Source organism: Odontesthes bonariensis, chromosome 14 (genome assembly GCF_027942865.1).
Source record: "Odontesthes bonariensis isolate fOdoBon6 chromosome 14, fOdoBon6.hap1, whole genome shotgun sequence".
Classification (NCBI taxonomy): Eukaryota; Metazoa; Chordata; class Actinopteri; order Atheriniformes; family Atherinopsidae; genus Odontesthes; species Odontesthes bonariensis.
Window position 1 is genome coordinate 4,948,721 of NC_134519.1, and position 139,139 is coordinate 5,087,859.

The 139,139-nt window shown below is 42.0% G+C and overlaps 5 protein-coding genes and 7 non-coding genes across 14 annotated transcripts; 7 read left to right on the top strand and 5 right to left on the bottom strand.

Moving 5' to 3' along the window:
* The first annotated feature begins 5,592 nt into the window (after positions 1-5,592).
* On the top strand, positions 5,593-18,418 carry gtpbp4 (GTP binding protein 4). Its single transcript, XM_075482677.1, has 17 exons — positions 5,593-5,702; positions 6,742-6,912; positions 7,004-7,107; positions 8,068-8,204; positions 8,287-8,387; positions 8,472-8,564; positions 9,455-9,646; positions 12,323-12,388; positions 12,531-12,620; positions 12,699-12,809; positions 12,896-12,973; positions 13,767-13,818; positions 13,901-14,001; positions 14,838-15,035; positions 17,111-17,176; positions 17,656-17,799; positions 17,902-18,418. The coding sequence occupies exons 1-17, from the start codon at positions 5,655-5,657 to the stop codon at positions 18,052-18,054; spliced, it is 1,905 nt and encodes a 634-aa protein (XP_075338792.1). The 5' UTR covers positions 5,593-5,654; the 3' UTR covers positions 18,055-18,418.
* Positions 18,419-19,442: 1,024 nt separating this feature from the next.
* On the top strand, positions 19,443-47,326 carry LOC142398597 (WD repeat-containing protein 37). Of its 2 annotated transcripts, none has more exons than XM_075482658.1 (14): positions 19,443-19,610; positions 22,976-23,142; positions 28,858-28,954; positions 30,329-30,424; positions 30,515-30,579; positions 35,322-35,457; positions 35,582-35,653; positions 36,042-36,086; positions 41,417-41,493; positions 41,564-41,801; positions 42,880-43,021; positions 44,343-44,477; positions 44,878-44,992; positions 45,080-47,326. In XM_075482658.1, exons 2-14 carry the CDS (start codon positions 23,005-23,007, stop codon positions 45,209-45,211), a joined length of 1,488 nt encoding a protein of 495 aa, XP_075338773.1. In that variant the 5' UTR covers positions 19,443-19,610; positions 22,976-23,004; the 3' UTR covers positions 45,212-47,326. The 2 variants fall into 2 exon arrangements, with proteins under 2 accessions (XP_075338773.1, XP_075338774.1); XM_075482659.1 differs by having other exon boundaries at positions 41,567-41,801.
* A 6,769-nt stretch (positions 47,327-54,095) lies between these two features.
* LOC142398598 (tripartite motif-containing protein 16-like) lies at positions 54,096-64,642 on the bottom strand. Of its 2 annotated transcripts, XM_075482661.1 has the most exons (3): positions 63,535-64,642; positions 62,404-62,413; positions 54,096-55,076 (listed from the first exon to the last, which is right to left on the bottom strand). In XM_075482661.1, exons 1-3 carry the CDS (start codon positions 64,627-64,629, stop codon positions 54,472-54,474), a joined length of 1,710 nt encoding a protein of 569 aa, XP_075338776.1. In that variant the 5' UTR covers positions 64,630-64,642; the 3' UTR covers positions 54,096-54,471. The 2 variants fall into 2 exon arrangements, with proteins under 2 accessions (XP_075338776.1, XP_075338775.1); XM_075482660.1 differs by lacking the exons at positions 62,404-62,413; positions 63,535-64,642 and having other exon boundaries at positions 54,096-56,215.
* A 4,270-nt stretch (positions 64,643-68,912) lies between these two features.
* On the bottom strand, positions 68,913-115,219 carry LOC142398805 (double-stranded RNA-specific editase B2-like). Its single transcript, XM_075483000.1, has 8 exons — positions 115,150-115,219; positions 79,360-80,309; positions 73,278-73,395; positions 71,783-71,971; positions 71,515-71,656; positions 71,269-71,412; positions 69,252-69,433; positions 68,913-69,124 (listed from the first exon to the last, which is right to left on the bottom strand). The coding sequence occupies exons 1-8, from the start codon at positions 115,217-115,219 to the stop codon at positions 68,913-68,915; spliced, it is 2,007 nt and encodes a 668-aa protein (XP_075339115.1).
* trnas-cga (transfer RNA serine (anticodon CGA)) lies at positions 83,645-83,726 on the top strand. The gene has a single exon. It is a non-coding gene; the product is annotated as a tRNA-Ser (tRNA).
* On the bottom strand, positions 90,381-90,462 carry trnas-uga (transfer RNA serine (anticodon UGA)). Its single transcript has one exon. It is a non-coding gene; the product is annotated as a tRNA-Ser (tRNA).
* Positions 93,747-93,828, bottom strand: trnas-uga (transfer RNA serine (anticodon UGA)). Its single transcript has one exon. It is a non-coding gene; the product is annotated as a tRNA-Ser (tRNA).
* trnas-cga (transfer RNA serine (anticodon CGA)) lies at positions 96,269-96,350 on the bottom strand. The gene has a single exon. It is a non-coding gene; the product is annotated as a tRNA-Ser (tRNA).
* trnas-cga (transfer RNA serine (anticodon CGA)) lies at positions 97,724-97,805 on the top strand. Its single transcript has one exon. It is a non-coding gene; the product is annotated as a tRNA-Ser (tRNA).
* Positions 98,013-98,094, top strand: trnas-uga (transfer RNA serine (anticodon UGA)). The gene has a single exon. It is a non-coding gene; the product is annotated as a tRNA-Ser (tRNA).
* trnas-cga (transfer RNA serine (anticodon CGA)) lies at positions 101,518-101,599 on the top strand. The gene has a single exon. It is a non-coding gene; the product is annotated as a tRNA-Ser (tRNA).
* An 18,437-nt stretch (positions 115,220-133,656) lies between the features above and the next one.
* Positions 133,657-135,931, top strand: LOC142398599 (tripartite motif-containing protein 16-like). The gene has a single exon (XM_075482662.1). It carries the CDS (start codon positions 133,684-133,686, stop codon positions 135,349-135,351), a length of 1,668 nt encoding a protein of 555 aa, XP_075338777.1. The 5' UTR covers positions 133,657-133,683; the 3' UTR covers positions 135,352-135,931.
* The last annotated feature ends 3,208 nt before the right edge of the window (positions 135,932-139,139 follow it).

Below are 139,139 nucleotides of genomic sequence, written 5' to 3' on the forward strand. Positions count from 1 at the left end.
CTTAGATTAATAGTAATGTTGCTCTTGAACGTCTTTGGTTTGTAAATGAACTGTTTGCTAACACGTTAGCCACAAAAAGTGACCGGAAAAACTGCTAAAATCTGTTGAAACCGATGAGAAGAAATCAAATCATCTTTATTATCCATGAAAGTCCATTACAAAAGACTACATTAAATGAATCCATCTCTGAAAGAAATTGGTAACATAATGATTTATTTACTTTATTAATAATTTGGCTAAATAAAACAGGGGTTGGACAGTGCAAGACATCAGATTTACGGCGTGTAAATGAACAGATTTGGGAACAAATTGTCCGGCGTAAAATCTTAAAAGTAGTTTTTTTTTTACTTCATATCAAATGAACGAAACAAAAGTTTCTGAATTTCTAAGAATAAGAAAAGAAAATCTGCCTCAGAATCTGCCTTCTCCTGAACTTTCAAGATAAAAAAAGAGTAAAAGAGCTCAAAGAAGGGAGAAGATGTCCCGGTTCAAAGATTGGAGGAGCAATAAAATAAGAATTTACACGATACATAAAAGAATAAAGAAATCTAAACAAGCTGATCTGATGTAATTGATCAAATTACTTTACTTATGATTAGATAAAGAGGTGCAGCCATCTGAAAAACATCCTGCTCATGTGGCTCAATTAACTTCTGTTCAGTTTCTGTTTTTAACTTAAATTGTTTTTTCTGGTTTTTGTTTGATTGTCCATTTATACATTTCTCAGACGCTTTGATCCAAAGCAAATCACAAGTAATAAAACATAATTCAAGCATGAGAACGTTAGGAAACCCAGTGTGTAGTCTGCACTTAATCAGCTGTAGAAGCTGTTTCCAAACACGGACACTAAATGTCTGACATTTCTCTGCTTATGATGCAAAAGGATTCTGTTTTTCACGACTTATAACTCAGCAGAGAGGCTGGAAAATCTCAGCAATAACTCCAGAGCAAACATTTGCATTTTTACATGCAGCTCCTTCAGAACATTTTTATAAAATTTCAGGAACGGAGCCTGAGAAAACAGAGACGGGTACAGTTAGGTATCATCTGCATAATATGAGACTCGGTGAAAGCAGGTATGCACATATCAGCATTATAAGATTATTTTTATGCCACATATCTAAATATCTAACTTATTCCAATGCTGCTGTTTTTAGGCAACTTATATTTATTCAATTTTTAATGCAAATATGTTTAAAATTTGATGGTTTTGGCTTCTGAAATGTAACCCAGGACAGTTACTTTGTTCATACTAATATTTGGGGGGTCAAGAGGAAACCTTTGCACCTCCCCGACAGTAATTTCCACCTTTGAGAACAGGATTGGTTGATTTAGTACCTGTTTATCAACACATTAGGTCTCATTTCTGTTATACTGACTTATCGATGACTTTCTAACTGTTTACACAAGCTTTGCACATGTTTCTGCAACTTCACAGTCTTACTAAAGTAAAGTTTAGAGAGACTGTTTAGCTGATTAGTTACATCTTCATTGTTTTTGGTCCCGTTTAGCTTCACAGTTGGTCTGAAGCTGAAGCTGGTGAACCCAGTGGAAGGAGCCGGAGAGTTATAATCGGACTTAGATTAATAGTAATTTTGCTCTCGAACGTCTTTGGTTTGTAAATTAACTGTTTGCTAACACGTTAGCAACAAAAAGTGACCGGAAAAACTGCTAAAATCACATTTTAACTACTGATTTTATCTATTGTTCTTATTTGTTTCTTTTTTGTTTAAAATTTAAATCATGCTTTTTATTTCTACTGTTTTAATGTCTCTGTAAAGCACTTTGAATCACCTTGTAGTTGAATTGTGCCGTACAGATAAACCTGCCTTGCCTTGCCTTGTCTAAAATCTGGGACAGTTGTTGAAACCAATGAATAGAAATCAAATCATCTTTATTATCTGTGTAGGGACTCATGGAATCCATTACAAAAAACTACATTAAATTAATCCATCTCTGAAAGAAATTGGTAATATAATGATTTATTTACTTTATTTATTAATTAGCTAATTAAAACAGGGATTGGAAATTGCAATACATCAGATTTATGGCATGTTAGTGAACAAATTTTGCATTCAGCAGCCTGACTCAGTCACACCCAATGGGCTCCATCTTCTTTCTTTCTCCATTTCTTATCTTTAGGGGAACAAATCAAAACTTAGGCTGTGTTCGAAACCGCATACTTCTCCTACTACTCCTACTACTCATACTAACTTTAACTTTTTTAAGTTCCCGGATGCATACTAGATTCTCTGAAATGTTGGGTATGCATCATGAGGTTACTGCTCATACTCAAACTACCCAAGATGCAACGTAACGTGACGTCGCCGATCGTCATTTCCTGTCAAAACGGCAGTTTCAAGCTAGCTACAACGATGGTAGGTTCACTTCCTGTTTTCAAAACAAAAGCACCAATTGTATGGTAATGGCTTTCCCTATGATAAAAGGCAACGGGTATTTTATTTTGTGAAAATAACAGGAAGTGCGTTAGCTCACTGCGGCTAGCTTTAGTAGCGCCGAATTCGTGGGAACTAAATAGTAAACAGCCGGTATTTTGTCAGATTTTCAACACGTTGGGGATCTAAACGACTACTTTCTCACCTGAAAATGTTTAAAATGTTGCTAAAGTTTACAGAGTTTAGAGCTTAAGAGAAATCAGCTTCAGCCCGGTTGATTTCAGCTCGGGCAGGAGCGAAATGCATTGTGGGTAAACGCTCTGCATACTGTCTGATCGATGAGTATGTAGTATGGAAGTATGCAGTATGTAGTATGTAGTATGTAGTATGTAGTATGTAGTATGTAGGAGGCGGTTTCGAACACAGCCTTAAACTGAGGTAAAAGGAGAGCGTTCCTCACAAGACGGCGTGACGTACCTTCACATTCTCCGTGAGCGGGCTTGAGGCAGCAGAGGTAAACACGAGTTTTTCCCCAGAAGACGGAGTGAGACCTCTTCGTGTTTTTCCTCTCTCCGGTGCAGTACTGAACCCGAAGCTGTCACACAGGGCTCGAGCCTCCGCCCCTCCGTCACCACCCCCCTCCCCTCTTTCCTGCCCCCCCTTCCGTCATAACTCTTGTAGCGGGCTGTCCTCATTGGTCAAAACCGCATTCGAAGTCACTCGAGAGTGGGTGTGGCCTGGAGACATCCCTGCCCTCTGATTGGCTGTTTTTTTTAACTATGGCGGATCACAACAAATATGTTTTTTTTTTTTTTTACGTTCCTTTCAGCCTTCATGACAGGAAATGTACTTTAATGTAGCCATTTAAAAAAAATTATTAAAAGAATATTTAAACAAAAAAAATTTAAATTTTAAATTGAAAATGAAAATATAAATAAATGTTACAAATAAATAAATAAAATAACATATTTAAAAAGTTATAGCAGTCAAGTTAGAAGAATCTTTACATAAAAAAATATTTAAACAACTATAAAAAAACTATATCTAATAAATCTTTGATTAATCAGCAGATCCTTATTGACATCACTACTGTACATATTTATATAATTTAAGAACTTCATTGAGTTATATGTGTGTACAACAAAAGGAACATCATAACTACATTTAAATTTACAGGGGTGTTAAATATACATTAAATAAGCAAATGTTTTCAGAGCCGTTTTGTTTGTTGAGTCTATTGAGCGTATATATTGTTCCACGTCCTTAAGAAAATAAAGGAAATATGGTATTTTACTGACACATTTATATTTATGAATGAATAAAGATACATTTGTTGTTCTTTTTGGGGAAAACAGAATAAAACATTTTCTTCCAGTTGATATAATATCTGGAACATAGGATGTTACAGATGGAAGAAAGAACAAACTACGTATTTTCATATTGTTGATACAGATTTTCTGCTGTAGATAGTTCTTTAGGCCTGACACTTCTTCTTCTGTCCTCCACTTGTCCAGTTTCCTCAGATGTTTTAAGGACACACTGCACACCATGCTGAGATATGCCAAGTTTTCAGCTAACAGCTCTTTGGGAATCACCTTGTTGCTGCAGAAATCCTGTTTTCTGTCTGTCACACTGCGTTATCTTTGCTGTTTTTCACACATGCAGCTAAAGAAATGGGAACAAATGATGTGTCTCTGTGACAGGCTGCTGGGAACAAAGAGCCTAAAGATCCAGTTTAAAATGGCTTCTTTGCTAAGTTGTCTGTTCTGTGTGGACACAACACTGGCTCATCCCTTGAGTTAGGAGCCTTTTTCCTGCCTGAATGGTTCAGAGCTCAGAGTTAAGTGGCTTAATGAAGAAAAATGGACCGAAAACGAGTGGAAATAAGCAGAAAATGTCCAAAAAATTACATTGAAAGAGCTTCAGAAAGTGTTGAAACTATTGCTGAAGATCACTTAAGCTGCTTGGATGCAAAATATAAAGAAATAAGAGACGTCTCATGACCAAAATGCTTCAAAAACCACATAAAATACTTAATATGGCTGTCAAAGTCATACAAATGTAGATGGAAATTAATTGTTATTCAAGAAATTATAATTAAATGTCTGTTTCTGTTCATTTTAGGCCACTATTAGAGTAAATTAATGTAAAAAAAAAAAAAAATCAAATAATCTTTTGTTGCTCGTCTGACTCCAAATCTGAGGGAATTTTATTCCTGTTTCCTGATATAAAGTCCTGTTTTTCACTTTCAGTGGAGGAGAATCTGTGACAGGCTGCTGGGAACAAAGTGCCTAAAGATCCAGTTTAAAACGGCTTCTTTGCTAAGTTGTCTGTTCTGTGTGGACACAACACTGGTTCATCCCTTGAGTTAGGAGCCTTTTTCCTGCCTGAATGGTTCATAGCTCAGAGTTAAGTGGCTTAATGAAGAAAAAACAAATTCCTCTGAAGATGCTCAGGTACAAGGACTGGACTAGAAATGAGTGAAAAAGCAACCAATGTTCAAAGAAAAACTTTCTTCAGAAAGTCTGGAGAACTACTGCTCAAGACCACTTTAAAATATGACTAGAAACTCAATAAATCAGTTGCACAGACTGTTTCTGTTTCGCTTCATAATCTTTTAAATTCAGTCCTAACTTTCCTCATAATGTCAGCAAACTTTCAGGTTATAAATGTAAATGTAAATGTACTTTATTTATGCAACCCTTTACAGACAATCCTTACGGTGTACCAAAGTGCTTTACAGCAGGTAATAAATAAAGAGAAGAAGAAGAAAAAACAAATAAAAACAATAAAACAACAGTGAAAGCAATAAAATACAACAAAATCGAATAAGATACAACAAGATAAAAGTGTCATCATACTACTGGTTATTAAAAGCAATCCTAAATAAGTAGGTTTTTAGCCTAGATTTGAAGAGGCAGGTAAGTTAGAGGGAGTCAGGATAAAGGGGTAGCATAAAGTTAGGAGCTAATTAAACACGAGGCAGTGCAATCTGAGGGCATAAACAACTGTGAGAAAGCAGATTTGAAATTATGCACAGAAATTTGACCTGCCTAACAAAGAAACAGACTTCTTATTGAGCAGTATAAGAATTTTTTAAGCATTGTTCGGGTGCATTTCACTGTATCTGCAGTGTTTGCATTCGGCCGCCAGGGGGCGACGCGCAGAAAACCCTCCCACTGAAGTCTTTTCCGGTTCCAGCGGAAGTCCGAGTTTCCTTTCCCCGTGCCGTCAGCGGACTCAACGTGTCCCGACAAAATGGCACTTTATAATTTTAAGAAGATTATGGTGGTTCCTACCGCAAAGGTAAGTTTTATTCCGCTAACTTTAAAGCTTTAAACCGACGTTAACCAACAGCGTCGCTGTTAGCGCGCCGGGAGGGTCCGAGGGAGCGGAAAAAACAACGTAACAGGGAGGAAAACAAACACGTGTTTACGGCCCCGGAGAGAGAAGCAGGGTTCAGCACATTAATGAGTAAAAACAGAGAGAAAACAGCACTTTTACCTGCTGTAGAATAGGCTATAATGAGTAAAACACGAGCAGATGGGAAGGATTTGTTAGTTACATAAACACAGAGAAGAAGAAGAAGTTAGCTTCCGATGCGTGAATTAAAGGGAAAAGCATGGAGGGGCTATACTGTAGAGCAGGTCCTGTATGAGGATCACAGTGTTTTGACTGGTCAAAACTGAACTTAAATCCTTCTTTAAAGGGTTTAGATTCTTTTAAACACACTTTATTACATGTGAAGCCTTTATTTTATTTGTAATAAAGCTGAAAAGGGTAAGTTTGCTGCCTTTTCTCGCATTTACATCACATTAAACCAGGTCCTGTGTGAGGATCACAGTGTTTTGACTGGTCAAAACTGAGCTGAATCCTTCTTTAAAGGGTTTAGATTCTTTTAAACACACTTTATTACATGTGAAGCCTTTATTTTATTTGTAATAAAGCTGAAATAGGTGAAGTTTGCTGCCTTTTCTCTTATGTACATCACATTAAAGCAGGTCCTGAATGAGGATCACAGTATTCTGACTTCACAAATCTGGACCGAATTATTCTACAATGAAGATGATGGGAAAAACCCAGTGAAATTTCTCTTTTTCTGCATTTTCACAAACAGAACAAAGCTGTCACAACAAGATATTAATAAATCTGAGTCCAGATCTGAGCAGTCTGACTATCGTGGACCTGTTCTACATGCATACCTGTTTAAATATTAAAATTAAAAATGAGCGACAGTTTAATGTACAGGTTGTAAAACTGGAGGTGAAATAAAAGCCAACTCTAAATGTCGCTGAAAGGTTTGTCGGGCCTTTAAATCACTCGCCCGGTGTGCTCTTCTCTGCAGGAATTCATCGACATCACTTTATCCAAAACCCAAAGGAAGACGCCCACGGTGGTCCACAAGCATTACCAGATCCACCGCATCCGACACTTTTACATGCGAAAGGTGAAGTTCACGCAGCAGAACTACCACGACCGGCTCACGCAGATCCTCACAGACTTCCCCAAGCTGGACGTAAGTCACCACAAAGTCCGCAGGCGGTCGTTCTCCAGCCTGGTCTCTGGGGTGGGGTTGTGAAATCCTTCTGTTTTTCGCCTCTCTGCAGGACATCCACCCGTTTTACGCCGACCTGATGAACGTGTTGTACGACAAAGACCATTACAAGTTGGCCTTGGGACAGATAAACATCGCCAAGAATCTGATCGATAAGTAAGTATGGAGTAAGGTGGAGATGGCTGACGCTGGGCTGCATGTTGAGCCCCAGAGGTCGGTCAGGGGGGGCAGATCTGATGAAGAAGGGGGGCAGGTGATTAAAAATACACCTCAGGGAGTCAGAGAATGAGATAAACTGCTCAGATCCGTACACTGGGCTGGAATATTAGCCCTCCTGCACTAACACAGCTCGCATTATAAGCTCTGTTCTTGCACTGGTTTAGAGAAAGATCTTCAGGTGAAGATAACTTCCAACATCAGACTTTTGTGTGCATAAAAGGACACAAGAGTATAAAATTATTCAGTTATATAATATAAATATGTTATATAAATGATATAAAAGTGCAGTTCTGACCCACAAATCCAAGAAAAGTGAAGTTGGAGGAAAATGGTGTTTGATTCTCCGTGGACAACCACAAACTGGTTATTGATTAGGGCTGAGCAATTTTATCGATACTGCGATATAGATCGATATTTTGTTTCTCAATAAAGTATCGATTTTTTTTTTTTTTTTTTTTTTTTTTTTTTTAATTATTTATTTATTTATTTTTTATTTTTTGGCCATGAGTATCGATATTTTATTTTATTATTTTTAATTTATTTATTTTATTTTAATTCATTTTTTTATTTTTTTATTATTATTTTTTTAAATGTATTTATCTAAATTAATTAATTAATTTTAAAGCAAACTTTATTGAAAAGTCAGATGTTCCCAATAGTGAAAACACAGAACATTAATATAATACAATACAATGCCAGAAAATGATGTAATCGTATCAAATCATATCATTGGCTGAATATCATGTATCGTATCGTGAGATCGTGAGCTGTATCGCTGCAGCCCTATTAATGATTATTGAACCAGTTTCTGGATCTGGTGTCTGTTAACACGCAGCTGAAGGAAAGTGCAGCAGCAGCGGCTGTAAAGTCGTAACTTTTTGTCTTCGACCCCCCCAGTGTGGCCAAAGACTACGTGCGTCTGATGAAGTACGGAGATTCTCTGTATCGGTGCAAGCAGCTGAAGCGAGCCGCTCTGGGTCGCATGTGCACCATCCTGAAGCGCCAGAAGTCCAGCCTGGAGTATCTGGAACAAGGTGACGGTCGGCACGCTCGCACCTGCCCGGTTACGCCTCATCATGTGATCACACTCACCTCCTCGCTGTCTTCCTCCAACAGTGCGTCAGCATCTGTCCCGTCTGCCCAGCATCGACCCCAACACCAGGACCCTGCTCCTGTGCGGCTACCCCAACGTGGGGAAGTCCAGCTTCATCAACAAGGTGAGCGCCGGCTCCTGGAAGGAGTCCGACCGGCGGCTTCGGGGCCTTTCAGCCTCCTAACTTCCTCGTTTCCTCCTTCATCAGGTGACCAGAGCAGACGTCGACGTCCAGCCGTACGCTTTCACCACCAAGTCTCTGTTCGTGGGTCACATGGACTACAGATACCTCCGCTGGCAGGTGAGACGGAGGGGTCCTCGCCGCATCGTTACCACGGAGACCTGGCTTAAAGGGACAGTTCGCCTCTTTTGACATGAAGCTGTGTGACATCCCATATCAGCAACATCATTTCTGAACATCTTCTTACCCCCTGCTGCGTCCTGTGAGCAGAGTTCCAGCCTCGTTTTGGTGCTGATGAAGGTAGTCCGGCTAGTTGGCTGGGGTTTAAAAAATAAAGCGTTTTGCTTCTCAAAACAATATGCGTTCAACAGAGTAATACATTTGCATCACAAAATGGTTCTCCAGGAAAAAGTCAGACCTCACAATCGCTTGGCCCTATTTTCTCTCCCTTCGTATCACTGCCTGCTGTGTAGACCGAAGTGCAGACCGAGCAGCAAACACCGTAACAGGCGCGGCTGTCGGCAGGCATCTTTCCTTTCCTTTCCTTTCCTTTCCTTTCCTTCTTTCTTTTCTTTCTTTCCTTTCCTTTCATTTTCTTTCCTTTCCTTTGCTTTCCTTTTCCTTCCAAACACCGTAACAGGCGCGGCAGGCAGCAGCAGGCAGTGATACGAAGGGAGAGAAAATAGGGCCAAGAGATTGTGAGGTCTGACTTTTTCCTGGAGAACCATTTTGTGATGCAAATGTATTACTCTGTTGAACGCATATTGTTCTGAGAAGCAAAACGCTTTATTTTTTAAACCCCAGCCAACTAGCCGGACTACCTTCATCAACACCAAAACGAGGCTGGAACTCTGCTCACAGGACGCAGCAGGGGGTAAGAAGATGTTCAGAAATGATGTTGCTGATATGGGATGTCATACAGCTTCATGTCAAAAGAGGCGAACTGTCCCTTTAAAGGCTCCAGACCGTTCCACAGCTGCTGAGCATCACATATTCGCCTTTCTGTGCAGGTGGTGGACACCCCCGGGATCCTGGACCACCCTCTGGAGGACAGGAACACCATCGAGATGCAGGCCATCACAGCTCTGGCCCACCTGCGAGCGGCGGTCCTGTTCGTCATGGACCCGTCTGAGCAGTGCGGCCACACCCTGCAGGAGCAGCTGGAGCTCTTCGCCAACATCCGCCCGCTGTTCGCCAACAAGGTCGGTGTCACAAGGCCACGCGTTTAGGTTTAGTCCTAATGTCACCAAGAGGGCTGAAAAATGCAACTTCCTTCTACAATTCGATGCAGGCACTGATGGAGCATTTGTTCCATAAAGTGGAAGCTCGAAGCCGACATGTATGTTCATTATATGTGCTATTCATTGAATTAGCTTTCAAAGAGTCTAAATGTGTGATATTTGGTTAAAAAAGTCAGTTCACTGAAACATTAGTTCAGGAGAAATTGTACCGGTTTATCCAAAGAAACACAAAATAACCACAGAGAGACCAAAAAACAGAAATAAACAACCAAATTAAGACTCCAAACAGCCACCGAGAGATGGGAAACTACAGTTAAGAAGCTTTAAAGCTATGGTAGGTAATCCTAGAGAGCTAGCAAGAGAGCTAGCAAGATTCGAAAGTGGCCCGTCCTCTAAGCTCCACCCCCCCCTCCCCATTCCGTCAGTGCTTCATCCAAAACCGGTAGAACCGCGTACGCACATGGAGCAGGGAGCCGACAGAAGGGGGCGTAGGCAGAAAGCAGAGGCATCTGATTGGTTTTTTGTAGGCGACCAATCCCGCTGATCTCGGATTGGTCAGCTTTTTCTCAGTCCTGCAGCTGCCACAGAGGTCTGATTATTTTCGTCCCTTTTTCTAAATACATCTTGTAGAGATTTCTCTCAGGATACACGGACCATTTCACCCAGTATTACAAAATGTGTTTCTGAACAGGATTACCAGCCATGTCTTTAATGACAACAAAGAGACAAAAGGACTGATGGAAAGAGAACTTTTTCAGTTATTCCCAGCTGTGTGAGGGGAGGCCCACTGTCCCTGACTTTAAAAGCTTGATGATACCAGAGGAACATTTTAATCCTGGTGGCTCCGGTTGGGAGACGTCACCCATGGGGTTCCACAGGGCTCAATCTTCGGCCCCCTGCTTTTTTCTCTTTATTTGCTTCCTTTGGGTTCAATACTCAGAAAGCATGGGATCTCCTTTCATTGTTATGCTGACGACAGTCAAATATACATGCCATGTCAATTAAGCCCCTACTTAAAGCCTGGATGGCTTTAAATTTCCTAAATTTTAACGACCAGAAAACAGAAGTGATGGTGTTTTGTCCCAGCAGCCCCTGTTAAACATCCAATATTGATCTGGGCCCCTTGACGTCTTTATTTGAAGCACAAAGTTTCTAATTTGGGTTTTAAAATAGACGTGATCTTAAATTAGATGGCCAGGTTGGAGCAGTGGTCAAGTCCTGTTTCTATCATCTCAGGCAGCTGGCAAAGATTAAGCAAATTATTTTAAGACAAGAGACACAAAATAACCACTGAGAGACCAAAAAAGAGAAATAAACAACCAAAAAGAGTTGCACCAACAACCAAATTAAGACTCCAAACAGCCACCGAGAGATAGGGAAGCTACAGTTAAGAAGCTCTTAATGACAACAAAAACCTTTTTCAGTTATTCCCAGCTGTGTGAGGGGAGGCCCACTGTCCCTGACTTTAAAAGCTTGATGATACCAGAGGAACATTTTAATCCTGGTGGCTCCGGTTGGGAGACGTCACCCATGGGGTTCCACAGGGCTCAATCTTCGGCCCCCTGCTTTTTTCTCTTTATTTGCTTCCTTTGGGTTCAATACTCAGAAAGCATGGGATCTCCTTTCATTGTTATGCTGACGACAGTCAAATATACATGCCACTAAAAAAAGGAGCCTTAAGGGCAAATTAGACTTCTGCAACTGCGCACATCAATTGTCGCTTGGGTCTGGTCACGAACCAGTTTTGCTGTTATGCATCTGCGCCCTCGGTCTGGAATTTCTAGGGACGCACAGCAGTTTCCCCCCCAAAAGTATTCGAGAACTCGCGAGAACTTCGGCGGCGGCGGCGGAAGCACAGCCTAGTATTATAGAATCTGTGGTGGAAGTGTTTATCTTTCAAAACAACAGTGTATGCAAGAAATGGATCTGGAGTTGCTCGACATTGAAGAAGAACAGCTTCTTTTATTGGAGTTGGCGAAAATGCAAAGGAGGAAGCCACACAGACAACCGGAAAGGCATACCAAGGACCAATCACAGCCGCTTTTGGTCTGCGCACTTCCGCTTGAGCTCTGCGTGGGTTTGCGTCCGTCCGACGTGTAGTCAGGATTGTTTTGAGGTGCGCGACGACGGGTGCAGACCCTCTGCGTGGGGGGGCGTGGTCGCGCACAGAGACAGATTTGACGGTTGCAGAGGCTATGCGTCGAAAGCATAAACTCAGCTTTATCGATCAAGCCCCTACTTCTATGTCTTAAAGACATTAAAGCCTGGATGGCTTTAAATTTCCTAAATTTTAACAACCAGAAAACAGAAGTGATGGTGTTTTGTCCCAGCAGCCCCCTGTGAAACATCCCATATTGATCCGGGGCCCTTGACGTCTTATTTGAAGCACAAAGTTTCTAATTTGGGTTTTATAATAGACGGTGATCTTAAATTAGATGGGGCTGCAGATGTTTAATGCTCTTTTTGGGAAGTCCAGTTAAAAGAGCATTACAGTGATGGAGTCTGCTGGAGATGAACGCATGGATGAGTTTCTCCTGGTCTTTCTGGGAGAGGAAACCTTTAATTCTGTTGTTTCTGAGATGGAAGCAGATCCCGTTTTCCCGTTTCTGTTTTGATGCCGGTGTCTGCTTCCCGCAGCCTCTCATCGTGGTGGCAAACAAATGTGACGTGAAGAAGATCAGCGAGCTGTCGGAGGAGAACCAGGTGGGTGATTCTCAGTTTTAAAGGGGTTCAGGTTCCAGTTTTCAGACCTTTTTCTGTTTATCACATGATGGAAAGTTAAACTGTGGGACACGCGGGTCCCTTTCAGTCAGGTCTAAAGAGCCGAACTCTTCTTCTTTGACAGAAAATCTTCACGGACCTGTCGGCTGAGGGGATCCCCGTCATAGAGACCAGCACCCTGACGGAGGAAGGAGTCATGCAGGTCAAAACCGAGGTGAGGCGAAGCAGCTTTCACGTTGTGTCTGAGCTTCTGAGGCGGCGGCGGTGTCTCACGCTCGTGTGTTTTTTCCAGGCCTGCGACCAGCTCCTCGCTCATCGCGTCAACGCCAAGATGAAGGGCAAGAAGGTCCACGATGTCCTGAACAGGCTGCACCTGGCCATGCCCGCCAAGAGGGACGAGAAGGTAAGCCGGCCCGGAACTGACCCCGAGCCTCGACCCGGTTCTGCCTCGTTCAGCTCTCACGCACTTTAACTGGCCTCTGTTCCCAGGACAGGCCTCCGTTCATCCCAGAGGGAGCTCTGAACCGCAGGAAAGCCATGGAGGTGGACGCCCCCAAGCGGAAAACGGTACGTGATTTTAACCTTTTAACGGATTTTAACCTTCAGACGCAAAGCAAAGAGGAAAACGGATTAAATTAGGGGAGGAAGGAGCCTTTGGTGTGTTCGCTTCTGACACAGATGCAGGTGTTACACTCTGTATTCCACCAGTTCTGCTCCAGAGCTTCAGCTTAAACTGGTCTATGTTCATTTTAGGAATGAAATACAGTTTATTTGGACTGGAAGCAGTTTGTATTGTGGCCTGGGATCAGTCTTATAAAAAAGACATGGAAATTCAGAATTCTTTCATTTCACTCGCTAGATTCTATACTTGGAAACTGCATAGATTGCATTATAGGAGGCCGATTGTGCACGTTTATTTTTTTCAATGATGACTGTCTGTCTGTCATCGTATCCTAATTTGTAAAAGCGTCTGCTAAATGTCATGTCTGTTGAACGTAAAGTACAAAAAAAAAAATTAACCCCCCCCCGACCGGGCCGCAGGAACAAATTGCAGAACCAAACCGGTCCTTGGTGCTGAAAAGGTTGGGGACCCCTGATCTAGAACACTGGCGTTTTTTTTTTCTTCTATTTTTTTAATTTTAATTTTAATTTAATTTAAATTTATTTTCTTATTTATTAAATTTATTTTTTTTAGGCCGCTTGTGCGCCTTCACATAGAGGTTGCCCTGGGCGGTTGCCCACATTGCCCATAGCAAAAACCGGCCCTGGAGACGGAGCATCTCTGAACTGGTGTGTGTGCTTTGGTTAAATGGTCTTAATGGTCACAGAATACAACCTCCATCTTTTGTTTATCTTCCAGGAGAGGGATCTGGAGGTGGAGATGGGTGACGACTACATTCTGGATCTGCAGAGTAAGAAGCTTTTTCAGCGTTTCCCTGTGTGGAGCGGCTGAAAACGAAGGCTCATTTCCTCCATGTTGTTGTTTTTTTAAAGAATACTGGGATCTGATGAACGAGGATGAGAAGCACGACAAGATTCCTGAGGTGTGGGAGGGCCACAACATCGCAGACTACATCGATCCAGACATCATGAGGGTGAGTGGCTCCACAGTTTGCTGCTTTGCTTCAGGACTCCTCGGGTTAAATAAAGTGACGATTCGTGTCATTCGTTTGTCATTAAAAGTAAGCCGTCCATATGGGGAGGAAAGAAACCTAGGACCAGGTTTGGCTTCACCAAGCCTCGGGGAGTATTTTTAATGCCGCACAAATCAGACTCCTGACATATTGGTGCAGCAATGAGTCGTTTTCAAGATGGAAAAGTATAAAAAATAGAGCAAGATGGACACTGAAGTATGAAACTTGATATCAAATAAAGGCCTACTGGGAAATTAGGGAACCAATTAGATGTAATAACCAAAACTACACCTGAAATATGGAATACTGTTGTTGAGAGGTATAAATTAGAGAAAGAAATAAAGATTCTGAGTCGGCTTGCGTTTGATGTCATGCAGAAAGTCTTCCTCTCTTTATATCAAAAGAAAAACGGGAAAATCATGAGGGTGAGTGGCTCCACAGTTTATGGAAGGTTTGCTGCTTTGCTTCAGCATCTGTCTGTGAGGCTTGTTCTCTGATAAAATCACAGCCTCAAACACAAGATGCTGGTTTAGATCCGACTGTTGCCTTTATCTCATCTCCTTCCAACATCATTCTTTGTTGCTTTGACAAGGACACTCAACAGTGTTTCTTGGAGGATTTGCCACTTTTCTATGCTAACGAACTAACAAAGCTAACGTGAATTCCTTCTGTTGTGGACTTATTGACGTCCGTATCTGCAGAATAAACTTAAACCGACTCGGCGAGGCTCGATTCGTCTGGTTTTGTTCATTAAAAGTAAGTGGTCTTAACTTTATTCTGTTGGCTTTCCGTCGCAGAAACTGGAGGATTTGGAGAAGGAAGAGGAGCTGAAGGAGAAGGCCGGGGAGTACGACTCCGATGACGAGAGCGAGGACGAAGAGATGCACGAGATCCGCGTGCTCGCCAAACAGATCCGCGAGAAGAAGCTGCTCAAGGTGATGGAGTCCAAGTTTAAGGATGTGCACGGACCCCGCATGCCCAGGACCGCCACCAAGGTGAGAGGAGATGGAGTGTTTCTGTCAGATTAGCTTAAAAAGTGTTGGCCCTCTCGTTGCTAAACGTTTCTCAGGCTCAGATCCGGCCTGTTAATCCTGTTAGAAAGTGGCCAAAAGTACAACGTTTTGTGGTTTAAGAAGCAAAGAATGGAGCGTTTCCCAAAGTCAATCAGATGGCTGTTAAGTCATTCTTTTTGCTCTTTAGCTCCCTCTACAGGTGTGGGATGTAACTCCAGTCATGGGTGTGAGCCCTGCACACATAACGTTAATGTGAGTGTAACGGGTCAGAAGCACCTGGTGTTAAAGGGACAGTTCGCCTCTTTTGACATGAAGCTGTGTAACATCCCATATCAGCAGCATCATTTCTGAACATCTTCTTACCCCCTGCTGCGTCCTGTGAGCAGAGTTCCAGCCTCGTTTTGGTGTTGATGAAGGTAGTCCGGCTAGTTGGCTGGGGTTTAAAAAATAAAGCGTTTTGCTTCTCAGAACAATATGCGTTCAACAGAGTAATACATTTGCATCACAAAATGGTTCTCCAGGAAAAAGTCGATAGTGATACGAAGGGAGAGAAAATAGGGCCAAGAGATTGTGAGGTCTGACTTTTTCTGGATTCAATTCAATTCAGTTTTATTTATAAAGCGCCAAATTACAACAAATGTCATCTCAAGGCACTTAAATAATAAAGTCCAATTCCACCACTGAAACATACAGTTACCTAAACTAATAGAAAATAATCATCACAACAGGCCATGATGTAGCTTTATTGTGGGATTAATACGAGGAGCAGCCCATAAAGTTCTGTGCATGGAACTCGTCCTCTAAGAGTTTCATGTCAAACGAACAAAGTTGGATTTTTATTTCTAAGGAAACAAAGTGTTCGTTAATGGGAATATCTGGATATTCACACACACTCGCTGTTGTGTGATGAAACTGAGCAGCTCAAAGGTATTTTTTAGGGCCGGGCGAGTTAACTCGTTAATTATTTGACGCCAACAAATATTTTATCGCGCATTAACGCAGGTTTTATTATTGTAAAAGTCTGCTGCTCACAGGCTTTTATTCTGTAAAAGTCTGCTGCTCACAGGCTTTTATTCTGTAAAAGTCTGCTGCTCACAGGCTTTTATTTTGTAAAAGTCTGTTGCTCACAGGCTTTTATTTTGTAAAAGTCTGTTGCTCACAGGCTTTTATTTTGTAAAAGTCTGTTGCTCTCAGGCTTTTATTTTGTAAAAGTCTGCTGCTGTGGAACAGGAAAAGAAAGTAATCGGCGGATCCACCAAACATGGAGAAGGGTACGGAACTTTTACTCGGCCATTTTCATTTTAAAGTTCTTCCAGACGGCGGAGTCGACAGAACCAAAGTCATCTGTAAACACTGCCAAGTTGAATTGTCTTCTCAGCGTAGTAGTTCCAGTCTAAAATATCACTTAAAGGCAAAACACACAACTGATAGCAGCAAGTCATTCAAGGAAACAGACAGTGGAGCGAGGCTTCTACATAAAAACTACAGAAAGATGCTGATGTTAAAAGTGTGTTTGCACAACAAATGTTATGGCACTTTCATTCATATGGCAGCACATTTAAAATAAAGCTAAATGCTAAAAGCTATACGCTACTTTTGGATTCATTTTTGGATTCTGCGTACAAATGCGATTAATCGTGATTAATCAGGGAAATCATGTGATTAATTAGATTAAACACTTTAATCATTGCCCAGCCCTAGTTTTTTTTGTTGTACATTTAGACGATGTTAGAAAAAGTGTTTTTTCTAAAAGTGGGATAAAGTCGCTGATATAATGTGGTCGTGAGTGGAATCTGTTTATGATCCACAGCGTCGGTCCCAGGCGGTGACATCAGGAAATAACCACAAGGTTTGCGCGTTCGGGTTCTTTTTAATCGTTTAATGATGAGAAGAAACGTGAATAAAGTCCTGCTTTGGGTATCTCCGGGTTTAGTTTGGTGTCTCAGATGCTGTCGAGCAGCAGATGAACCTTTTCTCTGCATTCAGCCTCCGTCCTTCACAGAAGTTTGTTCGATTTAACTCCAACTGTGTGTGTTTTATGTGTTTTATGTGCTCAGGTCGAGAGAAAACACCTCGAGAGCGAGATGGATAAACTCGGTCTGGACATGAACGACAAGGATGACGTAAGTTCTCACCCGACATCGGATAACTTTGACATTTTTTATGAGATATTATGGTTTGATTAACCATCAGTTATTTCTTGTTTTGTACAATTTAAAACTTAAATACTAAATAAATTAGAACAAAGAGTCTGAAATGAAGTTATTATCCACAAATCACAGCATCACATCTGGTTCAAATACCTCAATTTTCAGCCGTTAGTCTGGTGGCATTTCTAACTTCTTAAGTTTATGGTTAAATAACCTTTTTTATAAGGAAAAGCTGACGAATGTTCATCTTTAAGATGCATGATTTGATGTTTTAGTCTCATCATTCAGCCTGAAAGTGATATCAAATCAAATGCAGCAGGGAGTGTAAGAAGCATTAAAAATATATGAAAGAATATAAAGAGAAACAAATAAAATAAAATGTTTCATTTCTTTCTCATGGGCGGATCTGTTTGAGGCCCGTTTTTTGATCATTCTTCCTCGTCCTCTTTCAGAGCCATTACGCTCAGCAGGCCCGGCGCTCCCGCAGCGTCACGCTGAAACGGAAACGCGAAGTTTCGGTGCCTCCGACCTCCAAAACCCGCAGCCAGAGCGCCTCCCGCCCGCCTCGAGATCAGTCGGGTTTACGCGACACAAAGGTCTGTTTTCCCTTTATTTACTTCTTCTTCTTCTTCTTGTTTTTCCCGTGAGAACCGTTTAAAGAGACGGGTTAAAACCTTTGTTGTTGTTGTTGTTATCAGATGGTGAAGAAGGCCAAGGTGATCATGAAGAAATCCCAGAAAGACATGAACCGCCAAGGCAGGAAGGGCGAGGCGGACAGGCACGTGTTCGACCTCAAACCCAAACACCTCTTTGCCGGGAAGAGGAAGGCGGGCAAAACCGACCGCAGATAAAAAGTCGTTCTCTCCGCTGTTAACACCTGGACGCCTGAGCCTTTTAGAAATCAATCCACACCATTAATGATTATGTTTCTGTCGAAGCATTTGCTCACAGGTCTTCAGACGTAGAAAAGCAGAGGTGATAAAAACCAGTTATAATGGTTTCGGTTCTTATTTCACCCTGAACAAACCAGCCTGATGTCAGACATTGTTCAGCTGATTTATCAAGCTTTCAGAAGTTTTTCTCCTGGCAGTCGGATGAAATGTAACGCCTCACAGCGTATGTGTACGGCTTGATTTGGATAAAGTGATGATGATGCTTTTCTTTGTAGGTCTCCTCTTGAACAAGGGAGCCAAATAAATGTCCACCTGAGCTAAACTGCTGTCCACTTGTCTTTTGTGTAATGTTTTTACACTGTAATGGAGATAATTACTTATATTTGTGGCAGCTGTAAAATGATAGCTTGAGATGTCACCTGAAACGTGCCGAACTTGGTTTAACTTTTACCTCTTTTAACCATTTTTTGATTAATCTTTAATGTAGACGCCTTGAAACAAATAGCGTAACGTACAGACGAGCCTTTGACAGCCGCTTTTTAATTCGGCGTTTGTTTTATCACGGTTAATAAAGACTATTAGACTTTATTACACAGTTTCCTCTTCAGGACGCGATTTGAAACTTTAGCGAGTTCGGGGAAAAAACAAGAATTTCAACCCTTTTGAAAATGATTTTCACATTTTCCATATGTATGTAGCATGGGCGTCGCACCCGTGGGGGATGGGGGTGTTTCGACACCCCCATTTTTTTACAGCAAGATGATTTCATGAATTTTCAATGACCAAATAAAGTTTGAACAAATCATAAAATGTGTTTTAATGAATCTATAGCCTCTTTAGAATAATTCCATCCAGATTTGAGCAGTGTAACTATTGTAGTTTCCATACAGGATCTAGTTTAGTGTGATCAAAATGTAATAAAATGGCCCTGTTCTGCCTTTTTACAAATCAGAAAAAGGTTTCACAAATCATAAACAAGGTTTTAATGAATCTACAGCCTCTTTAGAATAATTCCATCCAGATTTGAGCAGTGTAAAAATTGTAGTTTCCATACAGGACCTAGTTTAGGGCGATCAAAATGCAAAAAATGCAGTGAAATGGCCCTTTATGCCCATCCATTTAATTCGCGAATCGGATGCCAACTTCAGTGTCGTGTCTATGGGCTTGATGTGCCCCCCCCCGTAACACCCCCACACTTAAAATCACTGCTCCACCCCTGGTATGTAATTTAAAATGCTTAAAAACTCACATTTTTAAGGTATTTTCAGTTGAATTTCCTGGGTTTTTGACGTTTTAGAATTGAGTTTTATTGTGAAAAACCTCGGGCCGGAATTAGCTTCGTTATCGTCTCTGTAACGGCACTTTAACGGTTCTGTAACGGTTCTCCTCAACTGTCAACTCGGATATTTCACTAAACCTCTTGAAGCGTTTTTTCGCCCCCCGAAGACAATGAGAGACAGGAGAACGACTGCCGCAGTGTCTCGGAATAAAACCCCGTTTTGGTAGACCTTGTGGTAAGTTGTGTTCCGTGTTTTTGACGGGTTGTCTCAAACCGTTAGCCCGTTAGCATGCGCGGTTCCGCCGCCGGCTAACGGACACAACGTTAGCTTAGCTTAGCTTGCGTTGAGCACTGCTCACTTTCAGTCAGTGAGGTTGATTTGTTTGAGCTTGAACTGTCTTAATATTTATCGCAACACATCGGCGGCATTAACGGAGCTGTAACCGCCCTCCCAGCTCTGGGTAAAAGCCAGTGACAGTCGGCAGGAGGAACTGAGCCCCCGGCCAGACTGTCTGGAAGCTAAACACAGGGTGTTTTATTCTGTTGGACCTTACAAAGAACGAATGAAAGTCTGTGTTGGTTTCAGACAGATTGGCCTGCTTGATAACATCTGTTTTTTAATTTTTTTTATTTCCGTGCTGCGCACCCAGGCACCTTTCGTCAGCTCAAGGGCGAATGTCAGACGCCGGTTTAAAAGCGTGACAGCCGGAGGCAGCTTTAAGCGTGTCTTAACCAACATATGAGGCTCCATAACAATAATTACGTCATTCTGACACTCACACAGATGTAGAAGCCTGATTCATCCCTGTAATTCATCCCTGTAATTCATCCCTGTAATTCATCCCTGTAATTCATCCCTGTAATTCATCCCTGTAATTCATCCCTGTGAACATGCTGTCAAACAATAAGGGCAGTTTAGCCTGAGATTACTATGGAAGCCCGTTTCCGCCACTTAATAAAAATACATTTAGAAATACTATCTCATAATTATGAGATACTAAGTCAAAAATATGAAATAGTATCTCATATTTATGAGATACTAAGTCAAAATTATGAGATAATATCTTATAATTATTAGTGATGCTCCGATCAGCATTTTTTGGACCGATCACCAAAATCATGATCTGCCCGATTGCCGATCACTGCCGATCACGGAAGGAATCGGACATTTCCATGCCTTTCATCTAGCAGAGAGTGCACCATTTATAGAAATTAAACTGCCAGAGGTAGCTGGGGACATGTAGAACAAGAATCTGGTGGAGTTTGCAGAAAACAATTGTTTTTTTTATTTTCTATTAATATTTTAATCTGCCCATATACATCATCCATTGGGTATGATTTCAACATCAGATTATTAAACAATGATGCAGTGAAATAACTTGAAAATCACCACAGAGGTAGCTGGGGACATGTAGAACAAGAATCTGGTGGAGTCGGCAGAGAACATTTTGATTTGGTTCTAAATGAAGTTTTCAAATCTGACTATGCAGAAATGAGTTTGATTATGAATATGCTTCAATAATTTTTTTCTATAATTTTGTTTTAATCATTAAAAAGAATGTAGTAAAAAAACAACCAAGTAATGACAGGTATTCCAACAAATGAAAAATCAACTTCGATATAGATTTCTGAGTTTACGGGGTGCACTTGAATGCACCATACATCCGCTCACACACTTTACCGTACGACGCGATGTAAACGGGCACTCGATTTTCAAGTGTAGCTAGCGCGACCGTGCCTCTCCGAAGCGCAGATGGCGTGACCGCAGTAAGTTTCACATCTTTCTGACACACTTCGAAGAAATTCCAGACAGGAGAGGTCATGTTGTGGAGATGCACTGTAGAGGTTTTGCCTGTTCGGTTCTGTACACACGTCACGTACCACATTAGAAAGTGGTCGCTAGTAATTTACGTCACGTGATCGGCATTTTGATCGGCATATTTTTCCGATCGCCGATCAGGCTATTTTTGGGCATTATCGGCCGATCATGATCGGCAGCCGATCGATCGGAGCATCACTAATAATTATGAGATACTAAGTCAAAATAATGAGATAGTATCTCATATTTATGAGATAGTAAGTCAAAATTAAGAGATAATATCTCATAATTATGAGATACTAAGTCAAAAATATGAGATATTAAGTCAAAATTATGAGATATTTTCACACAGCAGTTCAAGTAGCAGCTCTTTGGTGTGGGAAGATTGACACAGAAATGGATTGTGAGTACATTGAGGACTACTTTAAACGTGTGTTTACAACAAAGTAAATGCTATGAGATAGTATCTCATAATTTCGACTTAATATCTCATAATTATGAGATAGTATTTCTAAATTTATTTTTATTAAGTGGCGGAAACGGGCTTCCATAGCTAACAGAGACAATCCCTAAGATTTGAATTCTTTTTGATGGAATTGAGCAGAGTGAATGAGGACTTAAGGGTTTGTTAGGCCCCTGTAATATAAAAAACTACCACAGGCAGGGTGGTGATCAGCTGCTTTTCTCCTCGTGTGGCTTTTCTTTCTGTTAATGAATCATAGTAGATTCATTCCAGCGTTACCAGAGCAAAGAAATGTCTAAGCTGCAGCTCTTTTTAAACGGTTACTGTGATGCATAGATTAGATCAGGAAATTAATCCAACAAGCTTTTTGTTTTTGGGGAATTTTGCCCTTTTTTTTCCACCCAGGTGGTTCCTGTACTGGTTCATGACTGGTACCAGAACCGGTTCATCACCTTGTGGTGCCGTGCTGTTGCTCAGCTATGCTTCTGTTTTATTTCTGCGTCTGCGTTCTTATTTATAATGATTTTTCCCTATTAGCAACTTGCTGTAATCCAGCATGTTTACATCATGTAAACGGCATCGATGTTTCGTTCTATCCCAGATAAATAGACAAGAAATAAGTCATTTAGAAAGCACTATAATGTCAGATATTTAGTGTATCTGCCTGTTGAAATGATTAAAACTGATCCAGCCTCGGATAGGCAGTGGATTTGGAAACATTAAGTAGGTTTTAAATCAAAAAGCCACTGGTTTTAGCTTCTGAGAAAGGTGTGCTGTGATCATAATTGTGTATTTTAGGGTTTTGGACTACGTTAGGCGACACTTTCATTTTTTAAATATATTTCTGAAAACATTTTATATTGCGTAGAATAAAAAAAAACTGTAATTTAGACCATTTAAGCTGTCAGATTGAAAAATAAGTGTTTTCAGCCTCATTAAAATACACAAATACCTATTTAAGATGACAGTCCAGTTACTGGTCATTACTTTGTGTTTGTTTCCCCACAGCTGAATAAATAAAAGTGCATCAGAAGCTCGTCTTCTAAGATCTGTAATTGAATATTTCTCTCACAAAATATTGGCCGAAAACATTGTTTGCTTCTCAGTTTCTTGCCCTCGTGTTTCACAGCGCACCTCTGAGGGGTTTGTCGAGCGTAAACACCCGGCGACACTGTTTTCTTCACACGTCATTTCACACGTTCGCACTCAGAAGCTGCCAAAAACAACCACCCAGCCGAGCTCCGTACGCTCCTCCCGTGTTTTCCTCTCTGTGTGCTGGCTGCTGAGCGAAGGACTCTCACGGTTTTCCTGCTTTCAGGCTGGTTTCATCAGGGTTTGGACGGAGGGATGCCGGTGGAGAGTGGGAGCAGCGCTGCCGCCCGCCAGGCAAAGCAGAAGAGGAAGTCTCACAGCCTTTCCATCCGCAGAACCAACAGCACGGAGCAGGACCGCTCCGGTCTGCAGAGAGACATGCTGGAGGGACAGGTGATGGACTTAAGTTACTCCTTAAACTACAGAGCAAGCACAAACCAACCCTGATCCCTGATGGGGGACATTTTTCTCCACTTGGGGTGTACTTTCTCCTCTAATTTCACACTGGAAACAGTGATACTCGTCAAAATTTTTGACTTTTTTCGAATTTCAAACACACATCATATGCAATGCAATTTTTCATTGTGTAGAAAAATATGCATACATTGAAAATATAGCAGTTTTTGTGTGTGTTTTAACAGAATTGGTGTTTACATCATATAAACCAGTATTTAAAGGGTTACATTTTTTAAAATAATTGAAAACTTGGAGGTTATGATCAGAACTGAAGTGGAAGAAAAGATTTATAAAAAAAAAAGTGGGAAAAAAATATTAACATATGGTATTTTGGGGATCATTTTAGAAATTAAGTTGTGTTTTAAATCAGACATAACAACAAAATTAAAAATCCAGAAAAATCAATGTTGTTGCCAATCATTGACATATCCCAGACCATAATTATCCCTACTCAATAATTCCTCTTTGCATTCCATATTTTGAAAATACTGGCACCTAAAGGCTTAAAATTTGGCCTAAAAAGTTCAAATTGGCATCTAAAGGGTTAATTTTTAAAAAATAATTGAAATATTGGTAGTTATGATCAGAACTGAAGTGGAATAAAATATCTATGAAAAAAAAGTGGAAAAAATAGTAATATATGATGTTTTTAGGTCGTTTTAAAAGGGGACAAAAATGTCCCTTTTCAGAAATTATGGAGTTTAAAAAAAAAAAATCAGACATAGCAAAAAAATTTAAATCCCTAAAAATCAATGTTGTTGTTGATCATTGACATATCCCAGACCATAATTATCCCTACTCAACAATTCCACTTTGCATTCCATATATTGAAAATATAGCAGTTTTATTTTATTTTTTTTACAGAAATTGGCGTGTACATCATATAAACCAGTATTTAAAGGGTTAAATGTTTTGAAAATAATTGAAACATTGGTAGTTATGATCAGAACTGAAGTGGAAGAAAAGATTTATGAAAAAAAAAAGGGGGAAAAAATGTTAACCTACAATATTTTAAGGTTGTTGTTGTTGTTTTAAGGCTGAAAGAAATTAAGTTTTAAATCAGGGATGAGGGTTAAAGTGCTCGTGAAATGCTTGATAGCTCGAGTATTTCCAGCTGAAACATCAAACGGCTCCCCTCCCCTGGCCGTCATTATTAGCTTGCTGTCTGCACCCGTAAGCACTCTAGTTGTAAGCCTAAGCCAATTAGCCTTTAATGCACCCGTTTAGAGGACACACGATGGTTTATAGTGTCGCAGGCCACAGTTCCTGCAGTATTACCGTAAGGCTGTTTTCACTTGGCTGTAAACCTGTTGGATTTAGCACAGGCTCGAGCATCTGCACAATCAGGGCTGTTTGTTCACGTTTCTCAGGTGTTCTTAGGTCTCACTCAGCTGAGGAGGAAGGCAGAATAAAAACAGCTTTCCTCGTGCTCACCATCAGAAAGGATGGTCGGTTTAGCGCCAGTAGCTCCATGCTGCGCTCCTATTGGCTGGTTTTGCAGATGTAGGTCTTAAGCAGCACGCGCACTCATTCTGATTATTCCAGCATCTGTCTTTGTAAATGTAAAATGTATTTTATTTCTACAGCCCTTTACAAACAATCATTACGATGTTCCAAAGTGCTTTACAGCAGGTAATAAATCAAGAGAAGAATAAGTAAAAACAAATAAAAACAATAAAAGAACAGTGAAAGCAAGGCAAGGCAATTTTATTTATAGAGCACAATTCATACACAAGGTAATTCAAAGTGCTTTACAGCTACATAAAATCACAAGAAGGCAATAAAATCATTAAAAAGAAATAAGAAATAAAAAAACCATTAAAAATAATCATTCATTCATTAATTTAAAAGTGAAAGAGTGCAGATAAAAATACTTTCAGCAATAAAATACAACAAAATCGAACAAGATAACATAAGATAAAAGAGTTTCATCATACTACTGGGTATTAAAAGCCATCCTAAATAAGCAGGTTTTTAGCCTAGATCTGAAGAGGCCCAGGTCAGAAATAAGACTTTGAACCTCCTTTACTGTCCCATGTAGGACGACTGTTTCGAAGCCATAACCAGATTTTTCACCACGATTCTTCCTTCTAAGGCGGCTCAAAGTTGCACAGTGTGTACCGGACTGCAGGGAGGCCGAATCACTGACAAATGGGGTCAAAATGAACTTAAATTATCTATAAATTAGCTCATGTTTTGCCTCGCAGGCATCATCAGAACCTGACCTGTTTCCATATTTTTCATTTTAGTTTTTTTCCATTGTTTTATTCAACTTTGCATAGTTACAAAGCCTCAAGTTCACTTTCTCTCACAGAAAACATTACTTCTGACCCGTCTTTATTAGTAGACTTTTCATTGGTTTTCTCTCTGCATCATCATGTAAAGGCATCTACTTTAAGCCTACAGTAGCCTGGCTCTTTGGAGGGGGGACCTTCCAGAGTCCTGTGTCCTCCAACAGATGATGAGATGTTTCCTCAACATAAAAGCCTGTGAAGTTATCCTGGTAGACCCCCACTGGCCTCATAAAGTAAATGAAACAGCTTTGTTTTGAAAGGATTTACCACAGTTTAGCTAAAGATGGTAACAGCTACATGGTTTTACCTTCAGACATACAGATCAGAGCATAACTGTCGATCCTGAATACGTGTCCTGATGCTTAAAGGAAGTTATGTAGCGCTTCTGTTTTAATGTCGTAAAATGTTCTGAATACATTTTTGAGGCGTCGGTTGCGGCTCTAAAAGCCGGTCGTTGGTGATCGAGGAGAGAAAACTCGGCTGTTTTGTATTCAGACCAGAGCACAAGTGTTGTTATGACCTCATGACCTTTTGTTTTTTCCACTCTGGTCCCTTTTTGGTTCCAGTCCTCTGATAATCTGGAGTCCCTCATGAGAATGGAGGTAAGTTTCAGGCGTCAGACATTAGAGTAACACCCCAGATAGTGACTAGGTCTGATGTAGTTTAGGTCTGTTTGATATTAAAGGGATAGTTCGCCTCTTTTGACATGAAGCTGTATAACATCCCATATCAGCAACATCATTTCTGAACATCTTCTTACCCCCTGCTGCGTCCTGTGAGCAGAGTTCCAGCCTCGTTTTGGTGTTGATGAAGGTAGTCCGGCTAGTTGGCTGGGGTTTAAAAAATAAAGCGTTTTGCTTCACAAAACAATATGCGTTCAAAAGAGTAATACATTTGCATCACAAAATGGTTCTCCAGGAAAAAGTCAGACCTCACAATCTCTTGGCCCTATTTTCTCTCCCTTCATATCACTGCCTGCTGTGCAGACCGAGCAGCAAACACCGTAACAGGCGCGGCTGTCGGCAGGCGAAGAAGATGTCCATAAATGATGTTGCTGATACGGGATGTCATACAGCTTCATGTCAGAAGAGGCGAACTGTCCCTTTAAGAGTAGAAGCTGTGTGGTGGCTCTGTTTTGAACTGCAGCATTTAGTGTTCTGTGATGATGAGACTGGTATTTTGTTTGTGGTGCAGCTCCAGAGGAGTTAATACCTGCTTAATGTTGGAGATTAAAGAAAGAAGTTTTCTAGTTTAGGTGCAGAGGTAAACGTATTTCAGCCTTTTCCACGGTGTCTCCATCGTCATCATTTCTTCTTCTGCTGTCAGGGAGCGCGTTGGTCCCTACGTGCAGGTTACTGTTACACGATTTAACCATAAATATAAAACATTATTTAAAGTTTTAAGTGTTTTTTTTTAAGGCTTTCGGAGGCTCTAACACGAGTTCTGCTCCAGCCGGTTTCATTTATTCAACGTGAGCGAATAAGATTTAACTTTGTGGACCCTCCCCCCGTGCACTTATTGCAGTGTGTGCACGTGACACAGACCTTTTCACCGCTCACTGTACACTTGACTGATTTTCTTTGGAAAATCTAACTGCGAGCAGCAGTTCAACCCTCCACCGTGGCCAAAGCTTCGAGGAGACGAGTCTCGTTTCTCTGAACTCCAGCCAGAAAATAACGTTTTTCTGCACACATATTAAAACTGTTCTACTAACTACTCTTAATAATCTAAACAAACCAAAAACAGGCCTTTTCAAGGTTCTTTTAGGAACGGGGAGCTTAGTTTTTAATAAGAATACGATATAAGCATTTTTAAGCAAATAACTGGTGGCTTATTTCCATTTTTGTCCCTATTTTTCACCGTAAATACAAAAAAGGAGCTTAAAAATGCTCTCACTTTAATTTAATAATCAGTAAAATTAGTGATGCTCCGATCAGCATTTTTTGGACCGATCACCGATCACCAAAATCATGATCTGCCGATTGCCGATCACTGCCGATCACGGAAGGAATCGGACATTTCCATGCCTTTCATCTAGCAGAGAGTGCACCATTTATAGAAATTAAACTGCCAGAGGTAGCTGGGGACATGTAGAACAAGAATCTGGTGGAGTTTGCAGAAAACAATTGTTTTTTTTACTTTCTATTATTATTTTAATCTGCCCATATTCATCATCCACTGGGTATGATTTCAGCATCAGATTATTAAACAATGATGCAGTGAAATAACTTGAAAATCTCCAAAGAGGTAGCTGGGGACATGTAGAACAAGAATCTGGTGGAGTCGGCAGAGAACATTTTGATTTGGTTTTAAGGAAGTTTTCAAATCTGACTATGCAGAAATGAGTTTGATTCTGAATATGCTTCAATAATTTTGTTCTATCATTTTGTTTTAATCATTAAAAAGAATGTAGTAAAAAAAACAACCAAGTAATGACAGGTGTATGTATTCCAACAAATGAAAATCAACTTCGATATAGATTACTGAGTTTACGGGGTGCACTTGAATGCACCATAAATCCACTCACACGCTTTACCGTATGAAGCGATGTAAACGGGCACTTGATTTTCAAGTGTAGCTAGCGCGAAGCGCAGATGGCGTGACCGCAGTAAGTTTCACATCTTTCTGACACACTTTGAAGAAATTCCAGACAGGAGAGGTCATGTTGTCGAGAAGCACTGTAGAGGTTTTGCCTGTTCGCTTCTGTACACACGTCCCGTACCACATTAGAAAGTGGTTGCTAGTAATTTACGTCAAAAAAAAAAAAAAAAAAAAGCTTGTAATTACGTCACGTGATCGGCTTTTTGATCGGCATATTTTTCCGATCGCCGATCAGGCTATTTTTGGGCATTATCGGCCGATCATGATCGGCAGCCGATCGATCGGAGCATCACTAAGTAAAATAAATCTTTCTTAAACAATACAGCTTTTAATTCACCATAACTGAGAGTTTGCTTGTTAAAACAAGTGTTTTCTCCTGGAATATTGCAGTTACATTTATTTTTTATTCCCTTTACTCCCAAAATATTGATTGTAAAACCCCACTCAGACGTTTTTCAGGCACCAACCCATCCTGTTCTGAGTTCTGTGTTTCACTCATTCCTTCCTCTGATGGAGGCTTTTAAGACTGAAACAGGATTTATTTCCTTCCTCGTGCTTTAATGTGTGAAAAGAGACTTTTCTCCTTTGCAGGAATGACACGTTGCGAAAGCTTCGATATATTTCACCAGGATTCAGTCATCAGATTTATTAGATTTGAAAACATAACAGTTTTATTATACCAGTTGTTTTTTGGTTGTCTTTCTCCTTAAAATATCTGAATTTTCCGTGTTTTTAACGTTTTTTTTTTATCTCGCAGGACTCCAAGCTGCCTCTGTCTCTGAGGAGCAATCTGCTGGACCTGTTCAGCCAAATCGAGCGGGAGTTTGAGAACCTCTACATAGAAAACATAGAGCGTAAGTCACCCTGAGGGCGGACGGCAAACCCATTCGAGCTGAAAGCTTTTTTGATTTTCTGCATTTCAGACAGATTTTTGTCCACATTAATATTTGAAGAGAGCATCATTTTACACCACTTTTGGTGTTTTCTGCTCTACAATTACTGACAAACACTGGAATCCCTGCATCTGGGTGGATGTTGATTCAGGTTTTTCATCTTTTTAAGAGAATAAAACATATAGGAAACCATTAATTTAATAGCTGAATGCTCTGACTTCCTCTCAGATGAAGGAATTAAATGTGGAATCACTTTGTAATCTGTATTCCTAAAACAGCTACTTATTTTGAAATACGTGCTTTTATGTTGAAACAAGGAAAACAGGAAGTAGCGCCGGTTAGCTCCGTGAGCTTCACACAGGCTGTGTTCGAAACCGCATACTTCTCCTACTACTCCTACTACTCATACTGCGAGAAGTTCCCGGATGCATACTAGATTCTCCTAAATGTTGGGTATGCATCATGAGGTTACTACTCATACTCAAACTACCCAAGATGCAACGTAACGTGACGTCGCCGATCGTCATTTCCTGTCAAAACGGCAGTTTCAAGCTAGCTACAACGAGGGTAGGTTCACTTCCTGTTTTCAAAACAAAAGCACCAATTGTATGGTAATGGCTTTCCCTATGATAAAAGGCAACGGGTGTTTTATTTTGTGAAAATAACAGGAAGTGCGTTGCTCACTGCGGCTAGCTTTAGTAGCGCCAAATTCGTGGGAACAAAATTGTAAACAGCCGGTATTTTGTCAGATTTTCAACACGTTGGGGATCTAAACGACTACTTTCTCGCCTGAAAATGTTTCAAATGTTGCTAAAGTTTACAGAGTTTAGAGCTTAAGAGAAATCAGCTTCAGGCCGGCTGATTTGGGCTCGGGCAGGAGCGAAATGCATTGTGGGTAAACGCTCTGCATACTGTCTGATCGATGAGTATGTAGTATGGAAGTATTCAGTATGTAGTATACGGTTTCGAACACAGCCACAGAGACCGAGGAGCACCTGTAACGGTGATGTTACCTGCTAGTTTATCTTTATTTTATCACTCCATGCTTCGTGGTGTTTGCTGTAACTGTGTGAATGTGATGCATTCAACAGACTTTTATAATAAAACCTGCGTTAATGTGCGATAAAATATTAATCGGCGTTAAATAATTAACAAGTTAACTTGATAATAACGAGTTAACTCGCCCAGGCCTAGTAAAAACTGACATTTAGATTCTCATCCCATCACTGGAGTCTCAGAACAGTGAGATAACAGAGACCTTTCTAAATGTTTTCCTCCTGACCTCAGCGAGTCAAACCGCCTCCTGAAACGTCCTGTAACACGTTTGCCTTGCAGTGCGCAGAGAAATCGACACGTTGAACGATCGTCTGGCTGCAGAGGGACACACGTTCGAAGGCGCAGATTTAGCTAAAGGAGCTCTGAAGACCAAAGGTGAGTAATGCTCGACACTCGTTTACATTCAAAGCTCTGAACTTCCCAGGAGTGACATCATTGTTTTTGTGTTCTGGTTTGGACGAACAGCGAGTCATAGCACCAGCCAGCTGTCTCAGAAACTGAAGACGACCTACAAGGCTTCAACCAGCAAGGTAAACATGCTTTTACACAGCCGATTTCCTTTGAAATTCTCTCCTGATTTGGAAGTTTAGAAATGGTACGTTTAGTCATTTAAACTGTCTGCATGAGTTTAAAGTTGTGCCTGATTAAATCCTTAAAGGGACAGTTCGCCTCTTTTGACATGAAGCTGTATGACATCCCATATCAGCAACATCATTTCTGAACATCTTCTTACCCCCTGCTGCGTCCTGTGAGCAGAGTTCCAGCCTCGTTTTGGTGTTGATGAAGGTAGTCCGGCTAGTTGGCTGGGGTTTAAACAATAAAGCGTTTTGCTTCTCAAAACAATATGCGTTCAACAGAGTAATACATTTGCATCACAAAATCGTTCTCCTGGAAAAAGTCAGACCTCACAATCGCTTGGCCCTATTTTCTCTCCCTTCGTATCACTGCCTGCTGCCGACAGTTGCTTCTGTTACGGTGTTTGCTGCTCGGTCTGCACTTTGGTCTGCACGGTCTGCACAGCAGGCAGCAACAAAAGAAAGGAAAGGAGAGGAGAGGGAAGGAAAGGAAACGAAAGGAAAGGAAACAAAAGGAGAGGGAAGGAAAGGAGAGGGAACGAAACAAAAGGAAAGGAAAGGAGAGGGAAGGAAAGGAAAGGAAAGGAGAGGAAAGGAAAGGAAAGGAAGGAATCGAAAGGAAAGGAAAGGAAAGGAAAAATAAGGAAAGGAAATAAAAGGAAACAAAAGGAGAGGGAAGTAAAGGAAAGGAAGGAAACAAAAGGAAACAAAAGGAGAGGGAAGGAAAGGAAGGAAACAAAAGGAAAGGAGAGGAGAGGGAGGGAAACAAAAGGAAGGAAAGGAAACAAAAGGAGAGGGAAGGAAACGAAACGAAACAAAAGGAAAGGAAAGGAAAAATAAGGAAAGGAGACAAAAGGAGAGGGAAGGAAACAAAAGGAAAGACAAGGTAACAAAACAAAAGGAAAGGAAAGGTCTGACTTTTTCCTGGAGAACGATTCTGTGATGCAAATGTATTACTCTGTTGAACGCATATTGTTTTGAGAAGCAAAACGCTTTATTTTTTAAACCCCAGCCAACTAGCCGGACTACCTTCATCAACACCAAAACGAGGCTGGAACTCTGCTCACAGGACGCAGCAGGGGGTAAGAAGATGTTCAGAAATGATGTTGCTGATATGGGATGTCATACAGCTTCATGTCAAAAGAGGCGAACTGTCCCTTTAATGTGGAGACTCCGCACACGGTAAAATGGTTGTAAAGTGTAGTAAATGTACCTGTGAAAAGGCTTGATTGGCCTCTGTGTTTAGCATCACGTGACTTTCTCAACGTTAAACACAGAACTGCTGTCTTTTCACCTTCTTTGCTCATAGCCGCGTTCAAATTCTTGCCACGCCAGAGTAGGCGGATCCCGCAACTTCAGCGTAACCAGTTGGGAGTTGTGGGGTGGAGACTCATGGGTAACTTGTTGATTTCTCCCCCTTGTGTGCCAATATGCATGAACAGCCCAGCCAGGGGGTCGACACTCCCTCCCCACGAGACTTGGTCATTCAAATGTAGGAGTTTGAGCTTTTTTAACTCAGTTTCTGCGTGAGATAAAAACTGGACTTTTACTATCTCACTAACTGGCTTTTTCAGTTGCACCTCTTTGGTTTTGGTTTAGCTTCTTACGCATACTGGTACACTGTGGAGACATGTATGATGTATGATGGAGTGGAGTGTGCAGTCTGCTAAAAAAAATGGCTGGACCAGGTCAGATTTAGCATTTTTAAATGTTTTTCCTTCCTTTTATGCGCTTCGATAAACAATTAAAGCCTGATGCAACGAGTTTAGAGGCGACTGGAAGTCTGAATCCGTTATACGGTCTTATTATTAGAATAAACCAGTGGATTTTATAAATACTCAATGGACCAAAGTCTGTTGCTTGTAATGTTACCTTGTCAAACTTCTGGTGTTCTTGCAGGAGTGACTCAGAGCTTGAAAATGAGCTTAAATAATAAGTGACGTTTATCTTAAATCACGTTAAATCTCAGGTGGAGCTTTAATCAAATCTGAAGCAATCTTTTGAAAAGAAGTAGCTGAAAACAAACAACTTCTGTGGTGGACAGCCACAAGAGGAACATGTTTAGTGCTCTTCTTCAGGAATCATTCCGCAAAGGGATTAATTAATCTATCTATCCATCCATCCATCAATCAATCAAAGTGTCCACGGAGCTAACCGGCGCAACTTCCTGTTTTACTTGTTTCAACATAAAAGCACGTATTTCAAAATAAATAGAAATAAAAAAAACTCCTGCATTTACAGCCAAGTTGAATTGTCTTCTCAGCGTAGTAGTTCCAGTCTAAAATATCACTTAAAGGCAAAACACACAACTGATAGCAGCAAGTCATTCAAGGAAACAGACAGTGGAGCGAGGCTTCTACATAAAAACTACAGAAAGATGCTGATGTTAAAAGTGTGTTTGCACAACAAATGTTATGGCACTTTCATTCATATGGCAGCACATTTAAAATAAAACTAAATGCTAAAAGCTATACACTACTTTTGGGTTCATTTTTGGATTCTGCGTACAAATGCGATTAATGGTGATTAATCAGGGAAATCATGCGATTAATTAGATTAAACACTTTAATCGTTGCCCAGCCCCAGTTGTCACATCTGAGCATCTATTTTGGACCAATGAGAAGCTTCTCTGGGGATGTTATGTCACCAGATGTCGCTGGATTTGGCTGCAGCAGACTGCGCACCGACTCCTCAGATTCTAGAGACCCGATTAGATTCATTCGCAGCTTTTTCTGCAGCGCTGAACCCTGCAGCTCCCGGCCCCCCCCCCCCCCCGTCGCTGCTTCAGCTGTTTTTAATGTAACCTGATGCATCAGTGTTGCATTCTACTCATTCTCTGTCTAGTCCACAAAGAAATGCCCCCCCATCACACGTGAGTAGACTCATCGCAGCTACCGTCACGTAGCAGTTTTACCGATGTTCCACCGACGCCATCGCTCACTAACAGCCAGCAGCCGCAGTGTGTTTCACCTCATCGTCAGTTTGAGCATCATCTCTTCCACCTGTTGCACTCCCCTCTCAGATGAATGACGCCTCTCTCCTCCTTCCTTTCAGTTGGAACTTATTTAGCGGTCTGTGTCCAAAGCGAACCAGGAGTCCCGTTTGTATCATTCCCATCTTTAATGTAAACACCCACCGACTCCGACGCAGCTGACGTAAAATGACTGACCCGTTTCCCGTCTCTGAATTCTTTTGTTTCCGTGCGGTTTATTTTGCATTGAAAGTAATCTGCTGTACTGACACAGATTTCTGTTGATTTGGTGTTTATGTTGCAGATCTGGGTTTGCTGACGGCTGATGCTGTTTGTTTTAAATCTCCACGCAGTTGAGCTCAAAGCAAACAGCATCAAAGATCTTTTTTTTGGTTAAACCTCCTCAGAAACTGTCACTGATTCTTTTTTATAAAGCTTCTTAGCTCCAGCATACTTGAACGACCCTGCTGAGCAGCTCCTCAGTGATTCTCAGTTCTGCTCACCTGCTTCCTCCCTATTTCACACCAGGGTTCCTACATGGCTCTTAGAAACACAATGGAGTCATCTTAAGCCAGAAAATGTTCATAAAACCCAAATATCTCACTGAATCATCCTGTTGGGATTCAACAAAAGTTACCCTTAAGTTTCCCTTAAGTTTCTTTAGATCAATTTACGGGATGTTGGGAGTACATACGTTGAGTTGACATCAAAATCATGTCATTGGGATGTGTTTTGAGAATTTTGATTTGACCGTTTTTAGCCAAAAGTCGTTAGCCTGGAAGTGATGAGGGCATCGAGTATCGCCGCTACAAAACTCTATTTTTATACCTCTTCTACAGCTCCAAAACAACATAACACTTACGTGGTAGTGAGTAGAGGGTCCCTAAAGCCAAACCGAAGTGTCCCGAGGTCTTCATGTGGTCGGATAGAGTCCAGAATGAATTTAATCACGCCAGTACCTTTCCGGAAATGTGTCTGCTGCAGCTGCCGCTACAGACCGTGGTGAAGTTGGTTTGATATTGGATATTCGACAGATATTCACAATAAGGAAATAAGGTGTCTTTTTTTTTTCAAACCAATATCAAGCCAACTTCACCACGGTCTGTAGCGGCAGCTGCAGCAGACACATTTCCGGAAAGGTACTGGCTTGATTAAATTCATTCTGGACTCTATCCGACCACATGAAGACCTCGGGACACTTCGGTTTGGCTTTAGGGACCCTCTACTCACTACCACGTAAGTGTTATGTTGTTTGGAGCTGTAGAAGAGGTATAAAAATAGCGTTTTGTAGCGGTGACATGATTTGCCCCATTCACCTCCAGGCTAACGACTTTTGGCTAAAAACGGTCAAATCAAAATTGTCAAAACACATCCGAATGACATGATTTTGATGTCAACTCAACGTATGTACTCCCAACATCCCGTAAATTGATCTAAAGTGCATTTTACTCCGAATTATCCCTTTAAGTTTCTTTGAAGTTTTCCTTAAGTTTCTTTTATGTTTCTTTTAAGTTTTCCTTAAGTGTGTTATGTTCTAAAAAGCCATAAAAAACGTTTGAAACACAGATTTGTGTTTAAAGTTAGACGCATTCTGATGCATTTCTTTGATTGGATGATGTAATCTTTGAAGATGACTCGCATACGTTGGCGTGTAGGAACCCTGCTGGCCAAACATCTGGAACTTTCCGCTGTTCTGGAGTTAATGTTTGTGTGCTGTCGGTGTCAGATTGTGTCCAGCTTCAAAGCCACGACATCCAGAGCCATTTGCCAGCTGGTCAAAGAATATGTGGGTCACAGAGACGGCATCTGGGACCTCAGCGTCACCAGGACGCAGCCCGTGGTGCTCGGAACTGCGTCTGCAGGTAACAGCTTCGTCCGTTTCATCCTCAGATGTCTGTTTTTGTTTCCTCTGTCGATCAACGCCAACACGGCTGTTAATATTATCCTTTTCGAGTTTATTTCTCATGTCCCCATCTGTTCCGACAGACCACACGGCCATGCTGTGGAGCATCGAGACAGGAAAGTGCCTCCTGAAGTACATGGGCCATCAGGGATCAGGTATTTGCACGACACTTCTAATAAAGTGTTTCCGTCCTTCTGTGTCTCACCTCTGTGTTTAACTCATAAAGAGTTACTAAAGGCATGTTTGGTAATCCTAGAGAGCAAGCAAGATTTGTTTAAGTTTCCCTTATATTTGGATTGGTCAGCTTGTTGTTGGTCTGATTATTTTCGGCCCTTTTTCTAAATACATCGTGTATAGATCACTCTCAGGACAGACGGACTATTTCACCCAGTATTACAAAATGTGTTTCTGAACAGGATTACCAGCCACACCTTTAGCTTCTGCAGTAGTTTGAATTATTTCACAGTATTATCAGTGTTTTTCCTTATATTATCAGTGATGTTCGGCGAGATTTAACGTCATAAATATTCTGTTTTTTTGCAGTCAACTCTATAAAGTTCCATCCCACTGAACAGATGGCTCTAACAGGTAACTCTCCACAGTTTGACTCTTACTCAGAACAGCAGCTGCTCTGCTGTTGCAGCTATGAAACAGTCTGATGCTTGCCACATATTCACCTAAAGTTCACCTGAAGCTAACCTTAAGTTACCTAAAGCTAACCTAAAGCTAACCTAAAGCTAACCTAAAGCTAATCTAAAGTTCACCTAAAGCTAACCTTAAGTTCACCTAAAGCTAACCCAAAGCTAACCTAAAGCTAACCTAAAGCTAATCTAAAGCTAACCTAAAGTTCACCTAAAGCTAACCTTAAGTTCACCCAAAGCTAACCCAAAGCTAACCCAAAGCTAACCTAAAGCTAATCTAAAGCTAACCTAAAGCTAACCTAAAGCTCACCTAAAGCTCACCTAAAGCTAACCTAAAGCTAACCTAAAGCTAACCTAAAGCTCACCTAAAGCTAACCCAAAGTTAACCCAAAAGTTAACCCAAAGCTAACCTAAAGCTAACCTAAAGCTAACCCAAAGCTAACCTAAAGCTAACCTAAAGCTAACCTAAAGTTAACCCAAAGCTAACCCAAAGCTAACCCAAAGCTAACCCAAAGCTAACCTAAAGCTAACCCAAAGTTAACCCAAAGTTAACCCAAAGCTAACCCAAAGCTAACCTAAAGCTAACCTAAAGCTAACCTAAAGCTAACCCAAAGTTAACCTAAAGCTAACCCAAAGCTAACCCAAAGCTAACCTAAAGCTAACCTAAAGTTCACCTAAAGCTAACCTAAAGCTAACCCAAGGCTAACCCAAAGCTCTCAGAGACTTTACTCCCATCTCTTTTCTCCGCCCCCCAGCCTCTGGGGATCAGACGGCCTAAAGCTAACCTAAAGCTAAGCTAATGCTAACCTAAAGCTCTTTTCTCCGCCCCCAGCCTCTGGGGATCAGACGGCCTAAAGCTAACCTAAAGCTAAGCTAATGCTAACCTAAAGTACATTGAGCAACAGATGGAGGGACCGCTGGCAAGCTGCTGCCGCGCCTCCCCGCTGTATTCGCTATTTTTATTTTTAAGTCTAGTTTTAACGTTGGATTTTAAACACATCTACTAGAACCAGCTTGCTTGAGAAAGTCCAGAGTGCGGGACCTAGCACTCTGCGACACCGAATCAGCAGCAAACAGTCTTTACCTGTTTGCTGCCACTGCCTCGCCACTCGTTAGCCAGCAGCTAGCTACACCGGTACAGGGCTCACCTGTACGGGACTCCTGTGGCTCCTCTCCGCACTCTGTGGCTGGATAAGTCTGTACTGGTGTGCCCCTCGAAGCACACCGGTTCGGGCCGGTCCGTTGCCAACCTGCCGGCTCTCCTGGGAGCCCGTCTGCTCCTGTGGATTGCTGTCAGTGCGGGGGACGCCGCCTCCCTGTAACACCGACGGTGTCCACCTGCCGGCCGGCTAGCCTGCTGCTGCTAATCCCCAACGCCGCCCCCCGTTTCCAGCGAAGCTACAACCATTACGCCCCACTCCTCTGCCTCCGTTGCGCTGGCTCTGTGGCTTCACCATCCACTGTTGGATTACGTTGCTGCCGATCTCACACCATGTGGATTTTTAATCTGTTCCTCTGGATTGCGCTGTGCTTGACTCTCGCGAGCGCATCTCCGCCGCTCCGTTACTCGGCAGCGGAAATGTTACATCTCTGGACCTTCTCAAGGACTCCCCCACCCCAGCTTGTATCCCATCACTACATTCTCAAACGACCAAGATACATCCACCGAGGCTCTGGACGGAACTTTCACTACACTCAACACAACGGCAATACAAACATCCGCTCCTTCTGGTCCACTAGGCTCCGTCCCCCTCCCCGCACTGTACTCGTTGCCACGGCGGCCACAGAGTACACGATGAGTAGCCCCGCCCTCCGCCAAAATCACCGCGTACTGTTCCCGCTGCTCAAAGCAACCAATTACATACCACTCACCTGTCTGAAATTCTGTCTGTTTAATATCAGATCCCTCAGTAACAAGGCTCTGTTGATCGCCGACTTTATTGCTGACCACAACCTGGATATTCTATGCCTCACTGAGACCTGGCAACAACCACATGACTTCTCCCATCTCAACGCCGCTGTCCCGCCTGGTTTTTCTTTTATTAGTGAAGCCCGTGCTACTGGAAGGGGGGGTGGTCTCGCTTTCCTTCACCGTGATAACATCAAAGTCACTGCTGTCACAATCCCCCATAACTCCTCTTTTGAATGTTTAGCTATAAAACTCACAGGCCCCAAACCCACTATCATTGTGACTATCTACAGACCACCAAAACCCTCTGCTGTCTTCCTCACTGAATTCTCATCACTATTAACATCTGTATGTGCAATGTCCCCCACTGTTATCCTCCTCGGTGATTTCAATATCCACATTGACAACCCATCTAGTATCTTTGCTAAAGACTTCACATCACTCCTGGACTGTCTTGGTATCACACAACATGTCAACCTCCCAACCCATAACAAAGGTCATATACTGGACTTAATCTGCTGTACTGACATCACCCCCACTAACCTTAATGTCACTGATTTCCCCATTTCCGACCACAAAGCTGTACTTTTTGACATTCACACCCAACTACACAAAGCCAAAGAACAACGGACCATCTTCTTCAGAAACATCAAACACATCGACACCACAGATCTCTCCACCCTGATCAGCTCCTACCCCAGCCCTCACCCAGAATCCTCCCCGGCTGACCTGGTGACTCACTATAACAACTGCCTCTCCTTTTCTCTCACCACCCTGGCCCCCCTGAAAAAACGCTCAGTCTCATTTACCCACACTGCTCCCTGGTTCACCCCTGAGCTTCGCCAGCTCAAAGCCACTGGCCGTCGATTGGAGCGACTTTACAAAAAAACTGGACTCACTGTACACAGCCAAATGTACTCAGACCACCTCCATCACTACAAGGATGCCCTCACCACTGCCAAATCTTCATACTACTCCAACCTCATCAACACTGGTACAGGAAACAACAGAGTCCTCTTCTCAACTGTCAGCCGCTTGCTCCAACCACCTAAAACCCTCCCTCCTGACATCTCCACCAATCAGTGTACTGCCTTCTTGGACTTCTTCAACTCCAAAATCAACACTATTCACCAACAACTGGCCTCATCCTGCACCTCCCCAAATGATCCACCCTGGATGATCACCACTGGACAACCTCTCATCAGCTCCCTCTCTGACTTCACCCCAGCATCAGAACACACCATCTCGGAATACATCAATAAAGCCAAAACCACCACCTGTCAGCTTGATCCTCTTCCCACCTCGCTTGTCAAAGCCTGTCTGCCGTCCATTTCTCCCATGATCACCAACATAATTAACTCCTCCCTCACCACTGGTATTGTACCCCCCACTCTCAAACTGGCTGCCATCACACCCATCCTGAAAAAACCTGGTGCTGACCCAGCTGTCCTCAACCACTACCGGCCCATCTCCAACCTCCCCTTCATCTCCAAGACACTTGAAAGGGTGGTTGCAGCACAACTACAGTCCCACCTCGACACAAACAACCTCCACAAACCCTTCCAATCTGGCTTCCGTCCAAAACACAGCACTGAAACAGCCCTGGTCAAAATCACCAACGACCTCCTCCGTGCAGCTGACTCCGGACTACTCACTATTCTCATCCTCCTCGACCTCAGTGCAGCGTTCGACACCATCTCCCACCCTCTGCTCCTGGACCGCCTGGCTGGCATTGGGATCACTGGTGCTGCACTCTCCTGGTTCACATCATACCTCACTGACCGCCAACAATTCGTCCAACTAAGGAACCACAAGTCTGGGTGTTCGGGTGTTTCACTGGGTGTCCCCCAGGGGTCAGTCTTGGGTCCACTTCTGTTCATCATCTACCTTCTCCCCCTGGGCACACTCCTCCGTCACCATGGAGTCCATTTTCACTGTTACGCTGACGACACACAGGTCTACATCTCCTCCAAACCCACCGCCGCCATCCCTCCCCCCTTCCTCATCATCTGCCTTGAAGACATCCGGAGCTGGATGAGCAGGAACTTCCTTAAACTTAACAGCAACAAAACCGAGGCCCTGCTCATCGGCTCCAAATCCATCCTCACCAAATCACATCACAACCCAGTTCCACCCATCATCATCGACGGATTTCCTGTACCCTTTTCACCCCAAGTCAAGAGCCTCGGCGTTATTCTGGACAGCACCCTTTCATTTGCACCCCACATTCAAAATATCACCCGAACCGCATTCTTCCACCTCCGCAACATCTCCAGACTCCGCCCATCACTGACCCAATCCAGCACTGAAATCCTGGTTCATTCATTTGTCACATCCCGCATTGACTATTGCAATGCCCTGCTCACTGGACTCCCCACCAAACTCATTAACAGACTGCAAATCATCCAGAATTCAGCCGCCCGGATCATCACTGGTACCAAATCTTCAGACCACATCACCCCTGTTCTCATCAGACTTCACTGGCTCCCAGTACAATACCGCATTCACTACAAAAATATTCTCCTCACCTATAAAGCTCTCCACAACCTAGCCCCCACCTACCTCAGCGACCTCCTTCACCAACACACTCCCTCCCGTACCCTCCGCTCAACCTCTGCTGGACTGCTAACCATCCCCACGTCACACCTCAAGACCATGGGTGACCGAGCCTTCAGCTGCTCAGCACCCAGGCTCTGGAACTCCCTCCCCCCACTCATAAGACAGTCAGACTCCATCACATCATTCAAATCCCAACTTAAAACTCACCTATTCAAACTGGCATACTCCCTATAACTGGACTCTGTGCACTTCTGTTTTATGTTGTCTCATGTTATTATGCTTTTATTATTTTTCTTAAATGCTCTCAAATTTTAATGTAAGGTGACCTTGGGTGACCTGAAAGGCGCCTCGAAATAAAATGTATTATTATTATTATTATTATTATTATTATTATTATTAAAGCTCTTTTCTCCGCCCCCAGCCTCTGGGGATCAGACGGCCTAAAGCTAACCTAAAGCTAAGCTAATGCTAACCTAAAGCTCTTTTCTCCGCCCCCAGCCTCTGGGGATCAGACGGCCTAAAGCTAACCTAAAGCTAAGCTAATGCTAACCTAAAGCTTGTGTCTCCGCCCCCCAGCCTCTGGGGATCAGACGGCCTAAAGCTAACCTAAAGCTAAGCTAATGCTAACCTAAAGCTCTTTTCTCCGCCCCCCAGCCTCTGGGGATCAGACGGCCTAAAGCTAACCTAAAGCTAAGCTAATGCTAACCTAAAGCTCTTTTCTCCGCCCCCCAGCCTCTGGGGATCAGACGGCCTAAAGCTAACCTAAAGCTAAGCTAATGCTAACCTAAAGCTCTTTTCTCCGCCCCCAGCCTCTGGGGATCAGACGGCCCACATCTGGAGGTACCTGGTGCAGCTGCCCACCCCGCAGCCCGTGGCCGACATCAGCGTAAGCAGCTGTAGATTCACCGCTCTGAGCGTCTCTGTCTGTGAGCCTGAACTCTCCCCTCCCGCTGCAGCAGACGCCCTGCGAGGACGACGTGGACTTTTCGGATAAAGACGAGGCGGACGGGGAGGTGGAGGGCCCGAACGACTGCCCTTCCATCCGCGTGGCGACCACCACGCTCCGCAGCCACCAGGGGGTGGTGATCGCTGCTGATTGGCTGGTTGGGGGCAAACAGGTCGTGACGGCCTCCTGGGACCGAGCCGCCAATCTGTACGACGTGGAGACATCAGAGCTGGTCCACTCGCTCACTGGTAGGAGGAACAATGGAAATTGTAGACTAGAAAGCGCGTTAATGTAGTTTTTTAATCAATTGAGTGAAATATTTTTAAATGGCAGCAGGTTGAACACACTTAGAGCTGATTTTTGAGCACTACCAAACTTAACATTGGAGTTGGTGAGAGAATTCGTCAGAATTTGAGAGATTGCTCTCGCTTAAAGGCTCATAGCTGAAGTTCTGTAATAGTGAGCTCTTTAGTAGTTACATTGGCTGAAAGAGGACAATGTTTCCTACATTTTAAGGTATAATTAGTTTCTGTCAGTTAAACTGTAAGAAAGTTAAAGGAATTTGTTTGAATATCAGAAAAAGCTGAAAATGGCCAGTGCGCCATTCTGCTGGCTCTTTATTCATAAAAACCAAGAAGGAGCAAAATGTTCATATTTTTTAAACTGTCATATTTTAAAATTGGCTGAAGATTTTAAAAAGCTGAAACAATTGGTAATAGCTGAATGTCTTGTGAACATTTTAAAGTTTGAATGGTGTCTCTAGCTGAAAGTATGCTGAAGTAGTTAAGTTTGAAAGAGGAGGAAGCTTTTTTTTAATGATTTGAAAGGATTTACCATCACTTTTAAAAAAAAACTTTCACAAAAACCTTAATATTTTAAAAAGTATAAAAGTTAGAAACACCAAAAAATGATAGCACCCATCTCCTGAACGAGCTGAACATTTTGATACGAAAATCGTGGAAATTGGTAAAAGTATGCAGAAGCAGTACGGAAGAACGAAGAATAAAGAATTATGATAAAGAAAAACAGAAAAACAATGCCTTAAAGTGTTCTTACAATAAATTGTTGTATTTAGAGTATTTAGAGCAGCAGTGTGAGACGTATTGTTTGGCATTTTAAAGCAGTCTGATGGTCAGCCATAAGTCCAGTGAAGCATCTCTGATTACAGCGTGTCTTAGTTACCAAATAAATCAGGTTATCCAACAGAGACGAGGCTGAAAAACTGCTTTGAAATGCCCAATAAAGAGGACTTTTGAGCGGAGGAAGCAGTGAGACGGACACGTTCCCCCTAGAAACCGCTCACTGCGTGCTGGTGTGTTCCATCAGGCCACGACCAGGAGCTGACCCACTGCTGCACCCACCCCACGCAGCGCCTGGTGGTCACCTCGTCCAGAGACACCACCTTCAGGCTGTGGGACTTCAGAGACCCGTCCATCCACTCCGTCAACGTGTTCCAGGGACACACAGAGTCAGTGCGACACACACACATTCACACGCAGGTCCTCCAGGTTACAGGCACGCCCTCCTTTATGTGTGCCTGATGATGCGGCTCAATAGTTGGTCAAAGGGCAGCTCACTTCTAACCTTGTTTAGGCTCCGCTCATGCAGCCTTTCTTATTATTAAACAGCATCAATCAGCAGGGCCGGGGATCAAACCACCGACTTTCTGCTGAAACATGCCCGTTCGACTGAGCTGGAGGGAAGAAAAGAGACTTTAAAGGGATAGTTCGCCTCTTCTGACATGAAGCTGTGTGACATCCCATATCAGCAACATCATTTCTGAACATTTTCTTACCCCCTGCTGCGTCCTGTGAGCAGAGTTCCAGCCTCGCTTTGGTGTTGATGAAGGTAGTCCGGCTAGTTGGCTGGGGTTTAAAACATAAAGCGTTTTGCTTCTCAGAACAATATGCGTTCAACAGAGTAATACATTTGCATCACAAAATGGTTCCCCAGGAAAAAGTCAGACCTCACAATCTCTTGGCCCTATTTTCTCTCCCTTCGTATCACTGCCTGCTGTGCAGACCGAGCAGAAAACAGCGTAACAGGCGCGGCAGACGTCTTTCATTTCCTTTCCTTCTTTCCTTTCCTTTTTGTTTTCTTTCCTTTCATTTCCTTTTCTTTTGTTTCCTTCTTTCTTTTCTTTCCTTTCATTTCGTTTCCTTTCTTTTTATTTCCTTTTCTTTCCTTTTCTTTCCTTCTCTTTCCCTTTGTTTCCTTCTTTCTTTTCTTTCTTTTCGTTTTGTTTTTTGTAACAGGTGCGGCTGTCGGCAGGCGGCAGCAGGCAGTGATACGAAGGGAGAGAAAATAGGGCCAAGAGATTGTGAGCTCTGACTTTTTCCTGGAGAACCATTTTGTGATCCAGATGTATTACTCTGTTGAACGCATATTGTTCTGAGAAGCAAAAGGCTTTATTTTTTAAACCCCAGCCAACTAGCCGGACTACCTTCATCAACACCAAAACGAGGCTGGAACTCTGCTCACAGGACGCAGCAGGGGGTAAGAAGATGTTCAGAAATGATGTTGCTGATATGGGATGTCAATACAGCTTCATGTCAAAAGAGGCGAACTGTCCCTTTAAAAGCCAAGAAATAAACCACAGATGTGGGATTGTGTCGCTGACCTCTGCTGAAATTCCCTTTCACAATGTTTTATTGGTTTATTGGAATTGTGCTCCGCTGCAAACAGGAAACAGAAATCTATAAAGCAACATATTCTACGCTGCCGAGCGCGGCTCATCAGCTGCTGGACGGTTTTACCTCCAAACAAACACGATTTCTTTCCCTTTGCAGCACGGTGACGTCGGCTGTGTTCACGGTGGGAGATAACGTGGTGTCTGGCAGCGACGACCGAACCGTCAAAGTTTGGGACCTGAAGAATATGAGGTCGCCCATAGCAACCATCCGCACAGACTCTGCTGTGAACAGGTGTGGAAGCCGTAACTAAGCAACAGATAAATGAGACGCAGACGCCACGAATCACCGAATTAAACCGTTAAACGTGAAGTAAAACGACTACAAGTAGTGATTACAACATTTAATTTCATTTAAAAGTGTTTCTTTAAGGATTATTTTCTTAATTAATCAGTTATTTTCTCTGAAAAATGTCCCAAAGTGGCCAAAAGCTGAATATCGGGCTTAAAACCCAGAGATTCTCTCCCTGGTGTTATTTTAGGCTTCTTCAAGCACAGATTGATGATTGGATTATAGGAGTATTAACCTTTTAAATCAGATGACTGCAGACAGAATCTGCTAACAGTCTCCATCCAGCATGAACAGCACTGCCAGCGGGGGAGATCTCAGCTCATGCGCCGCTCTTTCTGTTCAGGATCAGCGTGTCGGCGAACCAGAAGATCATCGCCCTTCCTCACGACAATCGGCAGGTCCGGCTGTTCGACATGTCCGGCGTGCGACTGGCTCGCCTCCCACGGAGCAACCGCCAGGTGAGCTGAGAAAGTTTGCTTTCAGAGGGCGTGAACGTGGCGTTTGCTTCAGCCCGTGCTGATCCCAGCCGCTGTGTCGTTGCTCAGGGTCACCGCCGCATGGTCTGCTGCTCCGCCTGGTGCGAGGACAACGCCACCTGCAACCTGTTCACCTGCGGCTTCGACCGGCAGGCCATCGGCTGGAACATCAACATCCCCGCCCTGCTGCAGGAGAAGTGAAGGTTCTGCTGTTTCCGTAGCTCTGCTCTGGAAGTTCAGTTTCATCTTTTTTCTGTCTTTAAAGCCTTCGGGAGGGGGGGGGGGGGTCGTATTTAACGCCCCGCTGCGTCTGTAACGGTCGCTCAGAGGGCTCCTTCTCCACGTGGAAGCCATTCTTTACCATCCGAAACGGCAACAATCCCTCGATTTAAAACACAAAGCGTGAGAGATTCTTCCTGTTTGGAAACTATTCGTCTGAAACTGAAGATTTAAATGCTGCAAAGCACCTAATCTAACATGTGCCACTAACAGCAGAGTCAGCACAAAGACGGCATTCTGCTGCTTTTAGGGGATAATCCACACGTTTTTATCTTTGCTTTTCTGTGCGTTTCAGGCGTTTATCTGCAGTAACTTACATAAAACCCTTAAAGTCCTGCTCAGAAACGCCTGGGCTGTTGGGCCAGTTTTCTCTGTAGCTTTGCTTTCTGGTGACACACGAGTGAAGCACCGTGTTCTGTTTTATTAGGAACATAAAGCTGTTACAGTTCACTTTTTGTTGTAGGGGTTTTGGGATGGGGGGGGGGGGCTTTGGATTAAAGCTTCACTGTTGCATCTGCTCAGCAGGAGCAGATGAAGCTGTTCTTCTTCTTCTGCTCCTCAGAACACTGACGTCAAGCTAAATTTACCCTCCACAGGTTATTTCAAATGGAAAGTTAGTCAAATATCACTTACTGAGAACTCGCCTGCACTTAAACAACTTAAAGAAGTGGCTAATCATTCACGTCGGCTCCCTCAGACTGAAAGGAAACTTTTTAGGAACTCTACCTGCTTTTTCTGGAGGAGCCTGGAGGTTATTTTCTGCTCCTTTACGACCCTTAAAGGTTTTGTTTACAAAGAAAAGAGATTAAAGGAAGAGTTTTACCTGGTTTTAGTGTTCAGTTCTCATAAAGTTCAAGTAGCTTCTCTTCAAATTCCAAAAGAAACTTAAGGAAAACTTAAGGGACGTGAATAATTGTAAATTTGAAGTGTTGCTGTGTGGACACACTGCTCACCGAGGACCATTTGTATCAGATTTACAGAGAATCTAACTGGCGTGCAGTATTCATAGCATTAAAGATCCCTTTTGTTTATGATGGAAGTAAAACTGATTCAGCCCATAAAGACAAGCTGTTGAACATGACTCTGCTGATGCATAAACGCTTGATGATTGTAAAAACTGCTTCACGAGCTCCAGTTCATCACGTTGGCTGTTAGCGTAGAACTGGACTGAGGAGTCAGACACATTTGTGACGGTAGTTAAGAGAAAGTCCAGCCTGTGTGTGTGTGTGTGTGTGTGTGCCCGTCTAATTAAATGTGTTTAACGTAGTTTTACCAGGCAGCGGCAGCCCTGCACAACACGTACGAACACGCCTAACAAGCACAGTTCATTTCAAAGCGAGCCTTTAGGCTTTAGATCTGCAGAAGGTTTCTGTGGACACACTTTACTGCCGCCTCCACGCGTCTCTTTAAAACCTTAAAACAGGAAATAAAGGGAGTTCTTTGGAGGCAGAACGTCACTGAAAGCAAAACTAAAGTGGCTCATAAATGTAAAGCGTGAACCTGCTCTTACTTTAAAACATCTGTATCATACAAAGTGTAATATATGAAAGTTTGGCTGTTTTATTAGCCTTTGTTTTTATTTTCTGATCTGTTTTTACTTTAATAAAACCGAGTGCTCGTTTATTCTGGGGATGGACAGCAAACAGCTGGACCTTTCCCCTTCATCACATCTGTTACACATCGTCCCCGGTTTAAATGACGGTTTAAACTCTGCGTGTGTGAATGTTCGATGTTTCTGATCGTTTCCGCCTCTTCGGTTTCAGCATTTTTTTATTTTTTTTACCACCACTGAGCCTCTTCCTGAATGTTCACGCATTTAACTGAATGTCCTGTCACTACTTTCACAAACCACAGCCGACCGCACTCCCACTGAGCGTCGGCCGGCTCATATCCGCCACCGTGAAGCCGTTTAAATCTGAGGCCACTCGGTGTTTTTACCGGGTTTTGTGCGGTCGACGTGGAGCAACGAAATCTCAGAAAACATGCAACATCTGTGTAAGGAGGAACTAAAAGAATAAACCATTTGTGCTGTTTACACATGTTCCTCTTGGCTGGTTTTTGAGTGAGCGTCTTGCACCACACTCTACAATAATCTAGTGTCTTTAAAGGGACAGTTCGCCTCTTCTGACATGAAGCTGTATGACATCCCATATCAGCAACATCATTTCTGAACATCTTCTTACCCCCTGCTGCGTCCTGTGAGCAGAGTTCCAGCCTCGTTTTGGTGTTGATGAAGGTAGTTCCGGCTAGTTGGCTGGGGTTTAAAAAATAAAGCGTCTTGCTTCTCAGAACAATATGCGCTCAACAGAGTAATACATTTGCATCACAAAATGGTTCTCCAGGAAAAAGTCAGACCTCACAATCTCTTGGCCCTATTTTCTCTCTCTTTTTAAACTACAGAAAGATGCTGATGTTAAAGGGATAATCCGGAGTAAAATGCACTTTAGATCAATTTACGGGATGTTGGGAGTACATACGTTTAGTTGACATCAAAATCATGTCATTCGGATGTGTTTTGAGAATTTCGATTTGACCGTTTTTAGCCAAAAGTCGTTAGCCTGGAGGTGAATGGGGCATATCATGTCACCGCTACAAAACGCTATTTTTATACCTCTTCTACAGCTCCAAACAACATAACACTTACGTGGTAGTGAGTAGAGGGTCCCTAAAGCCAAACCGAAGTGTCCCGAGGTCTTCATGTGGTCGGACATCATTTTGATGTCAACTCAACGTATGTACTCCCAACATCCCGTAAATTGATCTAAAGTGCATTTTACTCCGAATTATCCCTTTAAAAGTGTGTTTGCACAACAAATGTTATGGCACTTTCATTCATATAGAATAGAAGAAGAATATAAAAATACTTTATTCTTCCCCCAATGGGGGCAATTCAAATTAGTCAAGTAGCTCAAAAAAAATATTAATATTTACAATGATTGTATATTAACAACAACAATAATAATACCAATTCTAATAAAAATACTACTAATTAATAATAATAATAAATGACTAAATAAAAAAATATGGCAGCACATATAAAATAAAACTAAATGCTAAAAGCTATACACTACTTTTGGATTCTGCGTACAAATGCGATTAATCGTGATTAATCAGGGAAATCATGTGATTAATTAGATTAAACATTTTAATCGTTGCCCAGCCCTACTTTTCTAACATTTAAACTTTGAGTTTAACTTGTGGGCTGCAGCAGGTGAGCACCGTCGCCTCACATTAAGAGGGTTGCAGGTTCAACTCCCGGCTGGGAGCTTTCTGTGAGGAGTTTGCAGGTTCTCTCCAGTTACTCCGGCTTCCTCCGACTGTCTAAAAACATGCATGTGAGGTTAATTGCGGCCCTAAATTGGATTAAGCAGGTATAGAAAATGGACGGATGTGAAGTGTCCAGGACATCTGCTTCCACAAGATTAAAGCTCTCAAATAAATCTGACTCTTCACACACAAACAGAGAAATAACACTTTTATTTCCAGAGATAAAAAATTCATTCTGTGAACATCTTACAGCCTGCAAACCACGGTCATAAGTTCTCCTTTTTTCTAAATAAACACAGAGTGACACAAGGGGGGAAAAGCCTTTGTGATACTTATGATTAAATGGATAAAAGAATAAATCTAAACGGGATAAATTGGAGGAATTATTGCGTTAAACACCAATCTTTCCTCAGTGAAACCTCTAGGTGTCAGTGTGCCGTCACACCGCTGAGGAGGATGAAGAACAACCAGGTTACCAACACAAACTTTCAGGGAGAACGAGCACAAATCTGCTGGAATGATCATACTGTGGAGATAAAAGCTGCTCCCGTTGTGGTAAACGGGGCTGTTCAGGTCACTCAGGTCACGTTTTCATGGAGAGGACATTCTGAGAAGGTGGGAATTCTTTTTCCTTCGACACATTTCTGAGGGCAAAGACGCAGTTTAAGAGTTCAGGGCTGAACGGGTCGTCACGACAATGTAAAAAACCCTGTTTGAGCACGAAATATAATGCTTTAACGGGCTCAGATTCACTATCTAAAGCTGCTCACACAGAGCAGCTCGTGGTTAAAGGGACAGTTCGCCTCTTTTGACATGAAGCTGTGTAACATCCCATATCAGCAGCATCATTTCTGAACATCTTCTTACCCCCTGCTGCGTCCTGTGAGCAGAGTTCCAGCCTCGTTTTGCTGTTGATGAAGGTAGTCCGGCTAGTTGGCTGGGCTTCAAAAAATAAAGCGTTTTGCTTCTCAAAACAATATGCGTTCAACAGAGTAATACATTTGCATCACAAAATGGTTCTCCAGGAAAAAGTCAGACTGATATCTTTGAACTTATCTGGACTGTTGCTTGTTTTTAAATTAATTTAAATAATTTTATTTGTTTCTCTTTATGTTCTTTTATGTATTTTTAATGCTTCTTCCACTCCCTGCTGCAATGCTTTTATTTTATGTGAAGCACTTTGAACTGTTTTGTACATGAAATGTGCTACAAATAAATTTTATTTTATTTGATTTGATAGTTATGATCAGAACTGAAGTGGAATAAAAGATTTATGAAAAAAAAAGTGGAGAAAAATATTACTATATGATGTTTTTAGGTCGTTTTAAAAGTGGACAAAAATGTCACTTTTCAGAAATTAAGGAGTTTTTTTTTTTTAAATCAGACATAGCAAATTAATTTAAAATAAATTTGATTTGATTTGATTTGATGGCGCTCTCCATCTTAAATTGAATGGATGCATCTATATGAACACGGCTGAACATAGGAGGGACTGCTGTTAAAGGTGCAGTCGAGCTTTTGCCTGACTTTGACACAGGTTTACATGTTTGCCCACTCAGAGTGAAACTAAAACATTCCCTCACATTCTCTGCACCTCATCCTCATTCCTCAACCTGAGTCTGATCCTCTGCATTCAGCCTCTGACTCTCGGTTCTTTACTCGTTGACGCTGAAGTGACTGAGCTTCTGAGGTTTTCGGAGCCATGTTCCCAGACCTCCGTCCTGCAGAGCGCTGCTGAACTGCTGCACCGCCCTCTGGTAGCACCCGGCGGCCATCTTGGAAGCAGAATATGTTTCTGCAGCGGCCTCTGTGCCCAGAACAGGTCCGTTTATCTGAGAAAGAAAGGCAGAAGCAGGGTTTGCTGTTAGAAACAGTAAAAACGCAGTCATTCCAGGACTGATTTAAATCTGAAAGAATAATGATTTTAGATGGATAAACCTATATAACTTCAGTACATTCAGGTTTCAGAGAGCTTCTAAATTATAATTACTTACGTTTATCACACGAATTAGAGAGTGACAAGTGGTAAACAGTTCCTCTGTGTTTTTTTTTTGTCATCTCAACAGTTTTGGCAGCTTATTGCAGTAAAGTAAATCAACTGTGACTTTTTCTGTGTGTTAATAAGTTTAAAGCTCCATTACACAAATCTCCTGTTAGTTTTCTTTATTAAATATCTCAGGTTGTGCAAATATCCCAGTAAATGCACCAATAATGACAAAAAAAGTTGTTTTGTAAGGATTCAAAATGGTGATTTGGCAGAGGGGAACCCTCAGGGCCTTCTACGCCTTCAGAGAAGGCCTTAAAAAATTCAGAACAAAAATATATTAGTATTAAATAATAATATATGTATACATAAAAAAACTCAATTACTCTCATTTAATTTAATACAATACATTTAATACTACATTCTCGCTAATCTATGTTCCAAAGTTATGTTTACTGTCAAATTCACATCGGCAATGAAAGGGTTACTGTCCTGAAACATACTATCCAATCAGAATCGTCCATCTCTATCGAAGCAAGATTAACCGGCTCATTAATTGGTTAGGACTTCACGCATCTCGGGGAAGGCCAAGCTATGTGTTTTGGTTTGGAGAGTGATGGGAAAATTGTCAATCACGGTTTGATTTGAAGTGGGCGGGACAAAAGAAAAAGATTGTAGGCCTTCGTGAAGTCTGAAAAGCGTGCAGCCCCAGTCTAGCATTAGAGTAGGCTCTCTTGCATCCACACCCCAGTCCAGCAGGTGGCGGTAATGCACCTTTTCCGTTAAGCCGCCAACCGCCATAATAACCCAAGAAGAAGAAGAAGAAAAGCGTGCAGAGTGGAGCGGTTGAGAGACAGAATGGCGGAAGACAAAACCAATGTTGTGGCTAGCTTGATAGCCTTTTTTCCCGCAATGATTTTTTTTCTTCAGCAATGAGGGCTGAGGTGAAGGCCCAGCCGTAGTGCTCACGGTTCGCTACTGTGATTTAGTTGATCTTAGTTGATGACTCGTCTTGTGCTTTTATGGATTTTCACGTCCTTTTCCTTCTGAATTCAAATGAAAACACATAGTGGGCGGTTCCTGTTTAGGCCACTGGAGCTGACCAATCAGAAAAGACCGGGCGTTATAGGGCGGGGCTTCCTTTAAACCTGGAAGCACAGAAGAAGACTTTGGCTGTGTTCGAAACTGCATACTACATACAGCATACTACATACTGCATACTACATACAGCGTACTACATACAGCGTACTGCATACAGCGTACTGCATACAGCGTACTGCATACAGCGTACTGCATACTCATCGATCAGACATTATGCAGAGCGTTTACCCACAATGCATTTCGCTCCTGCCCGAGCCGAAATCAGCCGGCCTGAAGCTGATTTCTCTTAAGCTTTAAACTCTGTAAACTTTAGCAACATTTGAAACATTTTCAGGTGAGAAAGTAGTCGTTTAGATCCTCAACGTGTTGAAAACCTGACAAAATACCGGCTGTTTACAATTTTGTTCCCACGAATTCGGCGCTACTAAAGCTAGCCGCAGTGAGCAACGCACTTCCGGTTATTTTCACAAAATAAAATACCCGTTGCCTTTTATCATAGGGAAAGCCATTACGATACAATTGGTGCTTTTGTTTTGAAAACAGGAAGTGAACCTACCTTCGTTGTAGCTAGCTTGAAACTGCCGTTTTGACAGGAAATGACGATCGGCGACGTTACGTTACGTTGCATCTTGGGTAGTTTGAGTATGAGTAGTAACCTCATGATGCATACCCAACATTTCGGAGAATCTAGTATGCATCCGGGAAAAAAGTCAGTATGAGTAGTATGAGAAGTAAGAGAAGTATGCGGTTTCGAACACAACCTTTCATTTCATGGAAAAGGACCTATGATTTAAATACTTTTTTGGAATTTTTAAGAGCGATAAATCTAAATCTTTAAGGAGAAAAGTAAACAACAGAAATCATGACTGCAGTCGGATTATTTTTAGTGTTTATGTCTGTTTTCTTTCATCACAGGAAGCTGAAACCAACACATAAACATCTGCAAAACAACTTACAGAAACCTTTTACAGAGCTTCTGCAGATCCTGAACAGGTTAGACTACAACAGGAAATAAAAAAGCTTGAGTCCGTCCTGGAGAAGATAAACATGCAGCCAGGTATCAGAACTATGATGCATCATATATTAAAACAACAAGAGTTTAAGACCTTTCCCCACAGTCCTCTCAGGATAAACAGGGACTGAATGATCAATCTCTACATTTACAACAAGACTCTGCTTCTGATTTGTTAAAAATTTGCTTTTTTATTTGCCAGCTTCTTAAGATTCAGGTGGTTTTGCAAGAGGAAGCAACCACGTGAAGATGCTCTCTTTCCATATTCTGCACAAACATGAGGGAGGGATAACAGGAGCAGCTCACTGAAACTAAGACAGTAAAAGTTGATGGAACAGATAGATTTATAGATAAAAATGTGCCAGTCTGCAGCAGGACAAAGCAGCCCAACCCAAGCATACAGAGTGCAGTGGTGTGTGAGTGTAATATGAGTAAAGCTACTCCTAAATGCTAAATTCAAAGACTTAAAGATGCTGTGTAACACTTAAAACCACTGAGCCCGACAAAGAGAACCGAATAATATGTCAGGTTTGTCTCATTGAGGCTTTCGTTAGAAATAAAAAGAACCGAGTCGATCAATTTGTTTATCAAATAGAAAACTTCATCCTCAGCAAGTGGATTCAAGCACATGTTTGATTTGATTTAACTTATTTAATCTTTATTTAAAAATAGACTCTTGATATTTATAGACAAAACAAATACTCACAGCCAAAAGCGTATAAGTATAAATACGCATAATTACATTAATATTTGATTCAATATGATTACAAAAATAATAATAACTAGAAAATAAAAAGAAATTTTGATGGGTGCCAATCTACTGCCCGCCCTATAAAAAAAAAGTTTAGTTTAGTTGAAGTTGAGAGTCTCCTGTCACATATAAACTTTGAATGAGGTCTGTGCTATGCTGTATGGCTGAGTTATAAGGCCTCTAAAATAGGGCATTTTGGCGCTCGTTGAACGCCAAAATGGCCTATTTTTTAAATTTCAATGCATTTTCCCATCCGCAATTTTCCGACTTTTTCCCATTTTGCCGGAATTCCTTTTGACTAATGAGAGCCAAAAGTCATGGCACACCATTCCCGATTGATGCGCACGCAGCGGTGTGCTTTTTATGTCCGTCGGACCATCGCTGCCAGAATAGTAGCGCGTCGAACTTTAGGGCGGAAACGGAAAAATAAGAGTCTGGCAACAGAGTAAGATGTGTGTCTAATGCCTTCGGCATTGGCCCCCATAATAATACAGAATCTCACATTTTTATTTGATAACACCGTTATAAGTTATAAGTTAACATAAGTTTTGTTAGATGTTCAGCATCTAATGTGTGACACAGTCGACAAAGAGCTAAAATAAATGTAAAACAACGTAAATATCAAGTAATTATCACTTATTGTGCTTTGTTCATGCTGCTTTTAGACTGAGATATAACACCTCACACAAAATCAGTTTTAAAGGGAGTTTTATTTAAATCTGGAGTCAAACTTTACAGTCAGCGTCCTTCACTGTGAAGCTGCACAAGTTTGTCTAAAGAACACATGAAATCACCGTAAAAGTCCATAAAGACAACACTGTCCTGTCAGGAAACAACAAACTTGGTCAATTTATTATTTCTCTTCCAGTTTTCCTTCCTGATCCTGTAATAATTCATCTTTGATCACACAAATACTAAAAAGAACCTGATATTTTTGAGTGAACACCCACAAACCAACCCGAACCCTCAGCACCAAACATCAACAGAAAAACAATCAAGAAGAAAAACAAGTTGAAAAAAAAGCAAGAGAACAAAAATTCATTTGGATTAATAGATGAGTATAAGAATTAAGAAACAGAACAACCTGCATCTTTAGTGACCGTTCTGTCATCAAATGAACAAAACTTACACCATGCAGAGAAATTATCAATACAAACTCCAGCACAGAGCGGCTGAGTGAATGTGGTCTGGACTCTGTGGAGGAGAGTCATGGTTCCAGAGACGCTGTAGAAGGACAGAATACCTGCTCTGTGATCCAGGTACACTCCCACTCTGGAGGCCTGAGGACCTGAGATGGAGGTAAAGATGCTGTTGTGCCAAAATGAATAACCATCTGAGGAACAATTTAATGCCCAAGATTTGTCATTATATCCAAATGCACATTCATTCCCATATCCTGCTCTGCTGATGTTCTTGTATGCGACTGCTACATTAACTCCTACTCCTCTCATCTCCACCTCCCAGTAACAACGTCCAGTCAGACTCTCTCTGCTCAGGACCTGAGACCACTCAGTGAATCTGTCTGGATGATCAGAATAAGACTGAAGTTGATTCATTAATGTCACTTTTCTGTTCCCCTCTGACAGTAACAGCTGTCTGTTTGCTGTGTTTGGATCCAGTGTGATTTCACATGAATATTTTAAGAATCCAGCTCTGCTCTCTGGTTCTGGTTCTGGTTCTGGTTCTGGCTGTGACAGTAAAACATCCACTTCAGCGACTCTCAGTGAGATGTTGGTCCATTCCTCTCTCAGGATGTCCTGTAGTTTATCTCTGAGCTCTGACACAGCTGCTGTCACATCCTCAAAGTGCCTCAGAGGACGGATCTGGATGCTGGATGAGTGTGTAGCCCCCCTGAGTGCTGCCACTGAGGGGCAGCTGTGCAGAAACTGGCTGTGATCCTCTGTGTGTGAGAGCTGCTGCAGCTCAGCATCTTTCCTCTTCAGCTCAGTGATCTCCTGCTCCAGCTTCTCCTGAAGCTCTTTGACTCGCCTCCCTTCGGCTTCCTGCTGGGATCTGATCTGCTGCTTCACATCAGAGCTTCTTTTCTGGAGGAGACGGATCAGCTGGCTGAAGATCTTCTGGCTGTGCTCCTCTGTTTTATCAGCAGACTGATGGATGGCCTCCAGCTGCTGCTGAAGCAGCTTCACATCTTTCTCTGCGTCCTGGATTCTCTGCTGGATCTGCTGCCGACTCCCCTCCAGCTCTCTCTGCCTCTCAGTCCTTTCTGCTGCAGCTGACACGGTGTCGTGGCCTTTATGTTCATCCACAGAGCAGAGATAACAGATGCACTTCTGATCGGTACGGCAGAACATCTTCATCACCTCATCGTGAACAGAGCAGATGTTCTCCTGGAGCTTCTTGGAGGGCTCCACCAGCTTGTGTTTCCTTAATGGAGCCACATCATAATGAGGCTGAAGGTGATTCTCACAGTAAGAGGCCAGACAGGATAAACAGGACTTGATGGCTTTCAGTTTTCTCTCAGAGCAGAAATCACAGGCCACATCTTCAGCTCCAGCATAGCAGTGATCAGCAGGAGCAGCTTGGAGTCCAGTCTTCTTCAGCTCTTCTATTAAATCAGCTAACATGGTGTTTTTCTCCAGGACAGGCCTCGCTGTGAAAGTTTTCCTGCACTGAGGGCAGCTGTGGATTCCCTTCTGATTCTTTCCATTCCAGTGGGCTTTAATACAGTTCATGCAGTAGCTGTGTCCACAGGGAATAGTCACCGGATCCTTCAGCAGATCCAGGCAGATGGAACAGGAGAAGCTTTCCTGATCCAGCTGAACTCCTTTCTGCGCCATTTCTCCTCTCAGATCAGCGGCTGACTGAGTTTCACTTCCTCAAAGCTGAAACTTATCTGAGCTCTACTGACAAACGCAGCAATGACACATTCTGACGTCAGTTCAAGTTAACGAATCATGTGTGAGTGAAACATGCTGGCCCTTTAAGGGGCGGAGCTTAGACTGCCAGTGAGCAGCTGCAGACCAGAAAGAGCAGAGATGAGAAAAGAGCTGCACTGCGAGTTTACAGTTAAAGTTTGTGTTGTTTAGTTTGCTGTTTACAGTTTGTTTGTCACCTCATTTTGATTTGTGTGGGTGAAAAAGGAAGTAAGTAACATTGCAAGTTAAGAATGTAGTTTACTCAGCAGAATATACCCGTTTTTACTCCTAATTAATGGGCTTGTTCATGTGCACATTTAATGAGAGCTACCAACGTGGGTTTTTCATGTTACTTTTATTTAGAAGCAGCATATTGATCATTATTAATATTGCAGTCAGTCACAGTGTAACTGTGATATAATTTCAGTTAGTTATTTGGACTTGTTTAGACACTGATGTTATATCATTATTCTTTATGTTCTAGAACCACATACAGTTCTGTCAAGTGAGGAATAAACAGCAAATTCAAGTCAAGTAAAACACTGGACTGCGACTGATTTATTTGGAGTTCTAACCGGACTCAAAACAGTGATTTGAAACTTCCAACTAGCACAATTACAGTAACTATCTTTTAGAAATGAGTCACCACATGTTAGTTACACCTTCTAACAACACAGGTGAAGGGGAGGGAACAAAGAAATGTGTGGACAGACTGCAGCCGCAGTGTTACAGAGCAGGAAGAAGACAAAGGTCATCAGGCTTTGCCACATTTCAGCGAGAGGAGCGGTTTTAACTCTTAAGTTAGAGAATTATGTGCTGAACTATAACATGTTGTTTGTTTTATTAGTTAAAAGTTTGAATCAGTTCTCCCTTTTAGATCTCTATCTATCTATCTATCTATCTATCTATCTATCTATCTATAGGGCAGCTGACAACAAGGGAAAGACCATGTGACAGATTGGAAAGACAGCTGACAGGAGGCAAAGACCCCAAAGGTGCTGCCATGGGCTAGCAATCCATCAGTGGCGGGCTGTGCATTTCACACATGGGCCTTCAGAACGGTCGGCAACTGTAAATAGGGAAACCTCATTTGTGCGGGGGGTCTGGGGGTCCTCCCCCAGAAAATTTAGCATTTCTTAGATGCAATTTCCTGCATTTTTACAAAATTGTGTCCCGTTTCAGCTCAATACAGAACCGTACTTTTGTTTCTAAATACGGGACGATTCAAGGGACTCCCAACAATACAACTTGCTGTTTTCCTCGGAGCCCGTAAGCCAGGGGGTATCGTTCGTAATTTGCTGATTGAAAGTGGCGTACAAATCCTTTACAGGCTTGTGTCAGGTTCGCTAACTTGGGAGTTAGCCGACCTTTCTTTACGATGCCCAGCTTCTCAGTAAAAGTCCTCCGGGCAAATGGCTGCAACAATAAATTTGCCACCAAATCACATTATCCTCCTCCTTCAGCCATTGATGTTTTGTATAAAACGGAAATCAGACGTCATGTCAAAATCTACCCAATCATCGAATGTGATTAAAATGACGTTTCCATATGTCTGCTTAGAGCCAATCAGACCACTTACGCCTGCAATGGGCTGTTGGGGGCCGTCAGAGACAGTCTGATAGCATTGGTTCGGGGTTCGCTACGCTGTCTTCTACATTCTAGATGTAGTTAGGGCCAGCAGACCCGATTGTTCTGGCCTCCCGGCAGATTTGTTTGCCTGGCAACCAATGATAGCTGAAATATAATTGGTTAAATGCGTCAATATGAAAATACACGTCTGGCAGCAGCGCAGCCAGGGGAGCCAGTTTGCAGCAGGACAAAGCAGCCCAACCCAAGCATACAGAGTGCAGTGGTGTGTGAGTGTAATATGAGTAAAGCTACTCTTAAATGCTAAATTCAAAGACTTAAAGATGCTGTTTAACACTTAAAACCACTGAGCCAAACAAAGAGAACCGAATAATATGTCAGGTTTGTCTCATTGAGGCTTTCGTTAGAAATAAAAATAACCGAGTCGATCAATTTGTTTATCAAATAGAAAACTCCATCCTCAGCAAGTGGATTCAAGCATATGTTTGATTTGATTTAACTTATTATTTATTTAAAAATAGACTCTTGAGATTTATAGACACAACAAACACTCACAGCCAAAAGCGTATAAGTATAAATACGCATAATAACATTAATATTTGATTCAATATGATTACAAAAATATGTAATATGTAAAATGGCTTGTTACGTGCTTTTCAATCGATTTTCCCATTGAATTTTGGGCCTCGCAGACGCCCAAAATTCCTAAGACAGGTATGATGAACACAGTTATGCCATTTTTATCAAGGTCTGTTTAAAATACAGCTTTAATGGCATTTTCAAAATGGCCTCGTTAAGTGCTTTTCAATCGATTTTCCCATTGCATTTTGCGCTTCTGCCAGTCCCAAAATGGAGAAGACAGCTATATCATTTTTTTATCAAGGTCCTGTTTAAAAAACAGCTTTTTTGGCATTTTAAACATACATTTTGGGGCTCGTTAAGTGCTTTTCAATCGATTTTCCCATTGAATTTTGCACCTCTGCGAGTCCCAAAATGGAGAAAACAGGTGTACTGTAGAAAGCTATGTCATTTTTTATCAAGGTGCTGTTTAAAATACAACTTTTATGGCATTTTCAAAATGCTTAAGTGCTTAATGTTAAGTGCTTTTCAATGCATTTTCCCATTGCATTGTGGGTATTTTCAAAAGGCATCTGCAAGGCCCGAAATGGCTCCACCTTGGCATCCATCTTGGCTCCGCCCTCATAAGCAGTCTCAGTCCAGAGCAGGCTGTTAAGCTTGTTGCTAGGAGACAGCTCGTCAGCACGTGTACCAGGTGACAGACACTATTGCTCCTTAAAATTAGACTAATTTTGACTGCACTCGACTGTGTCGAACAAACGGTCGCTGTTCGAAAAGGAAATGCCGTATCCAAATAATTTTTTAACCATGAGCGCCCCAAGAGACGGCAGAAGCCAGCGGTGTAATTTTCATTCGGCTACTATGTGTGGCTCGTTTTTTATGGCAGTTTTAAAATCATTTTAAGACATTGATTTTATGATTTTAGGCGTTTATAATGGGCGGAATGTCAGCTGGAGGGACGACTCTCTGCGCTCAGAGGCGATTTGTGATAAATCTGTGTGGCAGAGCTCAATGACTGTGACTTTGTGTGAAAGAGGACAAAAATGCCTACGTTTTGAAATAAAATTTGTTCAGATCGGCCAGATATTTCGAACATGAGAGAGATTTTTTTTCAGGAATTGGTGCAGTATCAATTTTAGAGTGAGGATTTTAGTGTGAGAGACGCCTGAGCTGAGATGTTGTCTCCCTAAAACGTAAACTGCCGTTGTGTCAAAGCTGTATAAGATAAATACAAACCCTTTAGTTCAGTTAAAGCCGAGCGTCTCCTGTCACATTTAAACTTTGAATGAGGTCTGTGCTATGCTGTATGGCTGAGTTATAAGGCCTCTAAAATAGGCCATTTTGGTGCTCAACGAGCATTTTCCCATCCGCAATTTTCCGACTTTTTCCCATTTTGCCGGAATTCCATTTGACTAATGAGAGCCAAATCTCGAGTTTTTATTTGATAACCAGGGTTGGGGAGTAACGGATTACATGTAACGGCGTTACGGTAAAAGGATACAAAATAAAAGTAACTGTAATCCGTTACAGTACAAGCAAAAAAGATGTACTCAGATTACAGTTACATTCAGTGAGAATGGGGGTTACTTAACAGGATTACAATTTGTGCGAGGTTGCAGTGACAGAAGTACAGAGCGGCAGGGTCGGACTGGGGAAAAAAATCGGCCCTGGCAATTTTCCCCGGGACCAGCCCCCCCTCAGTATTAATTAGTATCTCCAATCTAATTAAATAAAAATAAAAAAAACGAGCACAGACCGCTCATACAGTTAATGGCATGTACCCATAGAAAAAATACACACTCACACACACGTCACACAACCTGACTATCGACTGCTAACAACCATGATCAGTAACCTACACAAACCCAGACACATAATGGCTCGGCGGCCAGCAATCGGATAAACCAATGAAGTGAATCAATCCTGTGAAAGAATGAAAACAAGTGAATGAAACCTGCACTCACCCATTATGAAGTTAACTCTGCCAGCCCCATAATCTTGCCCCTGCTCAGCCAACTCCTTGACGTCGGGTATGGTTGGTAACGTTACGGCGGCTAGCATTAGCAACGAGGCTGCTAGGCTTGCTAAATCGGTAAGCATTAGGCTACTGAAGAAAGCTAGTCTTTTTAGCTACGTTATATTATCATCTTTCTTCTCGGCTATAAGTTAACCTTTGTTTACGGCCACTGGCCCTAACCTGACGCGCTAGCTGTCAAATCACCGGAAGTTTTCACCGGAAGTACTCGCGCACACACACACAAGCAAGGGTGTGCAAAGAAAAATAAAATGTGATGTAAAAGTCTTACTTTGCTTATTTATTACTAAAGTAGAGCACTTCATTGTCATTGCACATGTATTAATGAAATGCAGTTTGGCATCTTATCAAGTGTAACGTGTGCAGATTGTATAGCATGCAGTATTTAGAGATAAAATGCAGTTATTTACAGCTACTGTAAGGAAAGATGGTTAATAGATATGTGCAGAATAGATCAATTACCTAGAGAAATGCATGTATGTGCAGAGAATGTATAATGTAGTTATGGCAGTACAATGAAAAGAAAAATATCATGGTATAAATAAATGTGATAAATACAGATGGAATCATACAGATAATATACAGATTATCCTATACCATAAATAGGTAAAAGTAATCCAAAAGTAATCCAAAAGTAATTAGTTACATTACTTTTTTTAAGTAATCCAAAAAGTTACACTACAATTACATTTTAAACAAGGTAACTTGTAACTGTAACGGATTACATTTTTAAAGTAACTTCCCCAACACTGTTGATAACACCGTTATAAGTTATAAGTTAACATAAGTTTTGTTAGATGTTCAGCATCTAATGTGTGACACAGTTGACAAAGAGATAAAATAAATGTAAAACAACGTAAATATCAAGTAATTATCACTTATTGTGCTTTGTTCATGCTGCTTTTAGACTGAGATATAACACCTCACACAAAATCAGTTTGAAAGGGAGTTTTATTTAAATCTGGAGTCAAACTTTACAGTCAGCGTCCTTCACTGTGAAGCTGCACAAGTTTGTCTAAAGAACACATGAAATCACCGTAAAAGTCCATAAAGGGACGACATCAGTTGTCTGAAGTGTGTCAGGATAGGGCTGTCGCGATAACCGCAAAATGCAATCACCGCGGTGCTGAGAGGACCTCCGCGGTGCGTGTCCAGGCCACCGCCACCACCGCCCACCGCACGCCCGCTTGCACGCGCAGAACAACTCGAGAAACTAAACGAGTTTTTAAGACTGCACAGTAGATACAAAGCGACTGACAGAACTGATACTTTTTAAAGCCAGCACAGTAATAATGATACATTGTATATTCCCCGCAAGGCAGGAGAAACACATTAACACAGCGAGGTGCCGCGTTTCTGTCGCCATCTTTGCATGTAGGCACCGCACACGCACACACGTCTGCATGCTACTCGTTGTGGTCTCATTCTCCCTCAGCAGCTGATATTACAAGAATATGCCTACTCAGTGTCGTAGCAATAGAAGTTAAAATAAAATGCAGTGGCCTACCTTTATCCCGGCTTTACTCCTCTGCCTAGTCCGGACACTTTATGGCTTTGAATCTTCCCTTATTATCTAACGTTTAACGTTGTAAATGCGACCGTCTAACATCAACAATAAACTAGCTTCCACAGAACCACAGCTTGGTGTGCACATTTGCTGTTGGGAAATACCTGATCATTTAAAAAAAACTGTGTGAAACTATTTAAAAAAAAAAAAAAAGTTTAAAAAATGTGCCGGGGTTGGTTGGTCGGCGGCAGTCTGTTAAAAAAAACTGTATCCCGGACACGTGAGCTCAACTGCTGCGCTGATCTGCTTCGTTTTTCTCCGTCATTACTAAACGAAACGTGCGCAGGTCTGCAACAATGTTGATATTTGCCGTGTGGCACTGGCAACAATGTTGCAGAACTGGGGTATGCGCTGCTTGATCTCCGCTATGTTGGTCTGTGAGCGAGTAAATGACAGGCAAAGCAAAGTGAAATGTCAGAATCGCGGGGAAAAAAAGCCGGATTATGCGCTCGATTTTCATCTAACATTGCATGTCGTGGAAAGTAGCCTAATGAACAAAAATGCGATATCACCGCATACCGCGCTGTTGAGCGGCTATGAGTCACCGCGGTGGGAATTCCCTCGCCGCGACAGCCCTATGTCAGGAAACAACAAACTTGGTCAATTTATTATTTATCTTCCAGTTTTCCTTCCTGATCCTGTAATAATTCATCTTTGATCACACAAATACTAAAAAGAACCTGATATTTTTGAGTGAACACCCACAAACCGACCCGAACCCTCAGCACCAAACATCAACAGAAAAACTATTCAGAATTAAAACAAGTTAAAAAAAAAAGCAAGAGAACAAAAATTAATTTGGATTAATAGATAAGTATAAGAATTAAGAAACAGAACAACCTGCACCTTCAGTTACTGTTCTGTCATTAAATGAACAAAACTCGCACCATGCAGAGATTTCACCAACACAAAGTCCAGCACAGAGCGGCTGAGTGAATGTGGTCTGGACTCTGTGGAGGAGAGTCATGGTTTCAGAGACGCTGTAGAAGGACAGAATACCTGCTCTGTGATCCAGGTACACTCCCACTCTGGAGGCCCGAGGAACTGAGATGGAGGTTTTTATGTTTTTGTGCCAAAATGTATAATCGTCTGAGGAACAATCTAATGCCCAAGATTTGTCATTAAATCCAAATCCACATTCATTCCCACTTCCTGCTCTGCTGATGTTCTTGTATGCGACTGCTACATTAACTCCTCCTCTCATCTCCACCTCCCAGTAACAACGTCCAGTCAGACTCTCTCTGCTCAGGACCTGAGGCCTGTTAGTGAATCTGTCTGGATGACGAGAATAAGACTGAAGATTCATTAATCTCACTTCCATAAGACTTCTATAAGACTGAGGTCGATCCATATATGTCACTTTTCTGTTCCCCTCTGACAGTAACAGACGTCTGTGTGCTGTGTTTGGATCCAGTGTGATTTCACATGAATATTTTAAGAAATCAGCTCTGCTCTCAGGTTCTGGTTCTGGCTGTGACAGTAAAACATCCACCTCAGCGACTCTCAGTGAGATGTTGGCCCATTCCTCTCTCAGGATGTCCTGTAGTTTATCTCTGAGCTCTGACACAGCTGCTGTCACATCCTCAAAGTGCCTCAGAGGACGGATCTGGATGCTGGATGAGTGTGTAGCCCCCCTGAGTGCTGCCACTGAGGGCCAGCTGTGCAGAAACTGGCTGTGATCCTCTGTGTGTGAGAGCTGCTGCAGCTCAGCATCTTTCTCCTTCAGCTCAGTGATCTCCTGCTCCAGCTTCTGCTGAAGCTCTTTGACTCGACTCCCTTCGGCTTCCTGCTGGGATCTGATCTGCTGCTTCACATCAGAGCTTCTTTTCTGGAGGAGACGGATCAGCTGGCTGAAGATCTTCTGGCTGTGCTCCTCTGTTTTATCAGCAGACTGATGGATGGCCTCCAGCTCCTGCTGAAGCAGCTTCACATCTTTCTCTGCGTCCTGGATTCTCTGCTGGATCTGCTGCCGACTCCCCTCCAGCTCTCTCTGCCTCTCAGTCCTTTCTGCTGCAGCTGACACTGTGTCGTGGCCTTTATGTTCATCCACAGAGCAGAGATAACAGATGCACTTCTCATCGGTACGGCAGAACATCTTCATCACCTCATCGTGAACAGAGCAGATGTTCTCCTGGAGCTTCTTGGAGGGCTCCACCAGCTTGTGTTTCCTTAATGGAGCCACATCATAATGAGGCTGAAGGTGATTCTCACAGTAAGAGGCCGGACAGGATAAACAGGACTTGATGGCTTTCAGTTTTCTCCCAGAGCAGACATCACAGGCCACATCTTCAGCTCCAGCATAGCAGTGATCAGCAGGAGCAGCTTGGAGTCCAGTCTTCTTCAGCTGCTCCACTAAATCAGCTAACATGGTGTTTTTCTCCAGGACAGGCCTCGCTGTGAAAGTTTTCCTGCACTGAGGGCAGCTGTGGATTCCCTTCTGATCCTCTCCATTCCAGAAGTCTTTAATACAGCTCATGCAGTAGCTGTGTCCACAGGGAATAGCCACCGGATCCTTCAGCAGATCCAGGCAGATTGAACAAGAGATGCTTTCCTGATCCAGCTGAACTCCTTTCTGCGCCATTTCTCCTCTCAGATCAGCGACTGACTGAGTTTTATTTCCTGAAAGCTGAAACTTATCTGAGCTCTACTGACAAACGCAGCAATGACACATTCTGACGACAGTTCAAGTTAACAAATCATGTGTGAGTGAAATGATTCACCACATGTTAGTAACACCCACAACAACACAGGTGAAGGGGAGGGAACAAAGAAATATGTGGACAGACTGCAGCCGCAGTGTTTACAGGAAGAAGACAAAGGTCATCTGGCTTTGCCACATTTCAGCAAGAGGAGCGGCTTTATCTCTTGTTACAAAATAACTAAATCCTCATTTGAAGCTGTGCTCAGTGACAGACAGAAATCTTTATATAAGTTCAGAGAATTATTTGCTGATCTATAACATGTTGTTGTCTTATTAGTTAAAAGTTTGAATCACATCTCTGTTTTATCTATCTACCTACCTACCTATCTACCTACCTATCTATCTATCTATCTAGAATAGGGCAGCTGACAGGAGGCAAAGACCCCAAAGGTGCTACCATGGGCTAGCAATCCATGGTAGCGGTAGCGAGGCCTAGCAGCTTTGTTACAACCAGCATAAGCTACAAGTAGATTAAAGAGAATACCCCTAGAGTCAGCGAGAGCAGGGGCGGAAGATGACTCACAGGCAGACTACATGACAACCGAGACTGGAACGAACATGACTACGAGGTGGAGACGAGACTCAGTGAAGGATAGGGGCACGGACCAATTCTCTAGGGCTAGAACTGACCAGAATAGTTCTCAGAGGAAAGAGAGCGTAGCTGGAGAAAATAAAAGTGGTAGGCTAGAGGGAAGTAAGCTCCAGGTTTGTCCTTGTGGCTGGCAGAAGGTAACATCAGTTAGAGGCCTTAAAATGCATCAGGGAAGAAAGAGATGTGTGGTAAAGGAAGGGCAGTGTGGCCGAATCGATCAGTACTTTTTAAGAAGTCAATCGAGTAAGTCGGATGAAGTCCAGCGGCAGGTAGAAAACCACAGTCCGAAGGATATCAATAACACAGCTACGGAGGAGGAGGAGGAGGTTCTAAGAAGGGATGCAGCTGATACTGAGGTGAACAGGCCAGTTAGAGAGAGAAATATGGAGCAGAAAGCTAGAGTTAAGTGGCCTAGGGCAAATAGCAACAAAGAATGGGAGGCAGTCAATAAAGATTTGTCGATAATATTGGATAGGTTAGGAGGAAATGCAAGCGATAGGCTAGAGAAGATGGGAGATATAATTTACTCCTACAGTGTAGAAAGATTTTGGGTGCAAGATAGAAAGAGGGTTGAAAGAGTACATTTAGGTAAGTCTAGACGGCAAAAAGAGATGGAAAAATTGGTTAAGGAAAGAAGAAATTTAAGAAAGCAGTGGAAAAAAGCTACAGAAGAAGAGAGAGAGGGAATTAATGTTTTGCAGGAAGAATTGAGAAGCAGGCTAGCATTACTCAGGGCTGAATGTCTTAGGAAAAAGAGAAAGAAGAAAGAATATGTAAGGACTGCGTTTTACAGGGACCCGTTCAAGTTTGTTAAAGGATTGTTTAACCAGGAAAAGGGAGGGCAGCTTAAGGCAACAAAGTTAGAGGTGGAAGAGTATCTAAGAAATACATATTCAGATCTTGAGCAGCGTAGAGTAGTAGGCCTTCCACCTGACATGCCACCATTAGGAGAGATAGCTCATAAGATGGATGTTAGACCACCTAGGTGGAAGGAGGTTGAGGAGGTAGTCAGGCGTGCAAAGGCTTCAGCGGCCCCAGGGCCAAATGGAGTCCCCTACCGGGTTTATAAAAGTGCACCTGATATCCTAAAGTTTTGTGAAGGCAATTAAAAATAGTTTTGGAGAAACAGGTTATTCCTAGAGCATGGCGTAGGGCAGGAGGCGTTCTTATTCCAAAGGAGAAAGAGTCCTTGGACCTGAGTCAGGGGAAGATTTTCTTTAGTTTAGTTGCACAGAGATTAGCTAGTTATTTAGAAAAGAATAGCTTAATAGATACTACTGTGCAGAAGGCAGGAATACCAGGTTTCGCAGGGTGCTTAGAGCACACTAGCATGATTTGGCATCAGATTCAGACAGCCAAGATTGAGAAAAAAGACTTGCATGTTATATTTCTGGATCTAGCAAATGCATTTGGTTCAGTGCCACATAGCCTTATTTGGAAAGCGTTTGAGTATTTTAGAGTGCCCGTAGTAGTTGTTAACTTAGTAAGAGCATATTTTCAGGATATTAGACTGCCTAAGTACAGCAGGTTTCACAACAGGTTGGCAGAGGCTAGAAATAGGCATTATGGCAGGGTGTACGATTTCTCCATTAGCATTTACAATGGCGATGGAGATAATTATTAGAGCTTCCAAGTGGGTTGTAGGAGAGAGACGTCAGGATGGCATGCGCCTTACACCAATTACAGCATACATGGATGATATGAGTTTAGTGACTACAACAGTGCCATGTATGAAGAGAATACTTTAGAGACTTAACAAAAATCTAAAGTGGGCTGGTATGAAAATCAAACCTACTAAGCCTAGAAGTATCTCAATAAGTAGAGGGAAATGAAGTGATAGAAAGTTTGTAATACATGAAGAAAACATTCCAATAATAAGGGAAAAGGCAGTGAAGAGTTTAGGCAGGTGGTACCAGGCAGACATGAATGATGGAGAGCGGGCAGTGGGTAAATGGAGACCCGTTATGTTCGTTATGTTCAGGTACTGCAACTTTAAGGCATATTTTGTCAGGTTGTAAGGTTAGTCTGTCACAAGGCCGGTATACATGGCAACATGACCAAGTATTAAGATGCTTAGCTGCAGGTATTGAAGATAAATGAAGGCAGGTAAACTTAGGAGGGTCTAAGGTACAGAGAGTTGCAATTCAGTTTGTTCAAGAGGGGGAGAAAGTTAATAAGACAATAAGGAGGCACGGCAGCTTGGAGGATGCTTGTGATTGGGAGATGCAGGTAGATTTAGGAAATAAGCTTGTTGTTCCCCAGGAAATAGCCTCTACAAATTTAAGGCCTGATATAGTCTTGTGGTCTAGGAGTTAGAATGAGAGTCTATTTCATAGAGCTGACTGTTCCTTGGGAGGAATTAGTAGTAGAAGCATATGAAAGGAAAAAGCTTAGGTACGTGGAGTTGGGGGCAGAAGCAGAGCAGCGAGGATGAAAAGTTAGAATCTGTCCAGTGGACGTAGCATGTAGAGGATTTGTTGCAAACTCTGTTGTGTCATTGCTGAGGGAGCTGGGTGTAAGTGGACAGAGTGTGAGGAAAATAGTGAAGGAAGTGTCAGATGAGGCAGTAAAGTCCAGTCAGTGGATTTGGATTAGAAGAAGCAATAGCAGCTGGGGGCACAGCAGAGGGAGCACTTAGGGTAAACAGACTTTTGGAAAAGCAAAGAAGAAGTTCAAGATATTTAAGTAGAGGGTGCGGCCCATGTGAGCCTTTTGAAACCAGGCGGCCATTTTGGGTGAGTTGGCCTGTATGGCTTTGTTTTTACTGGCATTTTTAGTGATTATAGGACTGTTTAGGTGAGTTTGTCTGCTGAATCTGCTAGTGTGTCTTGTCCTGCCTCAACCTCTGGCACCCTCTATATTTTCATTATCCCCTACCCGAACTAGGGTTTGAATCCCATTCCTACTTATCTTTACTTCTTCTATTTCTCCCCCCTACCCTAACTAGGGTTTGAATCCCATTCCTACTTATCTTTACTTCTTCTATTTCTCCCCCCTACCCGAACCAGGGTTTGAATCCCCACCCCGCTGTGACTGGTGTGCAGTTGGTGAGAGGCTGAGGTAGCTTGTGGTTGTTGTGGTGTGAGGAGCAGTGATGGCTGGCATTAGGGGACTGACTCTGGGACGCCAGCAATCACTCTCTAGCCTCCTGGAGGTGTCGTGGGCCCAACTAGACGAAACACTGATGAAAGGAGGTTCCCACCTGATGACCCCAATGACATGGTTGGTCAGCACTGCTCACTGATCCATATTATAGGGAGTGGGGGTAGAAAGGAGCAGGATATGGACAGGTGGATTGGGGCAGCATCTGCAGTGATGGGGACGTTTTACCAGTGGAGAAGAGAAGCTGTCGATTTACCAGTCGATCTACGTCACAAATACAAGCAACAGAAATTAGCTTCCTCCGAAGTGTTGCTGGGGTCACCCTTAGGGATTAGGGCGAGGAGCTCAGTCTGATGAGGTGTTTCAGACATCAGGGACCTGGGACCTGCCGTATCTCTCTCTGTATATACATCATTATATCTAGGCTCGGGAACAACAACCCGGACCAGGAGAAGCTGTAGAAAGCTGTTCAGGCTGCTGTGTTCTCAGCAGAACTCACCTGCCTCTGCAGCCTCAGCCAGTGTGCGAACAGGTGGCAGCTGCAGAGCCGTGACGGCGTTCCTTCCTCCTTCCTCCGTCCTGTGATGGTGCTCACCTCCTCCAGGTCTCCGTCACCGCAGCTCCAGTTCATGCTCACGTTGGGCGCCTTCCCCGCCGGCCGCGCCCCCCTGCTGCTCAGACCTGTGTGAAGGCAGAGAGAAGATTCGCTGTCATGGAAACTTCAACCCAATCATCAAATCCCAAAGCTTTATTGAACCGGACACTACTTTGATGGGAACCATTATTTCAGAGCTTCGTTTGGACCTACAGCCGAGCAGCAGCTGCTGGCGTCGGTAAGGGAGGGGCAGGCGCCTGATGGGGCCCAGGCGGCGTGCCATGGCTCTTCCCAGGTGACCCGTGTGGCTGAGAGTGCCCACCGTGAGGCTTCTCAGGTAAATCGGCTCCACCAGGTGGGACAGCAGCGCCCCCTGGAGGCCCACGACGCTCCACCTGTCAAGTGAAAACAGTTGGATTATTTCTCTAAAATCTCTTTGAACATCACGTCTGAGACCAAAGCTGGCTGCCTTCATCCAGTCTTAGTTAAGTTGTAGACACAAACCAAATTATACAGGAGCTCTAAAAAGCCATTGAGAACACCCACACTCCAAAGTTTAAGGGCTCAAAGGTCCATCAAACACTGAGATTTACCCAAATCTCCTGAATCCTGAATCTTTTGTTAATGTATTTAAAGGGCTGGGCGAGTTAACTGGTTATTATCGTTAACTCGTTAATTATTTAACGCCTATAAATATTTTATCGCGCTTTAACGCAGGTTTTATTTATGTTTTAATTTTTGGGGGCTTTTGTGCCTTTAATGGATAGGAAAGTTCAGAGAGACAGGAAGCAGGGGCAGAGAGAGGGGGAACGACTCTTGTACATGGGGTGTCTGCTCAACCCACTACACCCCTGTTTTATTATTTATGTTATTATTGTAAAAGTCTGTTGCTCACAGGCTTTTATTTTGTAAAAGTCTGTTGCTCATAGGCTTTTATTTTGTAAAAGTCTGTTGCTGTCTGCTGTGGAACAGGAAAAGAAAGTAATCGGCAGATCCACCAAACATGGAGAAGGGTACGGAACTTTTACTCGGCCATTTTCATTTTAAAGTTCTTCCAGACGGCGGAGTCGACAGAACCAAAGTCATCTGTAAACACTGCCAAGTTGAATTGTCTTCTCAGCGTAGTAGTTCCAGTCTAAAATATCACTTAAAGGCAAAACACACAACTGATGGCAGCAAGTCATTCAAGGAAACAGACAGTGGAGCGAAGCTTCTACATAAAAACTACAGAAAGATGCTGATGTTAAAAGTGTGTTTGCACAACAAATGTTATGGCACTTTCATTCATATGGCAGCACATTTAAAATAAAGCTAAATGCTAAAAGCTATACACTACTTTTGGATTCATTTTTGGATTCTGCGTAAAAATGCGATTAATCGTGATTAATTAGGGAAATCATGTGATTAATTACATTAAACATTTTAATCGTTGCCCAGCCCTAGTTTTCTAACATTGAAACTTTGAGTTTAACTTGTGGGCTGCAGCAGGTGAGCACCGTCGCCTCACAGCAAGAGGGTTGCAGGTTCAACTCCCGGCTGGGAGCTTTCTGTGAGGAGTTTGCAGGTTCTCTCCAGTTACTCTGGCTTCCTCCGACCGTCTGAAAACATGCATGTGAGGTTAATTGCGGCCCTAAATTGGATTAAGCAGGTATAGAAAATGGACGGATGTAAAGTGTCCAGGACATCTGCTTCCACAGAATTAAAGCTCTCAAATAAATCTGATGTTAAAAGTGTGTTTGCACAACAAATGTTATGGCACTTTCATTCATATGGCAGCACATTTAAAATAAAACTAAATGCTAAAAGCTATACACTACTTTTGGATTCATCGTGATTAATCAGGGAAATCATGTGATTAATTAGATTAAACATTTTAATCGTTGCCCAGCCCTACTATTTAACTGTAAATGTTCAAAAACCAAAGTTCTTTGCAATGTTGCACTGAGAGATCTATTTTTCTAAATCATCTTTATCGTTTTTAGATATTTCTTTTGGCACAAAGTCTTTGCTGTATTGCTGTATTTTCCTTCTTTGCCTTTATCCCAGCTTTGTTTGCTGTTTGGAACCAAGAATAATTTCCTTCATACTTGTGACTGTTGCATAAAGGCTCAAATTAACGAATGAATGATTCATGATTAAGGCCACAAACATAAACAAAAATGAACAGAATTATCGTTGCACAGCTAAGATGCTAAATAAAATCGGGGCACTTTTTATCAGTAAAGCTTACTTTGCCATCTTATCTGTGCAGGACATGGTGATGACGGGCTGACCCAAGGACACCTTGTCCCTCTGATTGGCTCGCCCCACCATGATGGGCAGCGTCCCCTCACCGCCGTGCACCTTCACCCTCAGGTGACATCGGAACCTCCTGCTCGGGTCTGAAGGAAAAGGAAAAGCCGTTCACAGAGGTGTCGCAGCTAAAAAAGCAGGCCAAACGTTTTATGCCTGCAGAAAATGGCTTCATCGTCATCACCAACATGGTCTAAATGTATTTGTCTCACATGCAGCGGTGGTCTCGTAGGGGCAGTTGAGCCGAGCGTCTCCACACGGCGACGAACTGACAAACATGTGGAAGGAAACGCCGTCCTGCAGCCGGAAGAAGCCGCCACAGCTGCCTGCGTTTGGTGCGAAGATCGATTGTTTTCCTCCCTCTGCGGGTTTACTTCAGAGAAGACAGAGACACAAACACAACGATGCCTCCAAACACTTGACTCATTCGATGTTCACAGAGACGTGACAACGAAGCCAAACCAGAATATGTTGGTACCAAAGCAGCAGCTCCAGCTGAGCGTACAGGAATCGAACCAGCGCCCTTCTGCTTACGACTTCAGCGTGGCAGTCGCTGAGAGAACAGCCGTGGTCATCGTTCACGTCCAAACACTTGGTTCCTGTGGCCAGAGAAACCACCTGGGCTGATCTGAGGTCAAACCCTGGAGGGACGGGGGGGGACAAAGAATAAAGCGAGATGAAGGATGGTGGAAAATATAGACGAGATTAGTCTTGTTGTGTTGACATGTCACCATGGCAACCAGCAAAATGGTGTCCACTGAGGTCAACCCTAACCACGATCAGTTTCTAACCCCAAAGTTTTATTGGCTGTGTTCGAAACCGCATACTTCTCCTACTTCTCCTACTACTCCTACTAACTTTTTGAGTTAGTATGCAAGTTTGAGTAAGCGAGAAGTTCCCGGATGCATACTAGATTCTCCTAAATGTTGGGTATGCATCATGAGGTTACTACTCATACTCAAACTACCCAAGATGCAACGTAACGTGACGTCGCCGATCGTCATTTCCTGTCAAAACGGCAGTTTCAAGCTAGCTACAACGAGGGTAGGTTCACTTCCTGTTTTCAAAACAAAAGCACCAATTGTATCGTAATGGCTTTCCCTATGATAAAAGGCAACGGGTATTTTATTTTGTGAAAATAACCGGAAGTGCGTTACTCACTGCGGCTAGCTTTAGTAGCGCCGAATTCGTGGGAACAAAATTGTAAACAGCCGGTATTTTGTCAGGTTTTCAACACGTTGGGGATCTAAACGACTACTTTCTCACCTGAAAATGTTTCAAATGTTGCTAAAGTTTACAGAGTTTAGAGCTTAAGAGAAATCAGCTTCAGGCCGGCTGATTTCGGCTCGGGCAGGAGCGAAATGCATTGTGGGTAAACGCTCTGCATACTGTCTGATCGATTAGTATGTAGTGTGTAGTATGTAGTATGCAGTATGTAGTACAAATCAGCTGTTTCAACCACATCTGGGGAGTTTGACGCCCAGATGTGACAGCTGTTTTATCACTTTCGGGTCACATTCAGTCGAAAACACTTCCTGGTGGGGTGAAGACACTGGTTGTGTTCGAAACCGCATACTGCATACTACATACTGCATACTACATACGTATGTAGTATGTAGTATGTAGTATGTAGTATGTAGTTTGTAGTATGTAGTATGTAGTATGTAGTATGTAGTATGCCCCCCCCCCCTGTGGTCAGTTCAAGTAATGACACTTAAGAACGGCGTCCGCTCTGATTTAGGAACACCCACTAGGTGGTTTTTCCCTCCCGCTGTGTGGAAGGTGAGTAGTTTGGAGGACGCCATGATTGGATCTTATTTAAGGGAGTAACCCACCCCAACACTTCATAAAATACCACCTTTAATGTAGAGTTTCATCTGGTCTGCAGAACTGTTCAGCTTTCTGTGTCTCACCCAATGTTCTGATGTCTGAGTTTGAGTGTCTCACCTCTGGTCATCACGATCCCCGCCAGCACTTTGTGACGAGCGTGCGAGGGAGAGGAGCGGCTGTCCGTCAGCTCCGAGTATTTCTCTCTCACCAGGTGGTAGATTGATTCTGCGAAGAACTGCAGAAGAAGAAGTGCAGGCCCAGCATTGGAGGACTTACTTTGAGGTGTCCGTGTTATCATCCAGCCACCGTTTTATTATACTTTGTCTTATACTGAAATCATAATGCTGGTTAGCTTCTTCTTAAGCTCAGTTTTTAAGCTTTAATATGTCCCGGCGCCATGAAAATGAACATGAATTAGCTCTTATAACCACATCATGGCAAAGTATCTACAGATCCAGACAGCTGCCAGCGGATTAATCTGATACTAAAACTGATTTGCGGCCTGTGAGGATCCATTTCTTCTGATTTCTGAGCAGATTTGTGAATTTATGGATTTTTTCTGATCATCAAAAACTGTAAGACTCACTGAATCTGGTCTGAGTAACCATGTGGTTGTGTGGCCCCTTTTGTGTTTAGTTCAGTTAACCAGGTGTGATGTTCTTGGACAGGGTGTATACGGGTATAAACAAGTTCAATTTAAGACTTTTTAAGACCTTTTAATACCACTTCTAAATGAAATTTAGACCAAACGTACGATGGAAACACACTGACAGTAAAACGGTAAAATGACGTTTGAGTTTAAGAACATCGGCCAAATGTGTGTCATGCGAAAAGATCACAAAAGTGTCATCACAGTCCTAAATTAAATTTATTACAATATTTTCAGAACATTTAAGTCCCATGAACAAATGCTTATAAAACCAAGTAAATATATATATATTTTTTTTAAATACTGTTCCTTTAGAGCAAAAAGAAAAATACACAAATATTTAAAACCCATGCAATCTGAATTTAAGACAATTTAATACTTTTTAAGGTCTTATTTTCAGGAAAATTGATTTTTAAGACTTTTTAAGGACCCGCGGCCACCCTGGTGGAAACCTGCAGGTTTAATATCATTCCCAGACATATACGTGGTTGTCGTGCTACTTTATTGGCCCCCATGCATTCAGAACATGATTCCTGTGAGCAGCACCCAGAACCTTTGTCACAGTCTTTTTTCTTTGTGTGTTGCAGTGAGTTTAGCCTCCTGTGTTTGCTTCACATCTGCCCCATGCTGAGGTTAGTGTTTGCTTCTTTTTTTGTTATATTTAGCTTCACTTCACTGTCCCCAGACGTCCTCAGTTATCAGCTGATCCCCCCTCCTGGTGAGTTCAGTCCTTCGTTCTGTGCCAGGTCCTTGTCTATAGCCGCATTCGGACAGAGCAGTTCTAAGAATGCCGTTCTAAGAACTCTAAGAAAGTAGGTCTGTTACAAGTAACCCAGAAACATTGTGCAACAGCTGAGCCAATGATCTGATCTCAGCCTGATTAGAAAAACTCACAAACTGGAGAACAGCAGGAAGAAGGAACCTCTTTCCGTGTGCTTATGGTTGAGTTTATATTTTTCTTTTTCCCCTCTTCTTTGATTGCTTTTACTGTGTTTTAATTTTTATTCTCTTTAAATTGCTTGTTTTTATGCTGCTTTATGCTGTTCTTTTAACACATTGACTCCCAAGTCACTTAAAACTACGTTTTTACCGCCCATGCGTTGGCACCCAAAGGGTAAAAATACGTTTTTCCGTTTTTTTTAAATGTATTTTGAATCTATACATTCTTAGAATCCCTCCACCTACTAGGTAGTTTTATGAACATGTAAACTTCTTTGACACAAGGACACGACGCAAATCCTCTGACCCAGATATGTAAATATCTAAAGTGCCACAGGCTGAAAGAGCGCACGTTTCACAAAAGCCCCGATATCTCAGTTTGTTGTTGATTTTGGTGGATACCCGCCTTGGTTTAGCTAAGGATAGCTCGCTAATGGCGGCACCTAGAGACACGCAGTTTTGACCCACAAAGAGTTTAAAGTCTCAGCTTTCAAACGAGTCATAACATGTTTCAGTGGCCCTATCACATAATATGCTGTGACTGTACAAAAAACGCTGGGATTCTACGACATAATTCCGTAAACACCGCCGGTATTCAATGCGTTAAATGCCTTATCTTTATGTAAAGCACACTGAGTTAGCTGTGGTATGACATGCGCTGTATAAATAAAGATGCCTTGCCTTGCTGTTTCAGGGCTCAGAAATAAGACAGAAAGAGATCCTTCCTTCACTTTGCATGTGACTGCATGACCGTCATAAAACTGCAGCTTGGACCCGACAGACTGATGATGAATCTAAACTTTTTACACTTTAAATATTACTCATGATCTCAATCTATAGGCCAGTGTAGCTGCAGCACTTATCCTGCGATGCTCAGCGCTTTCCGGATGTGACTGTGGCACAAGGTCGTGTGTAATGAGTGTGTTAAACAATTATCAGTGAGATTATTATGCTCTTCACACCGCCTTCCCGCTCCACCTCCTCCTTCATTCCTAATGCGCCGTATTAGTGTTCATTAATGCGTCACGCAGCCTGACAGACAGCTCATTGATGAGCTGGAGTGGTTGTAGAAAGAGAGAAAAATCAACCTTCAGACAAAGAGCAGAAGGGAAGCTTCCGCTTATTATTCACTCATTACGACTTGGTGTAAAAGCCTGAAGCTTCATAAAATCCCCTTTTAGTACGGACTGAGAACATTAAAATCCCCTTTTTTCTGTCATCCCTTCGTCCGTCTGTGAATTCTGGCATTAAATTCCCCTCCAGGTGTAATAAAGCATCCGCACGCCTCTATTATCCTTTGCATATTTGAACAACATTCCCCTTCCCAGGAGCCGGTGTGAAGAGACGGATCTGCTTGTATTTATAAAGCGAGACAGCAAAAGACGCTGAGGACAATTCTCTCAGGCTCTGAGACGTAATGAAGTTGTTTGGATGCTGCAGATGAGCATGCAGGACACCATCCGGCTCTCGGGCCGCGGGACACGACGGCCATGCTGATGCGCGGCACACTCCATTTGGTAGCATACGGTGCACCTCAGACCCATTTATCCAGAGTGCTCAGAGGAGTGGTGACCGTTAAAGGGACGAGGCCAAACTCGGTGCCATGGAATGAAGCTGTAATGTGTTTCCAGGTGATGGGAATTGGTCTTTTATTCATGAAGGACACCTCAGATACTTTTTTTCTTCCACATTGGAGAGTTACTTTACAATATGTCCCGTTTTAAATCTGTAAAAAAACGTAACCTCTGAAGTTTAACCTCTTAAAATCTCAACTTTATGGGGTTTTCTATATGTTTAGTTAAAAAAAAACATGTTTTAAGGCTCTATCAGTCAGTGGGGTCACATGGCACTGAAAGGATCGGATAATTGGCTAAATTACAATAAGATTGAGTTATTAAGTTCATGTAGACATATAGGCTGTGTTCGAAACCGCCTACTTCACCTACTACTCCTACTACTCATACTAACTTTAACTTTTTTAAGTTCCCGGATGCAGACTAGATTCTCCTAAATGTTGGGTATGCATCATGAGGTTACTACTCATACTCAAACTACCCAAGATGCAACGTAACGTGACGTCGCCGATCGTCATTTCCTGTCAAAACGGCAGTTTCAAGCTAGCTACAACGAGGGTAGGTTCACTTCCTGTTTTCAAAACAAAAGCACCAATTGTATGGTAATGGCTTTCCCTATGATAAAAGGCAACGGGTATTTTATTTTGTGAAAATAACAGGAAGTGCGTTGCTCACTGCGGCTAGCTTTAGTAGCGCCGAATTCGTGGGAACAAAATTGTAAATAGCTGGTATTTTGTCAGGTTTTCAACACGTTGGGGATCTAAACGACTACTTTCTCACCTGAAAATGTTTCAAATGTTGCTAAAGTTTACAGAGTTTAGAGCTTAAGGGAAATCAGCTTCAGGCCGGCTGATTTCGGCTCGGGCAGGAGCGCAATGCATTGTGGGTAAACGCTCTGCATACTGTCTGATCGATCAGTATGTAGTATGGAAGTATGTAGTATGTAGTTGGCGGTTTCGAACACAGCCATAGACATATATGTGCTCTTCATTGAATTAGCTTTCAAAGAGCTTAAATGTGTGATATTTGGTTAAAAAGTCAGTTTACTGAAACATTAGTTCAGGAGAAATCGTACCGGTTTATCCAAAGAGACACAAAATAACCACCGAGAGACCAAAAAAGAGAAATAAACAACTAAATAAAGACTCAAAACAGCCACTCAGCGGGGTCACATGGCACTGAAAGGATCGGATTATTGGCTAAATTCCAATCAGACTGAGTTATTAAGTGCATGTAGACACCTTAATCTGACTAAGAACTGGATCGGATGGGATTCAGACCCCGAGATAACTGGGTTGAAAGTCACTCTAAACCTGCTTGTAGACGCTGAAGCACGTGGTGAATCAGACTTTGCGTTCTGCGCATGCTCCAGATGTTTTCCCGGGGTCGTGACCCGGAAGTCAAAGCAGACGATATTCCTGTTGTTGTCGCCGTCAGAAAGAAACAAACAACGCGATGGAGAATGCTCCGTTGGGCATCGAGTTTGTGCAACAAGCAGCTCATCACAGAGCAAATGTAGAGGGACGTAGCTTCATCTGGCTCTGCGTTCTCCATCTTTCTCCAATGCCTGAGTTTGTTGTTGTTGTTGGTGGTGAAGAGGTCAACAGGAAGTGGCTCTATTAGCAACAGCTGGAATGGGTACAGCGCCACCTATCATACCGGGGTATGACACGCTTTGTGCCTCTGATCCCATTCATTCACCGCCATATATCCAAGGAGAATTACCCATTAATAACTCAGTCTGATTGTAATTTAGCCAATAATCTGATCCTTTCAGGGCCATGTGACCCCACTGAGTGTATGTAGTGAATAATCCAAATGCCATGTTCACAGTTTCTTATTCATTATCCGACACTCATTAGCAAATGCCATCATCGTGGTTATAAGAATGGTTGTAAATCAGGGTGCAGCATACATGGATATGAAATATAAGATGCAGCCAGCAAAAGCACGCATAATGCTTAATGCTTAATTAATTATTAATGAATGCCATCCCTTGTTTCTTTATATGTTGCGTCTAAGCATTAGAACTTTCTTCTAATCTTTTAAAGTGATCTTGAGCAACAGTTCTCCAGCTTTCTGAAAGTCTTTTAGAGTTTTTCTTTGGACATTTTCTGCTTTTTCACTAATTTTCAGTCCATTTTTTCTTTGTTAAGCCACTTAACTCTGAGCTATGAACCATTCAGGCAGGAAAAAGGCTCCTAACTCAAGGGATGAACCAGTGTTGTGTCCACACAGACAGACAACTTAGCAAAGAAGCCATTTTAAATCGGATCTTTAGGCACTTCGCTAAACACTAGCAATCAGGTTTTTTTTTGTTTACTTGTTTGTAATTATTTTAGTATTATTTTTATTTTTATTTTATTTTATTTTATTTATTTATTTATTTATTTTTTATTTTTTAATTTTTTTTAATTTTTTTTAATTTTTTAAAAAAAATTTTAATATATATTTTTATTTAATTTAATTTAATTAAAAAAATGTATTTATCTATTTATTTTTATTACATTTATTTTATTATTATTATTTATTTTATTTTATTTATTTTTCTTTATTAAATTAATTTATTTTAGTATTATTATTGTTTTAAATGATATAGTCTTTTCATTTATTCTTGTATTCTATTCTTTTAATTTTTTGTTTTTATTTGTCTGTACAGCACTTTGGTCAACTGAGATTGTTGTAAAGTGCTTTATAAATAAAATTTGATTGGATTGGAAATATACAATTTTTAAAAATGCATTTATTTTAAAAAATCCTAAAGTTTTACAGGCATAAAATAGGATTTCTGCACCAACAAGGTGATTCCCAAAGAGCTGTTAGCCTAAGACTTGGCATATCTCAGCATGGTGTCCTATGATCCTAAAGAGGAAGTAGCAGGTGTAAAAGGGAGAGTTTCCCTGAGTGCAACAGGAACACACAAGATATCTGCGTTTTGAAGGAGAGAAATATAAAACTGGAGCATGAAAGCATGCAATCCTGCTCTTAGATTAAAAACCGTGTTGTGGTGCGGCAGCGGTAAAAGAGGATAACTCACCTGAGGTAGCTGGTTTTTGGTCTCGCTGCCCTGGAGGCCTATCATCTTCTTCTCTGGTCCCAAACTGATGCTGTAAAGAGAGTGCAGGGCTGCTGCTGCTGCCTGCGCCTTGGCCAGTCGTTTGCTGTGACCGCAGCCTTCAAACACCCTCCCTTCCAGTCTGACCACCATGATGAAACTCCTCATGGGCCTCCCGTGCACCCTCTCGGTCAGACACGTGTATCTGAGCCCCGGCTGCAGCTCGCTGAGCAGAGCCACCGGACTGACGTGCTCTAAAAGTGAGGCGCTGAGGGCTCGTCTCTTTGGATTTGTCGAGGAAACCAGGTCCAGTGCGAGTCGAAGGAACCATCTGTGGTCGCAGATGCTGGAGAAAACCCCCTTCTTTGCCGCGCCGCCGCGAGGGAGCTCGCAGTTTTCAAGCAGCGAGGGTTCGACCTCTTTGAGAAACGCGTCGGGGAAGTCCGGTTCGTCCGCCGTAAAATCCACCGGTGTGCCGGGGAAGTTCCCCAAGGTGGCGTGAGCCTGGGGGGCGTTCGGAAACTGGACGAACGAGCGGAGGGCCAGCTCCGCAGCTCTCATCTTGGCCTGCTTTTTCGTAGGTCCTTGACCCTCGAAGCGGAAACCGTTGACCTCCACACCTACAGAAAACATTGGGGCATGCAGTGGACCCGCTTTTGACACAAGCTCATACCTCAGACCCGGTCGTAGCTCGTTCAGCTGCACCAGAGCATTCTTCTGAGTCACTGCCCAGGCTGCTCTTTTACAAGTCCCGTGGCTTTGGCAGAGCAGGCGGCCTTTTCCGTCCACTAGTGGCCGTTTCCTCTTCAGTGCTCTTGGTCTGTCCCTGGGTAAAGTTGTACAAAAAAATGATGGGTGGTACTTTTGTAAAAGGTCATGCTCCAATTGATTTTTCTCTTCCTGATTCTCTTTCACCTCCAAACTACTGGTACCTGTTGGGAGACCAAAGTCATAAAAAGAAACGTGAGGATCGTAGCAAAGGTAGAACCAGACTGCATTTTAACCCCTTAACGCCTGAATTTATATAGCTATATATAAAAAAATGTTTTGTGTGTTTTAGCCTTTAAGTAGATGGTAAATAATGCTGAGATTATTAATGTCACTTTTGCACAAAAAATAAATAGAAATTTTGGTATGTTGCAAATTTGCGACAACAGGCATCCTGGTAAATTTGGTATGTTTGGTATGTAATTTGGTATGTTTGGTATGTTGGGTATGTAATTTGGTATGTTGGGTATGTAATTTGGTATGTTGGGTATGTAATTTGGTATGTTGGGTATGTAATTTGGTATGTTGGGTATGTAATTAGGTATGTTGGGTATGTAATTTGGTATGTTGGGTATGTAATTTGGTATGTTTGGTATGTAATTTGGTATGTTTGGTATGTTTGGTATGTAATTTGGTATGTTGGGTATGTAATTAGGTATGTTGGGTATGTAATTTGGTATGTTGGGTATGTAATTTGGTATGTTTGGTATGTAATTTGGTATGTTTGGTATGTAATTTGGTATGTTTGGTATGTTGGGTATGTAATTTGGTATGTTTGGTATGTAATTTCGTATGTTTGGTATGTAATTTGGTATGTTGGGTATGTTTGGTATGTAATTTGGTATGTTGGGTATGTAATTTGGTATGTTGGGTATGTAATTTGGTATGTTGGGTATGTAATTTGGTATGTTGGGTATGTAATTTGGTATGTTTGGTATGTTGGGTATGTAATTAGGTATGTTGGGTATGTAATTTGGTATGTTGGGTATGTAATTTGGTATGTTGGGTATGTAATTTGGTATGTTGGGTATGTAATTTGGTATGTTGGGTATGTAATTTGGTATGTTGGGTATGTAATTTGGTATGTTTGGTATGTAATTAGGTATGTTGGGTATGTAATTTGGTATGTTGGGTATGTAATTTGGTATGTAATTTGGTATGTAGTTTGGTATGTTTGGTATGTAATTTGGTATGTTGGGTATGTAGTTTGGTATGTTGGGTATGTAATTTGGTATGTTGCTTATTTGCAACACCAGGCATAATGGTCAATAATAAGATAACAACAACACAGTAATATAACAGTGAAAAAAAATGTTTTTTTATTCACCCTTTTTTTTTACATATTTATTTATATAAAGGTTCCTAGGTCCGTAGTGAATATGGACTAACCAGCATTGGGGGAATAAAGATGCTATCTCAGCTGGTTGATTGAGTCAAACGGTTTGTAGCATATATGCGACAATAGGCGTTAAGGGTTCAAGGCTTTGACTTGTTGGTTTAGCACCAAGTTTCATATAAACGAGTGGAGCAAGGCTCTTAAGTTATGAGGATCCTTGGGCTGAAAAATGTTCCAGAAAGAGCTTGTTTATGCTGCAGTATGTCTACATTAAGATAAACCAACCAAAGCAGAGAACACACTGGATATTAGATCTGTATTTTCTCTGGTGTTGCTACTCAGCTATGCACCTCACAGATGATACATGAGACATTTCAAATCAAATCAAATCAAACTTTATTTATATAGCACCTTTCATACTAAAGAAAAAAGCAGCACAAAGTGCTTTACATAATAAAATCAATTCAATTCATAAACTCACACACAACATCACACCGACAACCACACTGCACACATACTACCCCCCCACCACCCCCAACATAAGCAACATCAACAACAATCAACATTAAAATCAACATTAAAAGCAACATTAAAATCGGGCTTGACGCTGTGTTCGAAACCACATACTACTCCTACTACTCATACTAACTTTTTGAGTTAGTATGCGAGTTTGAGTAAGCGAGAAGTTCCCGGATGCATACTAGATTCTCCGAAATGTTGGGTATGCATCATGAGGTTACTACTCATACTCAAACTACCCAAGATGCAACGTAACGTGACGTCGCCGATCGTCATTTCCTGTCAAAACGGCAGTTTCAAGCTAGCTACAACGAGGGTAGGTTCACTTCCTGTTTTCAAAACAAAAGCACCAATTGTATGGTAATGGCTTTCCCTATGATAAAAGGCAACGGGTATTTTATTTAGTGAAAATAACAGGAAGTGCGTTGCTCACTGCGGCTAGCTTTAGTAGCGCCGAATTCGTGGGAACAAAATTGTAAATAGCCGGTATTTTGTCAGGTTTTCAACACGTTGGGGATCTAAACGACTACTTTCTCGCCTGAAAATGTTTCAAATGTTGCTAAAGTTTACAGAGTTTAGAGCTTAAGAGAAATCAGCTTCAGGCCGGCTGATTTCGGCTCGGGCAGGAGAGAAATGCATTGTGGGTAAACGCTCTGCATACTGTATGTAGTATGCGGTTTGGAACACAGCCATTGAGCCATTTGAAACATTCACTACAGGAAATACTGCGGAGGGAACATCTGGCTTGAGAACAGAGTCAGGACATGATGCAAAAAGAACCCTGTAGAGATGACAGTGTTTTATTCATGGCACGATGAGAACTGAGGAGGAGGCTCCGCACCAGTCTGTAATGATAACTGTTTCATGTTGATATCAATACTTTATGTATCAGCAGTGCTGACAAGCAACTGGAAAACATCCCACAGGTCAGAGAAATAAAACTATAACCAGTTCTAATCATCATGACTTGGGGTGATTTTAAGGAGTTATTTGCAGGTAGCTGGAATTAGAGTTGTGATGCCCATCATCTTGGTTTTGCTTGTTAGCATGCTGTTAGCATGTTAGCATGCTAACCGCACTGCATGCTGTTGTTTTCTGAAGAACATAAAGAACTGTAAACCCAATCCTGATGAAAACCTCAAAGTTTAGGAAGTTTATAGTCACAGAAATGTGGACACGCTACGCCTGCCGACAGCCGCGCCTGTTACGGTGTTTGCTGCTCGGAAGCAGGGGACTGCTCGCTCTGCACGGTCTACACAGCAGGCAGTGATACGAAGGGAGAGAAAAGGGAGAGCCAAAACGAGGCTGGAACTCGGCTCACAGGACGCAGCAGGGGGTAAGAAAATGTTCATAAATGATGTTGCTGATATTAGTTATCATACAGCTTCATGTCAAAAGAAGCGAACTATCCCTTTATTTATTCAGCTATATAAAGAAAGACTGAGAAAGACAGTAAAAGCAAGACGGTTTGTTTTGAGGGACTTTTGCTAACAGTGCTTCAGTAGCTCTGCAGGATCATGATGATCGGCAGGACTTCCACTCCTAACTCGTGCTCCAGTTTACACCAGATAGTTTAATGTGTTTAATTCAGTTCTCATTAGAATTTATACAGACTGAGACACACAATAAAGCCCTTTGTTCTGGGCTGTGATGGCCGAGAGGTTAAGGCGTTGGATTCGAAATCCATTGGGGATTCCCCGCGCAGGTTCGAACCCTGCTCACAGCGAAAACTGAATGGAAAGAGGCATCTGCTTCTTAGGTGCTGTTTACACATACCCGGGTATTTTGATAAACGCATATTTTCTAACCTTCGTTTTAAAAAAAAACTTGGTGCACACAGCCTCGGTTTAAAAAAAAACCACGTCTACATTGATACGCTATCAGGAGCTGTTAAATTACGCCAAGCCTGACGGTGGCAGTGTTAGAACAATGAGAATTCCACACAAGCCAATCAGAAGCCTAGTAGAGAACCGCTGACAGGAAGAACTTCCGGATCCTTTTCAAGAGGAAAATATGGCGCCAGGGTCATGTGTGTGGACTGACAGCGAGACTGAGCTACTTTTACACGTTGCGCTGGACTATAAAACTGCTAAAGCCCTGAAAAATGTCTTTATTGTTCAATACATTGTATGACTGTAATTTTCAAAATCACACAAGCGAGTATAGCTCTCAACAACAGAAATGCTGCTAGTACCTCCATGCTTGCCAGATAAACAATGGACGGAGAGAATGGCGTTATCATGCTAGCATCCTGCCAATATGGCGGATAGGGGCGGGGCTCTGTACTATGACGACAACTCCTCATTCCATTCTGAAAACTCCGTTTTCGTCTCTTTCAACCAGTTTACACACAAACGCTAAACGGAGTTTTTAAAAAATCTCCACTTTTGCCGGAGTTTTTTTTTAGCTTTGTTTTCGGAGGAAAAAACTCCGTTTGTGTATAAACGAAAGGCACAAACGAAGGGAAAGGTCTTCGTTTTTCAAAATACCCGGGTATGTGTAAACAGCACCTTAATGGTTGATCAGAAAGGACCATCAAAGGTCTTCCTCTCTGAGGTCAAATTGCCATAGTTAGCTAACGTTAGCTTAATGTGATACGGGGTGGACACATTGGCCAATGATGTTTACTTATATCTTTGTCTTTTCACTTTATTGAGATCAGATTCAGCAGGTAAAATTGCAATAATAAGGTGCCTTGACTTGCCCAAAAAAAATTACTTGGGACTGCACATGTGTGACTTGGTCCCATCTCTGCTAAATGCACTGTGACGCTTATCTACAGATATATAAATCCAGTATCACTTCAGAACATGTAATAGATCATGTCGTAATAACAACATGAAACTGGCACAGAAGTAATACTTTCCTCCTTTAAAAGCCAAAAGACACTTTTGGCCCATTTATCTCTATTCTGACTTGCTGCTTCACACAAATCCACTCAATAATCTGCCCCTTGTGGCATTTTGCTGCCACTTTGCAGTAAATTTAAAAGCTTTGAGCAACAATCTGAAAGCTGTGCTTGGTTGTGTTGGTGCTGTTGTTGGTCCTTTACTGTTACTCTGGCACTGAAAGGCAAAAGTCAAAGTGCTGAGTCAAATTAAATGGCTCAAAATAATTTAGATTTTACTTCTGAGAGACTCTGCCTCCCTAAGGTGCCCTTTTATACCCAATCATGTCACTGACCTGTTGCCAAGCAACCTAATTGGTTGCAGCATGTTCCTCCAGCGTTTTCTTTGTAGCACAACTTACTTTTCCAGCCTTTTGTTGCCCCTCTTCCAACTTTTTTTGTTAGATGTGTTGCTGCCATCAAATTCAAGATGAGCTCAAATCTTTCATGAAATAGCAAAAATGTCTAATTTCAGCATTCCAGATATGTTTTCTACGCTCTATTGGAGTTATAATAGTGGTTGATGAGATCCGCAAATTGGCAGATCAGCTCTGCAGTCCAAAAAAGACACAGACTTCACTTGTTTTATGAATGTTTAATGAAGGGGCTGAGTAATGTGCTCGCATCTCAAATGTGGTGAATGTAGTGCACCAAAAAAAAATGCTTGTAATGCATCGAATGTGCAGAAATATAAGGAGACATATTTACTTGAATTGTCTGCATCCTCAGCGGACGAAGCGGCAGAATCCCAGTGATTTATGGGTCTGATGAAGGTCGGCACTGTGCTGCTCCAACCTGAGGAACAAGATCAGAGACGTGTGAAATCACTGCTTTCATCCCAGCGTCATATTCATCACGGCGGCTTTTTGTTTATGAAATGAGCCCAAACAGAAACTAGAAAGCTGCAAGCGGCTATATGCGGGACGCCGTAGTCGCGCAGCTCTGCCCACACGCACGATACCCTCTGTGTACGTACATAATAACACCAATGCGGAGGGGTTTTTAAACTTTCTAGGGGGCGCCACTGAGCCATTTTGCTCCGCCCACACACGAAACCCTTAACATACATACGAGGTCGTCAAGGTGGACGTGTGTGCCAAATTTCATGACTTTGCGATGATGATAAGGCTTTCAAATCACAAACGCCATCACACGATTTTCACCGCCTGGCCACGCCCACACCGTTCAGAGTTTGGAAAAGTTTCTCCATGATTCATTCCCCCCATGTCTCAAGAGTAACCTGGCCAAGTTTGAAGGTTTTTGCATTAAATCTGTAGGAGGAGTTCGATCAAATGCAAGGTGTGGAAAAAAAAAGACGTTTCCAACCACCAGCAGGTGGCGCTATAGGTGGATGTCGTTATGATAATATGTGTGCGTTCAGGCTGGGTCCAGCATTCACCGTATGAAGTTTGGGACAGACTGGATAATGTATGTGGGAGTTATAAGCGCCTTCATTTTTTGTGTCTAGTGATGGCGAGTCATCGAGCTTTGAGGCGTCGCCACGGCCTTTGAGTTTTGAAAAAGTTTCTCCATGATTTCCCCCCCATGTCTTAAGAGTAACCTGCCCAAGTTTCAAGTCTGTAGCATTAAATCTGTAGGACAAGTTCGATCATATGCAGGGTGTAGAATCGGTCAAAAATGGCACGAAAACTCAGTTTCCATCCAAAATGGCCGCCTTCCTGTGGACGTGTGACCATGGCGGCATGAGACTTTTTTGTGCGTGTGGGCATGATGAATGAGTGTACCGAATTTCATCGTCCCACGCGAAACACCCCAATGCGGAGACCATTTTTAAGCATCGTAGGGGGCGCTACAGAGTCAATGAGCGACTTTTGCAAAGAATAAGAAAGAAAGAAGAAGAAGAAGAAGAAACCTTACAGATACAATAGGGGACTTGCAGTTACACTGCTCGGTCCCTAGTAATAAAATGGAGTGAGGTAAACACACTTATGGCAAAGCTAATGCACGAGGCACAGGAAGACCATTAGAGCTCCCACTAAAGGAGCCGAGTGAAAACAAACAGAGGGGCCGCTTAGAGCCAGCTGGGGTAATAGAAAGCTGTTGATGCTTCAGAGCAGAAGCATCCAGAGGTTTAAACTGAATGTAACCCAGTTCTTTAACAGTTCATCATTAGATTTCAGAGGATTGGACGCGCGGCTCAAAGGTCTGCTGAGCACCAGTGGTTTCATTTATCTTAACAAGAAACTTTTAGCAAGAAACTTTTCCAGGTTTTGCCTTGAGACAGCGTTTGGTATTCAAACCGGATAGCATATCTTTTATTCAGCTCCTGTTGGGGTTATCCAGTCACATTACCTGCTGCTCGGAGCATTTTAAGTGACTGTGAAAATAACCGAAAACAAGTTTAATGGATTGAATTAAATAGGTTTGTGGTAATTTTATATCCGCGGCTCTTGAAATGTCAAGTATTTTGACAGTTTTTAAAGGATCTGATGAACAAACTAATGTGGGAATCTGATTGAGTTGTTGTGCAGATCTTTACTCCAGCACACTACATCTTCCCCATCTTTTGTTTTGGCTCCAGGGAAACATCCGGAGGACAGCCGCTGTAATATATCATCTGCTGGCCGCTGAACCAGTGACCCCATTTATTCTCATTTTGGTAGGTGTGGTTCTCTGCCACCATCTAAAATCTCTGCTTGTGGGGCAGAATGTTCTCCACATACTGACTTAAGGAAGTAAGTACAATTGATTTATATCTGCTATAAATCTATCTATATATGTTGTGTACGGCACTCGACCATGCAGAGCTCTGACAAGGTCTTAAACTGAAGAACTTTATGGGGAACCAGTGCAAAGACGACATGAGGTGTCGTAGGGGTCACATGAGACCGTTTAGAGGAGGGGTGCCGAACCCGTGGCCCCCGAACCGCATGCGGCTCTTTTCTTATTCATTTCTTTACTATTGTTATTATTTTTAAATGTCTTTAAATAGGATTTTTAAAAAAATAGTTCCCAATACTTAAAGGGACACTGTGTAATTTCTTCCCCCATCTAGTGGTGCAATTTTATTTTGCAAAGTCGAATGAATTTGCTCTCTAGCGCCTCGCGTTTTCAAATGTGCGTTGCAAGTTGTTGAACTACGGCAGGCGGTATGTGTCAAGATCAATGTTGGGAGTAACGGCGTTACTAACGGCGTTATTTTTCCAGTAACGGAGTAATCTAATTAATTACTTTTCCCATCGTTACAACGCCGTTATCGTTACTGAGAATACAAAGTGGCGCGTTACTACAATTTGGTTGTAGGCTTTCGGCTACAGATCAGCTGCCTGGAGAGAGCAGGGGTGGGGATGATGACACCGTTGCAAATGCGATGATGATTGGCTGTGTGGGCGGATCATGCCCTGCTCACGCTGTCTCACTGCACGCGCTGACAACTAAACACACACAAGACAGCGGCGACGAGCCAGGGAAGTTCACAGGTAGCGTTCTCTAACTGGAAGTACCGGCACTACTTCTCACTCGTGGAGATAAAATGCAAGAATGTGTATGTAACATGCACGCTATGCCCAGGGAAAAAAACTTTATCCATGTCTGCCTCAAGTAACTCAGATCTAATGAAGCACCTCACATCAACCCATGCGGATATGACTCTTGTTGCTTCTGCAGCTGCTAACCCAACACCAGGCCTAAAGGCAGCTAGCTAAGGCCCCAGGGAAGGAGGCGGAGCCACTCGAAAACAAACAACACTCGATTTTTCGGGTCAGAATTTATTTATTAATTTATTTCTATGCATCATATGGCAGGCTGCAATCTATTAAGTTCAAATATATTACTGTATGTAGCGTTTTTATATCTTCTATATAGGGCGTATAGGGAAATATTCACCGTCTGAGAGAGTCTGGTCCATTATTTTTTATTTTTTTCCTTTAGCACAAGTTTCTTGTGTTTACCTTGAATGAATTCAATCAGTTAATATAAACATATTTTATGTTAAAGATGTTATAGAACGTAACAGCGTTATAGAACGGCACAGTTACTTTGCTGAGTAACTAATTACTTTTACAACGTGGTAACTGAGTTACTAACTCAATTACTTTTTGGGAGCAGTAACTAGTAACTGTAACTATTTACTTTTTAAAAGTAATTTGACCAACACTGGTCAAGATTCTCTTTTTGGCTTTTTTGGCGACGAGGATCCCTTCTCCTGTGGCGTGGCGTAACTATGGTCTTCCAAAGTGCAGGCCGTTCAGGCTGGTTCATACCAGAGAATGTCTAATGGCTGGCTCTGTTTTTAGCTGCGTGCAAACGTGAAATCAAAATGACGTTATTTCCGCTTGCAGGTCTGGCGTTGGGGAAAACGCGATTCGAAGTGCTTTATGTCCCTCTCGGCACTTCGTCGTTTTTCATAGAGCGGAAGGACATGGCGGCCTCCTTAGAGCTTGCCCGCTCTATGTAGATACAGACAAGTTATTCTTCACTCAGGAGGATAAGTGAGATTGTTGACAGAGGTAATTTTACACCAATGAGGACTAATTTATGAATGAATATGTTGATTTGAGCTAATAAATTACTTAATATATTACACAGTGTCCCTTTAATACAATAAAACTAAAGATCCCGTGACAATACAGAAATCTCCCACACTCGCTGAATGTAGCACAGATGTAAACGCAGCGTTAAGGCGGATTGGCTCACGGCGCAGCCGACCCGTGACGTCAAAATGGCGTTTCAGGCCTGGCGCTTGCCTTGAAAAGGTGGCGCAGCGCGTTGTCGTGCACCGGTCGATTTTTGTAACTTTGCTGCGCCGAGAACGACCAACCGGATGGACCAATCAGAGACCAGGCTCAGTCAGGAGGTGCGTTTGTACAGGCTTCTGTACGACACTGCAGGTAAACCGCACAGGGACTCGGGCTGCACAATATATCGAATTTTAAAATTTGCGTGATCGAGCGATATTTAAAATGCGTCATTCCGTCCACAGAACGCTCCGTATTAAAGGCGTTTTCAAAGATCCTCCGCTTTAACCCTCTCTGGTGTTTTTTTAAAGCCTCTCTAGCGCTCCGTAAACCACCGTCTGATCACATGCCTCCATGAGCCAATCAGAGTTGCTCCCTGAACCGCACAGTTTAGATTCTAGTTACAGAGGACAAAGTAACGTGGCGAACACACCACAACAGGTAGCAGTCGGTCTTATGAGCTACAAACAATCTTAACAGAGAAAATTAAAAATGTCTAACGTGGCCGAGGGCGAGGAGCTCGTCCCGAGAACCGGATCGTCATCCATTGTGCGGAAGCATTTTGGGTTCAAGGCGAGTGACGCCCAGCCCTACTATTTACCAATATTCTAGAGATTTGAACATAAAAACTGGAAAATGCATCTCCTGGGAGTGAGAAAAGCTCAAAAGATTACTGATTCCAACCTCACACGACTTTCCTCCAGCGAGCATGCTGATCCAGCATCATACATGTGTGATTTGTGCATATAATTATGTTGCAAACACTTTCTTAAAAGCTATTACACATCTGTACAGCCGCTGTGAGCAGGGTTTGAACCTGCGCGGGGAAACCCCATTGGATTTCAAGTCCAACGCCTTAACCACTCGGCCATCACAGCTGCATTTACTGTAGTTTGAGCCCCATAAATGAACAGTGGTAAAGTTTGTGAACCTTTAAACTGTACAACAACCTTTGTCCTGCACACCTGAAACCATCCTGGCGTGCACTGAGCGCACATGCCACAGTTCACATCTCTGGTTGTTCTACTCAGCACGATTCCTTTTTGTTGTGCGGAAGCATTTTGGGTTCAAGGCGAGTGACGCAACACAAGAAAAGGTGATATGCAAAGAGTGCCGTACGGTTGCGTTGGCGCCACAAAGCAACACAACGAACCTCTTTAGCCACTTGAAAACACACCATAAAGTTCAATACGATGAATGTATGAGGACCAAGAAATGCGTTGCAAAGACTAATCATCCCACAACATCAACTCAGGCATCCATCGAAGCGAGCCTCTTTAGCGCATCACCACACCCAACCACCTCCCAAAGACACCGTGAAATAAGCAATAATAAGCCTATGTGACAATAAAATTAGTTTTGGTTAAAATCAACAAATAACCGTGATATCAATATTGCTCAAAATAATCGTTATAATCATTTTGGCCATTATCGTGCAGCCCTAGAGACCAGGCTCAGTCAGGAGCTGCGTTCGTACAGGCAGCTGTACGAAACTGCAGGGAAACAGCACAGTATCTGTCCCAAAACTCCCAAAACTGATGCACAGAGATGGGCAGAACTTTGGGGAAAGAGGGAGAGTTCTGTAAGAATGTGTGGAAGAAGCTACGGGACAGATACCTGAAGGCAAAGAAGAGGGCAGAGACTCCAAGTGGTGATGCCGGGGGATTCAGACCTTCACCTCTTTTAACTGAATTAAAAAATTAAAACTATCCAGATACTGCAGCAGTATCATTGATGACAGTGTTCCTGCTCTTCCTTATTTTCTTCTCCACTTTCGTGGCTGTAGAGTAGCGGTAACCTTCAGGTAGCAGCGACACCTCTGTGACGGAGAAAATTGCAACTGCTGTTTTGTACATGAAATGTGCTACAAAGAAATTTGATTTGGATTTGATATAAGTAGCAGCATTTTGGAAGCGATCCCAATATGAGTTACTGAGGCCAATTAAGTGAATCACAGTCGTCCAATCGCTGCCAACATTTCTAATTCTGATCTGAACACCATTCGACTGAGGCGGGAAATATTTCTGAAATGAAAAACGCAGATTCGCACAGAACTTTTAATATGATCATCAAAACTGAGGCGGTTACACATAGAAAAATAAGCTGCAGTAAAAAAATCATGTCAAGTGTAAAAATATTACCTGCTTAACAAAACTATAACAATAAATTAACACACTTTGTAATCCATTTTTAAGACTGTGTATCAGTACGCAGGCACATATGGTCGTATCTTGAGATAAAACTTCTTTAAATAGATAATATATATGCAAAATATTCATTGTAACGATGATTACGGGTAGTGTGACTAAATAAAAACCAATAAAAGAACAAATAAGTGCCTGCAAATGTGCAAATCCAAATAAATACCACCATTAAATGTTGTATGGCTCTTGAAATAATTGCGTTACACAATGTTTGGCCCGTTTTTACCGCTGGCGATTCTGGAGGGCACGGCGCCGCACACTAAAAGTAATTAGAATAATGAAGGGTGCAGACTAAGCTATCCTGCATTAATCTTGCACCTTGCAGTTATATTGGGCGTGCAAAGCCATTAAGTGGTGGGTTGATATGAGCTGGAGCTGTGAACGTAATGATGTGAGTCCTGAGCTGCTGAAGGCTGCTGGAGGCAGGTGGAGGCAGGTGGAGGTTGGAGGTGTTTCAACAATCATCACAGTTAACGGGGGCCATTTATTTAGGACAAAGAAAAAAAATAAGAATATAAATGTTTGTGTTGAGCTGCCGCAGATTTCTGGCATCTCTCACTTGATTTCCCTTTACTGGAACACACCAGCGCTCGCTCAGGCATCACTTCATTAACTCACAGCCATTTGGAAATTGACATATTACACTTTGCACTTGATTTAATCAGAGGTTAACCAGGTTGCCACATGATGGATTGCTCGCTTAATCTACCTGCAATCTTCTACACGAGCTGATCTGCAAACCGGGTTTGTGAGGCAAATTCCAGATGATTTGCAGCTGCTGTGTGTGCTTTTGAGCTGTTCTTGGTTTGGGGAAAAGTAAAAGCACATTTCAGATGTCTGGGCTTAAGGTTCTCAACATGTAAAAAATGACCAAGTGTTGAAGAAGTAGGTCTACTTCCATTTGCTCCTCCAGCACAACGCACTGTGTGGTGATACTGTGTCCGGTCTCCAAGACTTTTATCTAGGGCTGGGCGAGTTAACTCGTTATTATCGCGTTAACTTGTAAATTATTTAACGCCGATAAATATTTTATTGCGCATTAACGCAGGTTTTATTGTACTTTATTTATTTAAAAAAATTAAAAAATTAAAATTTTATTTACTTGATGCTTTTGTGCCTTTAATGGATAGGAAAGTTCAGAGAGACAGGAAGCAGAGAGAGGAGGAACAACATGCAGCCCAAGGCTGTCTGATGTGGGACTTGAACCAGCTGCAGCAAGGACTATAGCCTCTGTACATGGGGTGCCTGCTCAACCCACTACTGTCTGATGCTGAACAGGAAAAGAAAGTAATCGGCGGATCCACCAAACATGGAGAAGGGTACGGAACTTTTACTCGGCCATTTTCATTTTAAAGTTCTTCCAGACGGCGGAGTCGACAGAACCAAAGTCATCTGTAAACACTGCCAAGTTGAATTGTCTTCTCAGCGTAGTAGTTCCAGTCTAAAATATCACTTAAAGGCAAAACACACAACTGATAGCAGCAAGTCATTCAAGGAAACAGACAGTGGAGCGAGGCTTCTACATAAAAACTACAGAAAGATGCTGATGTTAAAAGTGTGTTTGCACAACAAATGTTATGGCACTTTCATTCATATGGCAGCACATTTAAAATAAAACTAAATGCTAAAAGCTATACGCTACTTTTGGATTCATTTTTGGATTTTGCGTACAAATGCGATTAATCGTGATTAATCAGGGAAATCATGTGATTAATTAGATTAAACATTTTAATCGTTGCCCAGCCCTAATATTTACCAATATTCTAGAGATTTGAACATAAAAACTGGAAAATGCATCTCCTGGGAGAGAGAAAAGCTCAAATGATTACAGATTCCAACACCCAACCTCACACGACTTTCCTCCAGCGAGCATGCTGATCCAGCATCATACATGTGTGATTTGTGCATATAATTATGTTGCAAACACTTTCTTAAAAGCTATTACACATCTGTACAGCCGCTGTGAGCAGGGTTTGAACCTGCGCGGGGAAACCCCATTGGATTTCAAGTCCAACGCCTTAACCACTCGGCCATCACAGCTACATTTAATGTAGTTTGAGCACCATAAGTCAACAGCGGTAAAGTTTGTGAACCTTTAAACTGTACAACAACCTTTGTCCTGCACACCTGAAACCATCCTGGCGTGCACTGAGCGCACATCCCACAGTTCACATCTTTGGTTGTTCTACTCAGCACGATTCCTCTTTGCTTTACAGCTAGGGCTGGGAAACGATTAAAATGTTTAATCTAATTAATCACATGATTTCCCTGATTAATCACGATTAATCGCATTTGTGCGCAAAATCCAAAAATGAATCCAAAAGTAGTGTATAGCTTTTAGCATTTAGTTTTATTTTAAATGTGCTGCCATATGAATGAAAGTGCCATAACATTTGTTGTGCAAACACACTTTTAACATCAGCATCTTTCTGTAGTTTTTATGTAGAAGCCTCGCTCCACTGTCTGTTTCCTTGAATGACTTGCTGCTATCAGTTGTGTGTTTTGCCTTTAAGTGATATTTTAGACTGGAACTACTACGCTGAGAAGACAATTCAACTTGGCAGAGTTTACAGATGACTTTGGTTCTGTCGACTCCGCCGTCTGGAAGAACTTTAAAATGAAAATGGCCGAGTAAAAGTTCCGTACCCTTCTCCATGTTTGGTGGATCCGCAGATTACTTTCTTTTCCTGTTCCACAGCAGACAGCAGCAGACTTTTACAAAATAAAAGCCTGTGAGCGACAGACTTTTACAAAATAAAAGCCTGTGAGAAACAGACTTTTACAAAATAAAAGCCTGTGAGCAACAGACTTTTACAAAATAAAAGCCTGTGAGCAACAGACTTTTACAAAATAAAAGCCTGTGAGAAACAGACTTTTACAAAATAAAAGCCTGTGAGCAACAGACTTTTAAAAAATAAAAGCCTGTGAGAAACAGACTTTTACAATAATAACATAAATAAAAAAATAATAATAATAAAAAAAACTGTTAATGCGCGATAAAATATTTATCAGCGTTAAATAATCAACGAGTTAACGCAATAATAACGAGTTAACTCGCCCTATTTACAGCATAACGTAAGACACCAACCACCTGATAAAAACACACTTTCACTTTAACAAAAGTAAAGTAAAAAAGTGAAAGAAAAGTGGAGGAAAAGAGAACACGGGACAAGAATAAACATCAGGTTGGATTTTCCTGCTGGAGAGACTGATGTGAGACCTCTTTATAAACTCCTGATAGGAAACACACAACATCAGAACAGCAGCGTGTTCATTCTTATTCACCCGAAGTTAAAAATAAACGTTATAACTCTGTTATTATCGAGGCCTCAGCGAGCGCCTCCGTTCTGTTTCAGACTAACACGGAAATAAGTTCTTCTGTAGAAATGTTTTTGCTTCTGTCACAGTGAATGGAACCTATATGGTGATAAATGCTGTCTCGAGTTTCTTTATTTCTTTCTTTCTTATTAAATAATCCAGATTAGACGCATCTAGAACAACTGTGCTGACAGCAAACAGTTACTTCAGGTCAAATGACCAGAATTTAGTGGAAAAAACAGATAATTGAGCTCAAATGAAAATAGGATACTCACATCACTACAGTGCATGTGTTTATCAAACCCTGAGCGTGAAGTTTCACCATCCAGCCAGTGTTAATGAACCTCTTTAATAGAATAATGAAATTAGGCCCGGTTGGGCCGGGGGAGTGAGAAGCTACCACTTGCTTCTGACAGCTGTGGATAATCTAATTTGCTAAAGCATAATTAATGGGAAGTGGTTTCATTTGCTTGTAATGTGGACTCTCTTTCCTCAAGGGCAAAGAAACACGGAGACTTTTGGGGTTAAATCCTGCATTAACTGCCTCTAACTGTGTTATTACATCTGTAACAGTTGATGTTTGGTTTATTGTTTTCCGAATTCTTCTGACTTCTTCCTTTCTTTCCTTTTTCTCTGTGGGTGAGTTTAAAGGGACAGTTCGCCTCTTTTGACATGAAGCTGTGTGACATCCCATATCAGCAGCATCATTTCTGAACATCTTCTTACCCCCTGCTGCGTCCTGTGAGCAGAGTTCCAGCCTCGTTTTGGTGTTGATGAAGGTAGTCCGGCTAGTTGGCTGGGGTTTAACGAATAAAGTGTTTTGCTTCTCAGAACAATATGCGTTCAACAGAGTAATACATTTGCATCACAAAATGGTTCTCCAGGAAAAAGTCAGACCTCACAATCTCTTGGCCCTATTTTCTCTCCCTTCGTATCACTGCCTGCTGCCGCCTGCTGCCGCCTGTTACGGTGTTTGCTGCTCGGTCTGCACAGCAGGCAGTTGAAAGTTGAAACATCTTAATCCCAGACAGCCCAGGAAACAGATAAACAAACCATTCCAAGATGAGTTGGAGAAGAGAACCAAAGGTTTGGGGCAACTTGACCTCAGATGGTCCTTTCTGATGAATCATTAAGAAGCAGCTGCCTCTTTCCATTCAGTTTTCGCTGTGAGCAGGGTTCGAACCTGCGCGGGGAATCCCCATTGGATTTCGAATCCAACGCCTTAACCTCTCGGCCATCACAGCCCAGAACAAAGAGCTTTATTGTGTGTCTCAGTCTGTATAAATTCTAATGAGAACTGAATTAAACACATTAAACGATCTGGTGTAAACTGGGGCACGAGTTAGGAGTGGAAGTGCTGTCGATCATCATGATCCTGCAGAGCTACTGAAGCACTGTTAGCAAAAGTCGCTCAAAACAAACCGTCTTGCTTTTACTGTCTTTCTCAGTCTTTCCCTATATAGCTGAATAAATGTTAAAGGGACAGTTCGCCTCTTTTGACATGAAGCTGTATGTCAAAAGAGGCGTTCAAAAGAGTAATACATTTGCATCACAAAATAGTTCTCCAGGAAAAAGTCAGACCTCACAATCTCTTGGCCCTATTTTCTCTCCCTTCGTATCACTGCCTGCTGCCGCCTGCCGACAGCCGCGCCTGTTACGCTGTTTGCTGCTCGGTCTGCACTTCGGTCTGCACAGCAGGCAGTGATACGAAGGGAGAGAAAATAGGGCCAAGAGATTGTGAGGTCTGACTTTTTCCTGGAGAATGATTTTGTGATGCAAATGTATTACTCTGTTGAACGCATATTGTTTTGAGAAGCAAAACGCTTTATTTTTTAAACCCCAGCCAACTAGCCGGACTACCTTCATCAAGACCAAAACGAGGCTGGAACTCTGCTCACAGGACGCAGCGGGGGGTAAGAAGATGTTCAGAAAGACTCTTTCCTTCCCCTCAGGTCAAGAGTCTGGGTGTCATCCTTGACAGCAGCCTTTCTTTCAATTCTCATGTCAATAATATTACTCGGTCTGCTTATTTCCATCTTCATAATATCCACCGTCTCCGTCCTTTTCTCACTCCTCACTCAACTGCTGTTCTAGTCCACAGTTTGGTCTCCGTAACGCACAAACATTGCCACATTTCAAATCCAAACTTAAAACTCACCTGTTTAAATTAGCCTATGCATTGTGATTATTATTGAACTGTTTTAATTAATTAATTAATTTTTTTCTTTATTTTTTATCTATTTGGTATGTATTTTAAATTGTGTTTGTTTTTATGTAAGGTGACCTTGAGTGCCTATGAAAGGCGCCTATAAATAAATTTTATTATTATTATTATAAATGATGTTGCTAGCATGGGATGTCATACAGCTTCATGTCAAAAGAGGCAAACTATCCCTTTATTTATTCAGCTATATAAAGAAAGACAGTAAAAGCAAGACGGTTTGTTTTGAGCGACTTTTGCTATCAGTGCTTCAGTAGCTCTGCAGGATCATGATGATCGTTAGCGCTTCCACTCCTAACTCGTGCCCCAGTTTACTCCAGATAGTTTAATGCGTTTAATTCAGTTCTCATTAGAATTTATACAGACTGAGACACACAATAAAGGCCTTTGTTCTGGGCTGTGATGGCCGAGAGGTTAAGGCGTTGGATTCGAAATCCAATGGGGATTCCCCGCGCAGGTTCGAACCCTGCTCACAGCGAAAACTGAATGGAAAGAGTTGGCTGCTTCTTAATGGTTGATCAGAAAGGACCATCAAAGGTCTTCCTCTCTGAGGTCAAGTTGCCCCAAACATTTGGTACTTTTCTCTGTGCTCCAACTCCTCCAGGAATGGTTTGTGTATCTGTTTACTGGGCTGTCTGGGATTACGATGTTTCAAATTTCAACGCTTAAAGCTGTCTAAACTGTAGCTGTGATGGCCGAGAGGTTAAGGCGTTGGATTTGAAATCCAATGGGGATTCCCCGCGCAGGTTCGAACCCTGCTCACAGCGACCACAATCCAAAACTGTTCATCTTTTCACCCATAAAATCTCAGGCTTCTGCTGGCAGCAGATGCTAAAAGTCTTCAAATATAATGAGAAAAACTGCCGTGAATATCAGAAAAGTAGAACTCACTGACAGTAAAACACGCTTACTGGTAGCAAACATGGCTTCCTGTTGTTCGGGTTGTTTGTTCGTGCATAAAACTGGAAACGCTAACTGTACTCCATTCTTCATTTAGTTCAAACTGTGCCCTTTGTCAGTCTAATCAAAGAGAATGGGCTACTCACACATATCGGCGAGCAGAATGTTGCACATTCAGGTTAATTGATGCTCAAATAGTCACAGTTTTTAGATCATCCTTGTCTTTGAGGCTCATAGTTTATCTTGCATGGTGTTGTTGGAGCTCTCTACAGGCAGCTCTAAGTGCTTCAGCTCCTCATGACTTCAGATTAAATGAATATTTCATGGAGCTGGATGCGATGAAAAAGCATATTACTGCCATCATTCTAAAGCTTGTCACACAGAGGATAATCACAGGAGATGTGCTTTGGTTATACCACATGTTCAAGAAGGAATTTAAGATTTGGATCCAACGCCAGGTGTGAACATACTCAGGACTCAACTCACCCATTACTCTGAATTTAATTAGACAGGGATGGATGGATGGATGGATAGATAGATAGATAGATAGATAGATAGAGAGAGAGAGAGATAGATAGATAGATAGATAGATAGATAGATGGATGGATGGATGGATGGACGGACGGACGGACAGATAGATAGATAGATAGATAGATAGATAGAGAGATAGATAGATAGATAGATAGATAGATAGATAGATAGATAGATAGATAGATAGATGGATGGATAGATGGATAGATAGATAGATAGATAGATAGATAGATAGATAGATGGATGGATAGATGGATAGATAGATAGATAGATAGATAGATAGATAGATAGATAGATGGATGGATAGATGGATAGATAGATAGATAGATAGATAGAAAGATAGATGGATAGATGGATGGATAGATGGATAGATAGATAGATAGATAGATAGATAGATAGATAGATAGATAGATGGATGGATAGATGGATAGATAGATAGATAGATAGAAAGATAGATCGATCGTGACCTCTCTTCCTTCCATTAAAGAGCTCAGACGCTGCCTGGCACAGGTGTGGGATATAATCATGGACTCCTCTCATCCCCACCATGATCTGTTATCACCACTGGTCTCTGTCAGTAGGCTGAGGAGCCGTCACAGCTTCATCCCTCTGACCCATAAGATCATCACTCTGCTGTGATGTTTTCAGGTCAGTGGAAGGAATCCAACGTACATCCAAGCAGCATCTTTTCTATTTCTAACTGTCCACATTTTCTGAAGCTCCAGATGAAGTGAAATGCAGGATAAAGTCCAGGAGCGCCTGCCTGTGCAGGTTTTAACCCTGTGATTACAAGCAAAGCACTTACCTTTATGAAGGGTAAAGATAAATCTGCGTGCGTGGCATATAGGCACAATAACACGAGTATGTATCCTGCTTTCATGTTACAGAGTTCACTGATTCTGTATCTCTAACATTAGAAAAAAAGCCCAACTTCCCAGAGACAGATGGCTGAAGTTATTCCAACTCATTTCCTTTGCTTTTTACAATTAAAACATACTTCTGAGTTGACTGACTCTCCATTAAAACACCACCTGCACAGGTGTGACTCAGGTGAACTGAACAGAATCATAGTTTCCAGAGTGTGTCGTGCACAGAGGTGGGTAGTAACGAGTTACATTTACTAGAGTAAGTTTTTGAAATAATTATCCTTCTAGGAGTAGTTTTAAATCTCTATACTTTTTACTTTTCCTTGAGTAGATGTGTGCAGCAGAAACTGTCCTCTTACTCCGCTACATTAGGCTACAATGAGCTGGTTACTTTTCTTCTTACCTCTTTGGTATTCTACGCCTCATTATTTTTATCCCCCGCGTACGCCTCATTTTAATGTTTTATTCTGACAGAGAGAGAGACTTCCACCAAAGGCTCTACCACCTGACTGTGTTCCACCAATCAGACGCAGCCGTGCAGTCTGGTCACGTGACCGTACTCGAGCTCAGCGGCGGGACGGGTTAGCTTTAGCATTAGCAGTCGTAGCAAACAAAGAAAGAAACAGATGAAAAATGTCAGAACCAACGGTGGGAAATGAAGACGCAGACGAGGCCTCATACTGAAAGCATGTTTACCATACAAAGAGTGAGAAACAGCAGCTACATTATGTGTCTTCTGTGGCAACCAAAACAAACGCACATTTCAGCAGAAACTCAACATCTAACTTGAGGAAACATGTAGCGGTAAGTTTCCTAAACTCGTTTTTTCCCCATGGATAGGTGAATGTTTGTTTTTTTAGGTTACATATGGGTTACATATGTTTTAAACATTTCCTAAGTCTCTTTTATTTTTTATTGAAGTACCTGAATTTACCTTGATTATTTTTAATTTAAGCTATTTTGTTATTAATTAATTCATTTTAATTAATTTTATCAATTGGATGAACTCCAATTGGCCTAAAGATGATTATTTAGTATTTTTGTCTGTCTGACTGAATGCTTGTGTTAACAAATAAATCAGACGTTACTCAACAGTTACTCAGTACTTGAGTAGTTTTTTCACCAAACACTTTTTTTACTAATTATTTGGATGACTACTTTTTACTTTTACTTGGGTCATATTATTCTGAAGTAGCAGTACTTTTACTTGAGTACAATTTTTGGCTGCTCTGCCCACCTCTGGTCGAGGGTTGCCACAGGAAACATGAGAAACGATTCAATAAAGTTTCGAGGTTAAGATGCAGTTGGGCTTCTCATTGAAGGCTCTTTTTGTTGCCTGATTCTCTGTTCATATTCCTCTCTGTCAGTCACCTGTTGGATAAAGGACTGTTGGTCCATCAACCAGCCTTAGAAGAGTTGGAGGAACACAGTTCCTAAACATGCTTGAAGCGAACAATGACTTGAAAAGGTGGTGTAATGGCTCGACAGAAGCTCCCTAACTACGGCTAAAACCTTTAGCACGTGTCGCATTGTATCTTCGTTAAATATCTGACGTCAGAGGCAGCATCTTCTCAGTATCAGCCAGAATTTGGGCACCTATCTGGAGATGACGCAGTATTTTCACCTTCACTTTCTGGGTGAGGTTTGTCAGATGAAACAGTTCAGGCTGATCATTGGTTAGCTCCATGGCTACAACAAATAGCTCAAAGCTCGCTCTTTATTGTTGTGAAATGAGCCGCAACACAAAAAGCTTGTTAATCTCGATGCATTGAGATCTGGTAAATGATTATCACTATCCTACTGTCAGACTTTGGAAACCATTTTGAAGTGGAGACATTGTAGAAATCGATCAATCAATCAATTTGAATAGAGGTCAATAGGGTCCATTCATGAGCTGTGATGGCCGAGTGGTTAAGGCGTTGGATTCGAAATCCAATAGGGTTTCCCTGCGCAGGTTCAAACCCTGCTCACAGCGTTAGAACACCAGGGACTGTGATCCATGATGTCACTTATTGGAGATCAGGCCTCATCTCAATTGGGTTTAAATCTAAGTGAAACCACTTTGCCTTTAGGGAAGTCAACCAGCTCTCACCGGGGACACCCCGTTCCTCCCAACCATTCTGCTCAGTCTGAAACCTAAAAAAAAGCATAGATGGGACTGGACCTACAGCTCCAGTTTCAACAGATGGAACAGTTGGAAAAATCCAATCAGTCATTCAATGAGACTCTTTGATTTGTCTACATTTCCAGAAAGAGAAGAGGCACAAAGTTCCTCTTTAACCATCTTTAAAGGGACACTATGTAATAAATTAACTCATTTATTAGCTCAAATCAACATATTCATTCATAAATTAGTCCTCATTGGTGTAAAATTATTTCTGTCAAAAAGCTCAATTATCCTCCTGAGTGAAGAATAACTTGTCTGTATCTACATAGAGCGGGTAAGCTCTATGGAGGCTGCCATGTCCTTCCGGTCTATGAAAAACGACGAAGTGCCGAGAGGGACAAAAAGCACTTTGAATCGCATTTTCCTCAACGCCAGGCCTGCAAGCGGAAATTACGTCATTTTGATTTCACGTCTGCCGAATGGCTTATTACTGGTGCTAATGCTAAATAGATTTTATCTCGTAAATTATCCCACTAATAATGCATTGATTGTTACCAAACTTCTGCCGTAGTACACATAGGCTCTTAACTCACAAAACGAGGCATTGGAAAGTTTGTAAGTTTACCGGGAGTTTATTTAAAAGAACACTTTCCAGATAGCAACTACACACTGCTGCTAACGCTACCGCTGCGTCGACGTCACTTCCGGTAACTCCCGGAATATGATTTGCACACCAAAGGCGATGTCAACTTATGTCATCTGACATGTTATCTGTCATCTGTATTTATAGTGTTGTTGTATGTGTGTTATGTAATCCTTTGTACTGTGTGTCTTGATGTCTTTTTGTTTGTATGGACCTTGAGTCTGAAGCTATAGCTTCTTGAATCTTGACACATACCGCCTGCCGTAGTTCAAGAAGTTGCAACGCACATTTGAAAACGCGAGGCGCTAGAGAGCAAATTCATTCGACTTTGCAAAATAAAATTGCACCACTAGATGGGGGAAGAAATTGTCCCTTTAAAGAAGCACAAACCAATAAAAAAAAGTTAAAGCCTGGACTTTAATCATAAAAACTATAGGTTTGAGGTATGATTATGAGGCTCTATCACTAACATTTTACTTACATCTTGAATCTACTGAGACATGATTTTAGAGGCAGATCCAACCGTTTAACACTATCCTGAAGTCAGATTTCTGGGTCTGGACATACAAAAGACAACTTCAGAGCAAGCGATAGAAAACCATCTCTGAGCGCACAGCTCGTGGAAGCTTGAAGAAGATAAAGAGAAAATATGGCCAAGAGATTGTGAGGTCTGACTTTTTCCTGGAGAACCATTTTGTGATGCAAATGTATTACTCTGTTGAACGCATATTGTTTTGAGAAGCAAAACGCTTTATTTTTTAAACCCCAGCCAACTAGCCGGACTACCTTCATCAACACCAAAACGAGGCTGGAACTCTGCTCACAGGACGCAGCAGGGGGTAAGAAGATGTTCAGAAATGATGTTGCTGATATGGGATGTCATACAGCTTCATGTCAAAAGAGGCGAACTGTCCCTTTAAAGAGATACATCCAGCATCGTATGTGATAAACAGCCAGTATGAAAGCATCAGTATCCTAAATATGATCATCAGCACACCTTTCTGTCCTTTCTCAGCTGTGGTTCAGCAGCCGGACTTCACAGTTCCTTTCTCATGGCTTTATATAAACTTTGAACTGCTGAGATGGATTTAAATCAATTTTGCCGAATGGATTCTAACTGCATGAGAACACATGTTGCATTTATTGCCTAATTCATAACTGTGGCTGTTGTGTGGTTGTGATTCGGCTGCAGAATCGGGTCAGATATCACTTTCCAGTGAGAACACACTGAACGTCTGCCTTCAAATCAACAGGCTGATGATCATCATTTGGAAATGAGTGATGACATCATTGCCTGAAACATATGGTAATGTGCATTGAAAGTGCAATGAGAGGCAATAACAACGACAGCAGTAATCTTTGGCTGCTCACGGTGGCTTCACTTAAACTTTTAATGCAGTCACTTGCTGCTCTGCTGCCACTTTATCAGTCTGAAGGATTAGGTTGTGTTTCTGTTAACTTCTGTCGGTGAATCATTATCTGATGACTTCTGTTGCTGCTTCATTGTAAAGTGGCTGCTAACGAGTCCTATGCTGTTGTTCTCTGTGGGCCAGCGTTAACATGACAGGAATCACAGCATATAACTGTAAAAAGTGCAATGCATAACCATTTAGATTTCTGTAACCGTGGGTTTTGTGACACATATTCTGTGCCATGTGCAGATCTTAACATGGTTACTTTAAGTCCAAATGGCTTCCAGGTGAAAGTGAAAAGATCAAGTAAGGTAAATAAAAGGTAAAGGAGGTAAATAAAAGGTAAAGGAGGTAAATAAAAGATCATAAGGTAAATAAAAAGTTAAGGAGGTAGATAAAAGGTAAAGGAGGTAAATAAAAGAACAAGTAAGGTAAATAAAGGGTAAAGGAGGTAAATAAAAGGTAAAGGAGGTAAATAAAAGAACAAGTAAGGTAAATAAAGGGTAAAGGAGGTAAATAAAAGGTAAAGGAGGTAAATAAAAGATCATGTAAGGTAAATAAAAGGTAAAGGAGGTAAATAAAAGGTAAAGGAGGTAAATAAAAGGTAAAGGAGGTAAATAAAAGATCATGTAAGGTAAATAAAAGGTAAAGGAGGTAAATAAAATATCAAGTAAGGTAAATAAAAGGTAAAGGAGGTAAATAAAAGAACAAGTAAGGTAAATAAAGGGTAAAGGAGGTAAATAAAAGGTAAAGGAGGTAAATAAAATATCAAGTAAGGTAAATAAAAGGTAAAGGAGGTAAATAAAAGAACAAGTAAGGTAAATAAAGGGTAAAGGAGGTAAATAAAGGGTAAAGGAGGTGAATAAAAGATTAAGTAAGGTAAATAAAAGGTAAAGGAAGTAAATAAAAGGTAAAGGAGGTAAATAAAAGATTAAGTAAGGTAAATAAAAGGTAAAGGAGGTAAATAAAAGATCAAATAAGGTAAATAAAAGGTAAAAGAGGTAAATAAAAGGTAAAAGAGGTAAACCTGACCTGCAATCACTTAGACTAAAGTGTGAAGTGTCACAAAAAGTCACAGCACAGCCAAGTCAACACTCGTGAGAAGCATAAGTCACCTCGTGGGAATGCTCTCCCATTACTTCCATTTCAGACCATTATCACAGGTCAGATTTAGTTTTGTTCGGCTGAAAACAGTCAAATCTTGTGGTGAGAAGAAGGAGTAACTGAATCTCATCGCTGAATGCAAAGCTCTGCTGATTAATAAGCCGGCATTGTCCCAAAGTCTCTCAGAATCCACCCCCGTATTTTACGAGTCCCTTTATTGATGAAAATGAGATTTCTTTTTTAACTTGCAGAGGACAGATGTGTTTAATATTTGGATGTGAAGATTAGAAACCTGAAGGTAGACTTCAGGAATCCTCTGCTGGAACAGGTATGTGGGACAGGGACAACATATTCTCATGTTTAACCCAAACTCCGGACAGATCATGAAACAACTGCATAAAAGGCTAAAAAAGAACGCTGCTACTATATTTTCGTAATTACAGTTTGAACTTTGAGAACTTAAACTGGACAAAACATTTGATCAACAACTTAAAAACACGACCAGTGTTTCTTCATTTAAAGTTCCATCAACTTTAATGATCAAAGATCGAATGGAGCACGATCCAGGACTGCAGATCGTGCTCTCTGATGCAAACATTTCACAGCATAATCAGCCGCGGTGGGGTTTAAATCTCAGCTGCAGCCCTTCCTCTCTGAGCTGCAGATAAAATCAGACCCCTCACTCTTGCACCGAGCATCCCTGCAATTAAGTTAAATGGGCACACAAACCATATTGCTAATGTTTCCATGAAGCCAGAGCCCCTGAGAAGTGTGGCCATTGCAGAATCCATCAGTGAAATTGCGCACTGACATGCCCCACTAGGTCTGACGGCACGTTGGAGCTCACTTATGCAAAATGCATCCAATACACAAATATGTCCAAAAACAAAAAAAAACAAAACAAGTGACTCAAAAAAAAAAAAAACTGCCCGAGCCACTGCAAACAGCAGCTGTTTGCTCCATGTTTGAGAATCCTAATCCTCGCTGAAAGCAGGACAATCAAATCATTTCTCTGAGACTTTGCAGCCAACAAATAACAGTTTGTTAATTTGACTGAAAAGCCAACAGAAGGGGGGGTTTTACAGCCAAATGGCAGTTTATTTTCACTGGAACAACTTCATCTGTACACAGAGAAAAATCCCTCTTAAACAAGATATTTGCATCATGTCCTCAGTCGGCCTCGGTGCTTCTGTCAGGCTTAGTCCTACAGTTTGTGTCACAATAAGGTCTATAAACCTGTTTTATTAACTGTTTTTTTATTGCATCCTCTTCATGGAACTATGGACACTCAACAGGTGAAGAAAAACAACAATGTTTAAGATCTAGAGCCGTGTATTTCTGCAAAATGTGTCTTTTCCATCCTACATTCAGTGCCTTCAGAAGGTCCCAAAGAGCCCAGTGAGGCTCTTTGGCTCTGAGTCCGTGCACACAAAGACGCCATCTAAAGTCTACAAAAATGTAAATTCACAAAGCAAAACCTTGTGTTGTGGGGCTGCAAACCAAAGATGTGAAGCATGACAGAGAAGAACACAAAGCTCACCGATGTAGCACCAAAAAAACACCTCAAGCTTCCGTTAGAGACGTGTAAACCACAAAGATTTAACTGTTACAGAGATAAATCTGACAGTTAAATTGCCAGAAATGTGTTTTAATACATGTTAGAACATCTTTGCTGTCATAAAGTTTGTCTATGATTTTGCTTTTACCCTATTTAATATATTCTGGATAGGGCTGGGCGAGTTAACTCGTTATTATCGCGTTAACTTGTTAACGCCGATAAATATTTTATCGCGCATTAACGCTGGTTTTATTATTGTAAAAGTCTGTTGAATGCATCACATTCACACAGTTACAGCAAACACCACAAAGCATGGAGGAATAAAATAAAGATAAACTAGCAGGTAACATCACCGCTACAGGTGTGACGCTAACGGAGCTAACCGGCGCTACTTCCTGTTTTACTGGTTTCAACATAAAAGCACGTATTTCAAAATAAATAAAAATAAAAAACTCCTGCATTTACAGCCAAGTTGAATTGTCTTCTCAGCGTAGTAGTTCCAGTCTAAAATATCACTTAAAGGCAAAACACACAACTGATAGCAGCAAGTCATTCAAGGAAACAGACAGTGGAGCGAGGCTTCTACATAAAAACTACAGAAAGATGCTGATGTTAAAACTGTGTTTGCACAACAAATGTTATGGCACTTTCATTCATATGGCAGCACATTTAAAATAAAGCTAAATGCTAAAAGCTACACACTACTTTTGGATTCATTTTTGGATTCTGCGTACAAATGCGATTAATCGCGATTAATCAGGGAAATCATGTGATTAATTAGATTAAACATTTTAATCGTTGCCCAGCCCTAATAACTAGTTAAATATAAATAGTGCATTGACAGTGTGTTTTAGTTTACCTACTATTTCTGTTTTATGTTGTAAAGCGTTCCCCCACGTGTCTTCTGATGAGTTTACTTCCCGTTTTTGTTTCAACTCAGGCCCTAATTCATTCATTTGTCCTTATCTCCACCTGTATGCACAGTTTCATTGTCTTTTTTCTCCATTTTCCTCCTTGGTTTACCTCAGTTTAGCCTCCTACAATTCTCAGATTTATATATCGGACTTGCTTGTTTTTTCTGGGTGTTCCCCACCTCTTGCTCGGGCCCTTCTGCGTAAGGTGCTGTTTACACATACCCGGGTATTTTGATAAACGCATATTTTCTAACCTTCGTTTGCAAAAAAAACTAGGTGCACACAGCCCCGTTTTTTAAAAAAACCACGTCTACATTGATCCGCATAAATACGTTATCAATAGCTGTTAAATTACGCCAAACCTGACGGTGGCCGTGTTAGAACAATGAGAATTCCACACAAGCCAATCAGAAGCCTAATAGAGAACCGCTGACAGGAAGAACTTTCGGATCCTTTTCAAGAAGAAAATATGGCGCCAGGCTCATGTGTGTGGACTGATAGCGAGACTGAGCTACTTTTACACGTTGCGCTGGACTATAAAACTGCTAAAGCCCTGAAAAATGTCTTTGTTGTTCAATACATTGTATGACTGTAATTTTCAAAATCACACAAGCGAGTATAGCTCTCAACAACAGAAATGCTGCTACTACTTCCATGCTTGCCAGATAAACAATGGACGGAGAGAATGGCGTTTTCACGCTAGCATCCTGCCAACATGGCGGATAGGGGCGGGGCTCTGTACTATGACGACAACTCCTCATTCCATTCCCAAAAACTCCGTTTTGTCTCTTTCAACCAGTTTATACACAAACGCTAAAAGGAGTTTTTAAAAAATCTCCACTTTTGCCGGAGTTTTTTTTTAGCTTCGTTTTCGGAGGAAAAAACTCCGTTTGTGTATAAACGAAAGGCACAAACGAAGGGAAAGGTCTTCGTTTTTCAAAATACCCGGGTATGTGTAAACAGCACTTAAATCAGTCTCCCAGTTTCTCAGAGCAACAGCGAAACTCAAACACTCTTGAATAACTGGGAGTCTCCCGCCTGCTGTGCAGCCACAGACCTCCTCTGCAAACCGAGGTGTGACATTTGAGAAAAAGATGCCACCTTCTGTTCCTGAAATGACAGCTGGCATTAAAGCGCGGCTCATTGCGGGATGCTGTTGAAACATCAGCTGAGTGCTCGCTGGCCCCTAAAAAATTGAAGGATTTGAGTTATGATTTTTTTCCTGCAAGGCATTTATTTTCCAAAGACGACGCACACGCTTTCACTTCAGCACTCATGTTCGAAAAAAAGGCAAATGGGTCATTAGCGAAAGTGGAATAGGCTTAGCGCACTTTGAATAACCACTGGACCCGATACCAGAGCCGTGATGGAGTAATCTGCAGCATTTACTGAGGATTAACGTGTGCAGAACAATGGCTGTTTAATCCTGGAAGGCTGACCTGTCGTCCTGGCATTGTAATTATGATTACTGGAGCTGGAGTCGTGATGAGGCATCACATTTATGTAAAGTCGAACAGTAAACACAGGGAATACAGCCTTTGTTCTGCTGGTGGAACCTCTGAACTTTGGAGCGCAAAGTTTGTTAACTTTCTGCATGACCCTCGGTTGATTTCTGAATGAACAATTACTGCAGAGTAAAAAGCTTTTGGGGCATCTCCTCTCGTCATTCCCAGACAACCAAACTCAGATTTAAGATAAGATCTCATTTCCAACCTTTCTAACCAGTTTGTCATGACCTCTTAGCATCTAACTATATCATATTGGGTACCGTTAGCATAATTTATACAACCCCGCTGGGTTATATTTAAAGTTATAAACTAGGGCCGGGCAACGATTAAAATGTTTAATCTAATTAATCACGTGATTTCCCTGATTAATCACGATTAATCGCATTTGTACGCAGAATCCAAAACTGAATCCAAAAGTAGTGTATAGCTTTTAGCATTTAGCTTTATTTTAAATGTGCTGCCATATGAATGAAAGTGCCATAACATTTGTTGTGCAAACACACTTTTAACATCAGCATCTTTCTGTAGTTTTTATGTAGAAGCCTCGCTCCACTGTCTGTTTCCTTGAATGACTTGCTGCTATCAGTTGTGTGTTTTTTCTTTTCCTTTTGTTGTCTTTATTTTACCTCCAATCTTTGTGTATCTGCTACTTTTGCCTCTGAGTTTGTTAGACAATAAAAGTAAGCCACTTGGTTAAGATTTAAACAGAGCCTTCAGTTATCAGGCCCCTCTCTGTGGAACCAGCTGCCAGTTTGGGAGGCAGAGCCTTCAGTTATCAGGCCCCTCTCTGTGGAACCAGCTGCCAGTTTGGGAGGCAGAGCCTTCAGTTATCAGGCCCCTCTCTGTGGAACCAGCTGCCAGTTTGGGAGGCAGAGCCTTCAGTTATCAGGCCCCTCTCTGTGGAACCAGCTGCTAGTTTGGGAGGTAGAGCCTTCAGTTATCAGGCCCCTCTCTGTGGAACCAGTAACCAGTTTGGGAGGCAGAGCCTTCAGTTATCAGGCCCCTCTCTGTGGGACTAGCTGCCAGTTTGGGAGGCAGAGCCTTCAGTTATCAGGCCCCTCTCTGTGGAACCAGCTGCCAGTTTGGGAGGCAGAGCCTTCAGTTATCAGGCCCCTCTCTGTGGAACCAGCTGCCAGTTTGGGAGGCAGAGCCTTCAATTATCAGGCCCCTCTCTGTGGAACCAGCTGCCAGTTTGGGAGGCAGAGCCTTCAGTTATCAGGCCCCTCTCTGTGGAACCAGCTGCCAGTTTGGGAGGCAGAGCCTTCAGTTATCAGGCCCCTCTCTGTGGAACCAGCTGCCAGTTTGGGAGGCAGAGCCTTCAGTTATCAGGCCCCTCTCTGTGGAACCAGCTGCTAGTTTGGGAGGTAGAGCCTTCAGTTATCAGGCCCCTCTCTGTGGAACCAGTAACCAGTTTGGGAGGCAGAGCCTTCAGTTATCAGGCCCCTCTCTGTGGGACTAGCTGCCAGTTTGGGAGGCAGAGCCTTCAGTTATCAGGCCCCTCTCTGTGGAACCAGCTGCCAGTTTGGGAGGCAGAGCCTTCAGTTATCAGGCCCCTCTCTGTGGAACCAGCTGCCAGTTTGGGAGGCAGAGCCTTCAATTATCAGGCCCCTCTCTGTGGAACCAGCTGCCAGTTTGGGAGGCAGAGCCTTCAGTTATCAGGCCCCTCTCTGTGGAACCAGCTGCCAGTTTGGGAGGTAGAGCCTTCAGTTATCAGGCCCCTCTCTGTGGAACCAGTAACCAGTTTGGGAGGCAGAGCCTTCAGTTATCAGGCCCCTCTCTGTGGGACTAGCTGCCAGTTTGGGAGGCAGAGCCTTCAGTTATCAGGCCCCTCTCTGTGGAACCAGCTGCCAGTTTGGGAGGCAGAGCCTTCAGTTATCGGGCCCCTCTCTGTGGAACCAGCTGCCAGTTTGGGAGCCAGAGCCTTCAGTTATTGGGCCCCTCTCTTGTGGAACCAGCCGCCAGTTTGGGAGACAGAGCCTTCAGTTATCAGGCTCCTCTCTGTGGAACCAGCTGCCAGTTTGGGAGGCAGAGCCTTCAGTTATCAGGCCCCTCTCTTGTGGAACCAGCTGCCAGTTTGGGAGACAGAGCCTTCAGTTATCAGGCCCCTCTCTGTGGAACCAGCTGCCAGTTTGGGAGGCAGAGCCTTCAGTTATCAGGCCCCTCTCTTGTGGAACCAGCTGCCAGTTTGGGAGGCAGAGCCTTCAGTTATCAGGCCCCTCTCTGTGGAACCAGCTGCCAGTTTGGGAGGCAGAGCCTTCAGTTATCAGGCCCCTCTCTTGTGGAACCAGCTGCCAGTTTGGGAGGCAGAGCCTTCAGTTATCGGGCCCCTCTCTGTGGAACCAGCTGCCAGTTTGGGAGGCAGAGCCTTCAGTTATCAGGCCCCTCTCTGTGGAACCAGCTGCCAGTTTGGGAGGCAGAGCCTTCGGTTATCAGGCCCCTCTCTGTGGAACCAGCTGCCAGTTTGGGAGACAGAGCCTTCAGTTATCAGGCCCCTCTCTGTGGAACCAGCTGCCAGTTTGGGAGGCAGAGCCTTCAGTTATCAGGCCCCTCTCTGTGGAACCAGCTGCCAGTTTGGGAGGCAGAGCCTTCAGTTATCAGGCCCCTCTCTTGTGGAACCAGCTGCCAGTTTGGGAGGTAGAGCCTTCAGTTATCAGGCCCCTCTCTGTGGAACGAGTAACCAGTTTGGGAGGCAGAGCCTTCAGTTATCAGGCCCCTCTCTGTGGGACTAGCTGCCAGTTTGGGAGGCAGAGCCTTCAGTTATCAGGCCCCTCTCTGTGGAACCAGCTGCCAGTTTGGGAGGCAGAGCCTTCAGTTATCAGGCCCCTCTCTGTGGAACCAGCTGCCAGTTTGGGAGGCAGAGCCTTCAGTTATCAGGCCCCTCTCTGTGGAACCAGCTGCCAGTTTGGGAGGCAGAGCCTTCAGTTATCAGGCCCCTCTCTGTGGAACCAGCTGCCAGTTTGGGAGGCAGAGCCTTCAGTTATCGGGCCCCTCTCTGTGGAACCAGCTGCCAGTTTGGGAGGCAGAGCCTTCAGTTATCAGGCCCCTCTCTGTGGAACCAGCTGCCAGTTTGGGAGGCAGAGCATTCAGTTATCAGGCCCCTCTCTGTGTGACCAGCTGCCAGTTTGGGAGACAGAGCCTTCAGTTATCAGGCTCCTCTCTGTGGAACCAGCTGCCAGTTTGGGAGGCAGAGCCTTCAGTTATCAGGCCCCTCTCTTGTGGAACCAGCTGCCAGTTTGGGAGGCAGAGCCTTCAGTTATCAGGCCCCTCTCTGTGGAACCAGCTGCCAGTTTGGGAGGCAGAGCCTTCAGTTATCAGGCCCCTCTCTGTGGAACCAGCTGCCTGTTTGGGAGGCAGAGCCTTCAGTTATCAGGCCCCTCTCTGAGGAACCAGCTGCCAGTTTGGGAGGCAGAGCCTTCAGTTATCAGGCCCCTCTCTGTGGAACCAGCTGCCAGTTTGGGAGGCAGAGCCTTCAGTTATCAGGCCCCTCTCTGTGGAACCAGCTGCCAGTTTGAGAGGCAGAGCCTTCAGTTATCAGGCCCCTCTCTGTGGAACCAGCTGCCAGTTTGGGAGGCAGAGCCTTCAGTTATCAGGCCCCTCTCTGTGGAACCAGCTGCCAGTTTGGGAGGCAGAGCCTTCAGTTATCAGGCCCCTCTCTGTGGAACCAGCTGCCAGTTTGGGAGGCAGAGCCTTCAGTTATCAGGCCCCTCTATGTGGAACCAGCTGCCAGTTTGAGAGGCAGAGCCTTCAGTTATCAGGCCCCTCTCTGTGGAACCAGCTGCCAGTTTCAAACCCAAACCATGTTATGTCTTCAGCCTAAAGGCATCATCGTGGAATGCCTAAGTGTCGTTGTAGTGTGTTGTGTTTACATGTAACCATGGCAACCTGCGGCAGTCGCATTGTAAAAAGAAGGTATTTTAGCTCAAACCATCATTGTTTCTAATCAAAAGTGACATTTTTGTGTGAACCCAACCCAAGTGTTGTCGTGCCACTCATGTATATATGCACATTGTGACATGACAGCTCTCATCTGGAAAGGCCAACATGAGGCTTATTTCCCTTTTGCCACCTGACAGGTCGGAGTTACGCGCCGTATCTGAGAGTACGCTCAAACGGTAGATATGACCACATCAGTCGGATGACTTGTTTTGCTGAGACAGCAGCATTATGAAAGACTTAGCATGAAAAAAAAAACCAGATTAGGATCTGAATGCAGGATCCGACAACATACACTTAAAATAAAATCTGTCATATCCACTTAATCCTGATGGGGACTGTGGTGGGGCTGCAGACTGCAGCTGTCATCGGGCTGGAGGTGAGGTGCACCCTGGTTACGTTTCATGTTAGCCCTTTAATGATGCTGCTGTCTACAGCAACACTGTACACCCAACATTTGGATAAAAGCTTAATCCTGCCAGGTAACGTCAAAGCATTTAACTATAAACAAATTGAACTTGTCCTCTTTAATAAGAATCTTTGTACGAGGGCAGAATTTAACGAGTATTTTGAGGGTAAAAAGTCAGATTCACAACAACAGTCAGAGTAAAGTTTTCACACTACAGAGAGTTCAGATGGAAATCTGATTCCACATTTTGCTGTGCTGCAGATCAATTTGTGGCCTGCATAAATAACGCCACTTACAGCAGCCTGCCATGTGCTTTGCAGTGTGAAATAAGTTAAATATCAACATCCCAGCCTGCCGAAACTAAAAAGGAGAACGATGATAATCTGGAAGTACTTTAAGTGACTGATTTTCATCCTCAGTTTCTGATGCGTTTAGCCGTCTAATAAAGGAAACATGTGAATGAAAGCAGCTTTATTGGGAATTCAGCTGCTGTGGTTATTCTTTGCTCTTACTGGTTCCATCTTCTGTGTTCTGAATGGGAACTTTGGAGCTTGCACATCATACAGGCTAGTCGGAGTCTATTTTAGTTTATACATGCAGGAGTAATTCAACTCCCGACTGCATTATCTGGGTCTGTTAGTCTGGTTTAAGTGAGATTTCATATTATTTTGGTTGGTTTGACATATTTACATCCATAAGATTAACATGATTTGTTTTTTTTCACATAATGATTCAGAAATGCAAAAACCTGATTGTATTACTTCAGGTAATGATGTAAAAACCCGGGATAAAGCACAAAATTAACCTTTTTTTCCCATTCTGCGTGTGAATAAGGCTGAATTAACCTGATATGAGATTTTCTGTAATAAATAAGATGAGACAATCTGAGTACATGTGACTCTAACTTCTCCAAAAACAGAATAAACATGTATTTTTTTTCTGACACACACTGATCGTCCCTTTGGACAATCCCTATTCATGTGCAATATTCAACAATTATGGCCAAACACTGTTGTGTGCAATATATCTATATACTTGAATCCACTAACACCATATTTTAATTTATTTTAGCACCGTAACAAAAAAACTGTGCATCTTACACCCTTCCCTTTTTTTATATTACTTATATATTTTTAATATTTTTATATTCTCACTCTCTTTGCACTCTTTTTGGTGGCTTTAAATTTCGCTGTACCATATATAATGACAATTAAGGCACTCTGATTCTGATTCTGATTTGGGTGAGTTCAGCCCATATTTCTGCTTTGAAGAGCAATCACAAAAGAAACTGTGATTAAACATTATCCTTATTATGGCCTGAAAACAATCCCACGTAAAAAATAAGCGGGATAACAATAAAACACAGAAGAAAGTCTCTGAAGAAGCACAACTGACAGGGCAGCTACCGACAGAGATTCGTGCTACACTGGAAACAATCAAAGTCTTACCAAGTATATTTGTCTCATTTCTAGTCAAAATATCTCATTACACTTAATATAAGACACAACTGCCTAACAAGTACTATTTCAGCCAGATATAGGGACTTGTTTTAATACAATACATCTGGAATATCTTGTTGAATGAAAAAGTCTTGAAGACAAATTGTTTTGAGTCACATATCATATGAAATAAGCTTTTTTTTTTTACATTTGAAGAGGTTTTTAAGCTAATTTCAAGATCACTTTTATCTCAAAAGTCCTAAATATCACATCTTATTTCAAGAAATCTTGACAAGCCGATTTTCACTAGTTCCATTGGCAGATTTTTTTGCTTATTTCAAACAAAACCGTCTTGTATTTGCTGTTTTTTTAACTTATTTTTGGAAGGGACATTTTTTCCAGTGTATACTCAACACAATAAACAAGTTATGATACATGTAAATGTAATTTCATCATCACTGTTTTCCCCCCATAACCTTCAGCAGCTGCTGTACTAACCTTTGCCTTTACTCCTCCTCCTCCTCTTCCTCTTGTACTTTTCCTTCGTGTCACACTCTGAAGGCTCCATGTTCCCGGTGGCATTCAGGAGGTTTGTTCCCGGTAGTTTGCCCCTCGCCGCCTGTTCTGCTCAGCCCGTCGGTAACCAGCGCTCGGGAACGACTGAGCTCGGCAGCAGTAAGTCCTGTGCAGCGGCTGACTTCTCCCCCCCGCTGCCGGCTGTGACATCATGAGGAGGGGGCGAGCTGTGCTCATGCTGTGGCTCAGCAGCAGCTCATTGTCTGAGGGTAGAGGTTTTCTTTTTAAAAGCGATGGTTTATATGCAGAACCCATTCTAAGGCACTGAATCATAGATATGAAGAAGAAACAGACGATGTCTACTGTTTTGTTTACAGTCTGTGTCAAGTTTAAACAAGATATTACCGACTTTTTACAGCCCGGCTCTGATTTGGATGGATATGATCAAATTAACTCAAATAACTGATCATCAGTCAGTGTGAGCAGCTCTATAAAAGCAGAAGTTCTGCAGCATTCAGGTGTGTGTTAACACGATGCCAAGGAGGAAAGACACCAGCAACGATCTCAGAGAAGTAGCTGTTGCTGCCCATCAACCTGGGAAGGGTTAGAAGGCCGTTTCTATCTGGAGTCCATCGTTCTACAGAGAGAAAGATTATTCACATGTGGGAAACGACCTAAATGACCAACAGAATTGGTGGATCACTCAGTGGGGTCACATGGCACTGAAAGGATCGGATTATTGGCTAAATTACAATCAGACTGAGTTATTAAGTGCATGTAGACATATAGACATATATGTGCTCTTCATTGAATTAGCTTTCAAAGAGCTTAAATGTGTGATATTTGGTTAAAAAGTCAGTTTACTGAGACATTAGTTCAGGAGAAAATCGTACCGGTTTATCCAAAGAGACACAAAATAACCACAGAGAGACCAAAAAGAGAAATAAACAACCAAATAAAGACTCCAAACAGCCACTCAGTGGGGTCACTTGGCACTGAAAGGATCGGATTATTGGCTAAATTACAATCAGACTGAGTTATTAAGTGCATGTAGACACCTTAATCTGACTAAGAACTGGATCGGATGGGATTCAGACCCCGAGATAACTGGGCTGAAAGTCACTCTAAACCTGCTTGTAGACGCTGAAGCTCGTGGTGAATCAGACTTTGCGTTCTGCGCATGCTCCAGATGTTTTCCCGGGGTCGTGACCCGGAAGTCAAAGGAGACGATATTCCTGTTGTTGTCGCCGTCAGAAACAAACAACGCGATGGAGAATGCTCCGTTGGGCATCGAGTTTGTGCAACAAGCAGCTCATCACAGAGCAAATGTAGAGGGACGTAGCTTCATCTGGCTCTGTGTTCTCCATCTTTCTCCAACGCCTGAGTTTGTTGTTGTTGTTGGTGGTGAAGAGGTCAACAGGAAGTGGCTCTATTAGCAACAGCTGGAATGGGTACAGCGCCACCTATCATACCGGGGTATGACACGCTTTGTGCCTCTGGTCCCATTCATTCACCGCCATATATCCAAGGAGAATTACCCATTAATAACTCAGTCTGATTGTAATTTAGCCAATAATCCGATCCTTTCAGGGCCATGTGACCCCGCTGAGTGACTCGATGACTCTTTTGTGACATAAACAACTCTCTTAATGTCCCAACTACAGTTTATAAATGAGGAAAAGAAGTCCACTTTCCTCTTTTCATGCTCTCAGGATTACTATGACCTGGATGACTGAGGATCTCTACTAACTAGTGGAAAAACATTAAAGACAGCTGACCCGAAGTCGTGTAGAAAATGGAATTGTCAATCATTTGTCTTGATTAATGAAGTCTGAATATTTGCACAACGATAGAGGACAAAAATGTGCATTTGGTCACAGTTTGTTTGTGATGATTTCCTTAAAATTGGTTCATATATCCTCTCAGAAATGTATTTTCTGTTTATTTCAGCAACAAGTTGCTGTTAAATCAGCTTTACATGATTGTTATTTGACTGACTTTAGACATTAAAAGGTATTGGGACAGATTTATTCTGATGAAGAAGAAAATAATCAAATATTTATCATTGATAAATGTGACTGTTTGGGGTCCAGACTTGTTGCCCCCCTCCCACGGCTTCCAGTGTCCATGCTTAACAAATCATACCCAAGCTGCACATTCTGTACAGACTTATTATTCAAGTTTTATTTATGGAAAAGCCCCTTTAGACGAATTTCCTGCCTTTCTTGCCTTGCTGCTGCACTGTGAAAAAGATAAAACCCTCGAGGCAAGACGAGACCAGAGGCTCCTAAAATGCTCATACGCGTTACGCTTGCATTTTGAAAAACTTTTGTCTGACACTGAACTTTTCTGAAGTTAAAAGGAAAAAAATGGCCTAAAAACATGTTAATAAAGACTAAATTCCTCATGGATGGAGCATAGCAGGGAGGAAAGTGTGCAAACATCTACTCCAGAGAAGAATCTGCAAGAGAGGAATGAACAATTACTGCAGAGTAAAAACCTTTTGTGACATCTCCTCTCGTCATTCCCAGACAACCAAACTCATATTTAAGATAAGATCTCATTTCCAACCTTAATCAGTTTGTCATGACCTCTTAGCATCTAACTATATCACATCGGGTACCGTTAGCATAATTTATACAACCCCGATGGGTTGTATTTAAAGTTATAAACTAGGGCTGGGCAACGATTAAAATGTTTAATCTAATTAATCACATGATTTCCCTGATTAATCACGATTAATCGCATTTGTACGCAGACTCCAAAAATGAATCCAAAAGTAGTGTATAGCCTTTAGCATTTAGCTTTATTTTAAATGTGCTGCCATATGAATGAAAGTGCCATAACATTTGTTGTGCAAACACACTTTTAACATCAGCATCTTTCTGTAGTTTTTATGTAGAAGCCTCGCTCCACTGTCTGTTTCCTTGAATGACTTGCTGCTATCAGTTGTGTGTTTTGCCTTTAAGTGATATTTTAGACTGGAACTACTACGCTGAGAAGACAATTCAACTTGGCAGTGTTTACAGATGACTTTGGTTCTGTCGACTCCGCCGTCTGGAAGAACTTTAAAATGAAAATGGCCGAGTAAAAGTTCCGTACCCTTCTCCATGTTTGGTGGATCCGCCGATTACTTTCTTTTCCTGTTCCACAGCAGACAGCAACAGACTTTTACAAAATAAAAGCCTGTGAGCAACAGACTTTTACAAAATAAAAGCCTGTGAGCATTACTTTTACAAAATAAAAGCCTGTGAGCGACAGACTTTTACAAAATAAAAGCCTGTGAGCGACACACTTTTACAATAATAAAATAAATAATAAAACAGTGGTGCTGTGTGTTGTTCCCCCTCTCTCTGTCCCCTGCTTCCTGTCTCTCTGAACTTCCCTATCCATTAAAGGGGAACTGCAGTATTTTCAACATTAAGCCTCTTTTCTGAGTCGTCTGCAATGTTTTAGAACCCCCCTCACCGCTTTTTTGATGTTTACTGCTGTCTCCGGTATTTGCCTAATTTTGATTCTTCTCAACCTGCTTCAGAACGGCAAGTCATGTGCATGTCCAAAAAGGTCCGTAAAAGCACCATAAACGTCCGTTTTCAAATTCATCAACTCACCGGAGTGGTTACTGGTGTGCACTGGTAATCCATATCAAATTTCGTTGCGAAAAGTTGCTTCTGTCGTGTTTTATTTGGCAGCTCGTTCATGCTCGCACTATTTTCTTAGCGGTGGCGGAGTAATATCAACGAACATCCAGGACAAAATGTCAAATAAAACACGACAGAAGCAATAATTCGCAACGAAATTTGATATGGATTACCAGTGCACGCCAGTAACCACTCCGGTGAGTTGATGATTTTGAAAACGGACGTTTATGGTGCTTTTACGGACCTTTCTAGACATGCGCATGACTTGCCGTTCTGAAGCAGGTTGAGATGAATCAAAATTAGGCAAATACCGGAGACAGCAGTAAACATCAAAAAAGCGGTGAGGGGGGTTCTAAAACATTGCAGACGACTCAGAAAAGAGGCTTAATGTTGAAAATACCGCAGTTCCCCTTCAAAGGCACAAAAGCCCCCCAAAACTGCGTTAATGAGCGATAAAATATTTATCGGCGTTAAAAAATTAATGAGTTAACGCGACAATAACGAGTTGTCGCGACGAGTTAACTCGTCCAGCCCTATTATAAACAAATTACTTATAAGGTCAAAAAAGATAGGACAACAATCTCTCTGCAGATTTGACTGAAGTGTAATATTTAACCAAAAACTGTTTTGTTTTTTTATTAATATGAAGATAACATTTTTGGAGCCTTAAGAACTAATTAACTTTATGTGCCTTTATTATACAACTGAGCACATTTTCCACTGTGGACCAACATAAATTAGTCCAATATTAAGGTGTGAGACTGTGTGTGTGTTTTTTTTAAACATTTATTTTTTAAGAATTTTGTTAATTTTATAAACAAACAGAGATCAATACAAAACAGCACAATGGCACAGTAAGGTACATAAAAAATATAATAAAACAAAACAAAATAGAGAAAGGGGACTTGTAATAAAGCATAAATAAAGCAAGCATATGGTTTGTACTCACACAAATCCACGCTACAATCATAAATAAAGATTACATTATAATATAAAAAAACCAAAAACAAAGACAACACACAAACAAAACTAAAAAGACCAGAGATTACATAAATCAATCAAATAAAGACAACTAAGTCCTATTTGTCATCTATCCAACCATCTACATCCATATTGTTATTTGTGAGACTTTGTTTGATGAGCAGTCACGACTTCTGACTATAACAATGGGAAAGCAACACATGGCAGTGCAATTGTTTCATCCAGAAGTTTCCTTTTGATGTTATAAATATCCCAAATCATCTCACCTATCTGCTTCTCTCGCAGCTCCTTATCTCTTTGAGGGGATCCCCCAAAGTTAGAAGTCTAATACTGTTTGTTTGAAATGTGGGTAAAAGGGAGGGAAATGCCTAATTTAATGTTAAGAACATTAAAAGATCTGCAAACCACAGAAAAGCAGAATCATTTTGTCATTCATGCGACGACACACATCTGATACCTGTTGTTATTCAGACTATTCATTTCACTGTTTTGCATAATAATGCACCATTTGCATAATCCTCCCATTTGATCTTTACCTCCGATCTATAGCAGATGTTTAATCCCCGCCAATCATCTCCCTCTAACTGATAATCTGACTGTATTACACGAAAGCTAAGATTGAAATCGCGCCCTCTGCTTTGCTTCCCATCATCATCTCATTCTTCTTATCATCACATTTCATCATCAACATTTCTTTGGGCTTTCTTTGTTTCAGTCCACAGGTATCAGGCCTGTGGGAGTCATATTTCTTGTAGTATTTTTACCTTGCTGACTCCCAGAGTCTCACTCATCCGACTGGTTACGGCCTGTTTTTAACCTCTTTGTAGATCAGAGCACAGCAGGAAAGCAGGAACGCACTGAGGGCAGCTGTGTTCTGGTTTGTTGTATTTCCTGTGGAGCATTAATTAGCTACTGGAGGAGTGGTAACGATTAAAAATCAGATGCATGCATGTATAAGGGTGTTGAGTTTGCAAAGGGCCTGGACTGAAAATTAGGGTGACAGTTAGTGTAAACAGGTGACTGTGGTGATCACCTGACTCAATGTGGCTGATTTTTGTTTGGGTTAAATTTCTGAAAGTTAAAAGGATTACCATAAAGTTTCTAACATTGTTAATAACCAAATTGTATTAGCCTGCAAACGAGCTAATCTAATACCATCTTTTGCCATCTTAACGGCAGAATGCTAGCATTGTCATGCTAGCATTGTCATGTTAGTATTGTCATGTTAGTATTGTCATGTTAGCATTGTCATGTTAGCATGATATATTATATATGTTATATATAATATATATTTATATTCATAATATATATATATATATATATATATATATATATATATATATATATCGTAAATATATATTTTATATATAACATATATAACATATATTTATATTTATATATATGCACATTTCCAGCCGGGGGCTACAGCAGTTAATGACTCACCACACCGTTTTGCTCACATATTTGTGGGTATTTTATGCTGTTTTTGTGGCCTCTCCTACATATTTGCAAGGCTCAGAGATTTGTCTTTTAAACAATGTTTGTTTTTCTAACTGTAGAGGGAGCCAAAGAGCACATAACAGCTAAATATTTTAGTGTTGGAGGTCAGAGCGGCAGCTGTAGAACGTGAGCTCGGTCGTATCTGAACACCAGAAACACTGCGCTGCAGCTTAACTCTGACGGTGTTTACAGCTACGTATATTAACCGTGTCTTTGTATCATCATTTATGAATATCTTTTAGTGCTGAGCACTGCTTTCCCAAACAGTAACTATTATTTAGAACTACGTTTATAACAGCGTTATAAAACAGCGTTTACATGAGCATAAACACACTCCGTTGGCCCATCATTGGGATGTGTAGAGGCTGGGCAGTATCATCCATTATGTTCACAGACGTGCGCATCATTCTTCTTACAATCAGGTCAAGATGCCTCAGAGCACAGAGCCAGCCTTCTTTACCAGTTTAAGTTTCTTTGAGCCTCTGCTGCCCCAACACACCGCAGCAAAGCAGATCGTTGTCTTCACCGCAGACTTATAGAAGCGATGCGACATCTTGGAGCAGAAACTGAAGGACTTAAAGGGATAGTTCGCCTCTTTTGACATGAAGCTGTGTAACATCCCATATCAGCAGCATCATTTCTGAACATCTTCTTACCCCCTGCTGCGTCCTGTGAGCAGAGTTCCAGCCTCGTTTTGGTGTTGATGAAGGTAGTCCGGCTAGTTGGCTGGGGTTTAAAAAATAAAGCGTTTTGCTTCTCAAAACAATATGCGTTCAACAGAGTAATACATTTGCATCACAAAATCATTCTCCAGGAAAAAGTCAGACCTCACCTTAACAGGTGCGGCTGTCGGTAGGCGACAGCAGGCAGTGATACGAAGGGAGAGAAAATAGGGCCAAGAGATTGTGAGGTCTGACTTTTTCCTGGAGAATGATTTTGTGATGCAAATGTATTACTCTGTTGAACGCATATTGTTCTGAGAAGCTGGTTCACCTTGGAAAGCAGTGTATTTGAAGTCTTTCCTAAATCTAACAAGTGTTCAGGCCTAACCCTTGCTAGGAAACGGATAATACAAAAATATTAACTGTCCCAAACTGAATTTCTGTGTAAACCTTGACTTTCCATCATCCCTCCTGTCCATATATATATATATATATATATATATATATTTATATTTTTTTGCACATTTCCAGCCGGGGGCTGAGATACAGCAGTTAATGACTGTGGTTTCCAGTCCCTCAGTAGTCGTAGTCCCAGGTAGCCGGACTACCTTCATCAACGCCAAAACGAGGCTGGAACTCTGCTCACAGGACGCAGCAGGGGGTAAGAAGATGTTTAGAAATGATGCTGCTGATATGGGATGTTACACAGCTTCATGTCAAAAGAGGCGAACTATCCCTTTAAGCTTCCTTAGGGAGTACAGTCTGTTCTATCCATGAGATATAGCCTCGGTGTTGCATTTCCTGTGTAGTCCATTGTCCAGGTGAACCCCCTCCTCTCCCAACATGAGGGCATCACAGGGACACGACTCCAGCTTTTTGTAAGATTCCTGCTTAAATTGGGCTCATTAATTCTTGGCACTGAGAAAAAGCTTCACCCTTAAGGCTTCGTAAGACTCGGGGCATATTGACGGATGTGGTTCCTGCAGTTTAATATCCTTGAAGCATTTTATTTTTAAATAACTTTTCCAACTTATTGTGATATTTGTCTCAAACTGGACGACTTTTCAGCAGTTTCAAAGCTCAAAGGAATGGAAAAAAATATAAGAAGAAGACAGCCTGAAAGCACGAACATGTACAGCCAGACATGCTGCCGGGGCAGAGCCGGTGATAACATTATTATAAAGTCTCCACACATCTGTGACAGAGAAGCACCTGCAGCTCTCCGATGTCTGCAAGCATTTGATGTAATGTGGCGAAAATAATAACATGTATTGCATCTGCTCCCGCCGTTTGCAGACACTCAGACTGATAAGGTGAGATGAAGTGGATGTGATACTTTAGCATCGTGCAGACACAACAGAGAAGCTATTACTGTGTCTGATGGGAAACAGATTTTACAGATTGTACTGTATCTCAGCCTGTGGCTAAGACCCCACAGGGCAGGGAGAATGAAGTGCTCTCTGAAATGAGCTCAACATCCCAGCAAATAGGACACAGCAGTTCCCCTGCGCGCGCTCCTCAGGCCGAGCATTATACTGTACATTAGCTCCATCTCAGCGTTGCTCTGGAAAGAGCTGCTGCAGCCTGCAGGCGCCCTTTCTGCAGCCTCTTCATTCAGCCTCTCAGAGGCTTCGGCCGCTTCTACAGGATCCAACAAGCAAATCGTCTGGAAACTTTTTAGCATATTTACCTTCTCTCCTCGGTCCTCTCTCTGCCTTTCAGTCCACGATTCATTCATCTGCTTTTAAACGGCTTCCTTTCAGACGTCTACGTGCCGCTTTGGGTGATTGTAGCATATCTTTCATTTAATCTTTAATTACTGTTTGTAGAAAGATGAGAAAATCCAGATAAACTGTCTGCAGATTTGCATAAAAGCGGTTCATTGCATTGCTGTTTAAAATTAGTACTCCTAACGATACTGATATAATTTCACATGTGTTATTTAACATGTGGTGCAGGTAAAAATGGTTATTTCTCACTGGTGGCAGTCAGTGAGGGTGATATAGATATGATATGATGTTCTTATATAGGATACTTAAAGGTGGGGTAGGGGTTCTTTTTCTGGAACATTTTTTTACATATTGCTTGAAATACTCTTCACACCCCCATTGCAACCAATTAATTAAAAGTTTTGACACAAATATGAAAAGTTTTAGTGGCCTCTAGAACGTACAATCTAGGAAAAACACTATCCAATCATACTGAACGGACCGTTAACGATGATTGGATTCTGATGCCGTCTATCAAACTGCAATCTGCTCCTCCCTCCCCCTCCTCCCCCCTGTGCGCGTACCCTGCTCCGTGAACGAATTACGCGCCAAACTTCAAATCTAATATACTCATAAATGTAACTTGAAATGATAATCATATTCGTTAGTTAGGTTCATTATGATGTTGAAAAGTATTTTCTTACCTGTGAATCCGCCATGAGAAAAAGTTAGCAAAAGTTAGCCAAACCAATCGATGCTTGCTGTCAGAACAGCGCTCGTGCACCTTCGTGCTCGTGCGCGTTCATGTACTCTAGAGGCGTGGCTTCGGGGGGAAAATGAAGAAAAGGGTTGGGACTTTTGACCTGTGTATTTTCAAAATGCAGCTTCGCTGGACTCAAAATCCAGGATCTCCTACCCTACCTTTAAGGTAAACACAAGAAACTTGTGCTAAAGAAGTCCAGGAGGCTAGACAGTGATTCAATTCAATTAATTTTTATTCATATAGCGCCAAATTACAACAAATGTCATCTCAAGGCACTTAAATAATAAAGTCCAATTCAAGCCAATTGGAATTCAATTCATTGTAATCATAATTATTTACAAAATAATCCAATTAATTCATAAAGGTTTTTATTAAACGCTCAACATGTCAGGTTGGGGTCGGCAGGACACGGATTCGGACTCCAGAGGTGTAAAAAGGAAGGTTAACAAAAGGCGTGGCGTGGCGTGGCGTGGCAAATAAAAAGGGGATTTCACTAAATGACGGGGGAGCCTGGGAACTAAATGCTAAACTGGGAGTGATAGGTGAATGGGTGCAGCTGGGGACAATGAATACAGGTGACATGAGTGAAGCTAATGAACTGAGGAGGGAAAAACAATCGCGAAACCTAACGAAACATGAACTCAAAAACCAAGACATGAAACAACCTAAAACATGATTAAACATCAAATCAAATCAAATCTATTTCTGTAGCACATTTCACGTACAAACAGTTCAAAGTGCTTCACATAAAATAAAAGCATTGCAGCAGGGAGTGGAAGAAGCATTAAAAATACATAAAAGAATATAAAGAGAAACAAATAAAATAATTTAAATTAATTTAAAAACAAGCAACAGTCCAGATAAGTTCAAAGATATCGTGCAGATTTCATGCATAGACACATGAGAACAGAAATGTTTTTAACCTGGATTTAAAAATGTCTCCATTTGGTGAAAGTTTAATCTCCACTGGCAGTTTGTTCCACTTGTTTGCAGCATAACAGCTAAATGCTGCTTCTCCATGTTTAGTCTGGACTCTGGACTGGACCAGCTGGCCTGAGTCCTTGGATCTAAGAGCTCTGCTGGCTTTATATTCTTTGAACAGATCACAGATGTATTTTGGGCCTAAACTGTAAAACATAAAACTAAAAGCATGGGGAAAACCCCATGGACGTGACACAACAAGTCCAAGTTCAGACACAGACTTTCAGATTCGAAAAACACCTTTTCAACTTTTAATCTATTTATTTAATTAATTCCTGCTCCTGCTTGGGCTGTTCTCACTGGAAAAAATCAAAGTCTTACCAAGTATATTTGTCTCATTTCTAGTCCAAATATCTCATTACACTTAATATAAGACACAACTGCCTAACAAGTACTATTTCAGCCAGATATAGGGACTTGTTTGAAGACAATACATCTTGAATATCTTGTAAAAAGTCTTGAAAACAAATTGTTTTGACTCACATATCATATGAAACAAGCTTTTTTTGACATTTGAAGAGGTTTTTCAGCTAATTTCAAGATCACTTTTAACTCAAAAGTCCTAAATATCACATCTTATTTCAAGAAATCTTGACAAGCCGATTTTCACTAGTTCCATTGGCAGATTTTTTTTGCTTATTTCAAACAAAAACGTATTTTATTTGTTGTTTTTCTACTTATTTTTGATGGGGCATTTTTTTCAGCGCTCTGAGTGTGCACTCAGCCGGCTTCCTTGCTTTCTTCTGTGCATGAACCTGATGCTCCTTCATTCTCTTCCTTCATCTGTTGCACAGGTGTGCGTGCACGTGCGCGCGTGCACGTCACAGCATCATTTTGTTTCAGAGGGCGACGCCGTAAAATCAGCCGCCCTGGCCCCGCTCGACTGAACCGGCGGGGAGTTTCATTATGCTGTGAAATGACGATCAAACCGTGATTAAGTTGATTAGATTTCATGAATATTCGAAAGGCGAACCGAATTGCTGATTAAATATTTACTGATGGTTTCCCTTCTGACAGACGGGGAGATCGTATCACGTCTCCCAAACGGCCTTCAGCACGACACTCCTGGGCTGAAACAATGTCAATCTCAGCAAAGTTGATGTTCAGATGCACAGCTGCTTCTCATGTGTGTCTGTAGATTTTATTCAGGGAGGGTGAACGAGCTGCAGGAGAGGCTCTCAGGACGCTTTGTGTGTGAACAAATCATTCAAACGACTGGATTTGTTGGGTGAATCCGCAGAAATGAATCAGCCCCTTAAACATTCATCTCTCAGCTATGTTGGTTTGTTAATCAGTTTAAAGCAAACAAGCTGGGATTCACTCACTGAGCTCACAGAGGGAGTCATTTAAATGATTAAATTAAGTAAAAACTGCGACGCATCCATGTGCACAACGGTTTCTGATTTTGTGTCGCCCATAAGGATGATGATGTCATCCTGGTTTCTGAGGGAGAACTCTGACGTGTCGTATGTGATTATAATGTGTTGGAGGAAGGAGGACCCAGGTGCAGACACAATATATATGATATATATCGATATTTTGTTTCCCGAGAAAGTATCGATTAATTTTATTTATTTATTTTTTGTTAAAGCAAACTTTATTGAAAAGTCAGACGTTACAATTAGTGAAAACACAGAACAATAATATAAAACAGTACGATGCCAGGGGGGTCACATTATACAAACAGTTCATAAAAATGTTAAATGTAAGGCAGTTACCTGTTTACGCCACAGTGGCACTTTGGCTGTGTTCGAAACCGCATACTACATACTACATACTACACACTACATACTACATACTACATACTACATACTTCATACTAAATACTACATACTACATACTGCATACTATATACTACATACTACATACTACATACTTCATACTACACACTACATACTACATACTACATACTACATACTACACACTACACACTACATACTACATACTACATACTTCATACTACATACTACATACTACATACTTCATACTACATACTACATACTGCATACTATATACTACATACTACATACTACATACTACATACTTCATACTACATACTACATACTACATACTGCATACTATATACTACATACTACATACTACATACTGCATACTACACACTACATACTACATACTACATACTGCATACTACATACTACACGCTACACACTACATACTACATACTACATACTACATACTGCATACTACATACTACATACTGCATACTGCATACTATATACTGCATACTACATACTACATACTTCATACTACATACTACATACTCCATACTACATACTGCATACTATATACTACATACTACATACTACATACTACATACTACATACTGCATACTACATACTACATACTGCATACTACATACTACATACTTCATACTACATACTACATACTCCATACTACATACTGCATACTATATACTACATACTACATACTACATACTGCATACTGCATACTATATACTGCATACTACATACTACATACTGCATACAGCATATTACATATTACATACTACATACTACATACTGCATACAGCATATTACATACTACATACTACATACTGCATACTGCATAATACACACTACATTCTACATACGGCATACTACATACTACATACTACATACGGCATACTACAAACTACATACTACATAATACACACTACATTCTACATACGGCATACTACATACTACATACTACATACTACATACGGCATACGACATACTACATACTACATACTACACACTACATTCTACATACGGCATACTACATACTACATACGGCATACTACATACTACATACTACATACTACATACTACATACTACATACTACATACGGCATACTACATACTATATACTACATACTACATACTACATACGGCATACTACATACTACATACTACACACTACATTCTACATACGGCATACTACATACTACATACTACATACTACATACGGCATACGGCATACTACATACTACATACTACATACTACATACGGCATACTACATACTGCATACTACATACTGCATACTATATACTGCATACTACATACTACATACTACATACTACATACTACACACTACATTCTACATACGCATACTACATACTACATACTACATACTACATACGGCATACTACATACTACATACTACATACTACATACTGCATACTACATACTACATACTACATACTACATACTACACACTACATTCTACATACTACATACTACATACTACACACTACATTCTACATACGGCATACTACATACTACATACGGCATACTACATACTACATACTACATACTACATACTACATACTACATACTACATACGGCATACTACATACTATATACTACATACTACATACTACATACGGCATACTACATACTACATACTACACACTACATTCTACATACGGCATACTACATACTACATACTACATACTACATACGGCATACGGCATACTACATACTACATACTACATACTACATACGGCATACTACATACTGCATACTACATACTGCATACTATATACTGCATACTACATACTACATACTACATACTACATACTACACACTACATTCTACATACGCATACTACATACTACATACTACATACTACATACGGCATACTACATACTACATACTACATACTACATACTGCATACTACATACTACATACTACATACTACATACTACACACTACATTCTACATACTACATACTACATACTACACACTACATTCTACATACGGCATACTACATACTACATACTACATACTACATGCTGCATACTACATACTACATACTACATACTACACACTACATTCTACATACGGCATACTACATACTACATACTACATACTACATATTGCATACTACATACTACATACTACATACTACATACTATACACTACATTCTACATACGCATACTACATACTACATACTACATACTACATACTTCCATACTACATACTACATACTACATACTTCCATACTACATACTACATGCTACATACGGCATACTACATACTACATACGGCATACTACATACTACATACTACATACTACATACTACATACTACATACTACATACTTCCATACTACATACTACATGCTGCATACTACATACTACATACTACTTACTACATACTACACACTACATTCTACATACGCATACTACATACTACATACTACATACTACCATACTACATACTACATACTTCCATACTACATACTACATGCTACATACGGCATACTACATACAGCATACTACATACTACATACTACATACTACATACTACATACTATATACTACATACTACATACTACATACTACATACTTCCATACTGCTCGATCAGACAGTATGCAGAGCGTTTACCCACGATGCATTTCGCTCCTGCCCGAGCCGAAATCAGCCGGCCTGAAGCTGATTTCTCTTAAGCTCTAAACTCTGTAAACTTTAGCAACATTTGAAACATTTTCAGGCAAGAAAGTAGTCGTTTAGATCCCCAACGTGTTGAAAACCTGACAAAATACCGGCTATTTACAATTTTGTTCCCACGAATTCGGCGCTACTAAAGCTAGCCACAGTGAGCAACGCACTTCCTGTTATTTTCACAAAATAAAATACCCGTTGCCTTTTATCATAGGGAAAGCCATTACCATACAATTGGTGCTTTTGTTTTGAAAACAGGAAGTGAACCTACCCTCGTTGTAGCTAGCTTGAAACTGCCGTTTTGACAGGAAATGACGATCGGCGACGTCACGTTACGTTGCATCTTGGGTAGTTTGAGTATGAGTAGTAACCTCATGATGCATACCCAACATTTCGGAGAATCTAGTATGCATCCGGGAACTTCTCGCTTACTCAAACTCGCATACTAACTCAAAAGTTAGTAGGAGTAGTAGGAGTAGTAGGAGAAGTATGCGGTTTCGAACACAGCCTCTGACATTGTTCACATCTGGGACGCCATGTTTTTTTGGTATTCATCTACCTTTGTCCCAAAAGGTAAGCATGGGCAGGCGTCCTGCATTATACTCGAATATTATGTTGAAACTGTCCTTTTTTGTTGATTTGTTCATCAGTATTAGTCAGTCATATGTCAGACTAAAGGTCGCTGTTGTTATTAACGTTGTATTTTTTTACTGTTTGAAGTCTCGGTAGGATGTGGCTGTGAGTGTGTGGCTAGCATGCTAGTGTGGGCTGTGTGAGCCGGGCGGAAATGTACGTTTTGTGTTAGCGTGTTTTTTTTTATTCAGAGATGCTGTATTTTGTCTGGTTTGACAGCGATGTTAATTTTTATTCTGTGATATATGTTTTTCTTTTTTATGTTAACTATTGTTTGACGTTGAGATTTATTATTTACGAGTATTCATCTAACTTTGTCCCAAAAGGTGTTAACGCGAGTAATAAAAAGAAAATGGCCTCTTCAAATCTAGGCTAAAAACCTACTCATTTAGGATGCCTTTTAATACCCAGTAGTATGATGGCACTTTTTCGATTTTGTTGTATTTTATTGCTTTCACTGTTCTTTTATTGTTTTTATTTGTTTTTACTTGTTCTGCTCTTTATCTATTACCTGCTGTAAAGCACTTCAGTACACCGTAAGGATTGTCTGTAAAGGGCTGTATAAATAAAGTACATTTACGTTTACATTTACATATAAAGTGCACAGCTCTCACGTTTGTGACATGTCGGTTTGTCTCTGTTTGTCTGGTCGGTGTCAAAGGACGGAGCACCAGTTCAATCAGAAACGATTCATTCCCCAGACCCGCCTCCTTTCAGGTAAGAGGCACCTGGGACAGGAGCCCCTTCAGATGAAACATGGACATCTGGCGCCACCAAGTGGCAGCCAGAGGTAACTGTGTGAGCTTCAACAACTCTGTGGGAGCTGTGAGAAATCAGTGAAGTAATGAACTGGGAACAGAAATAACATCCGTGCCAAATATGAAGAGACTGTATGCACTGTTGATGAAGATCACACCGACCTGTTAACATCAGTCTGGGATTCTGAACAGGTCACATGATCCACAAGCTTTGATTTCATCAGGGAATCTCACTGTTTAGGCTCCATTTATCCACTTTCAGCAGCGACAGCGTGGATATAAATAAGTTAATGTAATGAAATATCAGTTTCTATCTGCCTGACAGAAGGATAATGTTCATACTTATATCCAGGTTTTATTTTATTTCATTTATCACCTGTAATTGTATTATCTGTATTATCTTGTTTAGTGAAAAAGTCTTGAAAACAAATTGTTTTGAGTCACATATTATATGAAACAAGCTTTTTTTTTTACATTTGAATAGGTTTTTAAGCTAATTTCAAGATCATTTTTATCTCAAAAGTCCTAAATATCACATCTTATTTCAAGAAATCTTGACAAGCCGATTTTCACTAGTTCCATTGGCAGATTTTTTTTTGCTTATTTCAAGCAAAAACGTCTTTTATTTGTAGTTTTTCTTACTTATTTTTGGAGGGGCATTGTTTCCAGTGTAATCTTAATTACACCACTGCCAGATATTTCACTGTAGATGGTATTTCCTGAATTAATTTAATGACCACGCAGCCAAGCTGGTGGAATTTGTTTACAGTGCAGCTCTTTGTACAGGTTCCAACATAACATTGAACATATAGTATGACATACATACAAACAGACACATACATACATCACACATAAATACATAAATACATAAGGGTCATACATAATTCATATCATATCATGTCATATTCCTCGGCTCACAGTGAGGAGTCTTGGAGTTATTTCTGACCAGGATCTGTCCTCTAGGACTGCCTTCTTTCACCTTCGTAATATCGTTAAAATCAGGAACATCCTGTCTCAGAGTGATGCAGAAAAACTGCTCCATGCATCTGTTACTTCAGGACTGGACTGCTGTAATTCTTTATTATTGGGCTGTCCCACTGTCTTAGTTGTACGAGTCGTGCTTTCCAACCACACCTCCTGCTGCATGCCGGTGCCGTTCTGACCAGATTTGCATTGTTTTTATTGGTGGGCGCGCCCTTCACCTGCGTCCGCGTTCCCGTTCGATTGACATGATCAAACAGCCCTCACTGCTTTCTCCACACAACCATTTGATAAATGCCAGATTACAAAAACTGGAGTCAATAACAATGCGGGAAAACAACAAAAAAAATGTGCTGGACGTGTGAAAAGTAATGAAAATGTATCTTTGAGGGGCCTTGAGATGATATTTGTTGTGTTTTGGTTCTATATAAATAAAACTTATTTTATATTCATACCTTACAATAAACACCTGGTGTAAAGAGTCAAATTTATCAAAATTATATGAATTACATACTGAATAGGATACAGATCTAAAAGGGAGAACTGATTCAAACTTTTAACTAATAAAACAACAACATGTTATAGTTCAGCACATAATTCTCTGAACTTATATAAAGATTTTTATCTGGCACTGAGCACAGCTTCAAGGGTAATTTAGTTCTTTTATAACAAGAGATAAAGCCGCTCCTCTTGCTGAAATGTGGCAAAGCCCGATGACCTTTGTCTTCTTCCTGTAAACACTGCGGCTGCAGTCTGTCCACATATTTCTTTGTTCCCTCCCCTTCACCTGTGTTGTTGTGGGTGTAACTAACATGTGGTGAATCATTTCACTCACACATGATTCGTTAACTTGAACTGTCGTCAGAATGTGTCATTGCTGCGTTTGTCAGTAGAGCTCAGATAAGTTTCAGCTTTCAGGAAATAAAACTCAGTCAGTCGCTGATCTGAGAGGAGAAATGACGCATTAAAGAATCATTAAATTACATTTAATGATTCTTTAATACTTCAGTTCATCAAAAGCCTGAGTTCATTCTGCTTTGTCTCTGCAGCTGTAGAAACTGCACAACTGTAAGACTTTCTGTTAATCTGCAGTGTTTGAAACATTTTAATCAATAAAATAATTTATTTAACAGACCTAAAAGACAAACTGTGAACCCTAAAACGTTAGAAATAGTTGACAACCTAAAGGTTGATGTGAGCAGTATAATTAGATGGGAAATTGTGTCGTACATAGAGATAAAAACACTTCCTGCTCTCAGCCACAGCGGCTCCACTCGGCCCACATGTCTCCTTGTTCCCTCCCCTTCAGATCTGCAGCTCATGATGGGTATAACCAACAGGAGGGGAGCTGATAGGCTCTGTTCTCTGCACCGACACGTCATTTATAGATCAGAGCTCAAAGGAGTTTCAGTTTTGAGGAAGTGAAACTCAGTCAGTCGCTGATCTGAGAGGAGAAATGGCGCAGAAAGGAGTTCAGCTGGACCGAGAAAGCTTCTGCTGTTCGATCTGCCTGGATCTGCTGATGGATCCGGTGGCTATTCCCTGTGGACACAGCTACTGCAGGAGCTGTATTAAAACCCACTGGGATGGAGAGGATCAGAAGGGAATCCACAGCTGCCCTCAGTGCAGGAAAACTTTCATACCGAGGCCTGTCCTGGGGAAAAACACCATGTTAGCTGATTTAGTGGAGCAGCTGAAGAAAACTGGACTCCAAGCTGCTCCTGCTGATCACTGCTATGCTGGAGCTGAAGATGTGGCCTGTGATTTCTGCTCTGGGAGAAAACTGAAAGCCATCAAGTCCTGTTTATCCTGTCCGGCCTCTTACTGTGAGAATCACCTTCAGCCTCATTATGATGTGGCTCCATTAAGGAAACACAAGCTGGTGGAGCCCTCCAAGAAGCTCCAGGAGAACATCTGCTCTGTTCACGATGAGGTGATGAAGATGTTCTGCCGTACCGATCAGAAGTGCATCTGTTATCTCTGCTCTGTGGAGGAACATAAAGGCCACGACACAGTGTCAGCTGCAGCAGAAAGGACTGAGAGGCAGAGAGAGCTGGAGGGGAGTCGGCAGCAGATCCAGCAGAGAATCCAGGACGCAGAGAAAGATGTGAAGCTGCTTCAGCAGCAGCTGGAGGCCATCCATCAGTCTGCTGATAAAACAGAGGAGCACAGCCAGAAGATCTTCAGCCAGCTGATCCGTCTCCTCCAGAAAAGAAGCTCTGATGTGAAGCAGCAGATCAGATCCCAGCAGGAAGCCGAAGGGAGTCGAGTCAAAGAGCTTCAGGAGAAGCTGGAGCAGGAGATCACTGAGCTGAAGAGGAAAGATGCTGAGCTGCAGCAGCTCTCACACACAGAGGATCACAGCCAGTTTCTGCACAGCTGCCCCTCAGTGGCAGCACTCAGGGGGGCTACACACTCATCCAGCATCCAGATCCGTCCTCTGAGGCACTTTGAGGATGTGACAGCAGCTGTGTCAGAGCTCAGAGATAAACTACAGGACATCCTGAGAGAGGAATGGGCCAACATCTCACTGAGAGTCGCTGAAGTGGATGTTTTACTGTCACAGCCAGAGAGCAGAGCTGATTTCTTAAAATATTCATGTGAAATCACACTGGATCCAAACACAGCACACAGACATCTGTTACTGTCAGAGGGGAACAGAAAAGTGACAGTAATGGATCAACTTCAGTCTTATTCTCGTCATCCAGACAGATTCACTGAGTGGGAGCAGGTTCTGAGCAGAGAGAGTCTGACTGGACGTTGTTACTGGGAGGTGGAGATGGGAGGGAGAACAGTTCGTGTAGCAGTCGCATACAAGAACATCAGCAGAGCAGGAAGAGGGAATGAATGTGTATTTGGATTTAATGACAAATCTTGGGCATTATATTGTTACTCAGGCGGTTATATATTTCTGCACAACAACATAGAAACCTCCATCTCAGGTCCTCGGGCCTCCAGAGTGGGAGTGTACCTGGATCACAGAGCAGGTATTCTGTCCTTCTACAGCGTCTCTGGAACCATGACTCTCCTCCACAGAGTCCAGACCACATTCACTCAGCTGCTCTATGCTGGAGTTTATGTTTGGGGCTCTGGATCCTCAGCAGAGTTCTGTCAGCTTAAGTAGATAAAAGTTAGTTGATTAAAAAATGCGAAACACAGTTTTCCTCTAACATTAGCTGGTTTTAAAGCTTAATAATTGAGCAGAGTTTTGTTTAATTGAACTTTTCACCTTCATTTGCTGGTATTGTGTTGCCCATCAGAGGTTGCTTTTTATTGATGTTTTCCAATATCATTACAGGCTTTTATTCTTTTCTGCCCACAAGCTCTTTAAGCTACATTTTCACATGTAGACTCACCTGTCAAACCTTTCTGAGGTGTGAGATTGATGCTTCTTTACACAGCTATATATATCATTTATTATGACACATCTCAGATGTATTTGCTTTTGAATAGCTAAGAAATAACATTTTAAGTTGCTTTTTGAACTGTTAAAGAAGGGAAAAATCACACGCTAACATGTTAACCTATTGCTGATCTCTTCCTCTTTGCTGTTAATGACCATTCTTAGCTTCATAAATGTGTGTTTTAATGACCCAATAATTATCTTCATATGTTGCCTAAATATCTTGCTGTAGAAGCGCACTTTGATTCACTATGTAGTTGAAAAACGTTCGATCAATAAACTTATTGTGGCTAAGAAAAAATGCCTCTGGTTTCTTTTTCTTTAGAAATACACTCACTTGTGTTGTTTTGATGTGAAAATGCACAGAAGTGCAAGAACACATAAATTTTGCTTAAATGAAAGAGAGTTCAAACTGAGTGAGAGCAAGTGTGTCTGGCTGTTGTTGTTTTTTTGGTTTCTGGGTCCTAGGCGGGGCTGAGCAGAGGTCCGTTTCACAGCTGTCAGGTGAGTTCCAGTGATCTCACACAGGTAAAATGACCTGGTGGAATCATCCAGGCTCTCGTTTGGTACTCCAGAATACACCCTGGAAATGAACGCGTTCATTCCCCAGACCCGCCTCCTCCTTTCAGGTGAGAGGCACGTGGGACAGGAGCCCCTTCAGATGAAACATGGACATCTGGCGCCACCAAGTGGCAGCCAGAGGTAACTGTGTGAGCTTCAACAACTCTGTGGGAGCTGTGAGAAATCAGTGAAGTAATGAACTGGGAGCAGAAATAACATCCGTGCCAAATATGAAGAGACTGTATGCACTGTTGATGAAGATCACACCGACCTGTTAACATCAGTCTGGGATTCTGAACATGTCACATGATCCACAAGCTTTGATTTCGTCAGGGAATCTCACTCTTTAGGCTCCATTTATCCACTTTCAGCAGCGACAGCGTGGATATAAACAAGTTAATGTAATGAAATATCAGTTTCTATCTGCCTGACAGAAGGATAATGTTCATACTTATATCCAGGTTTTATTTTATTTCATTTATCACCTGTAATTCCTGAATATCTGTCTATATAAATCTCATTTTGATCCAAAATGAAACACTCAATATTCAGCTGAAATTCGGGCGTGTTTTCTCACAGTTAGACTAAATACTCTTTTATATATGTCTGCAGAACTTTCATTCAGACTTTTTGTTTTTATCTTTACTTTCTGTGGTTTTATACTGGCTGCTCAGTGTGTTTATGCCCACAGACAACTGCCTAAAAAGCAGACTTTTAAAGACTCATAATGATAAGCATAAGCACTTTAAAACTTCTGCTGGCTGTTAATAATCAAAGAGGAGAGACATCTGGACCTGAACTTCTGTTACAATCAAGACTGAAAATGTGAATCTGTTCTTCCCACGTTAAGCTTTTTACCTTTTTCAAATAACGCGGCAACTGAGAATGAAATTAAAAGGAAAGATTGAAGCAAACCAAACAAAAGAAATGTGAACTACAACAACTAACTGCCAAAACTAATCCAAAACACAATTTAAAACCCACTTCTGACCCATAGACACCAGTTTAAATGATGAATGAAGGGATGAGGACCAGTTCGGATAAAATGTATAATTACTGACAAAATCTGCAACACTTCTGCAGTAAATGTTTATATTTCAATCAATCCATTCTTATTTATGACTTACCTAAATATAAAAAACTAGTCTTAGATACCCCCCCATGAGCTGTCACCTTACCGTGGTGGGGGGGTTGAATTGCCCCAATGAGTCTGGGAGCTATGTTGCCCGGGGCTTTAAGCCCCTGGTAGGGTCAACCAAGGCAAACAGATCCAAGATGAGGGACCAGACAAAGAACAGCTCATAAAACCTGAAGAATATTATTGGACAACGTTTTTCTTTGCCTGGACGCGGGTCACCGAGGCCCCACCCCTGCAGCCAGGTCCAGGGGTGGGGCCAGGCAGCGAGTGCCTGGTGGCCGGGCCTGAGCCCACGGGGCTCGGTTGGGCACAGCCCAAAAATATGACGTGGGTCCCCCTTCTGACGGGCTCACCATCCGTGGGAGGGGCCAAAGGGGGTCGGGTGCAATGTGAACTGGGCGACAGCCGAAGACAGAGACCATGGCGGTCTGATCCTTGGCCACTGAAGCCCCCCCCCCGGCTGTGCGCCGGTACATCGGTGAGTGAGAGGGTAGCCTCCCTCCGCCTTAGGGTGGGGGGACGGGTCCTTACTGTTGTTTGTGCTTATGCACCAAGCAGCAGTTCAGAGTACCCACACTTTTTGGAGACTCCCTCGTCCTGCTGGGGGACTTCAATGCTCACGTGGGCAATGACAGTGAGACCTGGAAGGGGGTTATTGAGAGGAACGGCCCCCCCGATCTGAATCAGAGTGGTGTTCTGTTGCTGGACTTCTGTGCTCGTCATGGACTGTCCATAACGAACACCATGTTCAGGCATACGGGGGTCCAAAGGTGCACTTGGCACCAGGACACCCTAGGCCGAAGCTCGATGATCGACTTTGTGGTTGTATTGTCGGACTTGCGGCCGTATGTCCTGGACACTCGGGTGAAGAGAGGGGCGGAGCTGCCAACTGATCACCACCTCCATCAGAGCTTCAACCGTGTCCCGGGGGAGGTGGGGGACATTGAGTCCGAATGGGCCATGTTCCGTGCCTCCATTGTTGAGGCGGCCGACCGGAGCTGTGGCCGTAAGGTGGTCGGTGCCTGTCGTGTCAAGGGGGGGGCGGTGCACCATCAACACCGTGTATGGTGAGGGCGGGGCTCTGCTGACCTCATCTAGGAACATTGTGAGTCGGTGGGGGGAATACTTTGAGGGCCTCCTCAATCCTACCGACACGCCTTCCGATGAGGAAGCAGAGTTGGGGAGCTTGGACGTGGGGCCTCCCATTTCTGGGGCGGACGTTGCCGAGGTGGTCAAAAAACTCCTCGGTAGCAGGGCCCCGGGGGTGGATGAGGTTTGTCTGAGTTTCTCAAGGCTCTGGATGTTGTGCGGCTGTCTTGGTTGACACGCCTCTGCAGCATCGCATGGACATCGGGGACTCTTGTGGGGGGTGCTCCGGGAGTATGGAGTGCCCGCTTGATAGGGGCTGTTCGGTCTCTGTATGACCGGTGTCAGAGTTTGGTCCGTATTGCCGGCAGTAAGTCGGACATGTTTCCTGTGAGGGTTGGACTCCGTCAGAGCTGCCCTTTGTCACCGATTCTGTTCATAATTTTTATGGAGAGAGTTTCTAGGCGCAGCCAGGGCGTTGAGGGGGTCCGTTTTGGCGACCTCAGAATCGGTCTCTGCTCTATAAAGTTGAAATTGAATTCAAATTTTGAGAGAAACATTTAGAATTCAGATACTAATAATTTAGATTTATTTTTTTTACTGTCCTTGTGTGAATTGGACTAATTTGGAATTTAATAAACTGAATTTGATTGTATTGTGATAGTTTTACAATGAATTGGACTGTATCTTTGAGGGGCCTTGAGATGATATTTGTTGTGTTTTG

Excerpts from the sequence above, each read along its gene's own strand:
- LOC142398805 (XM_075483000.1), bottom strand. The coding sequence starts at position 115,219 with ATGGAGCCTTCAGAGTGTGACACGAAGGAAAAGTACAAGAGGAAGAGG. Across the intron at positions 80,310-115,149 it reads GAGGAGGAGTAAAGGCAAAG|GTACCAGTAGTTTGGAGGTG; the intron begins GTTAGTACAGCA and ends GTCTCCCAACAG. Across the intron at positions 69,125-69,251 it reads CCAGCAGCTGCTGCTCGGCT|GTCTGAGCAGCAGGGGGGCG; the intron begins GTAGGTCCAAAC and ends GCCTTCACACAG.
- gtpbp4 (XM_075482677.1), top strand. The coding sequence starts at position 5,655 with ATGGCACTTTATAATTTTAAGAAGATTATGGTGGTTCCTACCGCAAAG. Across the intron at positions 8,565-9,454 it reads ACAGATACCTCCGCTGGCAG|GTGGTGGACACCCCCGGGAT; the intron begins GTGAGACGGAGG and ends CTTTCTGTGCAG. Across the intron at positions 9,647-12,322 it reads GCCCGCTGTTCGCCAACAAG|CCTCTCATCGTGGTGGCAAA; the intron begins GTCGGTGTCACA and ends TGCTTCCCGCAG.
- LOC142398599 (XM_075482662.1), top strand. The coding sequence starts at position 133,684 with ATGGCGCAGAAAGGAGTTCAGCTGGACCGAGAAAGCTTCTGCTGTTCG.
- LOC142398598 (XM_075482660.1), bottom strand. The coding sequence starts at position 56,202 with ATGGCGCAGAAAGGAGTTCAGCTGGATCAGGAAAGCTTCTCCTGTTCC.
- LOC142398597 (XM_075482658.1), top strand. The coding sequence starts at position 23,005 with ATGCCGGTGGAGAGTGGGAGCAGCGCTGCCGCCCGCCAGGCAAAGCAG. Across the intron at positions 30,425-30,514 it reads AGGAGCTCTGAAGACCAAAG|CGAGTCATAGCACCAGCCAG; the intron begins GTGAGTAATGCT and ends TTGGACGAACAG. Across the intron at positions 41,494-41,563 it reads AGCCCGTGGCCGACATCAGC|CAGACGCCCTGCGAGGACGA; the intron begins GTAAGCAGCTGT and ends CTCCCGCTGCAG.